This window comes from Pogoniulus pusillus, chromosome 4 (assembly GCF_015220805.1).
Source record: "Pogoniulus pusillus isolate bPogPus1 chromosome 4, bPogPus1.pri, whole genome shotgun sequence".
In the NCBI taxonomy this organism is placed as follows: Eukaryota; Metazoa; Chordata; class Aves; order Piciformes; family Lybiidae; genus Pogoniulus; species Pogoniulus pusillus.
In genome coordinates, this window is record NC_087267.1 from 13,621,214 (window position 1) to 13,765,392 (window position 144,179).

The 144,179-nt window shown below is 42.1% G+C and overlaps 2 protein-coding genes across 3 annotated transcripts; both read right to left on the reverse strand.

The window, feature by feature from the left end:
• Positions 1-23,060: 23,060 nt before the first annotated feature.
• SLC38A1 (solute carrier family 38 member 1) lies at positions 23,061-66,709 on the reverse strand. Of its 2 annotated transcripts, XR_010302064.1 has the most exons (17): positions 66,623-66,709; positions 57,476-57,681; positions 49,754-49,829; positions 49,073-49,188; positions 44,033-44,106; positions 41,546-41,638; positions 41,164-41,245; positions 39,479-39,561; positions 38,030-38,088; positions 37,767-37,892; positions 35,542-35,621; positions 34,365-34,465; positions 31,163-31,281; positions 30,502-30,643; positions 30,300-30,397; positions 29,087-29,274; positions 23,061-26,052 (listed from the first exon to the last, which is right to left on the reverse strand). XR_010302064.1 is itself a non-coding variant. In XM_064142228.1 (16 exons), the coding sequence occupies exons 2-16, from the start codon at positions 57,595-57,597 to the stop codon at positions 29,173-29,175; spliced, it is 1,473 nt and encodes a 490-aa protein (XP_063998298.1). In that variant the 5' UTR covers positions 57,598-57,681; positions 66,623-66,709; the 3' UTR covers positions 23,061-29,172. The 2 variants fall into 2 exon arrangements, 1 of the variants encoding a protein (XP_063998298.1); XM_064142228.1 differs by having other exon boundaries at positions 23,061-29,274.
• Positions 66,710-90,716: 24,007 nt separating this feature from the next.
• Positions 90,717-107,128, reverse strand: SLC38A2 (solute carrier family 38 member 2). Its single transcript, XM_064142229.1, has 16 exons — positions 106,804-107,128; positions 105,874-106,063; positions 105,487-105,568; positions 105,248-105,363; positions 102,141-102,214; positions 101,951-102,043; positions 101,677-101,758; positions 98,581-98,663; positions 97,803-97,861; positions 97,522-97,671; positions 96,693-96,772; positions 96,473-96,573; positions 95,993-96,117; positions 95,074-95,218; positions 94,869-94,966; positions 90,717-94,154 (listed from the first exon to the last, which is right to left on the reverse strand). Exons 2-16 carry the CDS (start codon positions 105,990-105,992, stop codon positions 94,056-94,058), a joined length of 1,506 nt encoding a protein of 501 aa, XP_063998299.1. The 5' UTR covers positions 105,993-106,063; positions 106,804-107,128; the 3' UTR covers positions 90,717-94,055.
• Positions 107,129-144,179: the final 37,051 nt, after the last annotated feature.

A 144,179-nucleotide genomic window follows, 5' to 3' on the forward strand; every position in this document is an offset into this window, starting at 1 on the left:
GTATGTCAAGATGCCTCAGATAGGCTGCACCTGAGGGTGTTATTTCAGTGTTAGAGATTTTAATTCTTTGCTTGTTTTTAAAAATTGTGTGATTGAGTTACTACAATTTTCCTTTACATGCAGTATGCCTTTGCTTGCAAGCTTAATTGTTTGGAAATATGGCATGATATTCTATAAATAAAAGTAAGTGGGGTGAGTTGGCATACAGTGGCTTTTTAGCCAAAGGGAATGCAAAAGACTTGTCTAATACCTTAACTAAAGTGCATATATATATATATATATATATATGAGTCAGAATATAGACAACTCTTCCCCCTCCCCCCCTTGTATTTGTTTTAATAAATGCTAGGGACCATCTTGGAAACAAAGTCATCAAATCTCTGCTTTGGAGTTTTGGTTGGTTGTTTTTCTAACTCATTAGAAAAGATTCATCAACTACTCTAGATTCTGCTATTGACGTTTGAACCAGCCATGATTACCACTCAGTAAAGTAAGTACAGAAAACCCCATTGGTTTAAACTTTGGTAAAACTGTACTTTGAAAGGATGTGATGGGTGGGATCAGATTAAATAAAATTTGTCAGTACACATTTAGATTCACAGTACTTCCATATACAGTACCAGGTCCTTAGAGTTTCCTGTTCAATTAAAGTATTTTATGGCTCTGAAGCTGAAGATCTTGAACAAAACCCTACAAAATCAATTTTTTTTAGTTCTTGGTTTATAGCAGCAACCCTTTTATAGAGGACCTGAGGAATTTTATAATTGGTCTTGGCTCTTGCCGTGCCAGGTCACGGTCACACTTTGACTGTGCTCTGTGGTGATAGACTACAATCTTCTGGGACATATCCCACTGTGGAAAGAAATGATGTTATTATCAGCAGGATTGAATATCATGAAAAAGAGAAGACTTCCTTTGTTTAGGTCTATGAGGAAACAGGATGTGAAATAATTAGCCATAATTTATAATATGTATTAGCCATAATTTATAACATGTATTGTTTCCTTGGCAAGAAAGGAGATGGGTGTTATCCTGTCATGGAGACACCATTCCTTAATTACTCCAAGAGTTCACACGAGCACTTTACAAATAGTCTAGGAGTAAGCTATGACATTTATTGACAATATTAGGACATAAAATGCTTGGAACTTTTACTACCATCATAGACTATGTGCACACCTTGCAGTTTCTAACAAAAAAACCAGCAGTGCACTCCTTAGCCAAAATAGCCTTCATTCTTTTCTCATTTGAGATTGTGTGTTCTGATTTGTGGGGTGGTGACCTGTCATAACTAATTTAGCAGTTTGGACTTAATTTGACCCACATTATGCGATAGTCTTCTTCACCCTGAAACAGGCTTGTTGGTTTCACTCAAACTTGCTGCAACAGGTTGAGATAAATATTACTGAAAGTGTTGGGTGTAACTGCCACCCTTTGTCTTACAAGTACTGTGGGACATAGCTGAGTTAAAGCCAAGTTAAGCTCAAATAAAAGGCACTTATGGGCTTGAACTCTTCAGACAGAGGGATTTTGCCATGAGACTCTGTGTGACAGACCAAGAAGAGCATGAGAGTGAGTGGGGTTAATCAATAATGGCATGAGAAAACAGTACAACTGGAATATTAAGAGAAGCCAAGTATTTTACAATTTTGCAAATAACCAGAATAAGAAAAAACACAATGAAAGATTCCTTACTCCTCTGGCAACTTCTTCCCATGCTGAGCTATAGAATAGATGTGTTGTCTGTGAAAAAATCTGTTAGGAAAAACTGTTTGGGTATTTTCTCCACTGGGTGAAGGGAAACCTGTCTTAGGGGTGGTTTCTGCTGAAGGTTATGGTCGCACATACTGAGCAATGCAGGAGAATGGTGGAATCCAGTGTATTCCACAGAGAAATCTAACTTTAGCTGAGAGAGTTTAAATCCAGAGTGTATAATACAAGCTGTTAGGAGTTTTCTGTTCTAGGTATTCCGTGGCATCCAATAAGACACAATCTATGAGCAGATCTATAGTATGTGAGCATGAACCCAGTGTCACCTAGGAGTCCCTGTTCTTGTCTCACCTGTGAGGAAACAAACTGTTACCTGTTTTCATGGCTTTTGAATCACCTACATCTGAGATAGCCAGAACAAAGCATGAACTGAGCTTATAATATTAATTATTGTAAATACTGGTTTAGATTAGACAGATAATTCTCAGCAGAACACTGAGTGATATAGAGGAGTGGATTGTGCTGGTTTGAGACTAACAGAAATATTTTACTGAGAGAAATTAAATCCTTGCCTGTGAGGAGGAAGAAAAAAACCCAACATGTACCCTATATCACTCATTCTTCTGCTGAGAAATGCAACTAGTCAAAATACAGATAAGATGGTCACTTCACACACACACACACACACTTCTCAGCTCTCACTTCTGGCTGTGCCTTCTTTCTGGCAGCCTGGTCTCTGTAGTTGACTCTGCCTTTAACTCTCTAATCCTCCTAACCCCTTTTCCCTCTAACCTCCTTGTTGTCGTTTTTTGACATCTCACCTCAGATCTCCAGATTTATCATGTGAGATATACATGGGTTGATCTGGTTATTTTTGAAGGGAGGGAAAGAGGAAGGGGGTTTTGGTCAGGAGCCCTCCTGGGGACTCTGATTGTTTCTGACAAGGGTATTGTATTTCTGTGTTAATTTATATAAAACTGTATATATTTGTATATATATATATATGCCTGTGTATTGTGCTAAGCTGTAAATATAGCTTCATTCCTTAATTTCCAGCCATCTAAGTCTAGTCTGTGTGATTTTCTTAAGTGTGGGGGGGTGGGTAACTCCCAAACCAACACAATCTTCTGTGTTGGTTGCATGGGTCTTCTTCAGAGAAGGGAGAAAACAGAAATGTAATTCAGTGCCACACAAGTGGAAAGAGGAGCTGCTCTGAGGCAGCAGCTCTAAGGGATTGGGCATCTTCTCACAGGATGTTCAGACCATTTCTTCTATTAATGTCTATTAATTAGTTTTAGAGTTCTGTATGTTTCTTTAAATGTGTTTTTAAAGGCATTCAGCAAATGTCAAGTCCCAAGCACAACAGGCAATAGCCCAAGTGACTAAAATAAGAACTTGGCCATAAGTTTTTAAAATGTAATTTCAGACTTCAGATTATTTGCTGTATATCTCGCATGAGTTACACCAATGTCAACTACCATAATCAGTTTTTCCAAAGAGTCATTTAGTTTTGTATTATTCTCAAATACTTTATGTTGATAACATAATTTGGACATTAGTGATTTACTGCACCTAACGTGCACTATGTTATTACAGTCCCCAGTTCCCAGGAACAGCAGTGGAGTCACCCATGAGGTTGCTAGCAATGGAAACTGAAGTGCTGTTAGCTATCTAATAAATACACTTTTCATGGCAGCCTCACTAATAAAGACACCACTAGAAAGAACATCCCTTAATCACATATAATACAGCTAGTGTATGTTTAGTGCATAATAAATGATCTTTCTACTCCAAACAAGAACCTAGGCATCCACTCTACTAAAAATACATCTCACTTAATACACTCTAAGAATAATAGTACAGTATGTTCAAAAGTCTGTTGAAATAAACGAATTCTGGCACTTCCCCCAAAATAACACTTGAAGGAGCCTCTGTTTGTCTGCAGCTGCTTGGGTCGACCTTACGGGAAAAGACAGCTAGGTGAAGGAGTCGTAATGCTATGGTGCTCAAGCTCATGCAGCAACTATCCAGGCTGGACTGAAGGAGAAGCTTAGCTTCTGCACTGGGAGGAGTTTTGTCAAATTGCTGAGCTTACAGGATGTAAAACTAAGCACAAATATAATTATTTCCTAGGTCTGTCATCACATGCTTTGGGGTTTTACTAGACTGTTGGGTGGGGGTTTGTTCTTCTATCATTGCATAAAAAAAAAGACCACCAATTTCCAGCACTTAAGCTATGATTTTTCCCACTAGGGCTTTTTCTACCAGAAGTTTCTTAGTCTTTTATATTTAAAACACAAAAAAATTCCAAATCAACCCAAAACTGTAAGCACCTTTATCTCTGTAAATAATATTAAGAAATAGTGAGGTAACCTTCCCAAAAGGAATTAAGTTGACTGGACACTTTCTGATGCCCCTCATCCTGCCTGTCTCGTCCCTGTCTCAGGGACCCTGAGCCATGGGGCATACCACTTGCTGTGGGTATCCCTGCTTCTCTTAACTCTTTGTAGGGGAACAGTGGAACTGCCATCATGTGAGGCTCATGGGACACAGAGGTGAATGATGAATTTCAGAATGCTGTCTGAAAGGAAAAATCATTATCTCTTCAATGGTCCAAAGAGATGACCTGGTCATAAGAGTGACTGGGTTCCAACTGTCATGTCATGTCATGTCAGAAATTAGAAGGGACTTTAGCTACCAAGCCAAATTAGCCAGCTGTCAAAGGAACTAGCTATCTTCTTCCCCGCAACACGCTGCTGTTACCACAGACCTCTTTAGATAGAGTGCCAGCAGGTAACTGCCCTTGTTGCCCACAGCAACTTCTTAGTGAGCCACTGCCCTTCATGGGCTCCCTGTGCTTTTCATACTGGACCCATACAGGATGTTTGTGTATCCATATGTCTACAGGACAGAATCACAGAATGATTGAGGTGGGGAGGGGCTTCTGGAGGCTGTCTGGTCCAACCCTCCCTTGCTCATGCAGGACCACTTAAAACTAACTGCCCAGGACCATGTCTAGATGGGGTTTTGAATATTTGTAAAGATAAGAGACCAGAACCTCCCTGCTCCACTTTTGCTAGTGCTTGGTCACCTTTCAGTGAACAAGTGTTTCTTGATATTTGGAGGGAACCTCTTGTGTTTCAGAATGTGTGCATTGTCTGGGTCAACACTGCAAAGAGCCTGAGTGTCCTCTTTGCACTCTGTCTTCAAATCTGTGTACACACTGATGAGATCAAATTAAATGGACTGCTTTATACATTTCTGATTTGGTAGGCTAGAAAGCTAAGTAGATCATATAAATGCCATCCTCCCAGGTTAATGAGAAGGAATGTTATGAAGTTTTAATAAAAAGGAAACCCACATTTCTGCTGAGGGAGCACATTATATATATATATTTTCAGTTATTAATAACACTGAGCTGATATGAGGAGTCAGTAGTGACTTTCTCAGTTCAACGTTACAAGTGTTGCTGAGTCCATACCTGAGTTGTGACCAACCTTATGTTTCAAGCTGCTCAAAAGGAACTTAGTATAAGGGTGTTTATTGTTGCCTTACCAGCTTCTTCCAGCTGTTTTAAAGCCTATTATAGAAATGCTAAAAAGACTCCAAGTAAGTTTTTGTACTTTTTAAATAGAAATGAGATCCAGTACTGAGCCTGCACCTCTTTAACACAGATGTGATGGATGGAAGCTCCATATTCAGCCAAGCCCTCTGTTGCTAGATAAGTTGAACATTTTCTGGCCCTGCAAAGGCAACATTTCCCTGATGCATATCAGCTCACATGGGAGGCTGGATGACACTGCTGCTCATGAGAGCAATTATTCTGTTCCTTCCACTTGCCAACCACCTAGCAGCTGTCATCTCCTGTGTGTTCCCTTTTTATATGGTGGGAGGGGCGCACAGTCCTCCCATGCTGCTTCTCAAAACCATGGAGCTTTCTCCATGCAGCGCTTGGAGTGACTGTCCCTGAGGTAGCCCTGAAGCAAGCTGGGCCCTTGGGCTTGTATGCGGCAGGAGCACAACTCCTGCAGTCAGCTTGTACATAGCACACACACCCCACCCCCCCCGCCTTAGCTCCTCGAAAGACTTTCTGGGGAAATAGTTTGTGGTGATTTCTACACTAGTTTCAGTATAGCAGATCTTCAACTTCTAGAGGGAAAACGTGGATTTTTGATTGACTCTAGACTGACTAATGTTCTCTGAAAATTTGGAATGGGAAAAATCCATACCTATGCTAATTACGAGGGTCCATATCTTCTTGATCTTTGGAAATGACACAAAATCCTCTTTCAATAAGGCCTCTTCTTCAAAAGAGAGTCAGGATGAGCAGCTGAAAGCCCCTCAAAACAACTTTCCTGGGGCAACTCTTGCAAAGCAGCCACCAAGTAGTGGTTACATCACTGAATTTGCAGAAGCAGCAAAGTAACTCAACCACATAGTGGAGCTGGATTTGAGGAGAGGAATACTAAAAGCATCCTGACTTTGGGAGAAGAGATGCTGCCTCCCAGACTGCTGGTACATTTTCTGCTTGATACCTTACAGGCATAAGTAATCATAAGACCTTCAGATAGAAAGCACATTCCCCCCCACCCCACACTCCCCCAAGAAAAGACCAAATCAAACCAAATAAAGGGCAAATACCAGTGGGCACAGGACCTTGGCTACAGACCCAACTGCTGCAAGGAAAAGACAAGATTAGGAGAAAAGTTCCATTTTGTAGAGATGCTTGAACATTTCCACCTGAAAAAAAAATTATTTCAGCACAGCTTATGGCCCAGGAGGAGGCTATGATTGTTTTCTGTGGGCACAGCCAGCTGTAAGAAGTGTAACTTGCATAGTGGCATTTCCAGACAAAGCCCAGCAGGATTCCTGCAGTAGCTCCTTTCAGACCAGGTTTCTGTTCACTGCAATGAAATAGATTGAAAAGTAATTATCAACCGAACTGGCCTCTTCGTTTGAAGGGAACGCTGAGAATTTGGGCTCCCGATGGGCCTTTTCCCCAGTGATGTGCCCTCAGCTGCGCGCCGGAGCCCGCGGCAGTAGGTGGCAGCGCGGCAGTAGGTGGCAGCGCGGCAGTAGGTGGCAGCGCGGCAGTAGGTGGCAGCGCGGCAGTAGGTGGCAGCACCGGCACCCGTGCAAAGGACGCTTGGCTGCCTGGGAGCTCCACAGCCCAGTGGTAAGGAGACACTGCAGGCTCTTCAGAGGCGCCACTTCTATGTCACGTTGCAGTCTCCCTCCAACAGTCCTTCTGGCCTCTACAGTCTATAAATTACCTGTCCCTGGCTTTCCCTGCCAAGAGAGCCAGTGGCATCCTGGCCTGCATCAGGAATGGTGTGGTCAGCAGGAGCAGGGAGCTCATTCTGCCCCTGTACTCTGCACTGGTTAGACCTCACCTTGAGTGCTGTGTTCAGTTCTGGGCCCCCCAGTTTAGGAGGGACATTGAGATGCTTGAGCGTGTCCAGAGAAGGGCGACGAGGCTGGGGAGAGGCCTCGAGCACAGCCCTACGAGGAGAGGCTGAGGGAGCTGGGATTGGTTAGCCTGGAGAAGAGGAGGCTCAGAGGTGACCTTATTGCTGTCTACAACTACCTGAAGGGTGGTTGTGGCCAGGGGGAGGTTGGTCTCTTCTCTCAGGTGGCCAGCACCAGAACAAGAGGACACAGCCTCAAGCTGCACCAGGGGAAATTTCGGCTCGAGGTGAGGAGAAAGTTCTTCACTGAGAGAGTCATTGGACACTGGAATGGGCTGCCCGGGGAGGTGGTGGAGTCGCCGTCCCTGGAGCTGTTCAAGGCAGGATTGGACGTGGCACTTGGTGCCATGGTCTAGCCTTGAGCTCTGTGGTAAAGGGTTGGACTTGATGATCTGTGAGGTCTCTTCCAACCCTGATGATACTGTGATACTGTGATAACCACTTATCACCCCCTTCCACCCCACCCCGCACAAACGCTTCGTTGTACAGCAGAAATACCGCTTGGTTTTGCTGTGATTATATCCCAGTTATCCTTATTTAGAGAGGACTAAAGGAGGTGAGCTGTGATTGAGCACAATGACTGTCCCACAGGGAAAGGGACGGATAGAGATGTCAAGTGACAACGTCAGAACTTCACAGGATCAAGCTTTATACGACCGGACATATCTGGCATTTTAGCAGTACTGTAAATGAGGATGTACATCATTTCCTGGGATTGTAAAGCCTTTGATGGAACTCTTGGTATGCAATGAATAATATTGTTACAATACTGTACTTTCTTAAACATAGCAGACATAATTAAAGTCCCACCCACAGGGGTCAGATCTGTCTGACTCAATATTGTTAAGAGTTAAGAGACTTCCATTTATTTTAACAATGGGTTGTTTAGAATGTGAAGTCAATGAATTTCTTGTCATTGTGGAAGGTGTCATTTTTACTACAACAGGGACAATGTGGAGTTCTGGAGTAAAGCTAAAAATAGAGGGCAGATACTGTTGGATCTGTTTGTCACTTAATTACTAAAAATGCTTGATGAAATCATTGAATTTCTTCTTTGCATCAGTGTACTGTCTCGTACTAGATTTAAAAAAGGAGTCTACTCATTTAAAAAATGACTGCATTTTTAAAGGTATTGCAAAACCAATGATACTGCAGACTACATGAAGCAACAACATTTCTGAAAACCCATGTTTTTATCTATTCTACTTGCTCATTTTAAAACAGTGAACTGGCTTAGGAAAAAAAATCTTACTTTTATGTCAACTTTACTGTCTGAAGCTTTTCCTGAATTGAGTATTGCATTGGAACTTTTAAGGGGGTCTCATCAGGAAAAAGTAGTTTGAACTGCTGATGTGGTCACTCATAGCTAGATCTTCACAGACATTTCAGTTTGGAAATTTAGGGCAAGCCTGGTGCTCATGTTTATTATTAGGACCATGAATAACTTTGTGGAGTCAGACATTAGTCTTGACAATGGGAATACATTAGCCTGAATTAATCTCCATTACTGTACACAGTCTGGTTGTCAAGCTTGGAAGATAAAACAGTGAAACCCAGAACTTCTTTCTTGCTTTTTTAATGAGATGGGCAGAATGCTTACTTCCAGCAGCAGGGAAGATACCAGATGAGACCCTTGTGAGTGGCTTACACTGCCACAGATGCTTTTTCAGGGTGGCCTACCCGATGCACAGAGAAGGGCAGGATGGTTGTCATCTGTGGTAGGGATGCAGGCAGGCATCCCTTCTTGCTGTCTCAGTGAGAGGATCATGATGTAACCACCTCACAAAATGGTGACACAATGGCAATTCCACACAATGCCTCTTGTAAGTTTCTTAAGGCAGACAACAGGGGCATCTCAGAGGCTTGACATCTCTGAAGTCTTGCGAGGTCTCTGCAGTGCTGCAAATCCAACCTTCTCCACTTCCCACCATTTGCCATCACCATGGTCACCCTTGGAGAGCTTAGGACTAGCTCTGCTTATCCCCGTGGTCACCACATGCTCAGTGGGCAAACTGTTGTCTTGCCCAAGTCTCAGTTTGCCAGTCACTGAACCAGGAGAACACTTAATCAGCTGAGAGTGCATGTTCATGTGATACTACTTTTCTTTCATCCTTGTGCGAGAGAAACTCATGGGCACACATTGCTCCACGTGGTACTGATGAACATGCTATATAACTGAAGCAAAAGATGCCAGCAACATCTGGCAGTGTGAGCGCCAAGCTGGAAAGGAGTAGGAGGGACAGTGCATGAAAGGCACTTCTCAAATCATTGCACCAATATTTCAATTTTTTCTCCTCAAATTGAAAGGAAAAGGGCAGGGTTCAACGCAATAGTGGAATGAGTCTAAATTTTGTTCATGATTGATTTTGCTCTTTTGCTTATATAACCCACCTAATCCTGCCTCCCAGCTTGGTAAATCACAGCCCTCTTCTTAGGCATCAACCTGGAGGATTGTGGTGAGAAGCAAATCTCATTACCAGTGAAAGCTATAGAGTATGGAAAGTAAAGAGAATTATAACATCGTTGCCTAGATTGAATCAATTTTATCTTCATTCTTATCTGGCATTACTTCTTAGATACACAGATAACATTGTGCCAGGGGGGTGGGGATTGAGGTAAGAATTGGGCCAAAGGAGGCCAGATGTCACGCTGAAGGTGTGGGATTAGGAGGCATGGGGCCAAAATAATTCTATGTTCCTATGATTCTATGTTTATTCCGGTGTCCCCAGTTAAGCCCTCAAATGACTAGTCAGGATTTATAAAGAGATGTTGAACTCTCTGTAAGAGGGCTCTCACTGACATGTCTTGGCCAGTAATAGCAATTTGAGGCACTTCTTTAAAATGTGCTCTTATTTATTGACCTAAATGTGAGCTGTGCTCTTGTGGCAATTTATCTCTTAATGAGATGACCAAGCAACATGAGGAGAAACTACTATACAGTGATGAGTGATGGAGCACTGGAACAGTCTGCCCAGAGAGGTTGTGGAGTCTCTTTCTCTAGAGACTTTCAAAACCCTCCTGGATGCATTTGTCTGCAGACTACCCTAGCTGATCCTGCTTTTGGTAGGGGGCGTTGGACATGATGGTCTCTGGAGGCCCTTTCCAACCTCTAACATTCTGTGATTCTGTGATCCTGTTATGTAGGACATCTGACTTTTCACACCCTCCTTTGGTACTGGAGGAGGTGCAGTTTTGTCTTTCGCTCCTTAGGACTAAGTGCTGAAAATATTTGAGGGGGGCTAGGATGGCCCCTAATTCAGTCACTGCCACCTTGAAAATGGTTGACATTTTACATTAGTAACTTTGGCCTTGTTTCTTTGGACAGGTGATTTGGTAGGGTTTTTTTTTGTTGTTGTTGGTTGAGGTGTTTGTTTGTTTGTCTTAACTTTGTGCTTTGCTGAGACTGAAGTAAGGTACAGTCAATGGGTGGATGAGAAGGAAGGGGAAGGACAAGTGGAAGGAGGCACCAACATAGCAGTCACTCACAGGAGTCTTTATTGCTGGATGTTTTGGGAGGTCACGCTAGATAAATACATGTTATTCTCGAACCAGCTTTCCTTTATCTGGAAAACTGCTGTCCCAAGGAAGGGCTGAACTAGGTGTGCAACCAGCCCCTGCAAACTTAAAGGATGGAGAAAAAGAGGAACTCCTGGTGAGACAGCACAGTCTTTTCCAGGCTGTCCTTTACCAGAGCTATATGCAACCCCCAGCAGGGCAGGGACATGGGATCATTGCTACAGCCTGCAAATGATGGATGAAGGTCATGCCTTCTGAGCATGCACAATCTCATCTCTCTTCAACCAGCTCTGATTAGGAACCTTGTGTTTTGCAGCAGTAGCAGAACAAATGCAATCCAGAAGGCCACATGAAATCAATTTCTGTTTAATTATTCATTGCTTATCTCTGTGCTGTACTGAGGAACCCTATAGTACCCAGCTACTTTGAGCTGTCTTCCTGAAGGTAAGCATGTGACTGATTTCAGTTGCTACTGTAAATATAAAATTATTTCTAAACTGCCTCACAGGGACCTTATGGTCCCCTTTTGAATAAAAATGCACAGAAGGACCTGAAAAAAAAATCAGTGAAAGAGTGGCATAGTAAATTGATATGTAGCATGCCATCTGCTTCCATGTGTGAGTGATGTTATAACTGTAGGAGACATAGCTAAGACAACTGTAGAGAGCCCGCTCTGTTGTGGTGTTAGCAGATCTTCTGCCGGTCTTCACCCTGGTATCAATTCTGTGTTGTCATTTGCTGTGGCTGTAAAGCTGTACTGACTAACTTCTACATGCCTGGGACGAATAACCCTCTGTAGTTTCTCCTGCGTAAGGCTATCCAGTGGATACCCCTTAATTTGATCTGAATTGCTTTTGAATTTTGCTGGGTTTATGAAACACATCAAGTATTACTGAACCACTGGACTAAAGTTAAAAAGCTTCTGACAAAGTTTGTTCTGTTAAACAGTGAGAAAACTGATGTAGAATTTCTCATTTATTGATATATTTTCCATATAGGACCAAAACTTATCACAGAATTGCTTGGATGATGTTAGAATAATGTTTGCATTGGTTCTGAATTATTACAAAGACATCATGAAAGCTGCAGAGATTTAGGGATTTGTTATTATTGTAATGTCAAGATGTCCTAAGTACAGGGGCCAAATGGAAACATCATTGATACTGCTTATGGTAAAGCAGCATGACCCCTTAAACAGGTCACTGGCTTTGCAGGGAGAGGTTAGCCCAGTGCTAGGAAAAGGGCAATGTAGGTGGTTATGGGTGTAAGCACATTGTCCCTGTGTTTTGCTCTGTTCAGCTTTACAAGAGCTAGGCTGCTGGTGGTCCCTCAAAACCACAAAGGCAATGACTGAAAAAGGGGTTTATTACAGCAAGAATAGAGTGGGTGACAGGCAGGACAGTCAGTCCTAACACCAGACTCGTGAATCTGGGAATGGTTCAGTGATGTCTGGCACATGCAGTGAGTTACTTCTACTCTCATGTGGTTTGGGAACTCAGATGTGGCCCGAGAAGCTGGCTCTGCCCTACCTTCCTGGACCCTAAGAGCAGGCAAGCAGAGAGTGAGATTCCCTGAGTCTCCCTAATGTTGGGGAAAGGGGAGCTTCTGATCTGAGCTGTCCTCATGAAAATCCAGTTATGGCTACACCACTTGGGCAAGGAGGAGAGTGGAGGTGCCTGAAAATGCTCAGGATCTTTGTGAAAACACATGCAAATGTCAATAAATAAGCGGAGAGAACACACATTCCAAGAATATAAACAACAGGCGTTCTCTGAGCTACTGTAGTAATGTAACAACATCATGAACAATAGTATTACTAACAGTAAAACACATTCAAGTTGCTCGTACTTTGACACTGAAATTCCAACCACGGAGCAGAGACTGGACCAGTTAGAAAAGGACAGAAGCATTAAAAATGCAGGTGTAAATAAACTGAGCTGCTGTATTCTCCCCAGTCCTCCTCAAGACCCCCAGATGCAGGGCAGCAGGTGAAACAGGCCTTCTGACCAACATCATCTTGCCTGGCCAGCTCTGAGGAGGTGTTGGGTCTCTTTTGGGCACTTTCTTTTTTTTTTTGCAGGATGCATTGTTGTCTGCCTCTTTGCAGAATACATTGAACAGAGACTTCACCCTCTTGACTGGCTGTGCGTGAAGTGCAGTTTGAATCTCTCTCCTAAGAAACAGCAGTATAAAATGCTGAGATGAGAGAGTAGCACATTGCTAAAAATGAAAGCATGGCTCATCAAGTGACCTACATTTTCACATAAAGCTTTCTGACCCTTTGCCAGTCTCTCCTTACTTCAACTAGTATTTGATTTAGTTGGGGCAATTATCAAGGCAGGAACTACAAAATATGTAGTTAATTTTATTTCTGGGAAGCCCTGCCTGCAACTATATACAAATTAGTTACATTTGGGTTCTAATTCAGTTGGGAAAATCTTCACAAGGATGCTTATGAGCGATTCATTCATTTAGGAGAATCAGAAAAGTTTAGCCATAAAATGGCTTTGCACCACTTACAAATAAAAGGCAGCCCAGAGCCCTAGGGAACATCTGTTCTACTCACTGTGGTGGAGTAGAAATTTCAAGATAGTTCTGGTTCCTTTGTGACAGTGTTGGAACTGTCGGCCATTGAGAGGCTTCTAGATTGTCCCAGGCTGCTGGGAAAAAGGCAGACAATTTCTGACCTGATCCTGGTTCCTCTTGGCACAGAAGTTTGCAGAGGTGCAGGCAGAATCTCTTGCAGATGTGCATAGAGCACAATGTCAGTGGCACTTCTCAGTGGCACGTCTCACCACATCATGAGACACTTAATGCCTTCTCCTGGTAAACTTGAAGCCCTGAAGTTTCACAGGATGTTAGGGGTTGGAAGGCACCCAAGGAGATCATCAAGTTAACTCCCCTGCCAGAGCAGGACCACACAATCTAGCACAGATCACAGAGGAACACATCCAGACAGGCCTTGAAAAGTCTCCAGAGAATGAGACCCCACAACCTCTCTGGGGAGCCTGTTCCAGTGCTCTGTGACCCTTACAGTAAAGAAGTTCCCCCTTGTGTTGAGGTGGAACCTCTTGTGCTACAACTTAAACCTAAAAAGTCATCCCAGGTCCCTCAGCCTCTCCTCATAAGCCATGCCCTCCAGTCCCCTAACCATCCTCATAGCCCCCCACTGGATCCTCTCCAGCAGACCCCTGTCCCTATTACACTGGGAAGCTCAAAACTGAACACAATATTCAAGATGAGGTCTCACCAGGGCAAAGTAGAAGGGAAGGAGAACCTCCCATGATCTGCTGGACACACTCTTCTTAATACACCCCAGGATCCCATTGGCCTTCTTAGCCACAAGGGCACTTTGCTGTTTCCAAGTAGTTGAAGCCCAAAACATCAGAGCTAAGCTGGTCTGAAGCATGGGGCAATGCAGAACACATTGTCCGAGAGCAGTGAGGCAGAGGCAGCTCTGTGAGGCAGAAGCAGCACAGCTGCTTGCAACTTAGTGTGTATTATTTGCCCAGTGTGATGGCTTCTTTGGCCACAGAGATTCACCAATCAGAATGGCATTTGCAAAACTGACCAGATTAGGTGAAATTGGGGCTTGCTCACCCTTATTTGGGCAAGACACCAAGTGCCTAAACACCCGTGGGTACCTGTTTATCACTTTGGGAGGGGACATAATGGCCCAAGCCTTTGTTTTCCTCCCGCCCTTGCTTCCCCCCCATCAGCAGAAGGGTGGGGCAAGCCAGGATATGTTTTAGGCCTTTTAGCCTTCCAGGACCGTATTAAGGTCATGTGTGTAACCTTTTCCATTACTCCCCTTCTAGGCTTCCTAGGGTACTGCAGCTTGCTGGAGCACCTCTCTATGGGGTCTGCTAAACTCCTTTGGCTGTAAAGCAGCTGAGATGGAAGACAGTTCCTCTAAAAGCACCAGCTGCTGACTTGAAACAGAAAAAGCTGCAGGCACCCAGTGTCTTACAGATAGATTAAGGCTGTCACAAGCAACATGAACTGGGCTGCTAACCAACACACACCCATTAGTGTTGTGGTATGACTATTATTTTCACACACAGAAGCAAAGCAAGAAGTGTAAGTCTTATCCCAGACCTAACCCTGTGAAGAGTGCTGTGAGTTCCATGGCTTATGGTTGTCTTTAATTTTGTTGCTGAATGAAGCAGATTTGTTCCACCTGTCATCAGAAACTTGTACACAGGAGTAACACTTCAGTTTCTTTGTGTTCAGATACAAAACAGCAGGCAGGAGGAATTACTTTTGGTGACCTACTTTCACTGGAGTTGAGAGCAGATGTATTTTCTGTAGCATGCAGTACTGCTGCAAAGCCTGTTGGTTCAGCGCTGAACTGCTGGTGCCTGTGTTGATTTGCCTCTTGAGTTGGTTAAGACAAATACATTTGTGCCAGGGATTAGTCTGTGTGTGTAGTCCACAAGGAAAAATCGTATAGATGATTAAGTTTTTGCTTGGCTGACTGGAGATATGGGAAAAGAGCAACAATAGCTAAAGACAAACTTAGAAATATTAGTGTATATGCAAAGTAATGTTGCTTCAAGAACAGCCAACACTCTGGTGCCCAGTTGTGCAATTCTCAGTAGCCATCAGTAGCCACCTTGGCTACATCCTCTGTATTTGGGATTCATGCATTAAGTGCAGGTTCACTGAACTTTATATCTGCACTTGTCTTACTGTTTTTTTTTTTTTTACAATAATGTTACTCTAAAAGACCTGGAGCTCCTACAACTCCATTGTGGTATCCCTTTGATCCCTTAAAATGCTTTCCTTGTCAGTGCATGTCTTTGGTTTGGCTAAGCTGGAGTTAATTCTCCCCAGAGCATCTTCCTAGTGCTGCGCTGTAGCTGGGTGTCAATAACACACCAGTGTTTTGGCTGCTGCTGAGCCAAGCACCAAAGCTGTACTTTTCCAGCATTTCCCGCCCCCCAGCAGTTGGCTGAGGGATGGGCAAGACCTTGGGAGGGGACCAGCTGATCCAAACTGATCAAAGGGATATTCCATAACATGTGATGTCAGTTCATTGATGACATATGGCCTCTGGAGCAACCACTCTGCATATTGAAACCCTGCTTCCTGGGGAGTGACCAAACATGATGGGAAGCAGAGAAAAACATCTTTGTTTGCTGCTGCTTCCACGTGTGGCCCTTTGGTTTTGCTTTTTGTAGTATTAAATTGCTCTTATAGGCCATTTGTTGTATTTTCCCTTACTGTCCATCTAAAAAGGAAAGTGATAGAGCAGCTTTCGTAGGTATCTGGCCCCCAGCCAAGGCCAAACCACCACAGTGCGACACTGACATCCTTTGCTATTTGTTTTCCTGTGGTTTAGTTGATTCTTTGACAGAGCTGGTTTAGATAGTTTTAAATTTCTTGTCAAGATTGGAATCAATAAAATAAAAATCCTGTGTCAGTGTCCTGGGTTAGGGTGGATCCTTCCCCCAGTAGAGTAAACTCACTACAGTATGGGTGTTTGGAAAAGTCAGGAAAAATGAAATTGTGTTTCTTATAGTTTAAACTAAATATAACAGTACAAGGAGAATAAACTATTATAGAATTATAATTACCTTAAGGAAGATGGGGAAAGGGTCAAGTGGAGGTGAAGCAGCAAAAGCAGCAGCAGCCAAAACAGCAGTGGGGGAAAATAGCAGAACTGTTGAAAGGTGAATGGATTTTGTTAATGATGTCTTGGTGCTCCAGATGACAAATCGGATCAGGTATGGTCACCAAAGAGTCATGGTTTGTTCTATATTGCCTATGATGTACAGTCTGAGTGGCAATTGGCAGCTTCACATCTTCTATATTATGCTGTCCAACAACTGCAGACTCATCTGAGAGCTCAGGCCTAACAGACAACTTCAATCTGTCTCCAACAGCTTCTACAGTTGCTACTCCAAAGGTCCATTTATAACCCTTGGGATCTTTGAAGCACCTTTCTCTCAGAAAGTCAATTCCCAAAATGCAAGGTGCATTTGGACCTGTTCCAATGGCATGTCTTCACCAAGCACTCCCAGTTAAACTTATTTCTGCCTTCAACCTTGTCAGTTCTTGAGACCCTCCTGTAATTCCAGAAATAGTAATAGATTCCATTCCTTTATGATTTGAGGGCATCAACCTACTTTGAGCACCTGTGTCAACTAGAGCCCTATATTTATGCATCTTGAAGGTACCAAGCCATCTAATATATACATTCCAGTATATCCTCTTATCTTCCTGGTCCCTGGTCTCCACCTGGTAAGAGGTAGTGACCTCCTAATGTTGACCATTGCAAGTACAATTGGCATAGTGTTTAATGGTATTAGCTGAGTCATTGCCAGAACCATTTGAGTCATTTGGGGAGAGTGAGGCAACTGCTCTTTTAGTCTTGTCATTTTGCAACTCTCTCTTTTCAGGAGAAGTGAGGTAGGTTTCCCATCCCTTTTATCCATGTTTTCACCAAATTGGTCATGTAAGATTACACAGAGAGATGCACCTGGCTGTTGTTGTCTATTTCTGAGAGTTAGTTTGAATTGGTCTTCTGAGAAGACACTTATCTCTGATGGCTGAGACATGTACCCACTCAGATGGTGAAGAGGAAAGGTCGTTGTCCTTCACCAGTTGGGATATGGAGGTTTTAAGTTCCTTCTGGAGTTGTTTCATGCCATCTTTTGTCTCTTCAGACATAGTATTTATGGCTGACACCATGGCATTAAACGTGAGGCTGTCCTCCATCTGCCTCCTCTGATCAGCAAACTCACCAACTGTCAAAGGAGTCTTCTCATCGTCTTCCCCCACCACTTAACTTGCCAGTGTGTGGGCATAATCAGAGGGAGCAAGCTGAATAAGTTTCTTTAGGAGAGCACTACTCACGGGTACCTCATCAGGGTCCTCTGTTGCATAATCTCCATAGATTAGCTCTCTTATGGCCATATCTCACAAGCACTGAACCCCCTGTGCAACTGTATTCCAGCATGAAGGTCTCCAGGGTAAATCATCCCTGTCGGGGTACTGTAGTACCGCATCTGTCGATATGCATGACCAGAGGTTAGAATTGCCCCTGAGATGTCCTCAGTGCTCATCTATACCATTATCTCTTGAAAAAACTCCCAGCTGCCTCACTGTGCAAGGGTTTATTTCTACAGTATCCATACCTCCATCCCAACGTCTGTTTAACCAACTTATCAACAGTTCTCACTCCTTCCAGGCATAATCTTGCCTAGTATACCTGACCTTCTTCCTTGGTAATGAGGCTTTCTCTTCATCATCATTATCATCCATTTCCTGAGTGTATTTTCCCTTCACAATAGCCTTTGCATTCCTTTTACCCACAGGGGTACAGCCTTCACACCAGTACATGTACCCTCTCCTGGATCCTCTTCCCTTTGCTCCATGAGTTGAGCGAACTTCTGAAACTCCTCAACAGCAGCAAAAAGGTCCCTAACAGTTCTCTCTTCGGGATTACCCTGCTCTGGTTTATCCCCATCATCATCTGAGCTATCTCGACCCCCAGTACTAGCTGCCATTCTTTTCCTTGCTTTAATTGGAGCAAGGGAGATCTTAACTCTTCCATTCGAATCTTCCTGCTCACTGCCATCTGTTTTGCTCTGTTCCTTAAGCGATGGTGGAATTGAGACTGAGGCAGAGGGACCCTTTCCCACAGCAGCATCAGCCGGTTCGGCAGAAACAAGTGGGGCTAGGGCAGGAGCAGCGGAATTAGCAGGCTGATGGCATTAGCAGACTCACCCTCCGAGGCCCCCGCCGCGTCCGCCGGTACCACCTCCCGTCCCCTGGTTGCAGGCGGAGGAAGCTTTGCCTCAGCAGCCTCTCTAAGGGCAGGCGCTCCGGTGTCAGGCACTGTCCTACTGATCCACACGTTCAAGTAGCATTCCTGCCACCTGATGGTGACTGCTAGTGAAATGAACCTTTGTGAAATAAACTCTGCACCAACTTCGTGGCTAAATTTCTGTGCTCATAAAACTTGACAGCCTAAATGGCATTCTTGTGAGCCTTAATTAACTCTTAGTTCTTAGAAAATAGCAGCATTTGTATATGGGTGCTATAGACCTGATCTAGTCTATTGTGACTAGACTGTGGATTTTCTGCCTTTGACTTATCCAGATCTTAATGGAAGGTCTCTGGGACTGAAAATTTGCTGGGAAGATCCATGGCAAGGGTACATCAAACCTCTTTTGCACTTTTGAGCCATAGGACATTCCATAGTTAATACTTCCCCAGCAAGGTAGCAGAGGTATTAGCAACTGCCTGCTGAAACAGTCCTGCCTTTGGTCAAGGGAATCCACCGAGACTGTACCCATAAAGTAGTGGGATTGGAATCACTGTATGCTCTTCTTGTGACTAAATGCCCTTGTCCTGCCTGTCCCCTTTTCAAAAGTATGTCTCTCAGTCTGTGAATGCTGGTCTGTGGGTGTTGTTTTCATTGCTCAGCTGCTTCCTCCATGATCTTTCCTCTGAGGTAGGTGGGTAGGTATAGATTGTGTCACAAGAGGTGTTTTCTAGCTATTCATTTTGACCTGGTTTGTTTGCTGGCATCTGGACTATTTGTAAATACCAAATTAAACTTCTCAATTTTAGACAGCTGTCTTGAGCCCTCAAAGTGGTGTTCAGATCCCCTCAGAGAAAGTACAGGTTATTTCTGAAGTAAACAGCTTTGGTGGCCTCTTGTTGTAATATAAATATAGCTATATTCTTACTTGAATGAGCTGATTTATAATTGTCTTATTTTAGCACAGTGAGATTGTTCTCAGAGAAGTCAAGGTGTGGGTGATGTGTTTGCCTGGCATGTTGTAGTGCCATCCATTTGCTCAGTGCTCTAGCTGCCTGCATGGAGTTTGCAAATTGCATGGCTTCATCTTCTACTTGTTGAGCTCATGCTCTGATCAGCCATGAGAAGAAACTTCCTCCTTGTGATTTTTCAGATCATGGGTCCCACCAAAAGCTGAGTTTGTTGTGGTGTAATCTGAAGCAGACAAGGACGTGCTGGAGCACCAGACAATGGAAGATCATTAGGTGACATGCATGTTTCTGAGTGTACTTCCCAGTCCCTAAAGAGTACTCTGCATCTTGGCAGACACTGACAGCACAGAGCAGAGGATTCCAGGCCATTCTTGGCCCAGAGCACAGGTGAGGATATCCCCTCCCCTCTGGATTTGGTTGGTCTTGAATAGTACAGCCAGTGATCACATCTTACTCTAGGAAAGAGCATTCTATGTGAGGATGACTTATCTACTTCTATAGTGATACTGAGTGTGTTGGAGCCATTGGCACAGCTAGGACTCATCCAGGCTTTTTTATCAACTGAGCTAGATTATTTCATTACCAGAACTCTTTAAGAAAATAAACAATTTGTGCAATCTCTTAGAACCCTCATTCCTGGGGTTTACTCCGTTAACTGCAGGAAGTGTGGATTCTGATTAAAATAATATGCCTCTGGAAAGCAGAGAAGTTGACCCTGTTTATTCTGCCTGGAAAGATGCCAATTAGTGCTCTACTCAAGTCAAAATTTAACAAAGGCTTGAATGTTCCTGTGTCTGTTGCTCAACAAGATTTTTAAAATCAATTTACAGGGAGGCCATGCTTCCTTTTCAAAGTGCTGCTGGAGGTCTGCCAGCAGTAGTAGTAGAGAACTGTGCTCATTGTTTAAATGCTTTTGGATGCAAGAACGGCAGACTGATGCCTGCTTTCCTTTCATTTTATGGTGATCTAATTGCAAGAGATATATAATTCCATGTTATGGCAGGAAAGTTGTTTCTTCAAGCATCTGGTACTTCTCTGATTATCTATAATTGGTATCTTAAAATTAATAGGAGATCCAGCTTTCATGTAGGAAATGCTAGTGGGAATTGTTGCCTTCACCGAGCACGAGAAGACTTCAGAGTCTGCAGGAAGTGCCTTTGTCAGAGAACATATAATTTTCTTTTTCTTTTTTTTTCTTTTCTAATTCTGTAACATCCTAGCAAATTACAGGCTTTGGGTATGGTTTGAAGAAGTGTGTTTTACAAATGTTGTAGTAGATGTATGCTGCTGTTTTTAGTGCAGCCCTTGTACAGGTCATTAATCTGATCTCACACCATAAAAATTGCTCCGCCCTCTTCCATGAGTTCCTTTGTTATCATAACACTTTCCAGTAACTTGGCACCTAACTCTGCTATTCTCCCTTATAATTACCTGGGGTAGAACAACTGCTTTATTATCCTCTGTGTGTTTGGGTCCTGCAGGGGTGCTCCTGAGCCTCTGCATCTCTGCAGCAGACTGCACATTCAGGAGCTCTAGAGGGCTGGTCCTGGTGGCTTGGTGAGGCTGGGGTGCATCAAGAAAAGTGTGTCCATTAGGTCTAGAGAGTTTCTTCTCCCCCTCTACTCTGCTTTGCTGAGGCCACACCTGGAGTATTGTGTCCAGTTTTGGGCTCGCCAGATCAACAGACAGGGACCTGCTGGAGAGAGTACAATGGAGACCCACGAGGATGATTAGGAGACTTGATCATCTTCCCTATGAAAAGAGACTGAGCCCTGGGGCTGTTTAGTCTGGAGAAGACTGAGGGGATCTGATCAATGTCTCTATCTGAGGGGTGGATGTCAAGTGGACAGGGCCAGTCTCTTTGGTGGTGCACAGTAATAAGACAAGGAGCAATGGGTACAAACTTGAACATAGGTTTCACTGCAACACGAGGAGAGACTTTACAGTGAGGATGACAGAGCACTGGAACAGGCTGCCCAGGGAGGTTGTGGAGTCTCTTTCTCTGGGGACTTTCAAAACCCATCTGGATGTATTCCTGTGTGGACTACCGTAGATGATCCTGCTTTGGCAAGGGAGTTGGACTTGATGATCTCTGAAGGTCCTTTCCAACCTCTAACATTCTGTGATTTGGCCAACAGATCTCCTCTCATCCTCATTGGCTGATCACCAGCATAAGCTCATGGCACAAGCCTACGGTGGCAAAACAGCAACCACAGGTGCTCTTCCACCTGGTACTTGGTTTTCACCCCCCCCTATCTCTGTCAAACACCTCTCTGCATCATCTAGTGCTGTGCAAGGAGAATGGTTGAACAAACTTCTCCTAAATAAGGTGAGGGGATGGCAGCAGCTTTGCCTGGGCTGTGGGACAAGTCTGTAATGAGTATGGTCCAGGTGTTGCAAAGCATATGTGATGTGAGTACTGCTAGGAAACAGTAGAGTTTGGAAAGAGTCACTTTTGGGAACTGAACATGGGTCCCTAAAGTGTTCAGGAAGGAAGAGCTCATGGAGGCATGTCATGGGCGTGGTCAATGCCTGGTACATTCAAAGGGTGTAGTCAGGTAATGGTTGTCACCAAAAACAGTAGGACCTAATTACCTTTGAGGAAAGGGGCTGAGACTTTAAGCCAAGTGGCATTTTTCAAGGAGGGACTATGACACTTGTCTCTGCAGTATGTTCAGACTTCCATTTTATCAGGGCAGCAGCCTCTGTGGGCCCATTGCACAGCGATCTCAGAGGGTGGCAGTCAGCTGGGCACCACCATCAGCCTCACAAAGTGGCCAGGTCAGTGCAGAAGTTTGTACCTCTGTGCTCCCAGGAATATGGCTTTAAGACATTTCCCTGGTCTTGGGGAACTGGACAAAGGTTTGCCAAGGATGCTCTGATACATAAATCCTTCTATCACTTCTCCTGCAGAGGCCTTTGGGGAGCTGTGCCACTGAGGTGTTGTCTGTACTCATCTTGATCAGTCAAGCTCTTCAGTCGTATGGCTAAGGCTCTATTCTAGCCAAGAGGTCCTTCTCTTATGTGGTTGTTACAGTCTGAGCACTAGTAGAACTGGTGGTCAAAGGCAAAAAGTTAGCAGCATTTTCCAGACCCTTTAAGGTCTGGACAGAGGATTAAGATCTTACTGTCCTCAGGCAGCCTCCTTATCCATCTGCTAACATCTTCTGCTTCCATAACAGTTATCAGACAGAGCTTTAGTCACTTCAGGCACTTGTTTGGTGTCTAAACTCAAACCCATTTCTGACAGCAGCACTTCAAGCTAAACTGCCTGATTTGACTGTGTAACAGACTGGCAAGCACTTGGATGGTTTTAAGGAGCAGGCAGAAGCAAGCATTGAGAAATGGCTATCATCTTAAACAACACCCATCAGTGCTGACCATACATCCTGGCTTCAGGTCCCTCTCTAACTGTACCGAAAACTTTACGTTAATACTCCAGAGCATATCTATTGATGTTTTGTGCTGTGTACTGCACTGAGTCTAATACAGTTGGCTTTGCAAGAGCTGCATGCTCTGCATTCAGTGAAAATACGTGCATAAGAGCAGGAAGCACATGCTGTTTAAGGCATCATAATGATATGTAGTCATCCTTCTGAAAGAAGAAATATATCTCCAACACTGGTTTAGATCACAATTTTAATGTTTAAAAACTAGAGAGGTAACAGAGAGATTATAGAACTTAATACACTTTTAAAATTTTTATTTACACACAGAAACTGAAAAACTGCATCGTTTATTTGGATATGAGCAGCACAAAGTATGGTGATGTTAGCAGGAGCAAAATATTACCAATGACTCACTTCAGCAATCTATTAGAGACAAGCTCATATCAATTGTACACCATTCAAACACTATTGTTTATACTGGATCTCGATGAGCCTTAACATAGCTTGGGACACTAAAAACAGGTTTCTATAAACAAGTTAAAGTTCAAGTCTTGTGGAAAAATACCTTTACAGTTTATATTTTGTTGGCTATAACACTTAAAACAAAACATACACTTGTATTAATTTGAGAAGCTCTGTAGAAGTGACTGAATCCAGGTTTTCTCCTCAAATTTGTGCTTAACAGTGAAAGCAAATGTTATTTCAAGTTTCATTTTCATCCAAGACCACAAAGCAAACACAGAAATAGATAACAGTTATTTTTAGATACATCTCTCAACCTCTATTTTTCAGCAATCCTAAACCCCACATTTCTGTGCTTTACCAGTGAGAAAAGTCTATGCAAGGCTCTTGAGAACAGAGGCACTCTAAGGACATACATGATTCCCCCCTCCTGGGGGACTCCTCACTGCTGGACACACAGCAGTCCCATGTCCAAAATACTGGCTTATGCCTGTTCACAGGGAAGGATTTTCAAGCAGTCCCTAGCTGGGGATGCTCTGTCAGCCTCAGTGTTTTGATTGTATGATAACAGCTTGCCTGGCTCTGCAGCAGAGGAGCACTTGCAGGACTCTGCAGAAAGCAGGCTAGAAATGGCACAAATTGCTCTGGTTGCTGTCAACCCCTGGCTTGTAGTATTTTTTCTGAACTACAGGCATTTCTGGTGGCTGAAAATGAAGATGCAAAAGTCCCACTCTAGCTTCTGTTTGTACTACTTGGGTAAATACACATCTGGATACAACATGGCATAATACAGGGTCAGATTGCTGGCTGCAGTTTGCTCTGGGTTCTGCATAAACCCTTTTCAGCACTACTACCACCCGTCCTCATCTAAGGAGGTAATAGGTATCTGGGTATCAAAGGGGCCCTTTACAATGGAGATGTTTCACCCAGAAGGAAAACTGGATAACTTGCTGTTTAGAAAACAGGAAGTCATACACTGGAATTAATCCCAAACATTTCACTGGACCTTTAAATTCTCTTTTTCTTGTTAGATTAGCAATGTAATTATAATTTCAAGTTTAGTATTCAACTTGTGAACTCCTGGGAGAAAGTCAGAAGTATTTGGATATGTATTAAATTTATTCTTAATATGCAGAGCCTATCTCAACACTTCTATATCATAGGGGATAAACAACTGCAAAAATATACAGCATCCTATTTATTTACAATATATATATGTACATAAAAATGAAATTTCCTACAATACAACACAACTGCATAGATTTGTCTTCAGAAACATAGGCTTGAGTACAATTTGTGAATTCTAGACCTTTTCAGCCCTGTACTTTCTGTTAATTCATTATCTTTTTCTTTTTCACAGTTTAATTACAGAAATCCTTACATTAGATACAAATAAAACATTCTTTTTGTACTTAACAGGAAATAAGGATTTTCCTAAGACCAAGGGCTCCAGGAAACTGTTTAAGAGGGCACCCTGGTGCCAGGCTATAAAGCCATTTTCTGGAGCTGCTGATAGAGCTGAGTACATTCTGCTGTGCCTTTCTCTGACAGGCACTAGGATGGGACAGTAGGACTGGAAGTGGGACACCACCACATGGAACATTATTTTTCTGACCAAGGTGCTCTTTAGCCTTAATGTAAGGTCCAAGCAAAGAAATGTATTCATTTAAAGATAAAAGCTAGAGATACCATTCATTGCTGTTGTTAATGCTCACTATCAGAGAGAGCTCTCGTGCTTATGCATTGTAAGGCAGATGTACAGACACAGCCCACATACCATCCAACCTGCATTTGCATGTGTCACCATTGCAAGTGGAGCACAAGCTATGGGTTGGTGCGTGGCTCAGGAAAGCAGCCCTCAGGAGTGAATGGGCACCACCATCCCTGACCTCACAGGATGAAACAGGCCATTCTGCCCTAGGCCTGCACATGGGCTGGGCACCACTCAACGCCTGTCAGCCCCACAGAAGGTTTGTGCTGGTGCGCAGATTTGGCAGTCGCCCCCTGACCAGGAGCAAGCATCACCCGGAGAGGTCATTGCTCCTGAGGTACTGTTCTTAAATACCAATTTACTGTGTTTTATTTACTGGTGTGTTTACCACTGGACAGAGAGGGGCAGCTGTATTCTACACCCGGAGAGGTCATTGCTCCTGAGGTACTGTTCTTAAATACCAATTTACTGTGTTTTATTTACTGGTGTGTTTACCACTGGACAGAGAGGGGCAGCTGTATTCTACAGCCTTATGGGTGCTTCAAACTCATGACTATTTTCTTTGCAATGTCCTGTGGACTAGGAAAAGCAGCAAGACCATCTTTTAAGTGTAGGATTGACTACTACAATCTGACAAACTCCTGCCTCTAATTAGTCTTTCCTTGTCTATCACCACTCAATGTTGCCATTAGGCAAACAAGAATTTTAAAATATTTTGTTGCAGTTATTACTAGGAGCAATTTTGCATCCAGGCTATGACAGTTCTCACAACAGTGATAAACTCCCTATGAAAAGAAAGCATGCTACCACCTACTGAGTAGATATGGTTCTCTGTATCCTATTAATTTAACATCAGAGAAACTCCTACAACATTTCACTGTGCTCTTAAAAATCCTAACTAAAATGTGGGGCTTGTACATTGTTGGCTACAAGTTCACTATTCCAAATGAACTGAATAACAGCAGTACATTTTACAGATAACCTCATACAAATATTGTCATCCATCACTGATGTTGACAGTTACAGCAGGGTCTCTTAAGAATGTATAAACCTGATGAGAAAACAAACAGCACGTTATTTCACGTTCATTACCACAGACATCAAGAAACACATGATTCCTTTCCATAAATATCTATAAATATGATGCCAGTAAATCAGTTTAAGAAAAATTCCCTGTTGTTTTTTTAATTTTTTTTTTTTTAAATTATTTCCCCCCCCAGAGTCTGTTTAAAGACTCCGTATTTTGGGTATCTATTTTTCAGTATCTAAGCTATGCTTTGGTGGTAGAGTACTGTGGGTAGCTTCACTCTCTGTACACACCCAGCTCATTCTTGTCCCTATTTATCCTGTATACAAATAAACTGGAAAAAAGAAGATGGCAGAATAACAAAGAGGAGAGAGAGGGGTAGCAATGGTGATAGGTGAAGATGCAAGGAGCAAGCAGTCACCCAACAGCCCTTCAAGTTGATGCTGGGTGACAAAACACAATAGCTGGCATTCTAAACACAGGAAGGAGATGTCGCAATCGTGACCTTGCCAGGTCCTTGCGCAGCAAATCAGACTGCTAGCCTATACCCCGGGTACTTGCAAGTTGCTTCCAGGACCTCCTGTCACAAACCCCTCATGGACAGAGCTGCATTGCTCTTAAAGCAGTAGCAGAAAAAGGATAGTATAAGGAGAGAGGAAAGCAGAAGATTCCTAGTGTCTTGAGGATAACACTGTACAGCATTCTCAGGTCTGAGTTATTTTTTTTAGGATAAGATCCAGAGAGATTATAAGGCACCTCAAAACCTGAAATGCAGCCCCATCCAGATGAGTCAGAGAACTGCGAGATGCTGGGCTCCTGCTGCAGTGACCAGGACGGGCTGAATTCCTGCAAAAGGGGAGCTACAAACTTGCATCCCAAGGTGGGAAGATGTCTGGAACGAGCTGTGAGGAGAGAGGAACCAAGTACAGGTTCTTCCCTCCAGAGCTTGACAGGACTTGTAGGCCATGGTATGGGATTCTCCATGAGTAAAGGCAGGGATCAGGCTCATACAGAGACAGCCCAGAGAGAAATGGTGACATGCAGCACTGCAGGCAAGGGTTTGAGACCAGCTGCAAGAAAGCACAAATGACCTCAGCCCAGGAGTTGAATGCTGGGCTGAGGGGTGCTTGGGAGCCTGTGAGGCCAGGAGGAAATTAGAACAAGGGAACCTCACTCTGCAATCTAGCAAGGGAGAAAGCTTCCAATTTTGTCCTTAGTGAGGATTTGGGCAGCCTGCCTGAGGGACAGATCTAGAAGTCAGGATTTAGTAGACTTAGTTTCTGCAGCACAAACCTCTGCATCTCTATGCCCAAATTCCAAAGAAGGCCCAAAACTAACCTCTCTGGATGTTACCCGTAGAAATCAACTTTCAAGGTCCTGAGAAGCGCTCTTGTGGTCTCAACTCCCAGTGACTTCAAGCCATTTATGACAAGGCTTAGGCAACTCAATAGCACACAAATCCCATGGTCTTGAACTCTCCATCCCTAAACTTAAAAAGAGCAAACTGCAACGACAAATTCCCCACAGCTGATGACAGTCTCCTTCCACAGTTACAACAGAGCTACTGGAAACAGGAGGGTCACTACATACTGACAGGTATGGCTCAAGAACATCAAGGGTATAACTTTTGAGTATAAAGTGGGGCTCCCTTTAGCCGTTGGTTCTTTCAGTGGGAGCTGGGTTCATATTTTGAGACACGTTTTAGCTCACATGGTGAATGTCACAAACACATTTACACTGCTGGCAGTGCACCACTAGAAGATGTCTGCTGAGGATGTTTAATGATCGCCTGCTTAGCATTTGAGTCTCTACAAGCAGGTCTCTACACCAGCTATAAGGCATTAGGCAAATGCTTGTTTTCTGGATATCAGATGCAAGTTACAGTGTTTTCTGCTAGTAGTAATTGAATGTCTTTAACTGTCATGGAGGATCAATGAGAAACACATATGAACTATTTTGAATATTAAAAAGTGATTGGTTTAGAGAAATATTACAGATTTCATTTTCCATCAGAAATCCAGTAGTTTGGCAGGGTGAGTCAAATCCTGCTCCCATGGCTGTCAAAAACTGTGCTGACATCAGTGGAGGGAGGGTAGGACACAAGAGATGAGCCAGTCTCTACAAGGTGTGTACAGATGAATCCCAGAATGGAAAAGGCATGAGGTATGATTAAATGCATAGGTTTTGATAAAACTGGAGCTTGGGTTTTTTTTTTTCAGTTTGGTTGTTTGTTTTTGTTGGGTTTTTTTTTGTGAGAGGAGCAGAACATTAATACAGACTTCCTATGGAAATCTCCAAGCATCTGATTCTCTTCAGGCCCAAGTACTTCTGGTTTTGGGTCAAGTCTAGTTCTAGTCAGGCTCCAGCTGAACTGTGTGAGGGGAATGATGGTGGTGGCCATCCTTCTGCTGCTCCCTGAACCCCATCACAAACACAAACACAGAGGTCTGTTATCCAGAGCTGTCAAAGAGCCAAGCCCTCCAAGCCCTGGGCCTGGCTCCCCAGCCAGAACATCAGAAAGAAGCACCATATTTAGGACCTGTGATATACAGTGCTCATTTACCCTCTCATGGTGCTTTTTGTGCCCATCTCCAGAGTGCTACACTTAACCCAGTGAAGCAAATGGTGGACAAAACAGCAACAGAACAAACCAATCAACAAACAAACCAGATACGTACAATTGGTGAGCATAGTTTTAGCTAAAGGGAAAGAGAGATGGGAAGGGCGTGAACCAACATCACTCCAGTTGAAACTGGTAAGAACAGGCACTGCTACCCTAAAAGAGCAGATGTTATGGTTGAAGGGCTATGGAAAACAACTGAACGATGCAATTCATGGATGGAAGAGGGGAAACATTAACTGTGATGAATTCCTGTGAGCAGCACTCTATATAGCCCCACAGACAACACAGATTGGTGCTGGTCTGATAACTCAGTATCAGGTGACAGAGTGATATGCCTGTTGGAGAAATGGGTCTGTTTTCTGCAAGAAAGCATACCCATAACAGCATTTTCAGTACTGGATAGTCATTATTTGGATCTGATTTGAGTAAACTCACAAAAGATGGAATAGGTAACAGAATGGATAGTTGAGATTTTGGTGTGTAGCGAACAGGGGTGTCCTCTTTTCAAAAGGAGGTGATCTTCAGTGGCCTTCAGCACTGCCTCCTGATTGAACCCAGTCATAGATGACCAAAGGAATGCTCACTAGAGAAAACATTATTCCCAGGGCCAAGAAAAGAGAAGCCTGGAACAAAAAGACAAAGAAAAGAATGAATAAAAAGAAAAGACAATTAATGTTATGTTAGCTTCTCCTCTTAAAGAGATTAACCAGTTGATATATCAAAGTTATCAACTAGAAAGGGATAGCATTTCTTGTAAAAACAAGACCCACAGATAATTAAACAGATTAGTGTCATTAATAATTACTAATAGAATACTAAAGCATTTTTTTTCTCCTTTTAAGCAACTTTTTAACACTGCTCATCCCTAAAGAGGATTAAGTGCGTGCTTTTAGGACCGATTGCCTCTGTGCTTTTCAAAGCATCACAGAGGTATACTCGTGTCATCAATCATGTGTCCATTGAAGTTCACCTCTCTTCCCTTGATAGTGGATACAGCCACAAGTGAGTCACAGGTTTCCTGCCTGCCTACTCAGAGCAGGAAGGTCTGAACTGACAATGATTCCAGCGCATGCCCTGTTTAGACTGGGAACACACAGCAGCGTTCAGCTGCAGCTCTTTCTGGTGCTTATAGGTAAACTTCCCAAGGCCCATTCGTATCTGCCCATGGATGCCAAAGTGCTGTCACTTCAGCTGGTCACTTCTTGGTGGAAACACCCTAAGTCTGACCTGGATCAATTAAAACCATGAGGAAAATTGCAAAGAGCACTCTGCATGTTGTCTGGATCAACACACTGAAATGGAGAAAACTTGCTGGGCTGAAAGGTTTGCTGAAGCAGGCTGGAAAGGAATCTGCACCCTGTTGACAGCTACAGCTGATGGCAGAGCTGCTGTTTGCCAGCTAGAGGAGCCCTCACTTTGCAGGAGAAGGCCCCGCTAGAACGCAAGCTGCCTTGTGTAGTGCCTGCACTGGAAGATCCTCAAGTTAAGCAAAGGAGAAGGACAAACACATCTGCTGACTGACTGAAGCAAGGAGGGAAAGTGATGCCAAGAAGCTCACACGTATTTTCAGATTAAATAGGTTTTGCATCTAATACATCCTAAGAATGACAAGATGAAAATGTTGCTTTGATGGGAAAGGAATGCATACCCAAATCCTCTGAGTCAACTTTGATCCATCCTGCTGTGTAATTTTTAAATACAAAGATGAAGGAAGAATGAAAATCAGCATATTGGCAGAAGTGACCCCTGCAAAATTAAATGAGTTTTATTAGTTGTCAGCACCAGCTAACTATTGTTTTGCTGATTAGCAAGTGTCTTTTATTAGTAGTAAAAAACCCAGGATACTGTACCTACAACTCCAAAAATATCCTTCATGGTTGGGATAAAAATGACTAACAAGTTGATGATAACCAAAAGAACCAAAGTAACCAAAACATGGCGGTATAAATCAAATTTTGTTTTCCTAGCCAGCTCAAACAATGATGAACGCACCTGTGGGAAGAGAGAATGTTCTGTTAGAAACAGTCCATAAGCCAGTTCAGAGCTCCCTGTGTTTATTTTGACCAGGTCTTCATATGACAACAAGTATTTCACAGACATATTAGAGGTTTCTGATGTAATGTCCTTTGAAATATTCCTTAATTTGGTATTGGAAAGTGTAAGTATACATGCAAGAGGCATATGCATATATTCCTCTAACATGGAATCATTCTGCACTTAAAAATGAACTTCACTTCTGAGTCCCCTCCAATGAAGTCATGTCAAGTAAGAGAGGACTCTTGTGGATTCAATTTAAACCATATTTAAACTCCAAAGTGATTAATATACTTCCTGCAGGGAGAACTTCTTCAGAAGTCAGTGGAAGTGTAGTGTGGGAAAAGACTGATCCAAGCTTGAGCTCTTTTTGTAGCTGCCACAGCATGGTGTTGTCAGCTGGTGAGCTGTGGCTTGCAGAAAGGCACCCTGTGCAGCTGTTGCCAACTTCCAAGCTGTGTGGAGCTTTTTACTTACAGTGAAAAACAGCACCGGCACCGTGAGTATCACCGCCACAATCACAGCCAAGCGCACGGTCAGGATAAGGATGTCATCTTTGCTCTGGTACTTGTGAAGCAGATCTGACTGCACATCGTCTATGGAAAAGAGAGGAAGGTAAATGTTCTGGGAAATGGGCAGTTGGTTCACAAAAATCATTGCTTAACAACAGCCTTCTTGAACAACAAGTGATTTGTCTGCAAACGAAAGAGTATAGAATGAAACATTCTTGAGTTAAAACAGTGCTTTGAACCAAATCCTAATGATCCCATTATTCCAGATTCATCCTTTGAAGGGCTGATTTAGGAATGCATCCTAATTCAAGACAGCATATGCCTAAGTCTAAGGTAAATTTCACTGTAGGGAAGACAACAGTGAGAAATACATGAAAGCTTGTTTACATATATGAAAAAAAAAAGTTTTTAGGGCCTTTTTAAAATTTTGGGGTTTTACATTTCAAATGACATAACAAATAATCACATGCACTGCAAAGGCTGAACTGAATATAAACCACAAGGGTTTCAGCTAAATTAGTGCTAAACGGCAAATAAACGTCCAGCAAAAAGCAGTGTTCCTGTTCTCAACCAAGAACAAAGCTATTGGGTCAGCTCTCTGTGGGATGTTCTGACATTTGCACTCAAATCCCTCAGCAGCTCTTCCGAGGTCTGCCCTGATGTTTCCTTTCCTCCCGAGCCTGCCATCCTGCAGCAGAGCCTGCATCTTGGCCCCACGCCAGCTGGCGGCCCCAGCAGCCAAGACAAATCACAGGGGTTGCCTGGTGGGGAAGCGCTGGCTATATGCTAATACGACCTCCTGCAAAAACGTTTCCTTGAAGCTGTGATAAATAGTGCAGAGCTGGTCTGCGTGTGCTAACCAACAGGAAAACCAAGTTGCTGAGGGATCTTCGCTTTGTAACTTCTAAAAGCAGTAACCTAAGGGGGGCAGCTGTTATGCGTGCCAGAAAACATGCTCACTGCCCCTTTCTAGGTACATGTTTTGTTTCTGCCTGCTAATCTTAGCAAGCTGGTGGTAGAACATAACAGCTACTAAAACCAAAGTCCTTAAAAGGGAGCTCGACAGCCAGATCTAATTTAAAATCTCTGGCACTTGGTAAAATCTCATGTATTCCTGGAGGCACAGGCGAAATGCCTGCACTCTCCCCAGCACAGCCATCTCGGGAGAGGCCGTGGGTCAAAACCACCTAGACAGTGCTTGAATCCCCACTAGGAGAAAGAAAATGCTCTCCCACCTCCCTGCAGATTAGGAGTGGGGTTTTCAAGCCGGGCACATGCACAGCTTCTGCAACACAGAGCTTACTCTGCTCCTGTAAGCACAGACTGCAACTTCTGTACCGCTCACGGACTGCAGCCAGGTAGGAAGTGAAGGGCAAGGCTTACAGTTGAAGGTCTGTTTTCCTTTCAGCTAGATACACCACAGAGCCCAACCACAGTGTGACCTTTTAGGGGAAGAAAAACACCTCTTTTCTGTAATTCTGCAATGTAAATATAGTCATCACTGCAACACTTTCGAGAACATAGCAAACAGACAAGTACCATTGGTGTAAAGAAGAAAAGGCCACAATAAAAATGCTGTTCTTACCCAGGTAAGGGTAGAGAAGAGGGTTAGAAAACTGTAAGGTAAGGTCTTGTCAATCTCAAGGGGAAGAAGGATCAAAGTGGAAGAATTTTATATTCCCTCAATGTCTTTTTTCTGCCTGTCATGGTACTGACCCTTGCAGAAGCCCCTGCAGAGCCACACAGCTTCCACCTGCAGGCTCTCGGTGCTGGGGAGCAGGGCCGCCTGATGTGGGGAGAGAGAGGCACATGAGACACCCCAGGGATTCCTCCGCCATTCCCCCTCAGGAGGGCCAGAAGGTCGCAGCCCCTACCTCCTCCACGGACTCCAGACCCTCGTCCAGAGAGGAGCGCCACGGATCTGCCTTCTCAGATCCCTGGGGCAATCACATCAGAATCTCCTCCCTGCCAAAGCGAAGGGGTCCGTGCTGATTTACACCCACTTGCTCCCTGGGGCTGCTAATTTGATGCATTTCTATGAAAATGTGTTAGATAGGAGAGTTGGATGAGAACGGCTGTAGCTGTTGTCACGTTTGTGGTTTTATTGGGGAGATTAGAACAGATGAGCCCAAGTTACTTCAGTACATGCAGATTCAAGGCCTCACAATCCAAATGAGAGCCTGAGAAAACACATTTCAGATAGGTACACCTTAAAAAAAAACCAAACCAAAAGCCACGTTTCTTATTTACTTATTTTCTTTCAACTTGCTTATGTGGCTCACAATGAGGAGATTGTAACAAAAAGGTCACTTGGAATAGGGTGGAGAAGGCAAATGACCTTTTAGTGACTCTGAGGTAAAAGGCAAACATCATTTTGTCATCTGTCTTGTAAACCCTTAATGGTCCACGGAAAAAGACACTACTTTCCAACATTCCCATTGTACTGGAACATGGGAGTAGCTTCCTGGGCAGTATTCATGTTTTACCCTACTTAATAATTATGCCTTTAGATGTGATATCCTTTTGTGATACAACACAATTTGGGTTGTTGGGTTTTTTTTTGTTTTTCTTTAAGCAAATTGATGTGTGTGAAAAGAGGGTGCATGTCCCAAACACTGAAATAAACATCCTTAGGCAGCTGAGCTGGGACAACACTGGAAGCTTCCCCAACTTCACTGCCAGTTTATTTAACCAGGACCTGAAGGGGTCAGCTCTAGGGACACAGGGAAAACATTTGGTTCTTCATGTCTGTGATGAATACATCAAGAAGAAAATGAAAAAGCTGTGATGGCTGATTTGATTTTAATTTCCTTGGACCTACTCTCAAGTCTGCCTCATTTTATATGGATATGCATGCTTCAGTTGCTACCAATGTATGCAACATTTGAGTGAGGACCTTGGAACAAATATCTTAATGGGACCCAGCTAATCTTCAATTCTGTTAAACAAATCTCTCCCTCGTATTTTGAGTATTTCCTTTTGCAAATAATACTTCCACTTGTGCTTTTCATCCACAAGTCAAAAGGAGGAAAGTATTTCTACTTTCAAGGTGAAAACTTCAAGGAAAAATTATTTGCAAAAGCGTTGGAACAGAAGTAGATGGAACCTTCCAACTGGGATAATGTTATTCATTTCTTACTTCAATCAGTAAAGAACTGCATACTTACCATAGAAAGTCAAATAGCCAAATATGGCAGTCATAAAGTACATCACAAACATGGCAAAAAATGAGATATTAGAAACCAACTGCATTTTTTTCTGTGAACGGCTGGAGAAAGAAGAAAAAAAAAGACATAAAATCACGGGGTCAGATTTTTCAGTAGCTGTTGAAAAATGTAGTAATTTTTTGCATAAACATAGCAATTCTAGAGAGACTCCTGAATGTATTTCCACTTAAAAGAGGAACTCACTGACATTCACGAGCAAGTGAAAGACTGGGGCATAAGTCAAGAAATACATGGTGGGTCTACCTCTTGGTTCTGCTCCCCAGCCATACTTGCTTAAACAGCGAAGGGTGAAGCTGAGTGAGAAAACCCAACATTCTGAATGTTTGCTGAGTACTCAAATACCCATGGATAGAAAATAATGAATGTATGCAGACCACTGTAGAGCTGTACAGTAGCTCATGTAAACATTTCATTTTGGGGTATTTGTTCTGAAATATTCACTCTCTGGTACCTAAACTTAAGACTTTTAAATCCACACAGAGATGCCCTAAATAGGAACTTGGAAACCTGTGAAAGTCACTTGATACTCAAAGCAAGTGGTCAGTATCTAAAGGCACCCATGTGTCTAAGTGACCCTGACCAATTCCCTCACAGTTCAGGACCCCACTGCAGCCTCTCACCAGTGATTTTGCAGCAGGCCCAGTCTCCAGCTCCCTGTAGCCCTGCCCAGCCATAGGTGTCAGTGACACAGTCATACCAGCAAACATATTTTCATACAGATGGGGCTTAAAGTACTTTTTTCTCCCCCCACCCTGGTACTACAGCAGATTTTCACTTGTGCTGGAACAAACACCATTAGCTAAACATACACCTCTCTCCTGTGCCAAATAACTATCAGTACAACTTGGCTCTCCTCAGGCTGCTGTGTACTTCCAGAGACAACTCCCAAAGTGTTGCATTATCCTCGGTTTCCCTCACCCCCACCCCCAGCAGCATGCCTGGGAGGCCAGATTTCCAAGCCGACAGCCACACTCATTGGCTTGTTGGGTGTTATTAAAGCACATCTCCTCCAAATGGTACAGATGACTCAGAGCACCTCTGCACTAATATTTTCCATGTAAAGTGACTCAAAACAATGAACTGGAGGGAAAAAAAAGGAAAAAAGAGAAAGGCTTACTCTTTAAGCTCGCTGTAAATCGGGAGGACTGAGGGGTGGCACACAAATGCAAAAGCAATGGTGGGCAAAGCATACACGGTCTGTTTGGAGAGAATGTCAGAAAATAAGTTAAGGAGAAGTATTTCGCCCTGTGGCATGAAGAAACGATCCATGTTCAACTACCTCAGCTCTCAGATCTCTGGTCTCTTCAACCTAGTGTTGATGAGAGCCTTCAGAGAAGGCAGAAGCCCTGTCAGTTAGCATGTATTTAAGGAAATGTGGAGAGCGGTGCTCTTTCGATGGAAAGACAAAGTCTTGGCATTGGTCGTGCGAACACAGTGCTGCCTGTTCGCAGAGAGCAGCGCTGGATGCCACGCAGCTGCTGGTTTCCCTCCCTGGGATAGGTTTCCCTGCCGAGCTATTGCCTTGGTAACTAGCACACTGTCAGGCGTAAAAGCGACGCATGGTGAGTCACCGCTACGCTACCCTGCCTTGGCATGGAGAGGGCTGCGCACTCGTGGTGCTAAGGCTGAAGTCCTGAAGACGAAGCCCATATCCAGACTGCAAGAAAAGAGAAGAGGAATGCAGAACTTACAAATAAATGGATATTTCAAGGTACCAGACTGAGTCCCTTTATTTCCCAGGCCAACAAAAGGGCTAGGAGGGCTGTGGAGGGAGCATGCTTTTCCTTAGGGAAAGAGACAGACTTATGTCACCAGGAAGCGAAGGAGGCCTCTGGGAGGGACCTTACCAAAAACCTGAGTGGGTTTCAGTTCTCAGCATACAGCCAAATTTAACAAATGATATCAGTGCCCAAGCACTTCCATTCTCTCCAGGGAATCGATATGAGCAGAGACCACACAAAAAAATAGGTCCTTCTGGGAGGACAAAATGAGTCCATCCCTACATGCAGCTCTCCTCTACCCTCTGAGATCTGTTTGTGCTAGCCACAGGCATCCCCTTCCCACAGAAGCTGTCCTGGAGTATGTCCCAGCCCCCCACAGATTCAGTGGTGCTTCCTCACCCTGTGCTGTGCCTCTCTCACTCAGAGCATGCAATGTAGAGTCTCCACCTGTGGAGATATTCAGAAGTTGCCTGGACACAACCATCTCTAAGTGGCACAAGAGTTGGAACAGATGACCTCTAAAGGTCCCTGACAACCTTGGCCAACCTCTGATTCTGTGAAACTGTCTCTCCTCTCACACACGGAAGCTGCTAAATTACTAAACTGCTGACTCTAAGGGTAACTCTCTAGAGTTCAGCTCTACAGTGCCTAATTCAGATGGACCAATCCTTCCAGTGTGTCTCCATCAACTCTTAAGGAAAATGCTGACACTTGTAGGAGAAGACTGTGTTTCAGTGCTACCTAAAATATACCTACACCTAAGCTACTATTGCACAGCAAGTTAACAGACCCTTGGTCTGTCACACTGGGTCTGAGCTGATGGCTAACCCCAACTACAGAGTAGTTCTCAGATTGGCTTCTTCAGCTGAAGCTGGTGTTGAAAAAAAAATTACGCTAAATAAACAAAAATATTTTGCATGCATATACTACACATGCATATTCCCTGTGAATGCAGCTGTGACACCCCAAAGAGCCTGCTGGGCAAGGTGTTGTTTAACATGCTCTACTCCTCAGCACAGCTGACAGGAGCAACTTTTCCTGCTCCCACAGTTCCAACCAGTTGCTCCTTGACATTCTCTGGACACAGCTTTTCCTGCAGCTGTGTGGCAATGGAGGAAAGCATCCAGCTGAAAGGCAATCAAATCTTTGCTGGATTAGCTTTCAACTGTATCCTTTTTGCAATCCAGTTCACCATTTGGCCACAGAAACACACATCCTGTCACAAAGTGGTTTGTGTGCAGAATGACAGAGGGATTACTTCTGAACTTTGCATGCAGGAATGGCTTACTCGGCCTCTGCTGAACCACAAGCCTAAAGACATAGTTGCAGCATGGATAGGAAGAAGCAGTGGAAAGGAAAAACTCTCCCAAGGAATAGATTAGTCATCTGGTGGCAGCTTGGGCTCATAGCCTTAGCACATCTACTACCAAGTCAGAGCAAGACTGAGGTGGGACATTCATCACAGCATCTCCATAAGACTGGGCAAGGAGACGCACCGTGCATTCCACCACGTAGAAGCATGGAAATTCAGGCTCTGTGTAGTGCTGATTGGATTAAAAACACAGGGTGTAGGTGTATATATAATGTGAAATAAAAATAAGTATTATAAAAAGAAACATACCTTGGAATTAAAGATAACATACTTTGGCTTACACATATGTTCATGTGCTGAGCTATTTGATAGGATAGCTGAAGTTGCATTTAGCTCTGGTACACCACAGGAAATTTGAAACTTCTTGTAAATAACCTAGAATGAGAGTGGAAGACAGCTCACTGTTAAAAATAATAACAAACAAACAAACAAACTAAAATCAAGACATCAGAGAAACTGTCAATACCCCAGCAGATGGCTTCCATCCAACAAAGAAAGCAGGCTGAACTTACCACTATCAGGAAAAATACCATGCAGCTCAATGAAAATCCACTGGTGTAGCCAAGATACCCTGAAAAAAATGGAAAGGAAATCTCACACAAAATGATTTTATTAGCCCTATCTTGCTTTTTTCTTCTTTTTGCTGCTTCATGAAATGTGTACATGTATTATGCATTTAATATGTATCCTGAGCTTCTGGACAGGACAAAAGCATGTCCTGCTGGTGTGGGAGTCTGGCACATTGCAAGCCTTTCAGCTTTCTGACAGACCTGAGCTTAGCTGTGGCTGGTTTGACTTCCTAAGGGTTGACTTTACAGGAGTTTAAGTAATTTTACTTTCAAAAGGGGCTGTAATACTTGAAACAAACCTGAAAAGGAGTAACTGCAAACATAGTGTGACCTGAGTTTGCTGATATGAGCCCCGTTAGTCAAGCAGGTTTTTTTTATCAAAAGGATGATCTCAACAGAACTTCAGTGCCAAAAATTATTACATGTTTTTTAAAAAAATATATAATTGTAGAATCATAGAATAGTTTGGGTTGGAAGGGACCTCCAAAGGTCATCTAGCCCAACCCCCTTGCAGTCAGCAGGGACATCCTACACTAGACCAGGATGCTCAGAGCCTTGTCGAGCTTGACAATGACTATCTCCAGGGATGGGGCTTCAACTACCTCTCTGGGCAACCTGTGCCAGTGTTTCACCACCCTCATAGCAAAGAATTTGTTTCTAACACTCTGTCTAAATCTACTCTTCTCTTAATTCCAAACCATTACCCCCTGTCCTCTCACTATAGGCCTCTGTAAATAGTCTCTCTCCAGCCTCCCTGTAGGCCCCCTTCAGGTACTGGAAGGCTGCTATTAGGTCTCCTCAGAGTCTTCTCTTCACCAGGCTGAACAACACCAACTCCCTCAGTCTGTCCTTGTAGCAGAGATGTTCCATGCCCCTGATCGAAAAGTGTTTCTTATTTACTTCTTTAAAATTACTTATTTTTCCCTTCTTAAATTTAATGCTTTTGATGTACCTACTGCCCTGTCTGCAGACTCACATCTGAAAATGTGATGCCCTATACACATCTTACTTTTAAATCCAATACTATCAATTGACCTCACTACTGAGAATTTCAATACAGGTAGGATAATAATTTATTTCTTCTAATCTCACAAATTGTGAACTTACTTCTATAGGATACACATAATACAGAGTTGCCTCATGAAATAAAGACTCTCTTAGCCATCATTTTTTAAATCAATTTCCACAATTGAATGGATGAAGCTGGTTTATGCTGACATGAACTGGCATGACAATTTCAGCCTACTTGTTCCAAGATGAGCAAAACACAGCTTATTTCTGGATCAGAGAGGCTGCTTAGATTACAATGACAGCACCTTTAGTTGAATTGCCAGTGTGACTGTCAGTGTCAGAGCTCCTTTATTTTATTCTACAACAGCATTTGTGTCTTACCTAAGTTCTTAAGGAGGCATAAGGGAAGGATTATACCAAACGTCACGGTGACAACAAGAACCCGCCCATCCACGTACCATTCCCTGCACAAAACATTACAAAAAAACATAATCACACCTTAAATCCTCTCAGTCATCCTTTCATTGATGCAGTAACAGAACTATCTTTGCTCCCCTTGCCCTACAAGCTCCTACAAAAGGAGAGATGGGAGCTGCATCTGAATTATGTAGACTCTAAGTATCCAGCCTTCAAAACATTGCACTGCTCTGAGATTTTCATAGCCACTAGACAAAATATCATACTGCTGAGATCAGTGAGTGGGACTGAGAGGAAGAACAACATCACCCTCTGTAACCTGATATAAGCTACACTTCCAGGACAAAGCAAAATCATGCAAAAGGCCACACATACATCACAGTGGGGCAGCAAAGGCCACCATGATTCCTTTGCTAAACCACATGAGCACATGCCTGCAGCAGCAAACCAGGCTCCTGTGGGCTGGCATGCACTAGCCAGGCCAAGACTGTATCTCCTTCTAGCAAAGTGCTTTGAATCCTGCTGGAAAGCAAGAAAGGGGAGAGAAGGATAGTTAGCAGTGTTCTAAATGACCTATTTCCAGTGCTTGGTCCAATTTACCATACAAGTCAGAGAAATGGGATCTCTACCTTCTTCTCATGCACTATGGCATGCCATTTAACCCAGTGCAAAGGATATTTACCACTACAAAAAAAGTGCTGCCCCTCTACTAAAGAAGCTGGTTAAATGTTGTGATGGGTTAGAGTGGATCCCTCCCCCAGAATTTGGAAACTCAGAATTTGGAAAGTCAGAAAAATGAAACTGTATTTTTTTACAGTTTAAATATAACAGTATAGAAAGAATAAACTACTACAGAATATAACAACCTTAAAGAAGATGGGGATAGGGTCAAGCAGTGGTGAAGAGCTGAAGCAGCAAAGCAGCTGCCAAAACAGCAGTGGGTAAAGATAGCAGCGGGTGCAGCAGAAGCAGCAAAGGAGAAGATACAAGCTGTGCTTCCAGACATAAAGCTTTAGATGCTCCAATGAAATTACATTAACTTATCCATTGTTGCTATTTTATGGCCTATCCTTGGAATGCTCACCTCTCCACTCAGAGACTCCAATACTCTGTTTCTCTGTTCCAAATTTTTTTTTATGTCTGAGATAGAAATCTAGCTCAAATGGCCACAAGTGTCAAGGAGTGATTAGTGGCAGAAATCCAAATATAATATTCTATTGCCATACACTAGAATTGAGGAACTTCACACTATAGACAGTATTTCAGGGGCAAAATCCTGTAACATGCTAAGAATGCAGGGAAAGACATAATTCCTTGAACTTGCAGTGTTCCAAATGTCTTCAAGTGCTGCCTAATACTGTAGAAGACTGGATGCCATGATAAAAGATTTGTATAAATCACAATTCTTTAACAAAACTGCATGTGAAGAGAGTGACTGCTGATGACTTAACTCTTCATTTCCTATCCCTCTTCTTTTCCTTCCCAAGGTCAGTTTGTTTTTTATCAACCCTCAGATATATTCCTATGAAATTCTACTTTGGTGACCCTAAAAAGTATCGAGTGCTAAAGAGCTTTTACAAACACATGCTAAAACTTATCTAGACAATGCTAAATTCTAGAATCCAATCACCAGAATTAATTCAGCTCACCAGAAAGTTTCTTCCTTTCCCATCAGAAACTTTATGGCGGAAGGCAGCTCATTTTTGACTATGAAGAGATAGCTCAACATTGCTGGAGGAAGGAAAAAAAAAAATCAGTTTAGAAAACGGGTAAAACGTTTTGTGGAACAAGTACAGAGAAGCATCCTGAACCCTTTCCCCACATCAGCATCTGATGATAAAAATCATCAAACTGTAACTGCCCGAAACTACTGATCATTCAGTAATACTGCATTTTTAAAGGACTGCATGCAAAGGGTTGGCCACAACTATGTTACGGAGAGTGAAGATCCCAAGATGTCACTGAGAGGAGGAGGAACCTGACTGGTTATAGCCACAACATTGTTTTTCAATACCCCTTAATCTCCTTTACCTCCAACGTTCTGGAGAGATGTGGATCCAAAGATAATAATTTTCCCTGGAGTACCAAAGACCTGCTCACCCAGCTTTTCATACACCATGCAGCCTGCATGAAATGAAACGAGGAAAACCATTAACAAACACACCAGTGAAAGCTGCAGAGGATCACAGAATTAACCAAGTTGGAAAAGACCTTCAAGATCATCAAGTCCAACCTATTAGCTAACACCATCTAATCAACTAAACCATGGCACTAAGCACCACATCCAGTTTTTTTTTAAACACTTCTAGGGATGGTGACTCCACCACCTCCCTGGACAGCCCATTCCAATGCCAATCACTCTTCCTATGAAGAATTTTTTCCTGACATCCAGCCTAAACCTCCCTTGGCACACACCTTGAGATTGTGTCCTCTTGTTCTGTCACTGGTTGCCTGAGAGAAAAGACCAACCCCCATCTGGCTACAACCTCCTTTCAGGTAGTTGTAGAGAGCAATGAGGTCTCCCCTGAGCCTCCTCTTTCAGCTAATCACCATGTGCAGCCATATCTGCCCTTTGAAAGTAAAGAGAAAGCTCTCTTGTAATTACTGGGGCTGAAATTTAGGAATGTTTTCTTGATGTCTATAAATGTTATCGTTGGCTACTAGTCACTTTTGGAATTGAAGCTCTTAATGAAGCTGTTACACTCCTTTGAAGGATCTGTCTATACCCTTAGTGACATGTTACGTTTTGGTATCCCCATCCTGGCTCATTAGTGTATTAGGTTTGCACCCACAGTGAGAATGATGTGAAAAGCCACCTCTCCAGACAAAACAGGATTCACAAGTCAGCAGTGGCAGCCTGGATGCAGCAGACACAGTGCTGCCATTCTGCAGTTCTGTTTGCTTTGTCCAAGTGATCCAAACAAGTGCAGTCATTGCTTTACAGGATGTTTCACAATTTCTAATGGCAAAGCCATAACTTGTGCATTTTCAGTATGCTGTGTTTTCAGTTTTCACAGGGAAAGGTAAAAATTGTAACTAAAAATTCCAGAGGGAAAGGTGAAAATTGTAACTAAAACTTCTTTTAAACTATCTTGAGAAATTCCTCTGTCAATTGGTTTGTGTTTCTGTTAGATGTTTGTTTCCTTGGCCGTGATATAGGCTGAGAAAGAGCCTGGACACTGTGAAGATGGTGAGAGATGTGAGAACAGAAAGAGAAATGTTGCAGACATTACACTGTCTGGATGATTTAAAAAATCCATCCCATTGTTTTCTCCATGTTCCCTTATGGCTGACATTTCTGCTTTGAAGCTTGTATAAACAACACGTTTGAGCTTTAAATGCATCAGCAGCAGGGACTTAGAGGAGGGAACTAACAGGACTCAAATGTGTCCACAACTAGGCATATGTACTTAATTTAAGCAGGCAGTTGCTGCCTTTATGCATGCTGTAACAGTAACTCACGTGTCTGCAAATTGCACATTAACATATTACAGTGTTCCTGTGCACAGATAACTTTAAAATCTGTTTTCAGAGATGCTTACCTAATGAAGGAGACTTTTTAAGACTTTGGAGCACAGTGGCATTTAATATTTACTGTAGGTAACTTCTAATTTCAGTGTTTAAATATATTTTTCTTACAGTTACACTTCTTTCTGTGGAGCAACTGTTCCCTTTTGTTTTACTTTAGGACTGAGAGACTGAGAGAGTTGGGGCTGTTCAATCTGGAAAAGAGAAGGCTCCAAGGAGACCTATTGTGGCCTTCCAGTATCTGAAGGGGGCCTTACAAGAAGACTGGTGAGGGACCTTATGGGATGTTGGTTAGTGACAGGACTAGCGGGGAATAGAGCAAAACTAGAAGGAGGTAGGTTCATATTGGATATTAGGAAGTTCTTCACCATGAGGGTGGTGAGATACTGGAATAGGTTGCCCAGGGAGCTGGTGGAGGCCCCATCCATGGATTTTTAAGACCAGGCTGGATGGGGCTCTGACTAACCTGATCTAGTGTGAGGTGTCCCTGCCCTTGGCAGGGGAGCTGGAACTAGATGATCCCTGAGGTCCTTTTTCCAGCCCTGACAATTCTATGATTCCTACTACACCATAACGTTGATCAGGACACTAACCCTTAAAGACAAAGTGCATTTCCAGGTAAGGTTCACTGTAGGCAAAGATTTGTTGTATTCCATTTGCAAGTGGCTTTGTAATGAACTGTTTCTTCTAGCTCACTACATTTCACAGTAGCAGAATCCACTCTTTGTTCTAAGTTTCACAGTAGCAGAATCCACTCTTTGTTCTAAGTTTCTTTTTCTTTACAGTAACAGTCAAATGCTGTTCTCCGTTGCCATGTCACAAAGTCTTTCTAATTCTGGGCTTCTGGCCCAAAACGGTTTGGGCTTTTCTATTGTATCTGCAAAGTGATAGACACTCCATCTTCCATGAAGCACTTGGCCTTATTTGAGAACTGTTCACCTCTTGTTCTTTATTGTTCTATTGAAATGGTACAGTAACATTTTAAATTACCTGTTTCCTTCGAACACACCAACAGGAGATGTATTGAATAGATAGACAGCAGTGTCACTGAAACCAAAAGCACCCTGCAAAGGAACACAAAATAAAGTTTACTGTAAGAGCTGAGCTCTAACATGGCAGTATTTCATGTCAGGTCATATTCCTATTGACTCTGAGGTGATTTTTATACTTCTCTGACAATGCAAAAAGCCCTACAAATACATGTGATTCACATGCTGTTTGCAGGTCCACTACAGCACTACAGTGCAGGTAGAAAGCCCTGCATGGGAGTGATTCAACCAAGTAAAACTTAGCAGAGCTGCAGAGCACAGTTGGCTAGTGAGTTACACCTCCCCATAGTCAAAGAAGAAGGAATAAAGATGTCTTAATATATAGGAATTAAGATTTAGTCAGAGTGGGTACGAGCCAAGTATGTCCCTCACCATGAACTCTAAAGGTTTTTTTTCTGGAAACAGTAAAAAATTCAAAGGGAAATCCTCTATTTAAGAGCTTCCATGCCAAGTGGAAGCTCCTTTTCCCAGGACATGTTTCATATGCTACCAAATGGGTGCCAAAATGGCTTTTTATGTGCCTGTCAGTGCCCAAAGGGAGGGTAGAAGGAAAATAAGGCTCAGCTGGCTTTCCTTTGCAATAAAGGCAGAAACTAAAGGCTTATACTTTGTCTAGGTGGGGCCTGCTATTCCCTCACCATTGTCACTCCTGGTGTGCTGTGATCCATAATTTGCCTTCACATAGAAGAACTGCAGGATGTAATGACCAAACTGTTTGTACAGAGAACTTGCTGGCATAAAGGATAATTATTCAGTGCTGGGGGCTAAGTGCATGAAACCACATTTGCTCACTGCTTTGTGTCTTTAAGCCAAGCACCATGTGTGCCTTCCCTTACAACACTCTTGACACACAAAGACCTGATGATGTTTTCATGATGTGTGTGGCAAGTACTCAGATAATCTGTTGGCAATTCCTTTTTTTATTATGACAGCTACCCTCAGGACACTGAGAAAAACAAGCCCAACATTGAAGAGAAAAAAAGCTGCTGCCATAGATAGGCAGCAATACATCTTTTTCATAGGAATATTTAGAAAGAACAGGAAGAGAAGCTACCTCCCCTGACTTTTTAATTGCTTTAGACTAGAAATACTTCAGTGCCAAATAATAAACCACAAGTTTCTTGGGACCAGAGAAGCAGAGAAAAACATAAAGAGGTGCTAGGAGAAACTGCTCTGCTGCCAACAAAGAATGATGGTTGACAATAACAACACACTCTTTGTACAGCCCAAAGGGGTGTTTCTCCTCAAGGAGGAGGAGAAGGGAAGGGACATTGTACTAACTGAGGTCACTCTGCTCCGTTTTGCACAGATTTGCTAAGCCCTGCTCCTGCCCATGTTCCCTACAGAGCTGTTACATCCCTGTCTGCCTGCAGGCACAGTGCTTCACAGCCCCCAGTGCTTGGCTGCTGGGCTGACTCACTCCCAGCCCCAAATGGCTCCAGCTCCACATACCAGCATCAAGTCTATTTTAATATTAAAACCTCCTGTTTTTCAGGCTCTGAGCTCATGGAGCCTTTGCAGCAGTACAAATAACACTTCCAAGTAGCCAGGTATTTATCTGATCTGTCGTACTTAGCTCCCTATAGAGTTCTTACAGAGATGCTTGGCATTTTCATTAGCACTGTGTGAAAAACTTGTTTGTCTTAGGACTGTGGTATGGACAGGAATATTCATGCCAGACGAGGCCCTTGGAAAGGAATTAAAAAGTCTGTGCTGCTTGCTCTGCACAAATTCAAAACAGAAGCAGGGGAGCTTGCCCTGCAGTTCCAAAAGCACTCCCCTAATTTCTATTTTTCCTGCATTTGAAGAAGTAGTGCCAGCTAAGCAAAAGTCTCCTTCCCCCAACAAATGAAAACAAACAGTTTAGGGCAGAGGACTGATACAGTGCTGGGAAGAACTGTTCCTGCAGTGCCATTGCTGTTTGCTGCTAGCTGCCACATTACCCAGTTAGCTGAAGCATGTGTTTGCCGCAGCCCTCTGTGATGACCCTAGCTTTGGAAGAGAAGACCTATGAGGCTCAGGCACAGAAAAGCTCTGAACCTTCATAAGTTACTGGTTGCAGAAGAGTATGGCAGAGCACAGGGCTTGCCAACTGTACAGCCTCCCAGAGAGTCTGTAGTCTAAATCTAGTCCTAAATCTCTGGAGGAGTTAGGTTGCAGCTTCATGACTGCTTCCAGAAAACCCTAGCAGAAGCAGCTGTAGAAAGGAGTGTGAAACTTCAGTTGTGTTCTCATCTCCCAAGCCTCTGTACAGCAGCAGGGATTTTCAGGTCACATGCAATGCCAACTAACTGCAGGTTGAAGGCAGTTTGCATTGGGACAGCCTGTGTTTTTCTGCAATGTGATCTATCACTCTGGTCCTGGCTCTCCAGGATGAAACCACAGGCAACAGTAAGCGCTTCTACTATCCCAAGGTGGCCTGGCCTATCTCGAACTTCTCAAGCCTTTTGTATCATCTTTCTGCAGTAAGACTTTTTCTTTTTCCCCATTTTGCATAAACAAAAGGATGCTCTTTGGTGTAGGCTGCAGTTATCAACAATACTGAGATTAAGTTCCTCTGAGCTCAGTTGTTTTGCCTAAAAAGTGTGACGTTTTTGCTCTAGCACTGAGTTATGCAAATAGGACGTGAAAGTACACACTCATTGCTGTGTTATTTTGCATGTCTTATGCCAAGAATATAGGATCCAGATGTGCATGGCAGTGCACACTTCACAATGAAGTAGCCCAAAAGCTGTGAGTATGGATCAGGCTGGGCCTGCTTTTCTGGCACTGAAAATGCTTTGATTTTCCTGCCTCTGCTTTTTGCTTTTTAGGGTTGATTCATGCCAGTACTGGATAAAACAACCTAGAAACTTTCCAGAACTGTGCTACTTAAAAGCAATGAATTTAAGTGCTTTCTCGTGTTCAAAAAGCAATTAAAATATTGCTAGGACTCTAATCACTTGTAAAGCAGAAATATTTCTGTGACAGCGACAGCAGAGCTATACATTTATGGGAAAATGCACCGAGTGAGTGTGAGAAAAAATCTGAGACTGTTGGACAAGGTTTAACTCTGAAATTCTAGCATGATAGAAGAACATCTCAAGTCTTTCCACTTTCAAATGTAACTACAGACACCACATTAGGATTCTGTATCTCCAGCCTTCAAAGGAGAAAGCTCTGCTGGTGTGGTCAGTTAGGTCCTGCTAGCTTCCTTACCTGTGATCTCAGTGGGGTGGTCTATCTCCAGGCCAACAGATCTAATGGCATTATAAAGCCAACAGAAGTAATTATTCACTTTTAAATACACACAGTTAATTCTGTAGAGAATCATGCTGTTATTTATTGTATAAAATCTCTACATTCAGGTTTGGCAGCTTTTTGTGCAGTGTAGTGTTACAGACCTACACGCTCACTACTCGGACCAAAGCAAACCCAGTCAACATCACACATTACTAGAAATTTCTCTGGTGTTCACATCACTGGTCTGACCTATTTAAAAAAAAATGTCTTTTTACAAACTTTAGAGCAAATCTTCCTACTTAGCAAACCTTCATACTTAACTTGTATGAAAATCTGCTGAAAGAATGAGGAGAGGATGAGATTATAGACAACTAAAGCACAAAGGAGAAAATAAGGATGCCTCTTGGCTGAGACATGATTCTCACAGAAGAGGTAACAAGGCCAAAGAGAGTGAACTATTTTTTTTTCTGATTATAGCATTTTTAGCAACTACCAGTCTGTGCCCTTAGAGGTGTGCTTGCCAGAGCAGGGGCGCAGTTATCACATGCAGGTTAGAGTGCTTGGTGACAAAAAAAAGCAGCAAAAATAAAATCAGTCCCTTTTCATAAGAAATGCCTGCAATATAGTCCAGCTCCTTTGTAGCCCAGTTTAGTGACAACACAAATATGAGAGTTTGTACATTCTTAATGTAGATGGAGTCACTCCTTTTCATTATTCTTAGATTTTACCCAACCACAGCAAATTGTAGGCTAGCAGCATAGATGTAGCTGTCCTGGCATAAAAACCCCAGAACAGATGGCTATTTGCCATCCGCTCTGCTACATGCATGGCTTGGATTATGAATTTCCAAAACCAAAAAATCAAGTAATAAGCAATGTCCTGTATTTTGAGATTTGACATTCAAGAAATGACACCTCTAGAGTAATCTGTAAACTCAATAACTGTGTTGTACGGTCCTCAAAGACTGCAAATGACTGCATTTTTTTTCCCTCAATGAACATTTATCACTGAAATTGGCACACAATTCCCATCTGATTTCTTAACAATTGCTTTTCACAATGAAATGTCTCATACTGTGGTCCAGAATAACATAGAATAGCACTGTGCCTTACTCATTCACTGGCACTATTTCAGTTTTAAACTATAAAATTCCCCTCTGCAAAATGCCTCTTTTATTTTGCTGGAGTTAAGTACTCTTCCTCAACTCTTTTTAAATACTAAAATCTTGGCCATATTTATGTTGGCTTTCAAGGACTCTCACAGAAGAAACTGAGGAAACTGTGGGAGTGAGATGAAAATATTATATGTAACATATAAAAGAATGTAAATCTTCTTTTTTTTGTGTTAAAAAAAAAGAGTATTGCACCACACTTTGAGAAAAGCTCTAGAGATCTCATGGCACAAGTAACAACTAGATACTATCTCACTGCAACTACTGTTACTGAATATTTCTGATGCATGTGTACCATAAGACAAATCCCTGGCTGTAGTAAATAACATGGACTTAATTAGCATTATGAGTAGTGACTTCCCCAGCTCACCCCCCTCAGTGCCAAAAAAAAACCCCTCCAAAATCTAATAGAAAAGGAAAAAAAAAGGAAGGAAAAAATGTCTAAAATACGTAGCTAACATTTTCAGGCTTGAATGCTGTAGTTCATTACAGATGGACTGTAAAACCCTCCAATTACTGGCAGTGCACATGTTCTTTAAACGCAGTGAAACAGCATGGAGATCAGCTGCTCACCGTGCAAATACTTACAGAAAAAGGAGAATTCCCGTGTTGGCTAAGGCAAAAGCAAGACCCAAAATCCCACTGCCCATAATTGCATTGCTGAGATTGAAGACAGACATCCCCAATGAAGTAGTTCCTGGGATCTGGAGAAGTAAAGACAGACAGGTCAGCAACAATTTGGAACGGAGCAGAGAAATGCATCTATGCTACTCACTATTTTGCAATGTATCAGAGAAAAGTAACTCTTGTTATGGAAACAATTTGAATTGGTTTGAGAGAGGAAAAACCATCACTGAATCCTGTCATGGCTATACTCTTGATTGTGGTCCCATAGATTTTGCCACCTGAGACATAAATGGTGTAAGCAATCCACAGCTCAAATTACACTTTGAATTTTAAACTCCATCTTTAACTGCTCCTGTTAGGCATATGATGTCTATATTGTAAGGCTGTAGAGAACCAGCAGACCTTCCTTCCTAACACAGGCTAGAGAGATTCCCCTGCCTCAACTCTAAAGAGATGCTGGAGTAGGGTTTTTTGAGTTTTTTCTTTCCCTTTGAGTGCTCAGCACAGGCAGTTCTTAGTGGAACCTGAATTTGAGTTACAACTGTGCATGCCCAGCACATTTGAAGACAACCTTTAAAAGCCCATCACAGACACAACATGTAGTTTATTTTGACAGAGAAAAGAAAAGCAACTGAGCCTTACATATTCATCGCATTTCTTCTTCTCCAGGTGGCTGTTTGTGAGACTTCTTCTGCTCTCCCGGTCCGAAATAAACTTACTGAAAGAAGTGAGAGGATTTATTTCCAGCAAGTGTTTAGAAAATGTGAAGGTATTAATTCAGTGAGTAATGTGTGATTACAAAAAATGCAACATATAAACACTGTATGTGAAAAGAGATCAAATTTGTAACTCTTTAATGAACCACGTTAAGCTCCACTGATACCAACATGTGTTTGGCGTCAATAAAGGTAACACTAGCACAACATCCAAATAAATCTATATATACAGAATATTTTATCAGAAGATTTAGGAAAGCAGTGCACCAATTTTGTGGACAGGAAAGTGATTTATTTTCACAGACATGAAGGGGAGAGACTTCTCCAGGTGTCCTGCAGACATGTATGTGACCTTTACTCACCCCCACCCCCCTGGTCCCTGCTCGTGTGATTAGCATAACTAACATCATTTTATAAGGCAAGAAGCTGCTCTCTGTAGCTGAGTGGGTCATGTATCTGTTCTCATTATCAGGTCCTGAAGGTCCTGTGAACCAAGCAGACAAACCAAATGTATTTATTCAGCCTTGAAGGTCCTAAGCATCCAGCCCATCAGGCAGTGGTGATGACCCCCTCACAGCAGAGGAAATATAAAAGCACTCAGAACACTCTCTGTACAACCAAGCAGTTAAAAGTCCTAAGCAGTAAACCTGAACTAGAGCTGCTGCTGGACAGTGAGACCTGGGACCCTCCAGTGACCAGAGACATCTCCACTGTCCTCTGCTGCTTCCACGGACTGAGGGAGGGACTCATATCTTTTTATATCACTTTTGAATCTAGACTATGGTTGCTACACTGATACAGAAAATCATGCATTAAAATTTGACCTGATGTGCAGATGGTCCAAGTGATTAGAAATAATAAATGAAGTTTCATTATAAATTCTGTATTATGCTACTTACAGAGTGCACTATGTTGTTTCTGACTGTAGAAATCTTGTGCCATTCAGATAATAAATTCTGCACTACACTTACAATATCCCAATAAGAAAATAAAGCTTTAATTATTGCTATGATTTAGTCCTGACTCTATAAAGGATCTCTAAGAGTACTGGGTTACATCCTGATAAACCCTAAATTGCCACAATTAACCTGGTGTGGCTGGAGTTAAGATGAGGCAGAAATGGTGCATACATTCATACCACCCTGAATCAGGTAATATGTTCTCTTGGTGCAGCATTCTGGGCTACTGGAATTTCATTTTAAGTGTCTTTCAGAACTCAACAGTCAATTCACCATACTCCAAAACTAAACCACTTCTGTACAGGGTACCATGGAATACACAGCTTTCCTTTCTCTGCACTCTTTACTTGTTCTGTATCCTTGATACAGCCACATTAAGGAACCTGCAGTCACTAGAACAAGATCTATCTCCCGTGGCTGTGTCCTTGGAATTTAGGACACATCTGATTTGGATGAGCTGTTATTTTTTCCCAGATCTTTTCTTCTGCAAACATTTTAGTTTGTATAAAGCATTCTTTCAGCTTTTCATCTTTTGAAGGTTTATGCACAATTAAGTTCTTGGCATCTTCATTAATCCAGAGACCTTTTTTCAGGCTGCATAGGATCAGCCATTGTACATGTTACAGATCTAACCTGGTGCTGTTATCAGGTGTCAGAGACTCTTTGTTGTAGGTAAATTAAATTAAAGCAGACAAACATGCTGAACATAGAGAAGCACTGCTGTCCTTTCCCACAGCTTGAAACGTCTACTGGACAGGAATGTATAGTTCAAACTGTGACTCAAGACTGTGCATCACTTGAGTACATCCAGCGGTATTCAGGCTGCTAATACAACATCAAACTTCTTTACTACCCCAAGTGTGGCCTGATTACTAGGATAGGTGCTAGCACAGCTTCTGAGCATATACCTAATTATGCAGTTACAGTGATGCTGACCTGGCTCACAAAGGTGACACAATGTATTATAAAACTTGTGTGTACTACAAATATTTTGAGTTTATCCCTTAAATCTGGGCACAGCTGGAAAAATGCGTATAGAACTTTTGCTGGTTTTGTTGCCATGTTGACCCCCCCATACGTTGGTCTGCTTTGACTTTCTTGGTATCAGTAAAAACTTGCTATAGGCTTCTCCCATATTATTGCAACTATTGACTTCTGTAACTAATTGGCTGCCACACCATGCCAGGCTGGCCAATCCTAATGCAATTGGAATAGATGGCTGAATCTCCCACACTCTTTTAAGAAGTAAAAAAAATCAGTCTCTTCTAAGACAGACTGATCCACAAACAACTCTCCAAAGTTCCCCATGTAGGTATTTCATCCTCATGGAATAAAATCTCAACCTGATTTGGACTGTGTGTGTGACTGTTTAAAGCCCATCTCTTGAACACAAGCAGCAGAGTGTGAACAGTTTGAAAAAGACATTCCATCTCTCTCTCTCTCTTTCAACACCCCACAGGCAATTTGTACAGGCAGGAGCACAGGGAAGAGTTTTGTCTCTTTTGCATTTGTAAGTGCTTCTGGGAACATCTGTGGACTTTGCCTTTTTATGTCATTTATGGAGATCATGTGTCATTTTAGATTTTGTCAGAGTTATGACAGAAGTAACTAGTCTGCTCCCTCTACTTTTCACCCCTTTGCAGACAGTTTCCCTTCCCTCCCCCAACTCCCAATAATGTTACAAAAATAACAAATTTGCAGATAGTGTTATTACTGCCATAATTGTGGATAAAAAACATTGTTAAAGAACTAAGACATGATAAAGACAATTCTTGAATAGTATTGCTTGAATGTAAGGTGACCATAGGACTTTCCATTTGAGTACTTCCATCAGCATAAACAGCTTCTGGAGAAGTGGTATCTCCTGTGGCCAACAAACACATTATCTCCTTCTGGATGGGACTTAAAGAAAACTAATCTGATTTGATAAATTGATTCAAAGGACTTTCTTCTAAGTTAGTTTTACATTACAATGAGCTGGTCTCATTGCCCAGCCTCTTATTTTTTATTACAAGTTGTGCTCCTCATCCATCCCTTATTTACCTTGTCACACTGCACATTTTTCTCCATTTATGCTGTGATATGTACAGGAGGGCAAAGGCAGACATGAGAATGTGATTGCCAGGCTCCCACATCACAAAGTACATGGAATTGTGCCCAGCTCTTTTACAGGGTGCTTCCCAGCCGCTGCCTCCCAGCACCAGGATGACTTGCTCAGACTGCTCAGCAGCGACAGGGACTGTGGGGTCTGCCTGATCCAGAAACTGTGTTGCATTTGCTATTGTGGGCAACTTAACCTGCAAGTTCAGACAAGAAAGTTGCCTTGGGACCACATTTGGTAGGTAGTACAGATGCACTGCATGCCAGCCTAAGTTTTCCATAAATGGTATGCATTAGTGAAATTAAATAAATAAATAACAAAAGCCGGGGGGGGGGGGGGGGGGGGGCGGGGTGTAATCCAATGAATGCCATAGAAACATTTTTTTTCCCTAAAGACTTTTATAATTTTTAATAGATTCTTTCCCCTTGTAACATATGAAAGGGAACATACGTTGGAATATTGGAATTTCTAGTGAAAACCACGACATGCATCTGCTCTGCTTAAGATGTGTGCTTAGAAAATAAGCTATTCATTGCCACAGAATGTTGTATACTTGACCTAAATATGACGTGGATTAAGTGACACGATTGTTTACTCCAGCTTCTTGCAGCCCTCCTAAGGACTAGAGGCTACTGTGACAGGTGCTATGGAAATGCTCAGTAGGACCGTCTGTGCTATCAAAACCTTGTGACTCCCTGACAAGCACAAAATCCACTTGTGCTGTTTGCTTTCTTCATTTCAAAAGCTTTACCTGGCACCAAAAAAATGTAACATGTTCTTCTATGTTTCTGCTTTTCTGTTGTGTTTCCTACATCACAGCTGAGTATGAACAACTTCTAGAAAACTTTTCACATACGTTAATATCCTGGTCAAAAAATAATCAGCTCATCCTTGTGGCATGAAGCCTCATAGTCGCCTTGGAAAGAATTTCTTCACCTAATTCTTTTCCTAGTTTGATTTAGAGAAATGCAAAAGCTTGGTTTGACTGTTAAAGTGGTTTTAAAAGGAGTATCTTTAACCATGGTTTTGAATTTTAATTATTAAAGGGCTTAAATGAAAAATGTTTGATTAAGGCAGTATCTCTGGCTAAGCAGCAGTAGCTAAAAACAATTTAGTCATCTCAGATATCTTTAAACATAATTAAAGTAGTATTTGACAATGCCTGAAAATATTTCTGAAGGAAAGCTAATTTTGCCAAGATGATTGAACTTTATTCTAAGGTAGCTTCTTAAACCAAGCACTGATTTGAGAAAAGGAAAGTATTTCCAGGGCAGGCAGGAACAAGAAATACAGAACAAATCCTGATCTGACTTAACACTGCTACACTTGGACCAGATCTGGGTATACCTACTTACAACCCTGTTAACTGAACAGGAGGTGCTGCTGATTTACTGGTAGCTGTAAACCAAAATAAACATTCATCCAGCAGCTTCCCCAGAGCAGCATCAAAGTTACATATAAGGAATAAGTCATCTAAATATGGGTTTACAGTTATGTGCAGAGACAGCTAAGTTTTAAAGCACGATACATGGTTAACAGGCACCAAATCCACGTCTGTTTTTGATGCAAGTCTATTGAAGTTCTCCGAAGAGATTTAACATCTGCATACAAAGAAAATCCCCTCCAGTACAAACCCTTTCAAACGACATCTCCATCTACACACACAAATGCATATTTAGGCCCAGCAAAGGCAGAAAATTCAAACTAGAATTTCAAAAGTTTTCTAGACTAATAAATTATTTTCAAGGTCAAGAAATATTTGGAGTTTACACCTGGAGCTAAATTCAGCTTCTCCCTGGTCTACCTTCTCCAAAAGACCCTTAAAACTACACTCTACATTGAGCTTGGAAAACTGCATTAAAAAAACGTTTAACATGAAATATGAAGTGCAAAATCAAACAGATTGAAACAGCACCAGAAGAATGTTAGTTGAAAATTACAGATCTAATCTAAAGCTCAAGTGAAATCAACAGAAAAATTCCCACTGATTTTGTTGGACTTTCATGTTTCACAAGGCCTCTCACCATGTGCCAGGCATACGAAATGTGTTCTTCCATATGCCCATTAACCTCTTATGCCATGGAGGCAGGCTGTTTGCCAAACGTTATGGAAAGGGAATAACCACAACCTTTCAGACACAGAGGAGGGTCTGCCCACCTGCTCATCACCTGTGCCAGCACTGAGGTGCTTGCACAGGGCAGCAGCCACGGGTGGCTCAGCAATAGCCTCAGCCCAAAGGAACATCAACAGACCTGCATCAGTGCCAGTGCACTGCTGTGCTTGGAAGCTGTGGCCAGTCCAAGCTAACAAAGGAGGAGAGTATGAATGCATCAGATTATATAAGGCAAAATACTCATGGGATACGTGCTGTCCCAGAGGCAACTCAGCAGAGGGAGAACAGATAACCATATTGCACTACATCCTACAACCAAATGATACTCTGCAGAGGAAAAAATGTGCAGAAAGAAATGGAACACTAGCAAGTATGTTAGCCTGCCTTAAGAGCTAGAACAGTAATGAGAAGTCATGCCTCTGGGTTTCTGGTGCTCTTTGCACACCCCATTTCTCTTCTTACCATTGCAGGCAGCCTGGATTCAACCCAGAGCTTGCCACACGCACATACCACACCCTAACTCCACAAAATACGTTGTGACTGCAGAGGATTATGCACATCGAGCTTCCCTCGTTCCCCGCCCTCCATAAACGTCCACTGAGAGACAATGCACTCTCAGGGATTTTGCTTGTAAGAGTTACTGGTGGCACCAGCCAAAGTGCTGGAGAGGTGCAGCCAGCCTGGTACAGGCACTCCCTCTCTCAAGGACATAAATCCTCGGCAGGCGTGAGGGAGTGAATTCACCCCTGTCAGCTCCTGGGTTCCTCGCCTTATAAAGCCAGCAGGAAAGCAAGCAAGTTCATACTGGAACTGTTTTGTTTTGGCGCTGCTGGGTTTTTTTGCCTTGCTCTGGCCTTTTTTTTTTTTTTTTTCCAGACGTGGTTTATGTTTTATTTTGGCACTTTTTATCAAAGCAGTTGCATCAGAGAATTGAAAATTCCTGACCAGCTCTAATCTTCATCAGTGCAGCTGCCTTGTGGTCACACCACTACACAGTGCAGCTGGCGCCAGCCCCAGGACGTCCCTCGGGTGGGGTGAGCAGGCTGACGCACTTCTGCTGAGGGGGCTTGCCCATGCCACAAACCAGAGCCCCCTGCTCAGCCCCAGGGTACAGCTGGCTGGTTTTGCTATGTGTGTGGTACGGTCAACTCCATGTGCTTACTCCTGCTCCAGCTGCCAAGCTCTTTGTCCACCTGCACAGCCATGAGAGCCACACGACTCTATGCTCACTTAGGTAAAAAACAGCTCTTGTCTTCACAGTATCACACAGTATCACAGTATCATCAGGGCTGGAAGAGACCTCACAGATCATCAAGTCCAACCCTTTACCACAGAGCTCAAGGCTAGACCATGGCACCAAGTGCCACGTCCAACCTTGCCTTGAACAGCCCCAGGGATGGCGACTCCACCACCTCCCCGGGCAGCCCATTCCAGTGTCCAATTCTTGCGTTAGAAAGTGAGTTTCTCCAAGTAGGCAAAGATACTACTTCCAGAATAAAGAAGGGCAAGGTAAGAGGTTTTTTAAAGACCATTAAATACAGGCACTGTCAGTCCAGCAGTAAAGGACCAAGATTATGCCAGCAGAAGCTTCCTTAGCAGCAGCAGTACTGGCTCCCTGCACAGACACTGGTCGGCTGGCATGCTCCACCTTGGTCTGCAGCATTTGAACAAGAAGTTTGAGTGTAAAACAGCTTCTTGTTTTACAGCTCTCAGAACCCAAACAGAAGGTCTGTTATCTAAATAGCAAAGCTCAGCACCTGTTGGAGGCTGGTAAGAAGGCCTGAAGAACGTCTATCAGGTAGGACAGTCCACTCTTTGGAAATTAACATATGGCTCATAGGAAAACCCAACAGCTTAATAATTTAAACCTAAAGATTCTCACTGATATTGATAAATGCGTTTTTAAAACTTGACGTGAGTTAGGTACATGTTTCTGTTTCACAATCTTGCCATCACTGCCTCAGGGAGGCACAGCTGCTGCCTGGTTTTTATCTCGTTGAATTGCAAACGGGGACCAGGACTACATTTGCTGCCAACCACACCAGCTGTAAATTCCCAGGAGGTTAGATGCATGGAGGTGGTCCGGTTGGTAAAAGTTGTTATATCAGAGATCAAAGGTTAGCAAAGAGATTTTTCCCAAATTATGCCATTGGTTTAATTATATTAATCATTCCTGCTTCTTCGCTGTGTGCGAGCAGACATTTCAAAATGTTGGGTTTTTTTGCTGCATTGTATGTTTGTGCTTTTTATTAGACTAATTTGAAAGATTCAAAACGATGAATAAATTGTCACTCGGCTTGCTTTATCTGCTGTTGCAGCCTATGCCCAACAGATGTCACATATGAAATTCAAATTACGTCTTCAAATGGAGCATGACTTGATAATGAATAATGCAAGACATACCCTGAAAATTAGAATCCTGTTTTTAAACAGTGTGTTTCTTAGCACAGGCAACGTCAGTGGAAAAATACTCACCTATTTATTTGGCCATTTTCCACCTCTGTGAAATCATTTGAATCATTGCTGATGTTATCATCTTCGGGGACAGTCATATTCTGCAATTCAGTCAGTTCTAATCCAGCTTTGAAATGCATCATGGGTGAAGAACTGTACCTATACAAGTGTTTCTCCAAATATTAGTGTGTGGTTGGTATCTGGTGAGTAAACTGCAGCCACAGCACCTGCAACCGAAAGAAAACACAAGAAAAAAAGCCAAGATGTGTATCAACAGTAGGCAGTATCACCAAAAGAAACCAATGAAACTTGGACACGAAGTACTATCCTTACCAACCAGTTTTGTATTGTTAAAAGGATCTCAGATTATAGCCTAAATGCACTGCAGAACAGCAGTAAAACCCTATTTGCCTGAATGAGATCAGCTTCACCAGCCTTACAAATTTATCTGGTCCTGTAAACAACTTCTGGAGGCAGTACTTGTACTTACATACTAGACAGAAAGTCAATCCTTTTTGTTTGAGGAAAAAAGATTATCTACCTACAAATTAAGGACAAAAATTATTTGCTTGTCCAAGTACCATTTTCAACATTCAGGGCTCATCTTCTGTATATTCTCCATTCTTAAAAACATAAAACAGTGTCTGCACTGTTGCTAAGTTGACAGAACAGAGGGATGGGGCTATGCCAGTACTCTGTTCTACTACTAACTGTTTTCCAGGTATTCGAATATGTCAGGGATATTTTTGGTAAAGTGGATGTACAGAGGATGTTTTTTGTGTGGTCAGACTTATTCTGAACAAGGACAGAAACAGACAAAGCCAAATCCCTAAGCTCATGTATCATAGGAAGAAAGAGTAAAGTGTATCTTGTGTCAAACAGTTATTATCTAGAGATCAGGTGACCTCTCCTCTGATAGATGTGCTTCATAAAAGCACCAAGAATAACACCAAAGGCAGATCAGACAAGTCTACTACAGTGACGTATTTCCTCATCAGCAATGCAAATCAATTGAAAGACTAATATTTTCCAGAGGCTGGCCACTCCCAGCTGAGCTACAACTGCAGCGCAGCGCCAAGGCAACAGGATGTTGTTTACAAAGAAGCTCCTGCACCACAACTCTCAATTCCCATTTTATGAATGAATTTCCTGCAGTACTGCGAAATGGTTACACATCCTGGGGTATGTGGCGAATGCTCAGTTGGCAGATTCATTTTCAAGTTCTCAGGCTACCTCAAACCTGTCAAAGGGCTTGCCTGCAACCCAAGGTTTAGGAGCATTCCTGGCTCTTGCAGGGCACTATGTCAGGCAGGAGGACATGGAGGACTTGTTCAGTTATAACATCTGCCTGTTTTGAACTAAGTTTTCAGGGCCAAATTCTTCTGATTTATACCACATCCCATCATAAGGAAAAGAGCTTTGCAAATGAGCAGGTTTTCCCCTGCGAATATTTTCTCAGAAATGTAGTTTTAAAGTTTTTATGTGTCCTCTTGAGGTTTCCTTAAGAGCCCAAATAGTTCACATTTCAGGTGTGATGCTAAAAGCTGAACTTTGGGCCTTGCAGTAGAGCAGGATCTGCTCTTTTCTACCAAAGGAGCAACTAAACACATGGTTATGGTAGCAGATGTGGCCTGGTACAGCCTGGTGCAAGGATGGTGTTGAGGAGGTGTGAGCTGGGTCCTCTCCAATGCCTCTGCAGAAGAGATTTCCACTACAGATACCAGGGGAGTGACCATTTGGGTATTAAAACATTGTTTAAAAAAAAAGAAAAAAGCAGGCTGCTGATAAATAACTGCAGACTGGCAAGCAAAGGGTGATTTTAACCATGACATTCCAGAGCAGTCTTCCCAGAGGCTGCAGAGGTGAAATAGTCTACCTATTCTGGAAGAGAAGCACCATCTTTTTATAAAAGGATAAAGCCACAGGAGATGGCAACTGCTGAGGTGGCAAGGACTGAGCCTGCTGAATCCTATAGCTTCTTGTGACCATGAGTTCCTAAAATAAACAATTCCTTAATAGACCTGACAACTTCTGTACTGAGATCTGTATCCCTTGGCATTTAAAAATCCATGTAAATGTTAATCTGAGATTCAAACAAGGAAGCTTTTCTCTCTGGGTGTCATTTTGCATCATGGTACTCCCAAGAGGATTTTTCAGAATTGCCTTGATATTGCCTGTGCTTAATAAAATTTCCCATTAAGTGTTTCAAAAGCAGGTGCTGAAATTAGCGCTCTGGTGAGGTAAACAGGATGCTGGAGAGCAGACTTCACAGCTCACTGGTGCAGTTCCTGCTTCACTGTTCCACCTCTCTGTAGCTGAAATGCTGGAAGGCCAGACTGGCAAGAAAACAGCTTCCTGGTTTATTCGCAAGGAATCTTTGCAGTGCAAAAGTGACAACCTTTTTTATTCAACAGAAAACTGAATGAATGAAGACTGAGTGAAATCTTAGAGCAAGCAGTGCCAGCTGAAGCACCAGCAATCATTTCAGCAGATCCCAGATTTCAGGCAGATGAGATGCTCCTGAAGCATTGTGACACCAGGCACAACAAGCTTTGAATTTTGTCTTGGGTTCTTTCTAGGTTAAGTGATTTTTTTTTTCTTTTAAACAAAACAAACCACAAACCAACAACACCACCCCAAAACAACAACGACAACAAATTGTTCAGTCAAATAATGCATTGTGTTTCCAAGTACAAGAAAACTTTATCTGAGCACCAAAACACAAGGAAGGTGAAGAGGCAATGGTGGGGTTAGGAACTGAAGCTTTAACTGTCACAGCATGGACTCATAAAAAAAAACCTTTGGAAAAGGATAACCACCTTGTCTTTAGCACCTCCAACTGTAAAATTAAGATCATAATAGCAACAATAACACTCAGGTTGTGAAGTGCTTGCAGATTCAGAGGGAAAAGATGGCAGAAGTGTGATACCTAGAAAAAAAAACAACTTTGCACAACGCAAATTTTTTTGGCAAAGAAAACTTTACCTAAGATACATTCAGAGCAAGCCTTTTGTCACTGCTATTCACTCTAGGCACCATCCACAATCAGTAGAGTACAGGTGGTCACATGAATTTTGCCTCCAAATCACCTGTTTTAAATTTCTAGTTCATGGATGTGACAAACTGCAGAGTTTAAACAAACAAACAAACAAAAAAATCTACAATTGCAAAGGTTCCTGTCTACCATTTTTGCTCCCTACAAGTCAAAGTCAAGCTGAAGAGGCTTGCAGCCACAATAAGGCCATTCCCTGCAAATGTAATAGCTTTTCTCCCAAGGGAGCTTTGGCACAGGGACAGACAAGCTAAGAGAGTCACCACCTCAGGTGTAGGTGACGTTAATGCTGTGGGAAGAAAACGAAAATGCTTCAACTAATAAAAATGCTCTGTATGTTGATGCTGAACTATATTGGAAGCAGCATGGTAATATTTGGTACTTTAAGGCCTTTTAATTCAAGAAATGTCATTAAATAAATGCAAATAAATATACTTCCAATTCATATTGAAAGGCAATTAACATTTACCTGAAGAGTAACTGTAGCAATACCAATCATTTCCAGACACTGTGCGTACTACTCTGCCCAGCCTTAAACCTCTCAAAAAAGAAAACTTCCAGAGAACTGTCATCAAACCTCTCTCTCCAGACACACACATAGTAAAGAAGAAGTGAGAACTTTGCTCTTACTTCAAACTTTTCTACTCAGATGGGCAAAAGTTCCTTCTTGAAGCAAGAATCACCTCCAAAGAAAACCAAGGAAGAGCTAATGACCCTTCTGAAGGAACTTCAAAGGTCTGTGTTTGGTAGCTGACCCAGCCCCTACATTTAGTGGAAACAGTGCTGTTCTGGCCTAGGAGCTTGTCTTTCTCTTTAAACATCCCATGGCATGCCTTGGATAGTTTATTCATCATGTGTTCCTTGCAGAATGTAAAAAAAGATTACAACTGGTCACAGACTTCAGAAGGAAGACTAAGAGATGACACAAGAAGATAAAATGAGTTTGTTTTTCTCAGGGTCACCAAGACCTTCACGAGCCATCAAAACGTGTCTCAAGAACAGGGCTATTTTCTCTTCTGAAACATTAAACAAACAAACAAACAAACAAAAAAGATCACTTCAACTCCATTTTTCTGGACTGCTAAAATTCCACAGGAGCAGTAATGGGCTCAAAAAGTTTTTTATTTGAAAGAATATGATAGTTCAGGCAACCTGACTTTATTTCTTCTGCTGGGTCAAGTAGTAATCATTCCAGGACAGGACCTGGAAGAGGTGTAATGTCAAAGAACACTTTGCTAGAAGTCATGGCTTTAACGGTAACATCATCACTCCCAGCTTGGTGATAGCTTTATTTACTGACCCCCCTTTTTTTTCCCATATCCTGCAAACAACATAATTGGAACAGTGCCATCTAAGACACATGGCTGCCCCAAAATGGACTCAATATGTGAGATGTGTTTGGGTAAATGGTTTCAGTTGTACCTATCTTGTCTATGCCTGGGTATGTTTTTTGTCACATGCCCTTGCACACTCACCAGGCACTTCACTCACTGCATGCCTTCTGCAGTCAAATGGTCTTGGGGATAGTAAATATCCAAGACATGCTAAGCAATTTCAACTGTGGAACTCAAGATAATTTGCTTAAAAGCTGCAACGTGACTCAACTTTCCTCTCAAAGGGAGTTTTGCCAAGAACTCCTCTTGGTCGGTTAAGAGTCATCAGAATCCAGCGCTTGAGTTTCACACAAGCTAGTTTTATCCCTGCAAAGCCTGAGATGTGCTACATCTTTCTTTGCTCATACTTTTGAAAGTTCTTTCAAATAAGGGCAATATGACCAGCAAGGCACCCTGGATATGAATAATGAAACGCTGACCCTGAAACTCCCTGTACGACTATTCACTTAAATGACAAAAAACAACGATAGGCTTCCTACGTAACACTATCACGTTGGGAGGCGGGGAAGCAGCTATCTCCCCTTTATTCGGCACCAGTGACACCTGACTCCTGGAACATAAAGCTCCCGATTTACTCCTCATCTACAGGAAGGACAAAACGGAGAGATTAGAGAAGAGCCACGGAGATAACAAAGAGCTTGGAAATTAAAGACTGACTCACATCCACTGAGTAAACATCTGCAGTGCTTGAAATGTCATTGCCTCCAGCTCTCCGGTACTGCCCTTCTGCAGCAGACTGCAGCCACGGCAGAAGCAGAAGGATGATCCTGGCCCCACCGACCGCCCAGCCTCAGTGTTCTAAAGGCTGCCACAGAGAACCATGGAGGTGCTGGCACAAGCCTGCCTTGCCCACAGGCACCACCACCAGGCTGAGGGTGGCGTGGTGGCCCTAAGGCCTTACAGCTGCTGCAGCCATTTGCTTGATGGCTGTAAGCCATCACCTTTTATTTCCAAGTTCCTTCTCTCTCACACAGCCCCATACTGCAAGGGATAGAAATAGTTAAAAGATAAGGTAAGAGTAGGAAACAAACAAGTAGCCAAAGACTTAAGAAGAAGGTCAGAAAAGGATGCCATTAAAAAAGGAAGCAATTAGCACAAATGGATTCTCAACCTTTATCCTGGTACTGCACGACCCTGCACTGCAACAGGAAAACGTCCCTGCTCTGCCCTGTCCCTGCTCTGCCCTGTCGCTCCCCACACTGCCCTTCCATGCTGCCATAAAGAAGGGAAGACAGTCTCAAATTAAGTCTCGACAGACCAGTCAGCTGATCAAAGGCAGGCAAACAAAAAAATCATAAAATCCCAGCCTGATTCACCCAGTGATTCATTACTTTAGGCAAAACACTTAGAGACGAGCCATAAAGGAGAATAGTTTTAACTAAATTTTTGTTTTGAGCCCTTCCCAGTCAATTTAGGAAAAGCATTTGGCAAAGGAATACAGCCACATTTTTTCCTAATTATATTTCTCCATGAAATCCTCTCCTCAACAGTCTCGGTTTTGCTGAAGAGGTCCCAGAACACACCACTACAAATAAATGGACTCTTTGTCTTCCATAAACAGTGGAAGTGGGGCTCTAAGGGCAACAGCAACAAAATGGACTGTCCAGATGTGTTTGTGGGGGCCAAACAGCAGCTCTGAAATTGTTATTTAAAATAGATTTTGCACTATGAAGAAAGTTGCCTTGGCATAAGCTCATATGTAGCTCACTTCCTTCTGCACCAGGTTACAATTTCTTTGCTTCAATTTTCTGTAACAGACTATTGGCGATATTTACCTGATAAGCTTGCACAAACATTATGCAAGCTAAGTGCAAAGGGGCTGTGAAACACTTTCAATGTGAGTTTTCAACCAGCTGCCAGTTTTCCCAAGCGCAGCCACTCAGACTTCTTGGATTGGATTAAGGTCACAGCAATAAAAACTTATCAGAAAGGAAATTGAATTCAGGCCTAGAATATTTAAATATTCATACAACATTTCATTTACCTTCACAGTACAAACTTTTTAAAGTGGTAGTTATTGTCACACTGTGTGCTAAGCATGTTTCTAAGGAAATGAGCAAGCTGAAGAGAAAAAAAACCCCGGAGGTTAGGGGGTTGGGGGGGAGCATTTCTGCTCAGTCATCACTCTTCCTTTGGTAAAGAAAAAAATCCCAAACCAGAAAAGCCCAATAAAATGTATGAAAGTGACACAAGATGAGCAGCCCAGGAGTAGACCAGCTGAGCGCACCTTGCCTCCCTTTCCATCCTTTAAAACCCTTGTAAAAAGTAGGATCTGGACATGAAGGACAAATGATCCTCCATATTGCACAGTTGTCTGAAGAAAGCCTTGAACAATTCGGAGGATTACTCTGTGCACAGGGGCATGTGGAGTGTGGCACTCGCTGACTTTACCCAGGTTGGAGAACCAGTGGCTAGCAGGTCGAAGGAGGTGATTCTCCCCCTCTACTCCGCTCTGGTGAGACTCTACCTGGAGTATGGTGTCCAGTTCTGGAGCCCCCATTACAAGAAGGATGTGGATGTGCTGGAGCGTGTCCAGAGAAGGGCCACTGGGGTGGATCAGAGGGCTGGAGCACCTCTGCTAGGAGGACAGACTGAAAGAGTTGGGGCTGTTCAGTATGGAGAAGAGGAGGCTCCGAGGTGATCTTACTGTGGCCTTCCAGTATCTGAAGGGGGCCTACAAAAAAGCTGGGGAAGGACTTTTCAGGATATTAGAGAGTGACAGGACTAAGGGGAAGGGAGCAAAGCTGGAGATGGGTAGGTTCAGGCTGGACGTGAGGCGGAAGTTCTTCACCATGAAAGTGGTGAGACTGTGGAATGGGTTGCCCAGGGAGGTGGTTGAGGCCCCGTCCCTGGAAGGGTTGGATGGGGCTCTGGCCACCTACCAGAGTAGGGTGTCCCTGCCCATGGCAGGGGTGTTGGAACTAGATGATCTTTGTGGTCTCTTCCAACCCTGACTGATTCTATGATTCTAACCCAGCTGGTCCAACCACAGTATTAACAGTCTCAAAAGACAAACCAGCAGATGCTGCACTGTGCTTCAGTGAAGTGCTCTCTCTATAGTACCTCTTAAAATGAAGGGGGGGAAAAGGAAAGAAAAAAATGAAAGAAAAATCCAAATAAGCAAAGTCAAATAAGTCATTCGGTACAGCAGTGAAGCAGATCCCACTTTAGTCAGTGAATTTCCATGAAGCCACAGCAGAAGGCCTCTGCTTACCAATATGGCAATTCCTAGATTTCTGTCAGGTTTTGCCAGTCGATTTCAGCACAACTGCAGTTCCTGATGATCTATACCCTTCAGCAGCAGAGAGACTTTCATTTTAGATACTTTTTAAACAAAGTCGGTACTTCGGGGGCAAATGAAGGACAGAAAAATGTTCTTTCTTTCTCGAAATTCTTGTAGCTGTTTTCACTTCTGATCTAAGATGCTTAGGCTCACAATGTCTTGCCTTTTTTTTTGTCTTTTTTTCCAGAATGGATTTTACCCATTCACAAAGACCTTTTCCTAATATTTTACTTTCAGAGCAATGGCTGCTCCGTGTTATTTTATTTTGCCTTTCAAGCACATGTAAAACTCAAACAAACCTAAGGTGAATGAAGCACCACAACACAAAGGTTACTGCTCTTTGGAAGAGAGGTTAGCAGAAATGCCCTAAAGCAGTCCGTTGGGCACTGAATGGCCTAAGGAAACGTGGCGGGCTCAGCTGGTGGCCCGAGCAGATTATAGCTTTGCCTTCTATAAAACCAGCTGCCAAACACGGCGCTTATTTCAGTTCCAACCTCACATAAACAGAGCACGGGTTTACACACCTTCTCGTCTCCTCTTTCACAAGGAGACACATCCTAGCTACAGGTTGCATTGCAAACTCTGCAAAACAAAGGAAACCTTCTATCTACCACAGAAGCAAGCTGGATTTAAATACACGTGAGCAAACGCATACCCAGGCCTTTGAACCTGTCCCTTTTTGTTCTCGCCTCCAGCCCATTACGAGCCAGCAGCTTAGCTGTTACTATGTATTTACGGGCAAACAGACACAAACGCACACGCGTGCGCGCCGTGGGTCCAGCCTGCATTTTCCGAATACCTCAAAACTTCCACTGGCCCTATGGCAGCGCTGGACTTAAGAGAAAGGCAGGGCTGGCCCCGCGGCCGCGGCTTACGGGGGCTGCGGCACAGGCAGCCCAGCCGCGCAGCTCCCGCCATCACGCTTCAGGGCTCTCAAACTCTGCTGGTTGGCTGTGTTTGGGTTTTTGGTTTTGTTGGGTGTTTTGGTTTTTGGGGTTTTTTTTGTTGGTTGGGTCTTTTTGGTGCTGCCAACGAAAGCTCGTACTTACTGACTGACGTTTTAGGGTTTTTTCTGAACGCACGCTGCAGCGGCTCGCTAGGGCGGCATCCCGGCAGCCAGCCCCGCCGCCACCCTGCAACGCGCTCCAGCCGCGGGCGGATGCCGCATGGCCAGCTCGCTCCGTCTCCCGTCCCCTCCAGCCGCTCCGCAACGACGTTTCCGGGCTCAGCCATGCCTTCCCCGGATCGCAGCGCGTTTTGAAAGCCCCCGTGTCCGGGAGCAGGACGCACGTTTGGCAGCGAGAGGGTGCGCACACGGCAGAGACAAAGCGCGGTCGGTGGCGGGTTCCTGCCCGCGCTGCGCGGCCGCGGCGCGGAGACAAAGGCTGAGCGGGGAGCCTTGTCCCCGTCCTTCCCTGATTGCATCAACTGCTGCCTACCTTCCGCAGGAGCTGTGGGGATCCCCCGAGGAATAATCCACTCCCTCCGGCGGGGGCAAGACGAAGCAGCCCGACGAACAATTACAGTGATAATATAAAACGAAATGTTGAGAAAAAAACGAGAAAAAGGGCTGAGTACTGGGGTAAATTAAATCGGTGAAACGAAGGAGAGGAAGATGCCGCTCCTCCTCCTGCCGCGGGTGTGTGCATGTGGAGGTGAGCGGGTTGGCAAGTGCGCGACCGGGGCCGGGGCCGCGCCTCCAGGTGCTTGAGGGACGCGGAGCCCCCGCGGCACCGCCCACCCTCTGCCTCCCGACCGTACGCGGTCCTGGGCAGAGCACCCGCGGAGTTGCCCGAGCACCCCCTGCTCCTGAGCAGCCCCCACTCCCCGGCACCTCTCCGCACAGAATCATCCCCCGTCCCCCAACACCCCCCCTTCCTCCCCCTCTCCCCGGCACGCCCTCGCTTCCCTGTATCCCCTCCTCCACGGTACCCCCTCCTCCACGGTACCCTTCTACACCACGGTACCTCCCCGCTCCACGGCACCTCCCTGCTCCCTGGCGCTCCCCCCAACCGCTGCCCGGGTGCACCTCCGTTCAGCACCTTTATTTTAAAATAAAACTCTTTTTCCAACCACGACTGAAAGAATTGTTTTCTCTCTCTGTTTTTTTTGCGCCACGGCTTGCCCACAGCAGAGCCCCTTCTGGCAGGCAGGCTGCATTTTTGTGGCGTTTTGTCTGAAATGGCCACGGAAGATCTGGCATCGTGTTACCCAATTTCCTGTTTCGTCATGCAAAATGTATATACTGAAAATGCTGCCATTTGTGTGAGAGGTCAGAGCGTTTCCAACTGGGGCAGGACACGCTTTTCAGATACCAAGGGGGATTTGATGCCCGGAGGATTTGCAGTAGCTCGTTATTTCCATACTAATCTCTAGAAAGTGCTATGTGAGCCTTGCAAAACCCACTTTTTAAGAACAATCCTGAAGCAAGGTGACATTGCAGCTGACAGTTTAGGAGCACAGCCCTCGGTTTCACGCCATGCGATGTAAGACTTGCACAGGGTATCTCAAGGCAAAGAATGAAAGGTTGCTGGAGCATGCAGGTTTGGGGAAGGTTTGCCTATCTCTGCACGCAGAGAAGATTGCTGCTGGAAAGTTCTCACTTGTGTTGTGCTGCCAGCAGTTTCTTGAGGTGTTTGCGCTGGAAGTTCCCCTACCAGGTTTCCTAAATGTTAGGCCAAAAAAGCAGATTACACAAACGAAAAATTACCATCTTTACATGTCCAGGTTGGATTCCCATTCTGGTGCTTGTACTGCATTGTTGTTTGGAGGGTTTATGTTGTTTTGTTTTGTTTGTTTCTTTGTTTGTTTGTTTTTCACTAGGGTAGTTCTTTGAATGTGAAGTGCTATCAAACAGTAATTTAGTTAATACTTGCCACATCCTTCTAGGTGTAGAGCCGTATCATCCCAGTAATGAGAGGGAAGCTAGAGGAAGAGCTAGCTACCCAAGGTCATTAAGCAAAGGGATACACTTTCAATGCTTTCTCTAGTGAATAAAACTCTCTGAGGCTCACACCAGCACCCTCCACTGCCTCATGGAAGTTTCAGATCAACAAAAAATGTGGAGCTGGATTCTAAGCCAGGGACTTGTGTTTCCATCCAGCCTGATGTGCAAGGCACCATACCCAAAAGCAGAGAAGAAAGTATTTGCAATACACTCTTACTCAATTAGACTTCCTTCTCTTAAACTGACAATCAACCTCCCTCTCAAATTACTGAATAAGGAAGTACATTACATAGCAGACGTGGCCAGGTGGTATTACAGGGAATAAGAAGAAAGTACTTTGTTTCTTTGAAACAAAACCTGTATCTGGCTACCTATCAAATTGTTATTGATTTGATGTTTCCTGTTTCCACCATCTTTTTTATACCTGTAAAGGCAGACCTTTCCTACCTTACGGATCATTTGATCTTACTTTGTCATGCACATTCATAGAATCATAGAATGGCCTGAGTTGGAAGGGACCTTAAAAACCATCTAGTTGCAGTCCCCCTGCCATAGGCAGGGACACCTCCCATTAAACCAGGTTGCTCAAAGCCTCATCCAGCCTAATCTTCAATATTTTCGCGTATGAGGCATCCACAACTTCTCTGGGCAACCTCTTCCAATATTTAACACCTTCATAATAAAGAACTTCCTAATGTCTAATCTAAATCTACTCTGTTCTAGTTTAAAACCATAGCACTTTGTCCTATCGCCATGTGCCCTTATAAATAGTTCCTCTCCAGCCTTCCTTGTAGGCTTCCCTTCAGGTACTGCAAGACCATTATTAGGTCTCCCTGGAGCCTTCTTTTTTCAGGCTGAACAGGCCCAACTCACTCAGCCTGTCTTCATAGGAGAGGTGCACCAGTTCTCTGATCATCTATGTGGCCTCCCCCTCTGGCCCCTCTCCAACAGATCCATGCCTCTCTTTTGTTGGGGGCTCCAGAGTTGGATGTAGTACTCCAGTGGGTGTCTCACAAGAGCAGTGCAGAGGGTCAGAATCACCTTCCTTGACCTTCTGACCATGTGTCTTTTGAAGCAGCCCAGGATACAGCTGGCTTTTGGGCTGCCAGAACACATTGCTGGCTCATGTCAAGCACCTCATCTCTTCTCTTTCCTCTGAAGTAGCCCCTGTCTGTAACATCATTCCCTCTTTTTGCTCATAGTGGCAACTTCCAAATGTTCTTTAGATTATATTTCATCTGCCCCATGCATCAGCAGACACATGCATTTTCAGCACAGCACTCTGAAGTGCAGTGTTCTTCCAGAGGCTAGAAAATCCCCTTCTGAACTGTTCTTCAAGGATTTATATTTACAGACTAACTTAAACTGTGGTGGAAACTGCAGGTATGCAACAAAAACTATACATCATAAAAGTGAAAAATCAAAAGACAACAAATATTTCTTCAGTTGACTAAGCTATCATATATGTGATCATCTGGCAAGCTTTTCTGTGTACAGTTTCTGAATCTCCTTTGTGTGCATTTTATTGAAAGTGGGTCTTGGTTGGTCTCTGTTGTCTTATGCTTCTAAATTGCAGTGAGGACTGTGAGAGATTCCAAGCACAATTATTGCACCTGGCACAAAGCTAATGACAGAGGGTCATTAAACTTGGATGATTACTTGTTCAAATATTTTACCCTTGGGCAAATATATGGCAACAGCCCAGGGGAAAGCAGTTGTTGGAGCCTGGGATGGGAAGATTCATGGCTGACATGGCAAGCCTTATAAGAGGAACTGGAGATGCTTTTACTGAGTTCTCTTCACCTCTGTTTTAGTACATCTATCATTGGCACGTTTGAACTTATGTGCTAGTGCTTGTGCGAAAGAGAGATGAATAGAAGGAACCAGATCAGAAATGGAAAGTCAGCTGAAGGAGAAAAGCTTTGTGTCTGGCAGAGAATCTACTTGCCGCCAGAAAGTGACCTTGAGCATCTCTGAAGCCTCTGATTGCCCTTCAGGAGCAACAAAGAGTGATGAGAAAGCACAGCGTGTAACAATGGCTGGTTTTGTCCCTCAGTAATATATCTGAATCTTGTGTAAATTGAACAAAAATGCAGATAGACTTTTTGGGGGTTTCGTGTTTGTTTGCTTTGGTGCGTTTGTTTATTTGGAGAGAAGACTTTGTGTCCATTTGCTGCAGAGAGCCCATGAGCTAAGGTTTGATAAAGCAGCATTTAAGCTATGGGGCTGTTCACAGGAGGGGGCAGTACTGGTTTAGGAAGTAGACAGTGAGATCGTCTTCCCGACAAGGCTTCATAGAGCCTGCTTGCTCAAAGAGTGTTGCAGATCTGCTGCATGGAGGAACAAAGAGCTGGTACCTGCTTGGGCTCAGAGTCACTGAAGCCGAAGCACACCACGGGGCCCCCTGAGGTGGATGAATTCCTCCAGGATGGCACAGTGAGTTATTGCAGGGCCCAGTGAAACTTTCTTCTTGAAAATAAAAATTTCCACAAGTCTCTGTATTTTTTTCTAGGCTATGATGCCAGGATTTGATCTCAGACAAAAATAAAAGGTTTCTTGGAAATCTACTGCCATGTTAAAAGTCTGCTGGTGCTAGCAGGGTCCCGGTGTTGATTGTGTGACATTGGCTGGGAGGGCTATTTTGCCTAGCAGCTGAGCAGGGGAAAACATCATTGACTAAGTACAATGCATAATGCACGATCTGTGCATGACTGGTCTTGCACGGTACTCTGAAAACTACCCGCACTTGTCACACATTTTGTGAACGCTGATAGCATCAACTGTGTCTAAACATGTGTTCAGCCGCCTCCAACTCTGCTTGTTGAGACAATCAGCTTTCAAGGGCTGAGAAATCTTGCATGCATGTCTGTGACTCTGTGATCATGAGATGTTATCATTTGTTGGTTTCCTGACCGAAGTTTGGTGTACAGCTACAATGACTAATCTTGGTTTAATAGGAGGAGTTCTCCTCTGCTCTTCCTCTTTAGATTCAGGAATTTGTGCAACAAAGCAGGTACTTGTGTTTTTAGTCCTTACCTCTAACCACCTCCTCTAGCTCTTTTATCTAGTCAGGACGAATGCTCTATTGCAATACAAAACTTTTAGACCTGCTTGAGATTAAAGAAATAACAGTGACTAAACCAAAGAGATTTGAAAGTATGAGAGATGCCTGTGGTGATAGTTCAAGCTTAATTTAAACACCTTTTAAAGGTATGTATAACAAAGTACTCTTTTGTTTTATCACTTTTAAGGTGTTGCTTCTTACTACCAATTTATGGAGCTACAGACCAATGCACATGGTCCGAGTAGAGCATATACAGCTTTGATCTTCCTGAAGTGAGTAAATTCAGATTTTACTGCAACCATATACCAAATTGAATTACAGCACAAAGAGGAGGTCCTCTCTTCTTTTCTCCAGAAAAGGAATTTTTTGCCATTCCATTTGTATAGAATGACCTTAAACTCTTGCTCAGGGGACAGAAATGTCCGTCAGAGTTTTGAGGGGGAGTAGCTGCTATGCTGACTTGTCTGAAACGGTCCTGGAGACTTGTAACTCCTCATCCCAGCATATGGCATGGCAACGGGAGATGGAAGGCATCCAGGAACATGAAATAATTCACAACTATTGTGAATTAAATCATATTAAAGATCATCTCTTTAATTTAATTCAGGACAGGTCTGCTAGTGCACAGCCCAGTGATTGAATTCTCCTCAGTTAAAAAGATAAACTAATGTATATGTATGTATATGTAGATATATATACATATAAAATAAAATAATGTGGAAAAGTATAAAATCACAGAATGACATGAAGCTTTAATTCAGTGTTTGGGTGCCGGATACTGTGTACCTCAATCCGTATAATTAGAAGCCCTCAAAGCTGCTAAGCATCTTTTACTGCTACTTAAATTCCTGGGAGCTGAGGAAACTCAGTATATCCAGAAATCAGAGTGCTCATTTACCTGACTGTATAGAAAGTTAGATGTTAATCTGTAAGTATCCAAGCTGCACGTACTGACCGTATTGTAATCCAATAATAATGTATCCTGGAGAAGTTACGGGATCATGAAACATCATAAAATAAGTGATTGTGGGAAAAAAAAAGAAAAAAGAAAACAGAAAAGAGTGAATTCTTATTTTTTACAATTTCTCTTTAGTTAGCTTTTCAGGATAGTGGTAAAACGATGAACTTGCAGTAAACAGCCAACAAGCAAACAATAAAGACTACCTTTACACACAAGAAATTCGTACTCAAGGAGTAGGGGACTAGCTCAAAACAAAGTCCTTTATGAACGTACTGATGACTAATATTTTTTGAAAAGATAAGCCAAAGTAAAGCTATTGGCAGAAATGCAGCAAAAAATAGTAAATTTATCTAAGAGGTAAGCTTGTCAATGTATCTGTAACACCAGGCAAGTGTCTAATGAGGTTCCTGCTGCCCATCCCACTGTTCCTCTGCTATTTACATTAGCTTTTGCAGTTCTCTAAAATGCAAACAAATTCCATTTTCATTAAGCCTAAATGAAAACAGTGAGAGCAAAATTTAATCTATAATTTACAAGGCTTTGGATATCATGTATTCTGTGAAAGTCCTCCCCTAGAGACATAGTGGTGTAGGCAAAAGCAATGCTCTGTGTCTGTGTTCCATGGCTATTAAATGTGCCTGCATTTAATAATGTGTTTATGGAGGAATCAGGTTCTGTGGAAAAAATACTGAACAGATAAAATTAAGCTAACTGGAACTTCGTGTTTTAAATATAGTAAAACTTCCTGATCTGCTTGAGATGGGGAAGTCTCCAGCACTTGCTTCCCCAGAGGCTCCCTTGTGGCACAGAGCTGGTCAATGCCAGCCACACCTCCCTGACATGCTATTGGGCTGAAGCTGCAAATAAAGAAAAAACACAAACGGCAGACAAAAAAGCCAAAGTAGACAGCTCTGCTAGCAGTCGTGCTTAAAAAACATTCTGAAGTACCTGTGCAGTAACCTCTTTCTCTCTCTGGTTTTTGGCTTCATATAGCAGCTGTCATTACAGTAATGAAGTGATTAGATCTGCTCTGTTGCCTAATTACAGGACTAGAAATGGCATGCACACCTGCAATCTACTTAAGTGCTCCATACCTGAATCCTCTGATTTCAAGGATAATCTTTGGGAAATTATCTTCAAAGCACTTTTTTTTTTTTAAGTGCACTTGATCGATCACAGGGCTGGAAGGGACCCAAGGAGATCATCGAGTCCAACCCCCCTGTCAGAGCAGGACAATACTATCTAACACAGATCACAGAGGAACGCACCCAGGCAAGCCTTGAGAGTCTCCATAGAAGCAGACCCCACAACTGATGAGTCTATCATATTGTAGAATTATTGACTATGATAAGTATTTCAAACTTACACAGTGATTTTCATCTAAGAGTCTCCTAAGTATTTTTCTACAAGGGGCAAATATTGTTAGTCCCATTGCAGATGGAAGACATGGAGGAGAAAAAATAAGAAAATGCATTACTTTAGGATTGCCACCAAATGGTGGAGCAAGACTAGCTAGCTCAAACCAGCTACCCTTCCCTTTAATGTCCTTGATGGGATCCTACAAGGAAAACACCTTTTGCTGTACTTCTTTAGGATGGAAAGGTCTTCCATTCAGGTCCTGGGTCCATAAATTTTGCATGCAGAACAAAATTACTCCCTGCCTCCAGGTGGATGCAGCTGCATGTGTTCGTTCCCAAAGCAGCTGCACCTATTTGCGCAATAATGAGGAAGTTCTGTGTGATCATATTGACGACAGGAGCACAATATTACAAGAGAAAAGACATCTTAAAAGACTTTAAGTGGCTGCCTTAACTATTAATATATACTTCTACAGAGGTAGGTCTGCCTTCATGAATTTTTTGTAAATGGAAGGCTGAGCCTGCTCTTTTCCAACATCTGTTTTATTGTGTGCCAGCATCTCACCTAAAATGCAGTGCAGAATTGTGGGCTTGCATCCCTCCTATCTGAACTTACATGCCCATAGCATCTAATCTTGGACACCTGGTATGACAGAAGTTGAATACTCAAGTCAACACCACCTGATTTGTCCTGGTAAATGCAGGTTAGTGGAAGATGCTGTTCACTTAGCAATGCATAAAACTAATTGTGCACATTCTTACAACAAACAATATAATTGTAGTCACTATAACATTACACATCTCAAACTTTGTTAGAACCTCTTTGTGCCAGAAAGGGGATTCACTAGTTTTGATTTCAAATGCTTTATCTCATTTACAAGTCCCTCTTGTTTTTCTCTGTTTCACCTTGCTATGTCAGATGATGAAGAAAACAGGTAATATTTTAACAAAGCCACATGAGGGAAAATGTACAATAAAATTTCTAAGACCTATGTCTTAAAGTTTGTTTAAAAGGAATTACTCTGAGGTAAGGGGTAACAGAAAAAGTCTTACAGGATCAGAGTACACACATGCTTTACCAGTAGACCTAGTGCATAAAGCTTTGGGCAACCAGAAGGCAGAAGATACACTACAATATGTGGATTACATAAATTTATATGTGTTACTATTTCATAGCAAAATGTACACACATATATAGTGCATACTACATGTTAGCAGATGTCTATCTCTTACACTAAACAGATTTTAAAAGCCCTGCAAGTGAGTTTAGGACTTGTATTTGATTCCTGAACTTGATTGTAGTTTGCTAGAGTATTTTTAGTCCAAAATGGCCTTTTAGAAAACAACCTCATCCTAGAGCCTTGCCTTGGCAACAAATCACAGCTTGCAGACTTTTTTGCACTCCAATATTGAGGTTGCAGTGGAAATGTTATGGACTAGCGCACATGAAGCTGCCTGACTCAGTATGTTTTTGCTATTACCATCATGGCCTAATGCAATTACAAAAGAAAGAAGTGCATTTTGTAAATGTATTCTGAAATATTAATGTTCATTGCAAATGCTACGTGGTTCAGGTTATAGGTGCTTTTCCAAAAGGAAAAAAAAAAAAATCTAAAAATACTGTCTCCAGAAAGGATTGTGGTGCTGGTTTTGCAGATTCCATCATGCTGCTTCACTGTGTGGTGAGGGGGCTGCAGCAACTTGTGTCTTTGGCAATCTCAGGCAATCTAAGAGCTAACTGGAAACTCATTAAAGTCAATGGTGATAGACACATGCATAAAATATAGCCTGGTCTGAAACACTTCCCTGAATTTGATCCATAATAGAGCATCAGGGATGCAGTGATGCAAACAAGTTCTTAGAAGTTACAAAGGTCCGGAGGTAAGGAGCAGCCTGGGGAGGAGTACATCTCTGTCATAGGCTGTGGCTGCACAGATGTTTCTTTTGCTTTAAGCCAGGCTGGGGCGCATGTTGAGGTTAAGAACAACTTGCCAAGCCCTGAGTTCAGATCAGTTCCCAGAGAGGCAGAGGCAGAAACAGGCAGGTGGTGAACAGACAACTTCTGAAGTCTATACCAGCAGTTTTACCCTATATGGGCTGTCTACAAGAACTTGTCTGTGATCTAGCTTCCCACCACTGCACAAGGGACTTCTTCTCACAGTATCACAGTATCACAATATTATTAGGATTGGAAGAGACCTCACAGATCATCAAGTCCAACCCTTTACCACAGAGCTCAAGGCTAGACCATGGCACCAAGTGCCACGTCCAATCTTGCCTTGAACAGCTCCAGGGACAGCGACTCCACCACCTCCCCGGGCAGCCCATTCCAGTGTCCAATGACTCTCTCAGTGAAGAACTTTCTCCTCACCCTGAGCCTAAATCTCCCCTGGCATAGCTTGAGGCTGTGTCCTCTTGTTCTGGTGCTGGCCACCTGAGAGAAGAGAGCAACCTCCTCCTGGCCACAACCACCCCTCAGGTAGTTCTCACACCCCTTCTTGTCTCCTTCCGAGCCTGGGTGCTCAGAGTCCCCAGTGTGCTGTTGTTTCTTTTCACCAGAACAGATTGTTTTCTTGGACCCAGGCAGCCTTAATGGGGGCATGTTTGTACTGGAGGTAGCAGGGCCAGGACCAGAGTAATGGGGACTACAGCAGGGTCACAGTGTTGCTAGCCTTAGTGAGCCTGCCTGAAAATACAAGTGAAGAAGTAGATGATGCAAACCTCTGGTAAGGCTGAGAAAGGACACTTCATACAACAGTCTGGAAGGAGCACCGAAGCTTGCCCTGTGCCCTGCAGTGGGAAGAACAGCCCTATGAGAGCTGCATGGCTCTCTGGATTATAAACCCACATTTATTCTTGTTCCAGGTAAATGAAACAGTTCTGAGATTTAGTGATGGTGATGGTGGTGTGTGGGGGTTGCACTCTGGTTTTTTTTTCAGGAAAGCTTATGATTTAGTGCAAAGGTGAAAGGTGTGAAAAACTTTGGTGCTGAGTGACATATCCACCGGTAGTAGCTGAGCTCAGTCATAGACTCACCTCCTCCTCTCTTCTTGGCTGACAGGACATATCCAGCTCACAAATTCTCCCAAACTACCTATTGTTTAAAGCAGGCCTGGCATAAGAAATGCCAAGATTTTGACTGTGGCTTTAAGAAACCCAAATTAGGACTGTAAATGAAAGAGTGATCAGATTTCTGGGCATGCCCACTGCCTGCAGCAAAAAAAGCCCAAACAAAATCAGCAGCCTGTGCTAGAGGGAAGAAGGAAATTTACAGTATATTAGATCTTGCTTCACTTACATAATTCTGTTTGAAAACGTTCTGAATTTAACCAGAGGAATGACTTATGCAAATTTCTGGGAACCTCGCCCCACTCACAGTAAACATTCAGCAAGCAGAGAGGAACGATGAGGAAGGTCTTGAAGCTTACAGCACTATGCCGTTATTACAATGTGAGCATTTTTTTTCAAAGGGAGCAAACAATTGCTTTCAATTTTATGGCTAAGCAGCCTCTATGAGCACAAGAGTTCACTTATTCCTTGTTTGCCTTTTGCTTCTCATGAAGGAGTAGGGTTCAGTGCCAGTGTATAGTATTACATCTATAAAGCTATTTGCTTTTCTCTGACGTTCATCAATTTTGAAATGGCTACTGATGCTTTTGATTTGCTCCTCACGTGGGTTAAACAAACGTGTGCCACTCACAACAAACACTGCTGCTCATGACTCATTAAGCTGTGTTTCCTAACCAGGTAATCAATTGCCTGAAAACGCTGTGACAACAGAGTTGATGAGCTGTGCAATGTGAAGAGGATGATGGTACAACCAAAGGCTGCCTTCTTCAGGCTCTTTGCACACAACAGGGCTGCATTGGAAATTAGAAAAATGGAAATTTTTTTCTCATAATTTTAATTTCATGTCTGGGAACTTTCTGGACTCAAATTCATTATACCCCCCTCCCCCCCCCCTCCCTTATGTTTTTTTCCTTTTATTAAGTCTAGGTTATATTACACATAACATTCTGATATGTTACATTGTGGAAAAGGTAGAGCACCAACATCATTAGTTAAGGACAGGCAACACTTTCTCTTTCCACAAGTGTCAGGATGTAACACTATGATGGTTTGGGTGTTCCCTGGCCCCCCACACCTTAGAAATTACCCAGACTAGACTCAGCTGGCTCTGGAAATATGAATGAAGCTTATATTTACAGCTAGCACAATATACAAGCAGATATTTACAGTGCATACAGTTATAGACAGAAATATACAAGGTAAAAGGTAATACAGAAACACAACTCCCCTCCCAGAAACCTGAGTCCCCAGCAGGGGCTCTCAACCACCCCTACACCTTCCCCCTACCCCTCTCAACCTTACCCCAGTCCCAAGGAAGAATAGAGGTTCGGACAGAGATTAGGAAGCAAAGTGAATTAGCCCAAAATTCACTAACCCAGAGGACGTGGTTAGGAGATAGAAGCAGCTCAGAGCTTGCCAGCAGTAGAAGTGGCTTTATCTATGTTTTGCTTTTTATTCTTATACATCTCAGCGAGCCTATGAGGGAAGTAGACATCATCATTGTTTTCTCTCCACAGCCTGTAATTTAGTCCTTCTCACCAAAACATTCTAGCCTGCTTCAAACTAGCACAAACACATTGCTAACTAAAATACCCCACTGCCTTGCCCGTGCTCTGGGGTTGCAGAGATGATCCAGACCTCATCATGTGTATGCCTGATGGGGCACAAGGACAGCAAGCACACAACATATCCTTCCTCATCTTGGTGACAGTATGCAAAACCTAGGTGGTCCATTCGGGGCTGTTTAAGCATGGATATTCATTTGTGTGTGTTCTTAGAGTTTTGGAGGCCATGATGCACATTTGGAGAGTGAACTAAAACTTTTTAAAAGAATTTCTCAATCTAGTGTTGAGCTGCTCTCAGAAAACATTTGACTAACAAAAATGATTACTCCCTGCTGCATTTATCCAGTCTAAAAAATATGATGTCATCCAGAATTAATTGCTATTTCATTCACAGTCTGTGGTTTTCCCCTAAGAAATCAGAATTTCCGTAAGAAATACTGTAAATGTGTTTGTTTTGTCCTATGAGAGTGACATAAGACTATTAACATCATTAACACTTGAACTGCCATGTTTCTGCAGTAAAACTTGCCCTCTGCTTTCTATTAATTTGGGTTATTCTGTGTTAGCACACTGTGTGGGATAGCAATGACCCAGGACACCTCATGCAGATGGCCTTCCAGTACCTAAAGGGGGCCTACATGAAGGGTGGAGAGAGACTGTTTACAAAAGCCTGCAGTGACAGGATGAGAGTCAATGGCTTCAAGGTAGGGAAGAGCAGATTTAGATTGGATGTTAGGAACAGGTTCTTTACTATGAGGGCAGTGTAACACTGGAACAAGTTGCCCGGGGAGGTGGTTGGGACCCCATCCCTGGAGATATTCAAGGTTAAGCTTGATGGGGCTCTGGGCATCCTGGTCTATTTGAGGATGTCCCTGCTGACTGTGGGAGGGTTGGACTGGATGACCTTCCAGCCTGGACCATTCCATGATTATGTGATGTGCACTATCACACCATGGCAAGCCAAGGTGTGTAGGCTAAGTAAAGCAAACTTTTGAGTATGCACTGCCTTCTTCAGGTAAGATGCAGGGGCAAAGTTTAAAGCTTGGTAGAAGTGGAAGGATGTTTCTCTAATCCAGACTTTGTGTGTGTATATTAGGCCACCTGACAGAAAGGGTAGGTGGTATTTTGTGCAGCAAAATGGGGACGTTTCATAAATTTATCTCCTGAAGTGTGGGAAGCAGTAAGGCATCACCTGCCTGATGGAAGGTTGGGAAAGAAGCAGATTGTGATGTGCAGTGAAACCTGGTTTCATAGTAAAGTATGCTGCTTCTATTTTAGGCCTGCACAAGATCCTTTGAAAGAATAACAGCAATTGTTAAAAGAAAATATACTACTTCACCTAATAAAAGGTACAATCTTCACCTACAAAACTTGTCTTGTTTATGTTATTATACCTTTCTGACTGCTCTGTCTATCAATACAAATATTCGTTGAGTACAACTTACTTTGATCTATGACAGCATATTCCCTTTATTTTGCATCATGTGAAGGAAACATGGTCTTGTAGCAAACTTCACAGAGGTAAATAACAACATTCAATCATTATTCTCAATAAGAAACTCCAGGGTTTATAATGGACTTTTCTGAGAATATATGCTCCTGTGTTGCACTGTGGGTTTTCTGCAGATGTATAGGAAGATTTCAATGTTAATACTTTGATGGACAACTTGAAATGTTACTTTATTGCTGTTTTCTACATCACTTTTGAAATGGCTTTTTTTTTTTAATACATAGTTTTGTCTCTTTTAATTTTACTGTTCATGGAGATATGTGTACATCTTTCAGAGAAGTGGAAAGTGCTTTGTCTTTAATAGAAACTTGCTACATGTAATATTTTTATTGATCTATCATGGTGTTTACCTCAGATATGCTTTCCTTGCAGAGATTTTTTCTGGAGTCCAGAGTTAAAGAAATGAGCAGCTGAAGTTCTGATAATTCCAAGCTTAAGCTAAATCATCCTCCTAAATCTAAATATAAAACTAATAGTAAGATGTGACCAGGGTTGGCATATGTCAGATTTGTTTGCAAAAGCAAATTCTCTTAGGAAATGGAAAACAAGAAAAGCATCCTGAAGAGGATTCTAATAGCTCTGAAATGTGAATATTTTAATCTTTTTTTTCCCCTTTGATCCTCTTTAGGGATTTATACAGTGCATCAGGACAGTGCCTTCTGCATAAGAAAATTAATAGACAATAATGCTAAAAGGTCTTACAGCAGAATGAAAAAAAAAATGTCACAAGAGGAAAATGAAAAATGAATATAAAGGAAATAGTTGTTTTTAATAACTCGATTACTTAACAGCATGAGGCTGGAATTGTCCTAATTTTCTCTGAGGTACGGGACTGGCCTGCAGTTAATAGGAAGGAAGGAAGCAGAGCAATGTTGTACTGTGTGCTGTCATACAACCTTGCCCAAAAGATAAGGGTGGCTTTGCCAGCCCACACGAGGGGCTCAGGGAAGCCTTAGTGCATGCAGCATGGCCGCTGCCTTCCCATCCACTGCAGACACTTGTGCAGTGTGGCAGTGGATGGAGGGGGACAGCAGCTGCTTTTTTTTTTAAGATATTGACCCAGCAGCCACGTTGAGGTGGTTCTCTTTGTCTTCCTAACGCCCTGATAAGAAATTTACTTTCAATAAGTCTTCCCTGAAATACCTTCACTTCCATGATCTGAGAAGTTCCTTGAAACATCAGGAATCAGTGAAAAATCCCTTGACTGGTACAGTTGGAGCAATGTCTGGGAATATTTTTAAGAGTCCATAAAGCTAGCAAGACAGTTTATACAAAAGCTAAATACCTGATAAATTCATTGCTGAAACACAGCTTTATTTACTGCTGCCAGCCCACCTGACCACACAGACACCATACCTTCTCTTCCAGGTGCCACATCCAGCACTGTGAAGTAGAGGCAGGAGTTTTGGTCTTGAAACAGAAATTATAATGGGAAGCATTTTGGTAAGGATCCAGGCACAATTACTAGCACCACTAGGTATCAGCAGCAGGCCCAGAAGTTGAAGTAACTCTTTTTGTGCTGCTGGGCTTTTTCAACATCACCTTTCTCAGCATGTGCCTGAGGTATTTGCTTCTTTTGGTGAAAGGACTGAACTCCACATTATCTTTCCCGTTTCCAAACTAATTCCTCATAGAAAGGCTTGAGTACAAAATTAACTTACGTTGAGCTCAAGTCCAAAACTGCTTTAAAAGAAGCGTTAAAGTTAATGAGACCTTTCAAGCTGCTTAAAACATACTTAATTTGGATCCCCAGAACCTCAAGCACAGTGCAGTTAATGCAAACTTTGCCTTTAAGTTCTGTTTCAAGTGATGCTATTGTTCTGCAGCACCTCCATTGTGCTTGGAGTAAAAATGTTACTGTTCCAGCAAAAATCATAACCCTGGGACTGTCATAATGATACTGTCAGGTTTGATGATGGTTTTAACAAGCCCTGGCCAAGTCGATGAGAAGTTGAGTGAGCACCTTTTCTAGGCTTGTGGTGGAGGCAGGGAATTAATGTGGCCGAGGCAGGAATTTATATAGAGTTACTTTATTTTCCCAAAAACCTACCCCCAAAACTATATACAGAAATTAATTTAGTTTTAATTATCACATTCAGCTCGTTTGAGAAAATCTACAAGGTAATTTGACTAGTTTGGAAGCCAGAAGTTGGTAAAAGGCTTGTTGAGCTATTAAATATTAGCATTTCCCACTTAATAATAAAGCTGAGCCCAAATAACTCAGAGTCGGGCTGGAAGGAGGGGTGGTCCAGCTGCTTGTCCTCTCGCTCTCTTTCAGAGGCTGTCGGAGGGTCGTTAATGCCTATTTGAGCCTGCATAAAAGGGGCTAATGGTGGGAAGCCCTCGGAGTAGAGTGCCAGGGGCTCCTTCTGCAGAGTCTATCCAGGCGGGGGAGGGGGGAGGCGGAATAACTCTCAGACAGGCACGAACTCCAAGGCAGGGGCCTTGGGAACCCCAAGGTGGGAAGTCCCTCAATATTTATACCCTCCCTAGACAAAGAGCAGAGTTACCAATTCCTAGGCGTTACCACTTCCTAGGTGCGAAGACCACAGCCAATCCCAGCCCGGTTCCAGCGCGGGCACTGCACGGGCACCCCTCATGCCAGAAGGGCCCTTTGCTCTCCCCCTTCACGCCTGCAGGGCAGGAGGGGACACACAGGTCTTTTTTGCGCCTTTTCCTCTCCCATTCAAACTACAGAGGGAGAGGAATTTAGGGGTATACAGGACTCCAAGACAAGGTTTTGGAAGGGATTTGCAACACTGTTTCTGTTGTTACTTCAATTACTCCTTGTTCACTCTGTGGTAGGTTTAAAGAAATGTGAGCTGGAATAAATATATGACAGCTACTACCAGCACTAGGTGAGAACATCACTGATCTCACGTAATGCTGGTACTAGCTGAAATCTCTTCAGAGCAAAGCGTTTGTCTATACTGGTGTTTTCCAGATAAGTGAACAGCTTGACAACAGCGATAGAATTAACTTTCAAAATCTAAATGTCTTTCAACTCCTGTGTTGCTATTCTCTTTAGAATAATTCACCACTGCCAACTGTCCCCTGGTGCAGCTTGCTGTAAAGAACAATGAAAAGATTCTCACATTCCATTAAAATACATCTTCACCTTTTTATTATTTTCAACAGGCAAAAGTTATTCCTCTTTGAACTACTGGCATAGTTCAGCCTGTTGTTGTTTTTTTTTTTTCCCCCACAAAGGCTGTTTTTGAATGACTGAGAACAAAGATATTTCCTGTGAGACAAGGCAAATTCCTCCCTTCAAATGTGAATATCACCATCAATCTTTGGGAGAGAAGAAAATATTCTCATTTCCTTCCTGTCTGGTTCCTGGAAAATTGCATCCAACCTACCATTTTCTGTTGATTTATTTTCAGGAAGTGAAGTGACTAACCCAGGTCAGAACCTAGTTTGTGACTTTGCAGTTTTAACATGATCCTTGCGTTCCATAATGTTTTAATTGACTGTGATTAGGACAGCACACAGCATCGTGTTTAGCCTGGAGAAGAGGAGGCTCAGGGGTGATCTTATTACTGTCTACAACTACCTGAAGGGGCATTGTAGCCAGGTGGGGGGTGGCCTCTTCTCCCAGGCAACCAGCAATAGAACAAGGGGACACAGTCTCAAGTTGTGCCAGGGTAGGTATAGGCTGGATATTAGGAAGAAGTTCTTCACAGAGAGAGTGATTTCCCATTGGAATGGGCTGCCCAGGGAGGTGGTGGAGGCACCGTCCCTGGAGGTGTTCAAGAAAAGCCTGGATGAGGCACTTAGTGCCATGGTCTAGTTGACTGGCTAGGGCTGGGTGCTAGGTTAACTGGACTGGATGATCTTGGAGGTCTCTTCCAACCTGGTTGATTCTATGATTCTATGATTCTATGATGGCATACACAGAGCGGCAAACGTGAGGTCCCTCAAGGCTGTGAATGAAGATGACCGTTTCTGTAGGGAGTAACTTTTGCCTCCTGTATTTGTAGCACCAAACCTCATCACTGCAAAAGCTTTCCATAGTATGAGAGTGTTTTTTTCTGGAGAGGGCCACACGCATGCCTGTGTATTTGATCTATGCCAGTTCAGAAGAAGGAGGAATGAACTGCTGGCAGTTTGTCCTAAATGGCTGTTGCAGGGCTACACTGGCTTTTGAGTGGGCCACCACTGCTGCATCAGCTGCTGCTTCCCACCACTTCTTGACTGTCCTGGGATGCTTGGTTGTGCCACGAGCCAGCGCTCCTTTGTTTTCTAGGATGAGTTTACTCATTGTCAGCTTGAGAACCATGACAGGGAAAGATTCATCTATCTTTGGCTAAGGGTCAGAAGCAAGTAAATCTGAAAAATCGTACTTGTTCATTTTTGGCTTGTTTCTAACAGTTATCCACTCTAAAAACTCTGTGTTCAGGTGGTGATCCGGACCTCCATGCCACGTGGATGAACTATGGATTCATGGAGCAGGTAAATGCTAGTAATTTCTCACAGCCAGCAGGAAAATGTTCTGACTTACGGTGATTTATTTTATTCTTACATTAATGTGCCAGTGGGATAGAAGATAGTCTTGTGGGCATGAAGTAACGAGTTAAGTTGTGACTCACATTTTCCTTGGAGACTGTCAACATGTGTGTTTTTTCCCAACCTTTTTTCCATGTGATTTCAAAATAATTTAAAACTACTATGATCTTTATTAATTGTCCTTCTTTATGAGGCCGGGCTGGCTGATGTTCAGGTCTTCACACATTCTGTAAAGTCTTTCCTCTCTTCCTCAAGGAAGCAAATTATCATGAAATTGCTTTGAGATTTCTGATGTTTTACACAGACATTCTTCTCATCTCCCTCCTCATTTGTCAGTGGGTCTGCTTTCTCTCTTCTCCACAAACATGAATTTGTCTTCTTTTTTTGTTGCTGTTCCTTTCCAGGCCTTTTTTAACTCATGTGTTTCTTCTGTCTTGCTGTCCTTCCCTATAGCTTGTGGCTTCAGCAAGCCACATTACCCACTCTGAAACAGCAGTTGTTGCCTATGTCTTTGCTCACATTTGCAGCAGCCCTCAGTGACACTGTCCTGCTTGCGAGCATGCTAGGGAGGATAAGAAGACATGAGGGGCTGGTAGCCCACTGTGGCAGTAGGTGCTTGGATGAGGTTGGTGTCTCCTTGCCCTGTGCAAGATAATTGGCTGCCAGCAACTCTCACTCCTATACTTTGTGGACCTGGAGAAGCTTGAGGGGCTGACTGAGGCAAGGACCTTTGTTTAAGCATCCCTTTCATTAACACGCCCTTGAGTTTTTATCTTGGACACCTGTCTCTTTTGGGCAGCAGAGCCAGCTTGTGGCCTGTGCACTCCTTCACCCCTGCAGCATTTTTCCACATCTGCCAACTCTCTGGGAGGCTGCAGGGTGAGTGGGCTGGTGGAGGTAACACTGGCTAAAAGACAAAAGCATAAGCCCTGAAGATTCAGAACTCAGATCAGTGTGCAGGGCAGCAGCAAGCATGTCTGAGCCACAGCAGGAGGATGCAGAGGAAGCTTCATGCAGCTACATTTTCAGTTGTGCTCTCTAGTGTCAAAGGTGAAGCATAGTTTAGTGGCATTAATGCATCAACTGGCTTCCATACTCGCTGCCATGATGTTGTAATATTTCTCACTGCTTCTTTAGCACTGAGTCTTTAAAAAAAATCCCTCTGGTTTATGCTGTTTGGTAGTCTATTTGCTAGACTGGGTGGAAAAGGCCTATTTACTTTGCCTCTGAAATTGGTTTGTCTTTACAGTCTCTGTGAAGGTCATTTAGGAAACTCTGCAAAGCAAATTAAAAGCAAAGACATTCCTTTACAGAAAACAAAAAAAGGCCTAAGAAGTTTGCAAAACCTTGAGAGTTTGAAATGTGAATGGTTTTGAGTGTCTGTGTTGGAGTGAATAAGGGACAGCAACAACTTCCTCAGAGTGAAAGAAAAGAAAGCAGGAAAGATCTTGCAGAGGAAGTTTTGCATTTTTATCTCCATGTTATTGGACTGTGGATAACAATTCACTGTACACAGACAGGGAAAGCACCATGTCTAGTCAGTTAAGCAAGAGAAAAGCCTGAATCATGTAAGCAACTCAATTTAGATTACAGCAGAATGGACAGAAACAAAATCATCTCTAAAAGCATTTTGGGTTCCATGTGTTTAAATTTTCTCAGTGTTTACAAAAGTAAGAAAGCAGTTGAAGTAGTTACACCAAATAGCTTTTTATGCCCTTTTCAGGAGGATTTCATACTTCTCCAAAATTTCTGGGTGACAAAGATAGGATCTGATTCTTTCCCCCACTATCCGCATGCAACTGAGAAAGGAAATACTTCGGAAGTTTAGTTTTGGTCAAGTTGCTGCTAGAAAATGCAAAGGAGAAGACTGACAAAATAAAATCTACAGGGGAGGGCAGATGGATATTCTAGCAGTTAGCCATGCTCAGACATAATAACCGTCACAGAACTTCTCCACTGGGACTTGGAGATAAGCAGTGTGTTGATCCAAGATACGGATTGTTTAAACGGGTTGAGAAACGTAACTGCAGCGTGGACACTGTCTCTGCTAAGTGCAGCAGTAGTGAAGTGCTGCATCTGACCTACCACAGTGACTGGAAATCTGTCCAGCAAAAAAAGCAAAAAAGCATTTATTTTGTTAAACTACTGACTCAGTTTTGAAACGTAGCTGCTCATGTGCTCGTGTGACCCAGCTGGTGGCATGGCCTGTGTTTTCTGTAATAGTTTAAGGGAGCTCGCTGTAGAACTTGGGGCTGGATCCTTGAAAAGGAAAGGCTGTTGCATTTACTCCTCCTCATCAGTTTGGTGTTGACATTGACTGTCCAAGATCTGAAGGAACCAGGTGATACATATGTGATATGAATGCACTGACAGAAGAAATAGACATTACAGGCTGCTACTACATTAAGTCCAGGCTTCAGAACCATAGTGTGCAAGAGGAATTTGGAGAGTCCTGGACCTTTCTGGAACCAAGAAAAATAATGTAGCTGTGGGAATCAATACCGGGTTTTGTCTGGTTTTCAGAAGAGGCTTGTGGGCTTCACCTGCCCATCTGCCTTTTTAATGTCTTTCCAGAGAAGTCCTGATAGATTAGAAGAGGTCTTGTGCCCTCTGTGTGTGCCGTTGTGTACAGACACAGACACACATGCAGTGACCCCAAACCATGATCATCAGCTCTGACTCATAGTATCATAGTATCATAGTATCATCAGGGTTGGAAGAGACCTCACAGATCATCAAGTCCAACCCTTTACCACAGAGCTCAAGGCTAGACCATGGCACCAAGTGCCACGTCCAACCTTGCCTTAAAGTGCCCCAGGGACGGCGACTCCACCACCTCCCCGGGCAGCCCATTCCAGTGTCCAATGACTCTCTCAGTGAAGAACTTTCTCCTCACCTCAAGCCTAAATCTCCCCTAACTCATTTAGTTCAAAATGTTTCTTGGGCCACCCGTGGTTTTAATAATCTGATTAGGAGAAGATAAGTCTTATTTGTGATCAGAAACATGTCTGCAGTAAAGCCAGAGAGCCTTCTGATCTTTGGGAGAAGGAGAAGCACTGAGGTTTTGCAGGGGCAGGAAGCGTGCAGCCCCTGTGCGCTGGGCTACTGCGGGAGGCTGCGGACGGTCCCCTGTGAGTGGCTGAGGGGCGTTAGAGCAGATGCCATCATTTCCTGCAGTCGAGACATTTTGGCTAGTTTTCTGTAGGAGGGCTGCTGTATGCAGCAGGCCTGCTGCTCCTGGCAGGAAATACCTGCACCCAGTGCTGGCCCCTGGTAGCTCTTCAACAGCTTCTTGTGATGGCTCAGTTTCCTGTGGCTGGTATTCTCAGCAACCTCCTCACTCATTCCCCAAACCCCCACATCTCTCATACATCATCTTGGTTTGGAGTCCAGTAATCCTTGCAGAGCAACAGTTTCACAGCTAATGCCTCCCAGGTTGTGTCAAAAGGGCAATGCAAATATTTTAGTGGTGGCTGCTTTCAAACCTTTCTTTCTGAAGAAACCTCTCTGCTGGTTTCTGCTGTTTGCTGGTGGACATGAAGTGAAACTGTTCATTTCTCTGCAGCTGCTCTTCATGTTTGCACAGCATTGTGGCTCTGCTGTAGCCTTTTTGACTGCTGTTTTGTTTTCCTTGGCCCTTGCACAGGGCCACACTCCTCATGTACTGCCTGCAGCACCTGCCTGTCACCAATTTCATTAATTGCCCAAGTCATAGAGTCAAAGAATCACCTGGGTTGGAAGGGATCTCCAAACGTCATCTAGTCCAGCTTCTCTGCAGTCAGCAGGGATATCCTTAACTAGATCAAGTCTCCCAGAGCCCTATTGAGCCTCACCTTGAATATGGGGCCTCAACCACCTCTCTGGACAACCTGTTCCAGTGCTCAACTATCCTCATTGTAAAAAACTTTTTCCGAACAACCAATCTAAATCTGCTCTTCTCTAATTTCAAACCATTGCCCCTTGGCTTTTATAAACAGTCTCTCTCCATCCTTCTTGTAGGCCCCCTTCAGGTACTGGAAGGCTGCTGTAAGGTCTCCCTGGAGCCATCTCTTCTCCAGGCTGAAAAAACCCAGCTCTCTCATCCTGACCTTGTAGCAGAGGTGCTCCAACCAATGATCCTTTTCATGGGGGTTTGAGTGGGGCCTTTAAGTGACCCATCACAAGCAAGGTAAGGTGCCTAGTGGTCAGCTAAAGAGACCTGCTTGTGTGTCTGTCTGTTCTGTGCAGTGACCTAGGCTCCAGACCCAAGATACTATCAGTGCAGAGTTTTTTTTTAACCCAAGTGGGCAGGAAGGAGCATTGTTGGCTGTTCATCAACCAGTATTTATTTTAATGAAAGGTAGACACATGGGTGACCACGTTAGCACCGGCTCAGTAACTCCTGAATAGCTGCAGCACTTCACTTGGCTCCATTTAATTTTGCTGTAATGTGAGCTGTTTGGAGATGATGTAAAAGAAAAGTTATAAAGATCACCAAAAAGGCAGTTATATAAGCTACACTTCCTTTCCAAGACCCACACTGAATTGCTATGTTATAGTTAGTATCTATCCAACATACATTAATCTCTAAATCTATCTTCTGTAACTGGAAAACCTGTATTTTTTTCCCCCTTCTTATTTCTCATCTATATAATTAATACTGAAAATAAAGAAATAGTGCTTGTTTATTATTTAAATAATATTTTCAAACATGGTTGGTGATGCCACCTGTTACTGGGATTACCTGGCTGTTCTTCTACTGGAATACATTTCTTTTAAACATCTTTGGGTATTTCTCCTGGCATTCTCCATTCTGAGTAACTTCAGCAGGGTAGTGGTTTCATGCATCTGTGTGGGAAAACAGCCTAAACGATCTGGCCCGTTTGAGAATAAAATCAGGGGAAAAGGATGTCTCCCCATAGTAAAATAATGAATCATTACTCATGGAGTATCTTGACCTTCTCATTCTCTGCAGCAGAGCTTCACACTTGGCCAAAGGCTGGCAAGGACAGTAAGTGCCTGAACTGAGCGTGGTAGTGGGCTTCTCCAGGCCACCAAAGGAGGCCATGCAGGACTGCTGGAGAGCTGGGGCTGCAGAGATGGACAAAGAGCAAAAACCTAAGGCTTAGTGGAGGCTGTAAAGAGACCAGCTGGGCAGAGGTTAGGAAAATCAAATGGTCTGTGCCTGGGTAAAGTGAATGTGGAAGGATGGGAGCAGGACTTGGGCAGGCATATATTTGCAAATGTAGTAGATGAGGGGATAAAGTGGCTTGCAAGAGGAGCTGGGAGAGGTCGTGCTGCTGGGGTGCTGGCAAACAGAATGGAGTCAGTAAAGAGTGACAGCACTGACACTTAAGACAGCCAAAAGTTGCTGCACAAGAAGACAGAATGAAATGGATATGGAAGCAGATGTCACATTTGAGAGTCTGAAATGAGAACGGTGCTGGGCACTCTGAACTGGAGATGGACTGTCGTGTCCACATTCCTGGGGCAGGACCAGGGGGACTCCTTCGTGGCATCTCAGCTCACTCTGGCACTGAAACCTGGGCATACAGTAGCCACTTCCTGCTCTGTTTCTACAAAAGGAAACCTGAGAACATGGACTGAGTAGGTGCTGTGCTGCCCAACAAACAGGTATCTGAGCTAAGTCATGGTAAAGCTTAGGGCATGACCTGAGGTGACCCAGTTATTGCTCGAACAGTTGGGAGCTGAGGTGCCTAGGCATGACTGTAGGATGAAGACTATGAACACACAGAAAACATTATTTAAAAGATAGCTACTCAGTGAAAAATCCTCACCAATCATACATTAACTGAGGCATTTCTGAATTCGAGGGTACTTAACTATGCCTCTTTCAATATTCCTTTCATAATGTTTTGTTGTACATGCAACACACCATGCTTGACCTCATATCCAGATGTTAGTATTTGAGATAGACTCCCGTGAATAGATGCAGATTTCTGGAGAATAAAAGACCTGGTACACTTGCTTTGTATCCAATTGCTGAAATACAAATAAAACTGATGCACCAGTAATTTTTTTTAACAGCAACATCTCTCATCCTAGAGATTATTGCAGGAAAGTGGCATGGGATTTCGGCAAGCTTCACTCATTTATTACATTTACACAAAATCTAATACATTGAGTCTTGTCTTGATATGCCTGTGTTGCAAAAGAATGACATAATACAGGCCCCTTACAGAATTTAATCTCTCCCTTCTCTTTAATGCTCAGACTTCTCGCTTACTCTTGTACTGTCATAAATTGGAGATTTAGTTGTATGTTTTTTTCCATGTATTTCCCCCCTCCCTGAAAACTGCTTATAAATTCCAGTTAAGCACACATGAAAGACACTTTTAATATAATTTTAAAAAGCATTCCTCCTCCACAAAAAAAACCCCACCACCACCAAAAAAAGAAACCAAAAGGCAAGCAAACAAAACCCCTAACCCACCAAAAAGCCCAAAATGCCCAAAAAGCCACCACTGACAAAACCCAACCAACAAAAAAACATCCTCCAAATAAATCCCAAGAAAAAAATCCCTTAACCCCCCAAAAACCCGTAACAGCGTTTAGGATTATCTATTTATTTCAGTTAAAACATACAATGTTTCATTGAAACTGTGTTGCACTCCTTGCCAACAACTGTAGCCAGACTGTTGGCCTCAATCCATACAGTGAGTATTTACATATGTACACAGAGCTACCCCAGGATGTCCATATTTGGTGGCCTAACAAATACGTCAGATGGCAGAAGTTGTTAAGTTGCCAGTCAGGATATCGCAACATCCACAGTAAATTTTAGAAGGAAGGTATTACATGAACCTGAATGATGCTTTTTATGGACCCAAGTGACTCCTGTGTTTATTGCAACATATACATTTGTAATAAATACAATCTTAGCTTTCTTTTTTTTTAAACACACCTTAGGTGTAACACATTTCTTCCATCTTTGTAAGCGTTACATCTTTGCTGCAGAAGAACCTTTCCTTTGACAGTTGTAACACAGATGTACAACATGAACCACTCCTTGAAATGATGTAACAATCAGTAACGAGAGAGGAATATATACATAAATCCTGGATTCCAAACCTACATTATATACATTATACTTACAGTATATACACACATACAATTTATGTACATAGACTATCATAAATATTGAAAAATAGGTTTAGTTTTAATGGATTAATGTTTTATAAATAACATGTTACATTTATGACTGAAATATCATGGAAGACAGTGATGTCTAACTGAGGTGACAAAACAGTGGTTTAATACTGAAGCTGCTCTTTTGGGTGGTTTGTCATGTTGGTAACTTCACAGACAGGTTTTGGAAAAAAAAAAACCCAAACAAATGTTGGAAATCAACCCAGCCAAGTGGAACTCAACTGTTGCAGGTGGAGAATCAGTCATCAAGACACATAATGTAAAATCTGGAAATTGCTACATTCAGAGAATTAAGTGACATGTATGGTACATTATGAGGCGTCATCACAAATATGTTGCTCCTCTCTGGCTGCTGAGGAGTGTGTAGTAACTTCTCATTCATACCTCCTTCCTCTTGTATGGTTTCTGCAGGAAAGGAGGCTGATTCTCACTTCCTTTCATTTTAAATACTGGCAAGGGAAATGCTTCATCCCTTATGTGCTACAAATTGCTCAAAGGTAGACAACATTTTAATCCTCTTCCACCTTTTTACACTTCTGGTGAGGAAGAAGAAAAGCTGCCAAAGTACTGAGAAGGCACACACTCAGCACTTCTGTGGAGATCAGGTAACATGGGATAGTTAGCCATGGATGTACAGTACCTGAGGCAGAGAAGTACCTAAGAGGTGTTCATCAGTGCTGACTCCAGGATCGTTAAATTGCCAGTTGAGTACCACTGAACTAACAATATAAACAACACAAGAGGAATCTAACTTCTCATTACAGTTTTACACTACAGGCCTAGTGACCAGTACTTACAGTCATGCAGAAGCATCAGTACAAAATACCTGCACTTTTTTCATAGATTTTAAATGGCTGGGCAGAGATTGACATTTTCTGCCAAGGAGTGACCATTATCTAGATTTGTTCCTGATTAATTCTACAAAATAATAATTTAAAAAAATCTCAGGCACTGTTTAATCAATTAATTACAGGCCCCTATTTGTTCCTTCTGACACAATGACCAAGTGGAACTTTGTCTATCAGATTTTGAATGCATCATGTCAGATAAGAACAGCTGACCACATTGCCATGATTATTTCTTTAGTAATCTCTATCTAGGCTTTTGTACTCAGTATTGTGGTATTTGAGAACCTCTTATAAGCCAAGTACACTGTTATATGAGTGTTAATTCTCTTCAACCTGGGATAAGAATGAAAGAGTAAACATGCACTAGAAACAAAAACAGCTAATCACAATCATACAGCACCTGCTTCATCAGCTAGCTAGGGCTCATAAGAAAACTTACCTATTTCTGAAGCAAACAAGTATGAGATGACTATCCAGCCTATGAGGTTATCTTTAATACTACTATACAGTATAAATTGGAAGAGGAATCCCAGTTGCATACGTGAAGAGAGTTTGTACCAAGCATGAAATACCGGTGCTGTTGGTTTGTGTATTTGACTCAGAAACAGAATAGTCAAGTAATTCAAAATCCAAAAATGGATGAGTAATTGAAGAAATACTGTACAATTTTTGAATATCATACAACTAGTAAACTACATTAGGACCTTTCTGGTTTCCTACAGAGTGTTTCAAGATAGATTGGACAAAAAAAACCCCAAAAACCAACCCAAAACCAACGCAACAAATATTGCTACAACTGACAATGGACCTTATCAGTAAAGAGAACTCCAGGATGGAGTTTATATTATTGGCATCATATGCTTCAGTGCCATTCAGTTTGTATCTACAACAGGAGGGGGAAAAAAAGTAACAAAAAAAAATCCCAAACAACAAAAATAAACCCCACCCAAAACCCAACAAAAAAGCAGAAACCCCCAAACCCTGTTTACTCAATTGCACTATTGAGTACCTCAAGAAGGAAATGTTACCACCACCTTTACAATGTTTAGATTAACTGTTTATGTCAAACACACCAGTTCTAAAAGGTGTTTTCTTTAAAGCTTGAAAATTTGGGTTTCCACACCATTTTTGGATACTACAGTAACTGTGGTTACTTAAATAAACAGGTAAATTATTTTCAGGATTATTTTCACTTGACTTTGAACCAAGTGAATTTCATGGGAAGCATTTATAATTAAGAGAATTTTGACTTGGAATTGGTTCATTTTATGTTTTGGTCATTAGAGGTATTTTTTTAAAATAAATTTTCTTCTAATTATGCCTCTACATAAAGGTAAATTAGATTTAATTTAGGACAATGATTAAATATTTTTATGAGCTCTTCTGTGTAATTCTTTCATACTTTTTAGAAAAATGTTTCTTAAAGTCAAAATAGTGCTTTTGAGGTCCGTAAGAATTTTTGGTACAAAAAATAATAGTGTTTCTCTCTCTCTCTCATTGGTATTTAAACACTTTGCTGTAAATTAAAGTTTTGTCTCACATCAAATGGTTCCATTAGGCACATTCAAGTAAAATAACAAAATATCCAAGTAACAATGACAGAAGCCAAACATGGCTTGATAAAAGTCTACAGAGAGTTGTGTCCATTCTCTGGAATGGAATAAAGTTGTCACTTCCTTCAGCCAGACACTCACGTGGTTTGATGTCAATATCCACTTCCATCATGCAGAATAGTTTCTTAAAGACAGAGTTCAAGTATTCTACAATCAGAAGAACCATCAACAAAGAATCTGCATTTTAAAGGAAGCTGAATAGCTCATTTTCATTCTCAGTAGGTATCTGAGTGAACACTGGCATTTGAAGTGGAGTATTAAGAGATTAAACCAGGACAGTTAATGGCCATTAGATGCAACATTCTGGGTCCAGTCTAGAATAATCAGTGTCATGCAGCCAGTCATCACAAGTATACCACTTAGAAAGAAGAATGCAGCCTGAAAAAAAGAGAACATAAAAGTAGTTCAGATTCTGCTGCTGCACCCATAAAGTCATACCTGTTTATGACCTAAGTGGCATTGCTCACGAGGGACAAAGTACAAGAGACAAAAGATGACAGTAGACAATGAGGAGCTAGGTACTCTTCTCATACTTGGGGCTCTTTTTCAAATAAAAAACCATTTATTTTCAGTACAGCAGACCTCACCCTCAGCTGCAGAAAGTTAATGCAGCTGCTGATACATCAGTCTGTGATGCTATGCTGACTTGAAGGTGATTCATTATATGTAAGACCACCAAGAGCACCAAGATCAGTCAGGATGACCCATACAATTGGTGAAGGTCAGTTTTTATGGGGTAAATGATGTAAATAATTCTTGAAAGAAAATTTAAAGGAGAATGACAAGAGTCTCTCGGAATTGCTCTCAAGGGTAATCTGTTCAACTCTGGTTCTTAACAGTAACAGAAAGACCCAACCGTTGTTGACATCAAGTGGGTTCAGTGAAGTCTGGAGTTAACTGAGCCTTGTGCTGGGTGTCTCCTCTGTTTTGAGTAGCTGTGCAACTCCCACGTGTTAACTACGATAACATTAAATGCCAATTCACTGACTACCTATCAGGACTTCAAAATTCTTAAATTGTGAAGAATAAATGTAAAGCTTTTGCTCTGAATTAGGAAGTAGGTGTAGCTATTACATATCTGCCTATACATACCCCAATCTTTTGCACTGACTTCATTGGTTCCTTCTTCACTAATTTGATATAGAAGGCAGAAGGAAGTATAAAGATCAGCATGGCAGCTGCAGATGCACCTGTATTGAAAAAAAGCACATAATTAAATGTTCATAAACCAGATATACAAAATTTGATTAAATTCTGAGATTTGAGTGACTCCTTGAACTGGTGTGATAATGCTTACCAATGAATCCAAAGATGTCTCGAATAGTAGGGACAAATATAACAAGCACATTGGTAAAAGCCAGAAGAGCAACTGTAATGGAACAGTGACGCCACCATCTAAATTCCTTCCCTGCCCACAGCAGCTGGGTAATCGAACTGCGGATCTTTTGAAGAAGGGAAGGAAGAAAATGCAAAACACAATTTAGTCTTCATTGTGGAAGTCAGTGACTGTCATCAGAACTTCCTTCTGGAAGCATATTAACATAATTTTCCTGCAAACCTTGCATTTTAATAAAAGCTGAAAGACATTTAAGTTTTTTTGTTGTTGTCTTAGTGTTTGTTTTGGGCATTTTTGTTTTGGTTTGGTTTCTTTTTAAATTTTTTTTTAATATTTACATCCTGCATTTGAGAAGTCACTCTGTGTTTACGGTCTGTTTCACTTTTCAACAATTTAGATTTTCAAAGTATAACCAGTAATAGAAAAAAAAACAAGGAAAAGCATCTATCTTAATTAATAAAAACCCTCAAACCAAACAAGAAAGCAGTGATTCTTGTAAGCTCTAAGGATATTCCTCAACAATACACCTAAATGGCCAGTACTTGTGTTCACAAAAGCCATGCTGACTTCTATAAGCTGATAGTACAGTAGCACATGCTGTACTTTTTATAAATGGGCAATCTATTCCACCTCCCCAGTTAATGTATACCAGGAAAATGATACAACTGAATGTATTTTTATCTACTGCTTTGTAAATGTTGCCTATTTATTTATTGAATTAACAATATAGATATATTTAATCCAGTTTATTGGACTAAATTTTCTCTCTCAGTCAACAGATAAATTCTATAAATGGATGTGAATTACCAAATCAGTAAATGACTGTGGCAGGACAAGTGATGAAAATAAAAATAAAAGACTAAAGAAATAAATTACTTACTGGGAAAATAACTACAGGTACAGTAAGGGTTACAGCCATAAGGACAGCGAGACGCACAATTAGAAGAAGAACATCAGCACCCAGATAAGCAGAGTAGGTGTGAAGCAGTTCTGGTTCAACTTTTCCTGTAATGAAAACAATGTTTTAATTAAATGTAGTTGACATACTGCTCACTGTTTCTGCTCAATATCCTAAGCAAATTTTAAAGACACAGCAACATGAATGGAAAGCATCAGCAGCTCCTATAAGCACATCTCTATTTTACACAGGAATAACTGGAGGCAATGAATCTGTTTTAATTCAGTTTCAATCCTGTACCTTAGGCCTAATGCTGCTCCTTTTGGGTGTGCATTTATATAAGTATTTAGCAACCTGTGTATATTTAGAGCCCTTAGTAAATGCCTGCTTGTTCTAACTTAGTAATACTGTGGGTTCTGCAGAACAATGAATTTGGAAAAAAGCAGCAAAGGTAACACTCACCATAAAATGTCAGGTATCCAAAGAGAGCAGCCAATAAATACATAAGGAACATGGCAAAAAAAGATACATAGGACACATTCATCATTCTTTTACGGCTTCGGCTGCAAGAAAGAGAAAAAGAAGCATTATTTGGATATAAGAAACATTATTATCAGTGAGAAGATACTGTTCTATACTAATTTTTTAAATATGAAATCATAGTTACATAGCTAACATTTACCTTTTTAGTTCTTCATAAATAGGAAGAATTGCAGGATGGCAGACAAAAGAAAACGTTAGGATTGGGACAGCATAGACAGTCTGAAAAACAGAAGTATCCTTTTTAAGTATATCAACAGATAGTAGAAATTTACTTTCAAGAAACTGATTGGTTATTTTTCAGTTTTCATTTAGGAATCACTTTTTTTTTTTACAAACTGGTGATTACAACTGAACTTTGGCAAAAATTAAAACAAAGTAATTTCTTAACTCAGACTCAGAGGTACCAAATAGTCTCAAGTCTCACTGAAATCCATGCTGAACTGAATGTGTTTGTGTTAAGAGTTACATTCTACATATCACAGTCCTAAGCCATTATAGCTTGACCTTGACATTGGCTATTACACATCCTCCTTCCCCACATACGGAGCTCGACCACTGTAACTGGGAGCATTCATGTGTCAAGACTTTGTGACTGTGAACTTAAGTCTATTCCAAACCCTGACATTCATTTCCCATTTGCATGCTTTTACTTTGTCGTCTTCTGCAATCTACTTTTTAAAAAGCTTTCCTGACTTCAGAAAGCTTGAGAAATGCTGTGCTGAAGAGAGGTATGTTTGTTGCCACTCATCTCAGGCAAGCATCTCAAACTCCTCTAGTTTCTGTGTATTTGGAGTGTGGAAGTCTCTAGTCTATAGAATTTACAGTGCCTAACCTTACTGGAACAGAGAGCCTTAGCACATTACAAGTTCACAACTGGGCAATTACGTAAAGGAAAAACCACCCAATTCATCTGCTGTGTTTTCAGTCTTAGTTATGTTTGACAGACAGTCTGATTTTAAGTCAGTTACCTGTGAATTGAAGATGAAATATTTTGGCTTGCACATATCATCACTTGTTATGTTTTCATGTACGAAAGGTGCCAGTGTTGCATTTATTAATGTCACGTTTACGATGTTGCTGTCCATAGGACAAGGAATCTGAAACATCTTCCAAATTACCTAGAAATAGAGCCAAATATTTGTTATTATTACTTTTGCTAATGCAGTATATGAAACTTTTCTGAAATTGTGTGGTGCTTAATTTGACTTTGAAATGCATTTTAAGTCCTTGTCTACAAGATCATACTTACAACGATCAGGAAGAAGACCATGCAAAGTAAAGAAAAGCCACTGGTATAGCCCAAATATCCTGTGTTCAAGAAAGAGAAAGAAAGCTAAGGTACAGTAAACAGAAATACCATTCAAGTCATAAGATTATGATAAAATATATTCTGCCAGTGATCCCTACCATTTTCAAAGTCTTACATAGGAACAAGTTAATTACTCATTTACTTTTTGCTAGTCAAAACCTGAACTTGAAAGTTCTCAAAGATGTCTTAAGGTTTATGCATACATTGAGTCTTTAATATTATATGTGACTAACAGTAATTTTAGATAAAGCACCTGGTATTAATATTCTGCAACTGTTTGTGATCTAAAATGAAAAAGACGAGTTCCATTTGCATTGAAAAGGCAATTTAGCAGCCCTGTCCTATTGGGACTGTTACAAGATAGCTGATAACCATACTTTACTGTTTTGTTACTGACCAAAATAGGTCAAATGTCATGGTAAGAACACAAACTGAAAATTAACTGTTGAAATGTGTTCTAAAGCTACCTTGCTTATTCTTTATCTACTTTATACTATTGTTCTTTTGTTTTCCACAAGCACATCTGTAACTTAACACTTAACCTTTTTTTTTTTAAATAGACTGTCAGAAATTAGCTAAAATACTGATTAGTCCCAAAGGCAAATTTAGAGACAGCTGTAAATTTATGTAGTACTTAAAAACTCAACCATGGTATCAACCTATTTCCCCAACAGTGTTTTCAAAGCATTTTTCATTTTGATTGTACTCTACTGCTTACCTAAATTCTTCAGCAAGGACAGTGGAAGAATGAGGATGACAGACACCAGCAGCACTAAATAGTCACCGTTAAGATACCACTCTCTGTAGAAAAAAGGTAGTATTTGTAAGGAAGGGAATCATACAAAAAATAACAGCATTTGCAGTTTAGTCTTCACTCTTTATTTTTGCCTACAACATATGGCTTCTTAAAAAACCTACAGTATGTGATGTACTATACATCAGTACAGTACAAAGGGTTAGCATTAAACTTACTACATAGATCTAAAATCCTACAATACTTTCTTATCTCACCCCAAACCTGCATTGTGCCTTTCCTTTAGTGTCCTTTTCTAAAATTGATATGCATCTGGAAGTCAGAAGACAGGAAAGTAATCACTGGTCAGAAAAAAATGTTAACTGGGATCAATTATGGAAAAAAAAAAAGTAATTTTTTAAAAACTTGGTTCCAAACTCTCCAGATGTATTAGAATATGGCAGGGCCCCAGCAGGGTAGTGGTCCACTTCTAAGGGAAGTAAAATTACGCTGCGTGCCCCGGCAGGAGTTAAAGAAAAACAGGTGAGGGCTGGAGTTAAGGCAAGTAGCTCAAACTCCCTGGCTGAGAAAACTTCAACAAGCACTGAGAGTCACTTGGAGGCATGTTTAGTCACTTACAGTAGGGAAACTATGCAAAGAACCTCAGAAGTTTTTTCCCTTCACATAATTTTTGCTATTTATTCTGTAAGAATTTGAGTGTTCCAAGATGAACTCTTCCACTGAAACACAGGAAAACAGATTTAGATCTGTGTAAACATAATTCCACTGAACTAACACAAAAAAAGGATCTTGAGTATTTAATCGTGGCAGGGTAACTGCTTTCCTCATCTGTCCTACAGGATCATTCTAAACGCTTCAAGTAATTAAAAAGTTGACGCAATGCATTTATTCTCAAATATGAACATTTATCATATCACAGTATTTTTTTTTCAAATGAACCATGTATAATTTTGGTATACAAAGAAAAATTAACGCCCTAATTGTAAATTTGTGCATTCTAACTGAATTGCTGAATTGTAAGCCTATATATGGCAGTGAAAATATGGACTACCTTTTAAGAGACTTGCTCTGGATTTACATGGTATGCAAAAAAACAACTTGGTCATCTTTTTCCCCAGCTTTATCTAGGATAACTGAATGTCAAAAATGGATTTTGGAACGTTCAGATGTGCAGGACAGTAGTGTCATCTACCTTTTGCCTTTTCTTAAAAAAAAAAACCAAAACCAAAACAACCAATGTAGTCATCTTGTGGTAAATTTTAAAGAAATCACAGCACAGAGATTTCTTGTATTTGATAAGAGTCATAAGAATGGACATGCCCCACGTGAAGGTCACCAGGACTTCCAGATCAGAGATTTAAAAGGTTCTTCTGTGCTGAGAAATAAATATTGGGATTGCACAGCTTTGAAGTGCAGTTGAGTATTTTTAAAAATTGAGCTAGCAGTTGTAATAGTCTCAGAATAACTGAATATTTTCTACAGTAAGCATTATTTTGGGACATTCAAACAAGTAAGTGCTTACATTTTAGGTACCAGGCTGCCAGAATGGAATCCATGCCAATGGTAGCCACACAGACTCCCCTAAGCAACGCATGGAGAGAGTCAGTTAAATGGGATCCACAACTGCCAGAGCATGGAGAAAAGTTTAACTTTAAATCAGTGTACAGTTACCTAGTATCAGCCAACAAGAAAACACTTAAGATACAAATCTCAGTTTCTTAATTTTGTCTGTCAGATTTGCAGAGCAGCAGCTGCATCCAGTGAGATTCACAGCCTTTAATTTTCCCTGTTAAACTGCAATCAATTTTGAGTTCCTCTCTGAAGATGAGACAGTTAAAAATACTTGCCTCCGAGTCCCCTTGCAAATACTGGCTACTTCAGAGATTTTCTTAAGTGGAAAATAAGGACTGTAATTCAGCCAAAGAAGGCAAATGAACCTTTCCAGCAAAGAATTTGTAAACATTACACCACTAAGTAAATGGAGTGGGTGCATTCTTTGAGTACATTAAAAAAAAAAAAAGAAAAAAAAAAAGGATGGCTAGAACTGTTGTCATGATGGCATCTATCAGCAAGCTGTATGAACACCACCAAACGCTTTGAACCCTTGGGGAACACAGGCAGAAAAATGCCTACCTTCTGAACTCAGGCTTAGGTGTAACTTGGAGTGTTGAGCTGCTCAGCCCTCTCAAGACAGGGACACTTCAGGACAAGGCACAGAAGTACAACTCTGAAGAGTGAGATTTATAGCACTTAACTCTATCCATCCTCAAGTCAGGCATCTTGTTTTAGCTGTTTTTACACACCCTCTCAATACAGATCAATACGAAAAACTGCTCTTTGGAGATGCCCAAAACTGGCATCTAAGCCAGGCACTGAACGGACCACTACCCAGGATTACCTTCTTCCACAAAAAACAGAGTAATAATGAGCTCAAAAGTCTAACTTTCAGATACAGTGGTTAGATAAAAATAAGCATACCCAAGGCACCCACTTTTAAAGTGAAGTCAGAAAGACACTGTGGAGCCAAGTTGTCTCCAGACCTAAATGGCAATGCATCCATCATTTCAGTTTTGGACATACAAACTGTTGTAGTTGGATGTTTATTCCCCATACTTTTTTCTTAAATTAATCATTACGTAACTACACTTTAGTCTTATATTTGCTCATTTCCCACAATATTAACACTAGAAAACCAAAATAATCAAGTCAGTTGGAATGTAATAAGGGAAAAAAAAGAAAAGAAAAACCAACCATAACCACATTTAGCTTTCCTTGTGGAGAGTATGCACTGACTGGTACATATATTAACACTTACCTGATGTTCTTTAGAGAACACCTTTCTGTAATACGATGCAATACCTGTATTTTTCTACCCTTTTTCCAGGACAGGTTGGATCTAAATGAAGTGGAGCACTCAGGGAACGGGCAAACTTACTGTATCTCTGTCTGAGTATGAAGCTACCCTACGGTGTACGGAACGTGGTCTTCATGTAAAAATATATACGGTCTCCATATTTGTTTCTCCTAATAGTTTCTCTGATGAGGAGTTCTAACACCTACCCTGTAGTCTCTTCGATGTTCATAAATGTCTTGATGACCAATGGTAACTCATATTTCACTATGAAGAGGTAGCTTGACATAGCTGTAGGTGAATAACATCATAGATCATTACAAATATAGAATATGCCACAAGATGCAAGAATCACATAACATGTTTCATAACTTGAACACAAGCAGTTAATGAACACATGTTGTGTGAAAGAAAAAAGTCTCCAATAAGAAGTAGGGAACAATTGCTATTGACAGAACAGACATTTTAAGATCTCGTCCTCACCTCCAATGTTTTGCATTGTAATTGATCCAGAAGCAGCAAGTTTTCCAGCCATACCAAAAGCCTTCATTCCCAACTGTTCATACAATAAAGATCCTGAAATAAGACAAAATATCCCATTGGAAAGGTATGTTTTGTAAAGGTACCACAGGAAACAAATACTGCGTGTTTGTATAACAGTACTTCAACATACCTCCTTCATTGGCTGTCTTCAAAAGGAGATGCACAGAATACAAAGAAAATATTGAGACAAACATCAGGAGTATTCTGGGGGAGGAAAAACATGCACATTTTTAATAGCTGTAATTGACTTATTGTAACCTTATTAAATAAAGGGGGATCAAACATAAAAATTAATCATATTAAAATATTATATGGGGAAAAAATGAAGATTCTAAGGTCAGCTAAAAGTATTCTGAAAACCCAATTAATACCTAGTTTAAAAGGATTTTCTACTAAAATTATTTTCAGAGGCATATATATTCTAGTGTAGGATTAAGTAACATTTATATTCAGTTTTAGAGCAGCATAAGCATAGACAAGTATCGGGCCATTTTAACTGTCTAGACACGATGTATACAGAATCAATGGGAATACCTTTGTATCATTTTAAGGAAGTATTTCTCCTCTCTCTTCTATCTTCCTATATTTGTTCAACAGTGTGTCATGTATCTATTGACCATTGAATTGTGTTTTGTGTCTAACAAGATTATCTCTTGGTCTTAAACAAATCAGCTTTTCAGCTTAAACCTGCGCTATGTCTTTTTTTAATGCAAAGATGAAACTGTTAAAGTTTTTTATAAAGGCTTCTTAGAATTGGAAATTCAGATATCTTCAAAGCTGTGTCTTCAAATGCAAGTATGTATTTGCTGTCATTAAAATATTAAAAGAAAGAACGCCTTCTCTTCATATGTGCTTACATGGGAATAACTACTACCTTATCTTCCCCATAGCTTTTACAAGCAGTATATGTTATTTCCAGAAGCACATCTGCAATATCTAAAATTTAGCTCTTTCGAAAACAAATCTTCCACAACAAATGCACCTCCTGGCATAGCACGCTAGGGGGTACTTCTCAACTGCTGAACACGATGGAAAATTACAACGCACTCAAAAAAATCTTATCCTTTTTAATACCAACAAAAGCATTCTGCTTTGCAAGAAACCTAGGAATCAATCCATCTGCTTAAAAATGGCAAGCTCTGTTTAGAGTTCCCAGACTCCTCTTTACATTTCCTTTTGCATAATTTTTAGCATTGGTGAAATCAGTAAACACACCATAAAGAATGGGAAACAACATCTGAGAACAGCTTCACAGACGAGTACAGAAATCCAGGAAACTGGAGTTACTGTGCCAATTCAACACCAACACATGCACACAAGTAAACCTCTCATTTCTGACAGGTAGAGATTAAACAGGACTTAACTAACTCAGACGTCATCTAGAAACAGCACAGCAAGATGTACAAGGTTTGTATCTCATTAGAACACAACAGATCCTGGATCCCTCAGTTCTAACCTTGAATGTCTGACTACAGCGTTGACAAGATCAGTCAACAAACTCATCTAGAACCTGTTTCTGGTATACAGGCTGTATCAGCCATTGACTTAGTGCTGACACGAGTGAGAAGTCACAGCACTGACACAGTTGACTCCACAGTGTCATCCAAGAACTTATTGCCTTAATCGCATCTGCATCTTAATCTGTAACCTACTTATTAAAGGATATCTGTAATGCTCTCAGTATCATCCTGAATTCTCAGTATTACCAGTGGTTGCTTTCCTGTCTCCCAACTACATAAACTGCACTGAGTTTTGAAAGGTAACAAGATGTTCATTTTTGAATCAGTACTAATATAAACTGTAAATAAAAAGTATCTAAACAACCTCAGTACTTGACTGTTGAGTTTGCAAACTTCTTTAGAAATGAGCCAAATTATATGCAAATCTGTTCAAATATCTAACCTTGAATTCTTTTTTTATCCTCAGAGATGTCCTAATGTGCATTACGCTTGTTATCTTGTATGTGCTGCAGAACATCTTTAAGCAAGACACTGATGTGTAGAGAGATGAAGTATCTCTTCTGAATTAAAGCTGCCAAGTTGCTCAGTTTAGCATCATCTAAGTAACCAAAAGTCTTAGCAAAGTAAGAAATCATCACAAGCTTAAAATATAATCCTTCAGATCTAAACTTTACATCTTGATAGCTTTCTGAGGAAACTCAACCACCACCTTGAAATATTGTGAAATATCTAGAAGTAAATCTGACCTGTAACTTGCTGGAAATCTGGCAACAGTGAGGGAATTTTTTGACAAAATGTTACTCTTCTCTTGCTCTTTAACATTCAGGACACTTACCTGCTTCCAGAATAAAACCACAAAGTTTCTTTAAACATATCCATGGATTCCCATTTGCACTCAGTCACTGGTATTACACGTGGCGTGAGTTGAACTGCCTCCAATATATGGAAAATATACTTTTCCAAGATATATAGAAGCATTGTAATTGTTTCCTCGTGCCATTTCCTATTACTATAGTCTGGAAGCTGTAACTGGAAGCTTTTGCCAACACAGACACACCAATATGCTGCTTATCCTATATCCCCCCCAAGCCAAGAGACGGTAGTGTTTAGAAGTTTACCTGAAATCAGTTCCCTGAATTGAGTAAAATCATAGGGAAAACCAACTTCTTCACTGGTGTCAAATATCTCTACAAACACAACTATGTCAGCTGAGTAAAAGGAGACCGCATCCGTGATTGAAATGGCTAGGCCACAAGAACCTTTAAAAGTAGGTGTGTCCAAAGGTAAAACAATCCTTTTCCACCTTCATTTTCCCCTTCCAACTCTCTACAGCTTGATCTTGTACTTCTTGTGCAATTAAGACTTCCACTAATTGAAAAGTTTCTGTTGTCATGAATTTCAATCAATGTACTCTGAAGGAGAAAGCTCTAGTCTGTCAAGCAGACCCTTTCTTTTCCACTTGAATGATAAAATTTTCAAGGAAATTGTCAGTTTTTCATGAGGAAGCTACAGCTATGTAAAGGAAAATTCACTGTAAAATGTTCTGTGGGTTGCAAAACTTGTAGTGGATCTGTATTAATTTTCTGGAGCCCTCTCCACGTATTACAATCCCTTAATTTAAAGCAAGTCATTAACCCTAAAAATACAATTCTCTGTCTACATCAGGGACTGGGCATTTCTGTAAAATGTTGTGTTCTTACACCAAGTATTTTTCCATTATTAACTACACAGTAGAAAGATTTATTTTTATTTTTGTTTGCAACCAAAAGATACTTACATAAAAAGAGCAATTCCAGTGTTAGCCATGGCAAAAGAAAGACCAAGGATGCCACTACCCACAATAGCATTGCTCAGATTAAATACTGACATTCCAAAGGAAGTCGTACCTGGATGCTGAGAAAAGGGAGACGGACAGTAATTAGTATAAGACACTATTTCAGAACTATAACAAATGCAAATTTGTCCAAAAATGTCTTTTATTTCCGTTTTTTTGAAGTGTCACTGCTGTGTACTTACATATTGTGTTTCATACTTTTTCTTCCCAACATTGGAGTCAAGCAAGAAATTTTGATTTTCTGGATCAATATCCGCATAGTGGCTGTAAAAAACATTGCATCATTATTGACTACGACGGACGGCTGGCAAATTCACTTCCTGTTTAGCATTTCCAACCCACTTCAAAGGGAACGGAGAAAACCAACGGAATGACCCAAAAAGGAAGAAGCCCCCGCCTGCCATTCTTTCTGCCCAGCGCACAAAGCACTGCGCGCTTACGTCCGCTGTCATTTCCGCGTTTCTGGAGGGCATGTCAACACGCGACAATGCCAGCCCCGCAGCGGCGTTTTGCGACTACATCAGCCCGTGTCCGCGGTCGGGTCCGGGGCGGCCGAGCCCCCTCCTCACCTCTTCATGGCGGCAGGCTTAGTGGGGTAGGGGTAGCTGAAGTCGTTGCTGTTGGAGCTGTAGCTGCTGCTGTCCTCGTCGGGGGATATGTTGAACTTGCCCATCTCGGCGCTGCTCATGGTGGCGGCGGTGGTGCCGGGGGTGGACGGCGGCTCTGCTCTTTTGTCCTTGGCGGCGGGGCTGGCCGCGCCTGCGGAGGTGGGAGGCGACGTCAGTGCCGCAGCGAGCGCCTCGGCCCGTCACGTGGGCAGCGCGCGCCCGCGGCTCGCGGCCCCCGCCCGCCGCCGAGTGGAAAAGTACCAGGCGGGCGCGCGGGGCTGGGGGCGCGCGGGCAGACAAAGGTGAGCCCCACGGGGAGGAGGGGCAGAGCCACGGTCACTGCCCGACCTGCGCCGCGCCGCCGCGGCCAGGGCACCTACAGCCGCGCCAGGGACCTGGGCGAGGTGCCTTGCACTGCCACGCTGCAACTCGCCTCCCTCACCACCCCACCTCCCCCTTCCCTTCGCGACAGCGGAGACTGATGCAACACCACTGGGAGATTGTCACATTGGCTACTGATACAGTCCCGCGGCCGCCTCTGTGTTTACCTTCCCCTCTCCCTCCCCGTCGGCGACACCGGGCATTCCAGCGTTTTCAATGGGAAAACGCAAATCGATCACAGGACTGCACCGCAACGCAGTCGCTTGGGGTTTTTCCACCGCCCTGGGATGCAGCAGCGGCGCGTCCATATGCGCACCCGCCGCCAAGTCCGCCAAAGCACCCAAGTGCTTTGGCGGACTTGGCGGCGGGTGCGCATATGGGTGTTAGGTGGCAACCCGGTGCGGACTAGCGCCGGACAACGGCGCGAAGGATGAGCCGCGCCGCGTCCGAAAACTCGCCCCGTTCCTCCTGGCGGCCGCGTAACGGCCACCACCCGTCGCTACGCCGTACCTTCTCCGCAAGAGCTTGCAAGTGAGGTTTCCTCCTGAAGCCTCGGAATAAGGAGATGCTCTTCTCTCGCTGCTGCTTCTTGCAAGGGAAAAACCTTAACTATAAAGCGCCAGCAAAACAAAAAAAACCTGAATAAATAAGGGCGTATATATATGTGTGTGTATATATATATATGTATAAAATAAACCCTTTAAAAAACAGTGGTACAAAAAGGAATGAAAATGTGTCCGTAGCGCTCAGGCGAAAGCGTGCAGAGCGCAGCAGCTGTGTCGCTCCTGGTCTGACGGCCCCCTCGGGGCGCCGCCGTTCTTCAGGCAGGAATGCGGGCGCGTCATCGCGGAGGGGCGTGGCACACTCCCGCCGCCGCGCCGCCCCCCCGTTGCTCGTCCTGCCCGACTGACCCCCTGCCACCGACCGAGTGCGAGGAGCGGGGTGGGGGAGTGTGTGTGCATCGACGGGTTAGGGGGAGCCTGGGACTGGGGTGACCGGCGTTTGGCGGCTGTCGTTGCGCTAAGCACGTTCTCCTATGTTTACACTGGAGTAATCGCGTTTCCCAGCGGTGACGGGATGTTGCGGTGCTTCTCAAGAGCGCTCTCTCTGAAAGGCGCTTCCAACCTACCTGGTGCATCTGCAGCGGGACTGCAGCACCGGGCACTCACCTAAGAGGCTTCTCCCCCTTTCAGCCCCGTGCCTGCCTTCGGCGCAAGGCCAGGGTCCAGCTCCCGCGTTTCGCAGTAGCTTGATGCGTGACGGGGTGAGGGGCCACCGACCCAATGGTACTATCTGCAGTCACTTTCTGTTTTTAGTAACAGGAGCAAGCAGTGGTGCACGTGCAAGCACAGATCCCAAGCAGCAGCCGACGGGCTCCCTGATCATTGCCTTCAGAAAATGATTTGGAACGATGGCCTTCCCCAGCCATGCGACGCAGGACAACTCCCACTTTGGAGAGAGAGGGGATGAAAGCCTCCCTGCTTCTCAAGTAATCACTGCAGAAACTTTGGAGGGCTTTGCTGCTCAGTCGCCCTTAGGATTGGTGCTGGGGCTTCATTGTTTGCCCTAGGCCTGCACACACACGGCAAGGGTGCGGCTCCGGAGGAAGACATGGCTTCGGCAGCAAAAGACTATATGGTCGCTGTACTTTCTTGAGTCTGGGGGTGTCATGTGCGGTGTGTCCCTTCGCTTGTGCTGTCCCTGCTACAACAACATACTCTCAAAGTATGATGTTGCCAGCCTCGAGTATGGAGGATGCTCGTCCGTAGCGCCTCCCTCCCCTCCACCCATGTTATGTCCCCTCTTTCCGCCCCTCGCCTTTCTTTGAGGCATGGAGAACTCATGAAAGGTGTGACAGGCAGCACGCGGCACAGCACTACTCAATGTCCCGAGGTCGGGGCGGCCACAGGGTCACGGGAGTGGGTCGCACCCTCGACGGGCAGTGAATATCAGCACCACCACTCACACCTCCAGCCCCACTGGCATACTGCTCGCGAGGGGAGGACTGGGGGGGGTGTGGGGTGATGTTTTTCTGCAGTGACACCTTGAGGGCGCCCCTTGCGGGAAGTCTTTGGTCCGCAAGCTCCGCGGCCTGCCGCGGGCGCCGTTGGCGTCAGCTCTGACAGCCAGGACAGCGCGAGGCAGCAGCAACCCAACTATCAAACCCGCAGAACGTTCTGGAGCAACCCGGCCCCTGGAGAGTGGCGGGGCGGAGATGAGGGGGAGCGCTGGGGGGGCAGGGCCCGGCTAGGGCATGCGCAGGAGATGCGAAGCCGAAAATTTTCCATCGCCGCAGTTCTCCCCCCCGCCCCCATCCGGTACGTGACATCATCACCCGACCGCGCCCCTCCCTGGAGAGCTTGGTCGGTGTGTGAGGTGCGGCAGGGTGCGCTGCTCTGCGCTGGCTTCCTGCGCAGCCCCAGGGCAGAGAGGGGTGGCAGCGGCGTCGCACCTGCTTCCGCGGGAGGATGGTGCTGCGGGTGTGTGCTCCGCCTGCAGCCGGCGCCAGCTCTTGCTGGTGACGCTTGCTTGCTTCGCTGCTGACTTGACCCGGCGCTGTGAGGGGCCGTACGGGTGCTGTTGGTTCCGACCCCCAGCGCCGTGTCCTGGGAAGGGGTGTTGTTGGGCTGTGGTCGCGCACCGGCTGCCCCTTAGTGCAGTTTGGCGACGTTTTAAATCAATTCGGATCTCAGATGAGTGCGTTTTGCGGCCGAACTCGCTCTCGTCCTCACTCCCTGACCTCAGCGCTCTCTGGGGCCGTTCATCCAGCTTGCAGACAAGGCTGAACCCATCTTGGGGTGCTTTAAGGGTTCACCAGGAATACCTGCAGCCTGTGATTTTGTCTCTCCCGAAAACTTGAACAGCGGTGGCAAACGTTTTGCAAGAGCTGCAGCAGTCCGACGGGTTAAGCCCAGAGAGTGCGAGCTCCACTCAGAAGTGCAATCACAGTGATACGTAAATAAGAGTTACTACAGGGAAGGCAGGTCATGCACATTTCTTTGAATGGAAAGTGGGAACGCCCCGGGCATTTTTCTGTCAATCACATTCTTCAGGTGTTAGTTCCGTGGAACTGAGCTTTACATGAGAGAGGGCAAGATGACCTCTTTATCGTGGGTTTGCTAATATAACAACAAATGAAATGGCCATAACATTTTGGGGACAGCAGCATCGTTTCCAGGGCAAGCACACAGATGCGGTGCATGGTTAGGTGTCCCACTCCATGCAGTTAATACAGACAGGAACCATCTTCATAGATGTGATCTGCTTGTCATGCACTGTACATTAAAAAAAAAACCCAACAACAACTGTATTTTGTAGCAAAATATTTACAAGTGCTTGATGTGTTTGTAGTAGAACTGCCCTCATTTTATATGGAAAAGGATAGTGAGGCTTTGTTGCTGTTTTATGAGAAATAAAAATGGTAAAATACGATTCAGGGAGGAAAATTGCTCTTTATCTAATGGTCCCATTATTGGAAGGTTCGCTGTGTAACATGCAAGTGCAATCTGCACAGCTCCAGAATATCAAGTCTTTAAAATGTTTTGCTCATGAAGCCTGTTTAATGGTTCAAATGGTCTGCTTTTTCAAGTGGTTTTAACTAATGCCTCACTGATTGAATTGTAATTTTCCTGACTCTCTAATTGCCAAGAATGTCCTTGGCAAAACATACATACAGTGTGTTTCATCCAATTTTTGAACTTATTTTGTAATCAGAATAATAAAAGTTATTATTCATCTGTTCCTCCCACCATAGTTTCAATGATCCATTTATTTTCATTGTCTTTCTCCCTTTTTAAAGTGCTTTTATGTATTTTTTTCCTTCCCTCCCTTTTCATCCTCTCTATCCCTCAGTCAGCCTAATCTTAATGCCTTTCATTTGTTTGCCTTTTATTTTGTTCTTTTGTGTCCATGTACCCCTTGCAAGCTTCTTCACAAAAAGCCTGAGCCTTTAGGATCTTTAAAAATTAACATTTTCTCTCTCTATTATTTAATAATGAAAATTTATTTTTTATTATTTAGTAATGAAAAATTTTACTTAATTCCTACCTGTATAACTGAGGACAGCTTATTTTTTACAACCCTGACTAATGACCAACTTAGAGTTTCTTTTATAGCATCCTTACAATAACATAACATTCTGCTATACACTGCTGATGCCAGTTTGCAGCTGAAATGACACTATAGATTCACTCCTCACTCTAACATGGCCCACTACTTCACAGCCTGCAAACCTTTTCTTCTTAAAGTAGGATCATTTTTTTGTGTTTAGAACAAGAAGTAACCTGCATTTGTTTTCTTGCTCGTGTTTTAGCCAATAAAAGGATTTTATAATATAGAAGGTTTTCATTTCATGGTGTTTCTTCCTACACATTAAAACTAACCCTATGGAATACTGTAGAACTATCTAGCACATGCCCAGGAGAATCAGACATGTTTATGGTATGCACTGAAAAGGTGTGTGTATGGTAATATGGGTAAAGTCAAGTCCATCCACATAGCTTCTAAATGATACTTCCTAAATTGCCCAGAGGATATCTAATGAAATATGTAATATGTTATGTCAAAACAATCTGTACTAATAGCTGCATAACATTCATTTTGCTTGTGCCTAGTATGAATAAAAATCCCCAAAGAGTAAGGATTGGGATCGTCTCAGTGCCACTGAGAGTCTTGGGAAGGATGGTAATGCAGAGCAGTGACAGAGAGTTGAGAGCTATATCGTGCCCAGAATGAGACATCTGCATAGTAATCTTTTGCATGAAAGGCGTTATTTGTCATGAGGAAGAGCTGGAAATATGAGCGAGTAGGGACTCAGTGGCTGTATGGACTCAGTGGTCCACAAAGATGCAGGAACGGCTGAGGGTTTCACCATCCTTCCCATGAGTTTGGTTGATTATTTCTGCCTCACATGGACTTCCTGTGCCATGCAATTAATGAAATTACAGGTTCTGATTATATGTTTTCTTAAAACTTCCACTGAAGCCAAAAGATGTTATACAAGTGTGTAAGTAATGTAAGATTGCATATCCTGCCTCTTGGGCTTTATGATGGTGAGTTGGAGTTACGTATTAAACTTGGTATAAGCCTTGTTTTTTTACTTCTGTGTTTATCCTAGTCTAGTTTCAGTTTTGCAATATGAAAACAAGAAATCACTATATTAAGAACATAAGCAGCATTCTTTTAAAAAATAGTACATTTACTAAAAGTATGACTTGGGTTTATGCCAAAAATAGGGTGAGATTCTGAGTTTTAAAGCCATCTGATTGTGCTGTTATACTGCAGTAAAATCAGACGGTGGGTGCTGTATGAGTTATATAGTACTAGTCATCTGCAAGAAATTGTCATCCTTAAATGGATATGCCATCTGCTATAAAAATAATGTTTACTTTTTATTTTTAACTCTGTAACATTTTTAGAGGTTTTAAAAATAGCATTTATCCATTAATCTTGATTAATCTTTTCCACTCAACAAACACTGTTGGGTTTTTCCTATGTGAAATTAACATAAGTCTCTCTCTCTTTTTTTTTTTTTTGTGTATGTGATTTTTTTCTTTTTTTGTTTTGTATAGTGCAAATCTAGAAAAGCTTTGGGAATGGTGTTTGTAAATTAATTGAAGTGGCCATATATATATATATATATATATATATATATATTTATATAGGCCTTCCCACATTTTTGTTTGGATCCTTATAAGAGTAAGAGGTACTGTTTTCTTCTTTAATTATTTTCTAATGTCAGAGTGTACAATTTTAAGATGTACATTTGTATTCCCAGAGATGTTACTGCCATAATTACTACAGTCTGTACATCAACATCACTTACTATGACAGCAGATCTTTGAGAACTAAATAATGCTTTGGTAATGCCCAATGACAGGACAAGGGGCAATGTGTGGAAGTTGAGGCATAGAAAGTTTCCCGTAAATGTGAGGAGGATTTTTGTCACTCTGAGGGTGACAGAACACTGGAACAGGCTACCCAGGGGGATTGTGCAGTTTCCCTCTCTGGAGATAACTCAAAACCTGCCTGGACATGCTCCTGTGTGGTCTGGTATAGGACATCCTGCTCTGGCAGGGGGTTTGGACTAGATGATCTTTTGTGGTTTCTTCCAGCCCCTGACATTCTGTGATTCTTCACCTCGTGGATAGATGACTTGCATTTTTATGGCTCTATTAAAATGTTACAAGTTTAAGAAATTAGAGTTCTGAAGCAGATTCAGTGCTAGAGCTGTATTCAGAAGGGAACAAAACTGGAATAACTGTGTAGTTGGCAAGATGTTCCTATGTGCTTTACCAGTCACTGTGGATGTGCTGATAAGGCAAAAAATGACACTGTCTGGAAACGTACAAGCGTTTTATTTTGATGGAAAACAAAGCCTCAGTGAAACAGCAAGATAAATTCCTCACTTAGTATTTCTTGTCAGAAAGTACAGGGAATATAGACAGCAATAAAAATATACCATAATTTGATCTCCATTCTGTTAATGTGTGTCTGAATGTGTATACATAATCTTTTTTCTATCCATTTATTTATGTTAAATTGCTGATCTTCTTAAATATATTGAGGTCTGTATGACTTGGATCCTACTTTATGAATGACAAGTGTTATCTACTGAAGAGAAAATTCTGCTTTTTATCTCTGGTAAATAAAGCATGAGAATGGCTATTTAAAGTATCACAAAAGCTCTATAAAATCTGACAGTAGTGAGCAGGGGATTCTTCTTTGACAAAGGGTCAGAAAGGACATGGGACCATGGAGTTGTATGCCACAACTGTTGTATGCTCTGTTAGGCTGATGTTTAGGATTTATCAAGCCAAAGGTTGTATTAATGTTTGTATTTAATAGTTCCTGATACTCATCTGCATGACATTGTTGAATTGCTTCTGATCCCATGTTTAATTTGGTATTTGTCATAAGCACTGGGAAACCTTACTTAGGCATTTACAAAAACATCTTCCATTTGTAAACCTCACAGACTTCTTCCTGGTCAGTTTCTTTGAGATTCCCATGGTCTGCACAGTAAGAATTGGATTTTATGCACCTTTATTATAACTTGCACAGTTGCCTTTCATAGAGTCAACCAGGTTGGAAGAGACCTCCAAGATCATCCAGTCCAACCTAGCACCCAGCCCTAGCCAGTCAACCAGACCATAGCACTAAGTGCCTCATCCAAGCTTTTCTTGAACACCTCCAGGGACGGTGCCTCCACCACCTCCCTGGGCAGCCCATTCCAATGCCAATCACTCTCTCTGTCAAGAACTTCCTCCTAACATCCAGCCTATACTTCCCCTGGCACAACTTGAGACTGTGTCTCCTTGTTCTGTTGCTGGTTGCCTGGGAGAAGAGGCCAACCCCCACTTGGCTACAACCTCCCTTCAGGTAGTTGTAGACAGCAATGAGGTCCCCCCTGAGCCTTCTCTTCTCCAGGCTAAACACTCCCAGCTCCCTCAGCCTCTCCTCGTAGGGTTTGTGTTCCAAGCCCCTCACCAGCTTTGTTGCCCTTCTCTGGACACGTTCCAGCACCTCAACATCTCTCTTGAATTGAGGGGCCCAGAACTGGACACAGGACTCAAGGTGTGGCCTGACCAGTGCTGAGTACAGGGGAAGAATAACCTCCCTTGTCCTACTGGCCACACTGTTCCTGATGCAGGCCAGGATGCCATTGGCTCTCTTGGCCACCTGGGCACACTGCTGCCTCATCTTCAGCCTACTATCTACCAGTACCTCCAGGTCCCTTTCCTCCTGGCTGCTCTCCAGCCACTCTGTCCCCAGCCTGTAGCACTGCTTGGGGTTGTTGTGGCCAAAGTGCAGAACCCTGCACTTGGCCTTGTTAAATCTCATCCCGTTGGCCTCTACCCACCCACCCAGCCTGTCTAGGTCCCTCTACAGGGCTCTCCTACCTTCCAAGTAGTCCTAGCCAATCTGATACATTTCAGATCTTCAGTTTCTCTGGTTTCAGTACTGGAGAAAATCAAGACATCTGAAGATGTTGTAAGTGTCTTCTCATTAGTTAAGATTTAGACTTAGTGTCTTCTTTAAAGTGGCAGTAAGCAGATTTTACCTTTACAGTTTTTGTCGTTGTTCTGTGTTCAGGCTGATGTATGTGGTTCTGCATGTCCTGAGGAAGGACCTCTTAGGTTGTTTGTGGTAGGTCTGCATAGTCTAGATTGCCTCGTGTCCACGTGCTGAAAACCTGTAACCATGTATTTTTTATTTTGGAAAGGATGTTTTTTGCTTTTAAATAACTATGAACATCATTTGTAAACTTGTTGCTTTGTGGGAGGAAAAATCACTGTCCTACCTGAGTGCAAAACGGATAACTGTAATTTAGACACAAAAATCTGCGTAGACAAAATCCTGGCAGGAATGGTTAAATAAAATAGTTTATACAGTCTCCCTTATATGCCACCAGAAGGTCTGAAATTAGTTAGTGAAAAAAAAGAAGTATAAATTCAGTATGGTGGGAATGACATTTTTGCTCGTATGCATACCAGAGAGTTTCTTTGCTTGTAAAGACATCGCCCCTCCTGTTTATCTCCTATTTGCAGAGTGCTTTTACAGACTAAGCAGCTGCTGAGTCACTCTTTCACTGAGTGACTGACAACTCCTATTTCTACTAAGAATTGCTAGGCTGTCTCTTCTGTGTATCAGATGAGCAGTATTACACCTCTTAGAAAATGAAAGCATGACACAGCATTACAGCTGACTTAATTGAAAATGTCATAAGGAGGAAAATGGAAATGTGTTTAGGCACCCATGTAAAGCAAATAAAAAAACCCTCTCCCTATTATATTATTTACTGATAGTAATGGTTTATTAGTAAAGAAAATTATGTTATAGGGTTCATTTCAATGTGCTGAACTAGCAGTTTTGCAGTGCAGTTACTCAGAGGGAATTTTGCCTGAATATGTGAGTAGTAATAGAACTGAGTGAGATGTGGTGCTCTTTCTTGGCAGTGTTTCCTGAACAAAGTAAAATATGTATGTAACTAGAGTGGTTAAGTCTAAACCTAGATAATCTACGCTTTATGATACCAATATATAACCTATATTGAATAGTTTGTGAGGCCAAAATAAACTATGAGAGGCTGTAAACATTGCCTTTCTCTTTATAAATGTAGGAAGATTTTTATTATGGAACTATAAATATCTCCAATACATTTATTTCCCCTTTCAATATGGCTTTTTAAAATTCTCTTTTCCTTGAATGTGTAAATAGATGCTTAGATTGGGACAAGCAGAATCCAGTTTACATTTACAGAAATACCTGCAGCTATTACTTTAAAATTCTTTAAGCAGTTAGTTTATGTTGCTGCTGGAAGCATAACTGTTCCATAAACAGTGGTGGCACTTCACATTTTGTTTAGCCATTGCTTTTTTTGTTCAGTGTGTAGGTATGATCTTTTAACAGAGACAGAAATTTACCTTTGGCCATTAAGGATTCTACTGTAATTTGTCATGTAAGCACATATCTCTTGGGGTTTATTGCACTCCTGTTGTGTTCCCTAAAAATTTTGACAGTGCTTTCAGTGGGGAAAGAGTGAGTGCATTTATTTGGTTGTTACTGTGGAAGTGCTTATTACACCTTTATTCTGATAGCCTTTTTTGTATAGAAAAAAACTATGGTGTGAACTTCAGCCCATAAGTATCTCCATTGCCATAAAAAAACAAAAAACAAAACCCACCACTACCAAAAACCTTCATACTAAATCCCAAACCTTCAGTGGATGGGAAAGTTACTGATGTGAATACAGTCATACAGTCTTCACATGCATGAGTTTGTGCTTGTACCAAAGCTTTTGCAGAACTGGATATGATGGATTTCATGTTGCAGTATTTGTGATAGAGCATACTTGGTTGAAATAATAGCACTGCAATTTTTTGTGGGTTTTTTTGTCATGCCACAGTAGGAAGTCTTAAGCTTCTGTTGTGGTACAACGTGAAAAAATAACTGTAAATTGTACAGATTATCTGAAGGATTTTAAAATGTCTATAAAAAATAAATACAATAAAAAAACATTTCTATAAAAATCTAACGTGTCTAGAATGCAGCATGTTTTGTAGTTTAGCTCTCAACTAGCACATGTGGAATGATCTGTGTTACTCACATCCACCTTAAGCTGAGAAACACACAAAAACTAGATCAGAAGCTCCTTTTTACTGCACATACTGCACAGATAAGCACATGCAGACAAACTTATGAGCAGGTGATCTTGGCTACTGTTAATGAACAAGGAAGCTACAGGAAGGAATGGAAGTTAACACAATTTAACATCATTTAAAATATGATCCTGTGAACTACTGCTAAGTAGTTATTTGTTAATTGATGTTGAAATGAGCAACACATTTTTTCCTTTGTGTTGTGATTGCTCAGTTATTGTTAACGTCTAGTTAATTTTTAGAAGCCCTCAAAGTCGTAATCTAATTTGATGTAATTTTCTAGTATACAGTTTGAAATGGAAAAGTGCCACAAAAATAAAATTGTTGAGATAATATAAATGAAAATTCTGCCAGAGGATGAAGGGAATATAGATTTATTATTGTATCAGTGTACTAGATATGCCCATCATTTCCCCCCCCCAAACTTTACAAGTATTCTTTTGTATTGAAACACAAACAACTTCACTGTTGCCAAAATGGTCTTAGAATACATAAATTTAGAAGACTTTTTTTCCTCTAGCAGAGGGTGTATGGGACAGTATCACTGTAGAGAGAATAGCTGATCTAGACAAAATTATACAGACATGTAGAAAATGAAACTAACGTTGTAGCCTTTCCACGCCTATATTTCTAGTTCCCCTAAGTGCATGCAAGACATCTTTTGTTGTTGTTTGTCTGCTTTGCCCCTTACTGTCTGCATCCAGTCCAGGACCCTTATTCCTCCAGATCTGATCTGAACCTTCTAAATCCTTAATGGCCTTGAAGATTTGCTCTACAGTTTTGATTTTATGCAACATTTTGAAATGAATGTATAGTAAGGCTTTATAAAAGAAAAGAAAGGAGACTAGAGGTAGATGAGGACTGGTTAGGAGGAGTCATGAGCAGGCAACCAAGTCATCAAGAGAACAGGTCATCACTTTGCTCCTATATTTCCATTGAAACCTTGTCATGGATCCCTTACCACATTGCTCCCTAGCCTGACTTCCTTCGTGCATGTGTATAATTTTGTTGCTAGTCATTGGTGCAAAATGGTCATATACTATCTCCCCAAAAACTGAAGGACCATTTAGTGTAAGGCTACTGATGAGTCCCTCTGAACAATGGGATGAAGCACAGGGTAGTCCTGAGTGCTGACTGGTTTCGAGCTAGTGCCAGGGTCAGGATGTTAGACCTTTGCTTGAGAATTGAGTCTTTTTGAGAAATCTCCCTCTGCAGTTACATGAATGCTGAAATCTGTGTTGTTTTGTACAGGCTATAGCTGCCCTGACCAGCCTACCTTGAGAACCACAACCATTCCCTGCCCACTTAAGCACAGGTCAGGTCATCTCATCTCTTTCTTGCTTGCATAGTGTTGTAGGTCTATCTGTGTCCAGCTTTTCTCTCTTGCAGCCTGGGTTCACTGGCTGCATTCCTGAGTCCTGCATTCCTTGGATCTACATTACAAGCAGCCTTGTGTCCAGTCCTGGACCTTGAGCTTATGTGATAGGCAGCCTTGTCCCTGGTGCTGTCCTGCAGGAACACCTGGCTGCACACCCTGGATCGATCATGCACCTAGTTCAGTAGCTGTGTCTGGGACTGTTGGTGGACTGTAACCCTAGCACCACCCTGTCCGTACCTGCATGTGGGACTAGTCTGTTGCTGGGGATGCTGGTGGTCTTTGCCTGCCTGCCCTGGGCTTTCTGTAGACTCCTAGCTCATCCTCCTTTGTGGCAAAATCTATCTGTCTCTTTTCTGAATGTTGTCTGACTTCAGCAAGCAGCTTGCTAAGAGCACACCCTCAGATGGACAGAACTTCTATATACACCTTCATAGTCTACTAACCTTTGTGACTCCTGTGAAGATGGTACAGCTTTGTGCTTCCTAGCTATATATTTCTTGGTGTCTTCCATTGCATGAAGCAGAAATAAATGCTTTTCCAAAGTGTTACAGGTCTTGAAGACACCTTTTGCTGTTGTAGGGACTTGGTATTAACATAATATTATGTTTCTTGTAGTTGAAGAATTTCAGTAGGGATTTGGCCTCAGATTTTGCAGATATTAAGAGGAAGGTGTGAGAGTCTCTGTGTAGAGTCGCTATGAACTTTCACTGGTGAACAAAATACTGTCTTACTGACTGCTACATTTTAAAGACAAGCTTAGTTCAACTCTGAACTTCCATCTACTTAAATTATGATAATCTATTTTTGAATGCACACCTTAGTTAATAGACATCCGTGTGAGCATCTAAACCCAGCATTCAGGGAACAGCCTTTGCATTTTAAGGTATAGCTGGGTTTCTTTCATAGCCGAGGTAAATCCACAAACCAAAAGTATTGAAGAACATTGAGGTCTTACATTAGTTTATAGAGTGCAAAACATTCTGGTATGTTTATGGTAACATTTTATTGCCATGCTTTGTATCTCTTACTACTGAATGAATTAAACAAGAAGAATCCTGCTTCTATAAATGTACAGGACTCTGCAAATACCTGTATTTTAAAAACATATGACATTGTAGAACTTTACAGTATTGTCTTATCAAGTTTCATGCTTCTGCATGCACAAATACAAGCATGCACACAATCATATGTAGATGATTATTGCTCTTTAAGAATGCATAATCGTTTAAAAACTATTAAAGCAGTAGAAGTTAGAAATATTGCTGTTATTATGCTCCAGTAAAACACATGCAGCTGCAATAACCAATCTGTGGTTCTTTTAAATATTATCAGAACTTGTATGACTAATTCAGTCTTTTATCTGTCTGTGGATAATCATGTAGATGCCAGGCACACAGGAATGCTGAACAGATAATATAATTGGTAGTGTAAATCTGAGTGGGTAGGCAGTTGGATTTTCTTCAGTCAGTTCTTCCTAGCCACTGTCTTTGAAGCTGTAATTCTGAGCTAAGCATAGTCTCAGCTTCCAAACAGACATTAATGCAATGATAAGAAACTTGCTGCAGAAGAGTTGTGCTGCATTGGGGTGCTCCCATAGCCAAACCAGCTGTGAAGTTTCCTCATTTGTTTCAGTGCAAAGTCAATAGCGTTCCAAGATAATTTTCAACAACCCAAGCAGTTTTGCATGAAATGAATAAAGAAGGCTCACATGTCTTTTGTCAGCTCAGCTCTGGACATAGTGTCTTTCACTCACTTTGTGATCACAAACATCTGGTGACTGGTAACTGTTCTTGCAGTTGGGCTGAGTTGAGATTCACAGTGTGATCTGAGATGAAATTGAAGGCAAGGGGAGAAGAAACACAGAGTGGTGTGATCTGCTCTTTCTTCCTTCCTGCCTTCCTTCCCTCATGCACTTGTCAATGAAATCAGTGACAGACATGTGCTTCTTTCTGTACTTGTATGTGGCACAAGGCATTGCCTTCTTTTCTCCTGCAAACTTAGACAATACCAGGAAATAGGGATAATTCAAATAAAACCCCAGTTAGAATTTATTTAGGTGAAAAAAAAAAAAAAAAAAGAATGCTGAGCCCACTCTGGATTCCAAAGAGCAGGTTCTAGTTAATTGTAAGCCTAAGGAGCCAGTCTTCTTCCTTTTGTGGGCAGTGGTAGAATAGTTACAGTAATTGATCTAACTCTGTAGCTAAAATTCACCTGTGGGAAAAAATATTGCAAGGAAAAAGTGGCTTTAAAGAATGAGGTGAATACTTTATTCTAAAATGTGTCTACACAAGAAATGGTTACCTTGCTAGAGCTTGTGGATTCATTTTGACATGAAGCACCTTCTTATAAAAGTCATCAGCATTCATGTACAATTGTCAGGCTTTAATGCAGTCATCAATGTATGAATGTTTTGAGCAATCACCTTGTTATTGTGGTTGGTTTTTTTTCCCCCTCTGTTTTGGAAAAAGCTTCTATTAATTCTCAAGAAGTCATTTTCCTGCTTTCTACATTTTCTCACAGTTGGTGTAGAGTTGCTCTTAAATTGCTTACTTAAATTTAGAGGTAGTAGTTTTTAAGTGAAGAGTATGAGATTAACTTAAAAGATGCACTGAAAAAGAAATCTCCAAACGTGCTGTTGTGTTTATGTTTTGCTTCTGGAGCAATTAACAGGTTTTAATGAATGCTGCTTTAAAGAAATCATACAAACCAGACAAACTAGCCCTTAAAAGTCAACTAGTCCATCCTCTCTTCTCAAGGCATATATAAGAATATCTAAATCATTCACAGCAGAGATTTGTTCAGTTCTTCCTTTTTACAGTTTAAGTCCACTACTCTCTGGTCTCTCTGCAGCAGCTCCTTCACATGTCTGGAGTATATTACTATGTATCCCCTCAGACTTGTCATCTGTAGATGGTAAGGAGCCTGGTCTTCTCAATGTTTCACAAGCTGGGAGAGCTCTACCAGCTTTCCTCTGTACTCTTGCCATTTTTCCCCTGGTATTCCTGCAAATGATGCTTCAGACTGAAGACAGCACTCCATCTGAACAAAACTCTCCTATTGATGCTTTTCCAGGATGATATTTGCTTTTGTTGCAACCTTTGTGGCATTGCTGACGCATATTCAGTCTGTGACCCACTGTGACCTCTGATCCCGTTTGTGGAACTGCTGCTCCATCATCCTCATCTTAGATGTGTTCAGTCGATTACTCCCAAGTGCTGTGATTTTGATTTGCCCTCAGTGAAATGTGTTCTGTTTGTTTAATGACCACCTGCATCTTATTTTGGTGACGGGTCTTCTCTGTTTCTTCAGCTCGTCCTTCTGAGTTCAATGACTGCTGTCTGTGCAGGGCTTACAGTTTTCCCAAGCATTGTGTCCTCTGCAAAGGTGCTAGGAGTGCCATTGATTCCCTTGCAAAAATCTTCATGAAAATACTGAAAAGCTTCCAACCCTGTACTGTGGATATGGGTATGGAATGTCCTTGTCAGTGACTCTTCTACTGAAGCTCACAGGATGGGCATGATGTGAACAGAGAATTATTCTGCCAATGTGCCATGACTTGAAAGAGTTGAAGTTTTGTTAAACTGTCTAGGCCCTGGGGAGCATTGAGCATCTTCAGCAACAGTGCTGATGAAGGTCCCCATGAGGTCTAAAGCCTGAGGTCTAAAGCCTGGTGAAAGGCCTGGAACACAAACCTTATGAAGAGAGGCTGAGGGAGCTGGGAGTGTTTAGCCTGGAGAAGAGAAGGCTCAGGGGTGACCTCATTGCTGTCTACAACTACCTGCAGGGAGGTTGTAGCCAGGTGGGGGTTGGTCTCTTCTCCCAGGCAACCAGCAACAGAACAAGGGGACACAGTCTCAAGTTGTGCCAGGGCAGGTCTAGGCTGGATGTTAGGAGGAAGTTCTTGACAGAGAGAGTGATTTCCCATTGGAATGGGCTGCCCAGGGAGGTGGTGGAGTCACCGTCCCTGGAGGTGTTCAAGCAAAGCCTGGATGAGGCACTTAGTGCCATGGTCTGGTTGACTGGCTAGGGCTGGGTGCTAGGTTGGACTGGATGATCTTGGAGGTCTCTTCCAACCTGTTTGATTCTATGATTCTATGCTTCTAAACATCAGTGCCTCCTCCACACAAACAGTTTTATTTGATTTGGTGTCTCTCTGTGTTTGTGAATGTAGAAATCAGCCCTGCATAATTATACTAGAACTTCATTTTAATATTTTTTCTAGTTTAAACTGTTATGTGAAAAATTAATTTGAGTTTAGTCTAATTTCTCTCTTAAAAAAGAAAAGAAAAAGGAGGACTGTTGTAGTGCTCTGAGTAAATTGTGGTGTATATGTTTTTCTATTATGGAAAAACTTGCTAATTTTCACTTTAAGAAGTTTTTGTCTTCTTTTGGGTTAGATTTTTGTTATTGTTGTTGAATTTTTGTTGTTTGTTTTCTCCACCCCATAGGTATTATAAATGGGATGTTTCAGAAGCTTTTTTTTAATACTGAAAAGGAATTTTTTTCCATTTTCATCAGCACTTCTCTATGAAAATGAGCCACCAAAAATGCTTGAATTTCACACATTTTTTTTCAAATTTTATTGTGTTTCAAGCAAAAGCTTCTATTAGAGTTACCTTTTTAAAGTAGCTTCCTGTAAATAGATTCTCTACAAGAATAGTCTTTTGACAGTATGTTTTGCTGTGGAAAGCACTTTTTCTTCCTTAAAGCTTCCTGTAGAATCTTTCCTTTTCTAAACTTCTGATGAAGATCATTTAGCTTTCTTTTGCTAGCAATAACTGCACTCTTTTCCAAGGCTAGTTATGAGAAAATAAATAGTTTGAACTGCACTGGCATTTAACCTTTTTTTTTTTTTTTTTTTTTGTAATTTAGCTCAGCATATTAAAAAAGTAGAGATCTGTGAGCAAACATTTAAACATGTTTTGCCTGTTCATCAACGTTGAAATTAGCTGAAAAAGTGGTGCACACTAGTAACTAACTCCTTTGATGTAGATATGGTGACAGGATTCCTGAGACCAAAGTTACATTTTTGCAAGTGTAGGAGTGCTTGCTTATTTAGTCATAGAATCATAGAATGGCTTAGGGTGGAAGGGACCTCAAGGATCATCCAGTGCCAACCCGCTGTCATAGGCAGGGACACTTCCCACTAGAACAGGTTGCTCAAGGCGTCATGCAACCTGGATGCAAGTAAAGTCACCAAAGTTACCCACTATGGATTACATAGTTTATAAAGCACTGCTCTGCAGTTAATTGAAAAGGATTAAGACATGGGAAAATGACATTAAAGAGTGATGTGTCAGCCAGGCAGTTTTCCCTGAAGATATGAATGTTTCAGAAAGCCTGATTCTTGCTGATATGTTACTCAATGAACAAAATTACAGTCTGATATAAAGGAATGTTTCACTTTATAGTGCTTTATATCTCTTTTGGATGAGCAGTATTGCCTTGTACTAGGATAATAAAACCAAAATCACATCTGTATTATCTCAAATATGAGAATAATTAATAAGTGGTTTTTGCCACAGAAAAGGTCCAGTTCTAGCACAGCCAAATATTGAATGTGCTGGCCTAGATTTAACTCAAGTTTTGCTCAGTACAAGACTAATCCAAAAGAGAGCAAATACTGTTACCAAATCAGTGACATATGACCACAACAGAAGCACACTTGATGGAAAGAGGAACTTGAGAAATCCAAGACAATGAGGTTAAGACAGTGGTCTCTCCATGGTTTATTAAAGTTTGGAAATGCAAATCCTAAGAGACCAACTTGACCCATAATTTTGCAACTCCCATTCAAAGATGGTATTTTGCATTACAAGGAGTATTGTTACTTGAAATGAAGAGTTGAAACTTAAATGGGTATTTTCAAAGTTTTGTACTTTATGATTGTAAACAAAAGCTGAAACTTTGTAAGTATTTAATTTAGAGTTACTACTTTTTTATCTTTTCACCTGCCTGCCACTGTCTTCCAACTGGAGATTTTTGTCCTCCTCTCTAGCCCCAGCCACCAGCAGAATTGAATGTCTGGTTACTCATTAACATTATTCTGTCAAAATGATTTAAGCAATTTTAAAAGCATCATAGTGAGGGAATTTATGCATAAAAAAAGTCCTTGACAGAACCGGGTTAGAGGAGACTATGCACACGATGATACCAGCAGATGGGAAAGTGCAGGCATCTTATCTGGGATGGGTGGTGAGGCCTGAATAAGCAGTTTGGGGAAGTCTGCATGGGTAACCACTGGCACTGGATCTGCCACAACTGAAGAAGTTTGTCTGGGCTTTCTTTAAACCTAGCCTCACTTTCAGTGCATTTTTCAGTTAAGAAAAACCTGTAAGTTGACAGCAGCATCAGTGAAATAGCAATATCACAACATCTGAAGGAAAAAACAATCCCAAGAAAGGGAGGATTTTTTTTTTAGCTGTAGTTTGTGGAGTTTGGGGTAAGGGTAACATCTTTAATGCCTGTGGTTAATTTGCCTTAGATGTCTCAACTGCTGCTAGACTTGGTGCCTCCTCCCTTTCACTGAAGGTGTTAGGAGCTTGCTGCAGAATTCTTCACACCTTTCCATTGCTGTTCCCCAGGCACAGGAACATATTTCTTGGGTTGTCAGTTTGTGTTACGAAGATAATGTCAGTTCAAGGATTCTTGCCTACTCACATGTGCTGCTTTTGCTCATCTCTCATTTTTACCCTTACAGAATAATGTATCACCCTCTTCAGGGTTACTGGTAACCCAGATAATTTCAGCAATCCTCACTCTTTCCAAGCCCTACCACAGCTCTCTGAGTATTGCACAGCAAACTGGTGTGATGAAAGAGAAGCCCAGACTTCTAAAACTGGTTTTGCTGCTGAAGCCAGCGACAAGTAAATCAGTCACTGGGACAATGATTTCTGAAATTATTCTAGGATAAACTTAATAAAATGTTCTAGAAACTATTTGGAAGACTGGACACAGGACATTTTAAGGATATATGGTCTGAAAATGTGCACATTTATTATGCTCATGTCAAAAGAAGATCATCCAAATTTTATCTTTGGCTTTAAGATCCAGAATAGATTGCATTATGACGTGTTAAACCTAGTTATTCTAGCCACTTGCATTTGAAATGTTCTACTTAGAAGCCTAAGTACTGAAGCATTGACTTCACATGTTAGCTTCTGTAAAAAAAATCACCACAATGAAAAACAGAAACAAAAAACAAAACCTCTTAAAAAACAGCTCTTTTGACCCTGGCCAAGAGTGTGAGAACCATTACAACACTGTTCATTGATGAAAGTCATGTGTTGTTTTGGTTAAAGGGTTTTAAAACCTGGATCTTCTGGGCAGGCAACAGTGAGTTCTTTTGTACTGTTTCTTCCTGTGTTTGTGAAGTTCCTGTTGCAACAGAATCTCTGTCATTTGAGAACACCAATAATAGGAACGGCAATCATAGTTCAACTGGCCAAGCACTGACTTACAGTGTTCTTTGTAGGCAGATTATCAACAGGCAACAGTCCAAAATATTTCAATGACCTTAGATGTTTCCAGGAAAATGTTACTGATTTTAATAATGACTATGCAATATGTAGTAAATGTGAATGCAAGAGGTTAAGAGATCAGTAAAGAGTTCTTAGCACCACGAGTTTAGCACAGGAAGCACTGGGGGAAAGTCTAAGGTCAAACAGTTCAGATAAAGCCAGAACGGAAGTTGGGGCAAGAAAAAGAAAACACAGTGTCGTAAACATGATGACATCCCTGTGCTGGAAAGGTGACTCACAAAACAGTGGTCAAAAGCTGGGCACAAAAAGTTCTTATAGACTCTAGGAAGTATGGCAGGGTTGATAGTTGTGTCATGTTTTCACCACAGGTAAATTAACACCCCCTTTTAACAAAAAAGGTCATGCAGATCAAATGCAATCAGGTAAATCACATCCTCAAAGTATTTATTTTAATTGGTTATGAAATCTAATAATGTGTCAACGAGTTAATTTTCAGGTTGTCTGGAACAGGAGTTTTTTAAAGTTATTTAGGCACACAGCAAAAAAATGGATTTTTTAAGTGAAAAGGCGAGCATGTTGTTCTAACTCACATCTAGAATACACCGACGAACTCTAACAGCTGTCGAGACCATTGTAGTTTCCAGTGAAAGGAAATCCAAATGCTGTGAGAAGTTGAGTTCTCTGGCTTTGACTCAGCAAAGCTCTTAAGCATGCTCTTAACTTTAGGTACAAATATTCCCATGGAAATCATTGGTGGTGACTCAACAACTTGCAAGACCAGGTCCTTAAATATGTTTGTTTGCTTTCATTATTTTACATATGTGTTTCAGGTTCTCCTACAGCAAAGCATCAAGCTGCTACATGTCGTTTGTCCTTGTGGGTACAGAAGAATTTACAACATAAGCATTTTGTAACATACTTAGTGAAATCTGTGCCATCACCTCAGGTCTTCTCTGTAGATTCATCGTAGTACAGAAGTGCTGCAGAACTAACACATGTTCACTCTGGGGGGGATGGATGGAAGATATTGTTTCTTTATTGTCAAAAGACATTTATTTGTGGGAGAGTTTGTGGAGCAAGAGCAGTGAATCACAAGGTTTATTACTTTGCATGTGAGGTTGGGTAACTAACAAAACTGTATTGTTTGTTCACTGGAGTCATGGTATTTTGTAAAGGAAAAGAAACTTCTGTGAAGTAGTACAGAAATATGGCTGTCATATTTGTAAAGTAAATATCTATGTTCATTTCTCAATAGCAAAGTGTTTAAGGATTATGCAAGTGTGCCAGTGCAAGATGGTCATAAACTATTTAAGAGACAAGACTCTAACTACTCCATGGTGTCTTTTTCTTTAAGTTCTTCCTGTTTTGTTCATATTAGTTTACCATTTGTTGCATTTACAGCCTCCTCTTTGCTTCTAGAGAAAAAGAAATAACCTTTCATATGTAGGCAGTTTACTGTCTGCAACATAAAATATCAACCCAACCCAACCCATTGTTTACTTGCTAAAAAGTGCAGCCTCTATCTTTGTTCTGTGTTCAATTAATACTTTGTGACATAGAACAACATCCTCTTCTCCCTTGTTTCTGTTGACTCTGTGTCTTGGGATTTTGACAGGAAAAGGAGTTCCAGTTTCAAGCCAGTCAGAGGTAGCAAACAGAAGTTTCAAAAATGCAGACTAGGTGATTACCACAGAAGTAGCCAGAGCAGTCACTTGAATGTGGGTCCAAGATTTTCCAAAGGGTTTTTTTTTTGAGCAGTGGTTCTGATTGCAGTTAACTCTAATAATCACAGCTAAAACTGACCTTCTTCACAAAGTCCTGTTCGCAGCATCTAGGCAGGCAGAATCCTAATTTCTGCCCAGGTCTTCCAAGCAACACACTAATAGGCAAATGCTAATGCTAATTCCGTCGTTATTGTTCCAGACTACTCCAAACTCCTTTCTTTCCCCATCCCCCCCGCCAAGGGTTTGAATGGGGAAGAGAAGGAGGCACCTTTCCGCATGCGTGCTGACCCTCCTGGGAGCCCATGCTGGGGCCGGGCTGGGGGTTGGCTGGGTTTTCATGGCCAGTGTAAAATGGCAAATGGACACTTTATCTAGAAAAGGATAAATAGAGCAAGGGAGAAGGCGAGGGGTTCTCACCTTGACAGAGCTCCCGACAGGAATGGTTCCTGCTGTGACAGAAGTCCCATTTTAGACCGTCCCTGCTTTTGGACGGCTCCTACCTTTTTACACTGCTCTTAGTTTACACCATCCCTGCTCTTGGGTGGTTCTCCCCACTTTTGCACCATTCTGTGCAATCTTGCAAGGTTGGCAAGTCCTGGGGTCCTTTTGAGAGAGCTGTCAGGGGCACCTGGACCTGGCTACTCTTGAACCATACCCAGCCACTTCTTGGCTACCATTCTGGACTGGGGAGACCCTAGCAGTTTGGCTCTGCCCTGCTGCTGCTGAGGGAGCATTGCTTCCATGAATCCCTGTCTTGTGGCAGCCATATCTTGAGACATTTCTGAGTTTGGTGACTTTGCCACTTGCCTTGGGCTTCTGTCATGTGGATCCAGACTACTGGATATTGCTTGCAGCATCAGAATCAGTGGAGACACAGAGAAATCCAGCAAGGGATCATCATCAAATACTTATCTCACCTCCCTGAGTAAAGCCTGCTGTTCCCTTAATTCTCTGCACAGCTTGATTGATAGTGGGGTAAAGCTGTGTTATAGCTTAGCCTTTTCCATTTCCTGACTTCTTAAATCTCTAAATTTGTCCATAACATCCTTTTGAAGAATTCTGGTTTGAATTAGAATCTGTAAATAAACCTAAACTAGTTGTGTATATAGTTTGAGGGCAGGGTTTTCAGGAAAATAAAATAATGCTATTTTTATAATTCCTGACTCAGCCACATTAATTCCCTGCCTCCACGACAGTCATTAATTGTGACTTTATCACTGTGCTTTAAAAGACTCTAAGTTGTGACAAGACTGGCTGGGACTGTCAGATTTTTTCCTTACAAAGTGCAGCAGAAAAGTAAATCCAGATCTAAAATCTGCTTACTTGATTTCTGGCATTAGCTCTGATGTTTGTAAGTGTACGAATGTGTGAAACAAATCAGCACAATAAATCAGTGAATCAATGGCTCAGATCAATGCACAGCTCTTCTTTTGTCCTTCACACAAATATTATGTTACTGCAGTGTTTCAGGATTAATAATATCAGACAAACCTCCTAGAATTAAGGATGCTTTTTCAGGTGGAGAGGTAAGAGCTGAGGTGTGTGCCACTACTGATAATGTGTATGATGATGTGCCATAACAACAGAAGTTGGGTTTGGTTTTGAAGTTCCTCCTGCTGTCCAGAGTTAGTGGCACTGGAGGCTGGGCTGTTGCTTCAGGGACCTGGGGGTACTGGTAGACAGTAAGCTGAAGATGAGCCAGCAGTGTGCCCAGGTGGCCAAGAGAGCCAATGGCATCCTGGCCTGCATCAGGAACAGTGTGGCCAGTAGGACAAGGGAGGTTATTCTGCCCCTGTACTCAGCACTGGTCAGGCCACACCTTGAGTCCTGTGTCCAGTTCTGGGCTCCTCAATTCAAGTGAGATGTTGAGGTGCTGGAATGTGTCCAGAGAAGGGCAACGAAGCTGGTGAGGGGCCTGGAACACAAATCCTACGAGGAGAGGTTGAGTGAGCTGGGGTTGTTCAGCCTGGAGAAGAGGAGGCTCAGGGGTGATCTTATTACTGTCTACAACTACCTGAAGGGGCATTGTAGCCAGGTGGGGGGTGGCCTCTTCTCCCAGGCAACCAGCAATAGAACAAGGGGACACAGTCTCAAGTTGTGCCAGGGTAGGTATAGGTTGGATGTTAGGAAGAAGTTCTTCCCAGAGAGAGTGATTTGCCATTGGAATGGGCTGCCCAGGGAGGTGGTGGAGGCACCGTCCCTGGGGGTCTTCAAGAAAAGCCTGGATGAGGCACTTAGTGCCATGGTCTAGTTGATTGGTTAGGGCTGGGTGCTAGGTTGGACTGGATGATCTTGGAGGTCTCTTCCAACCTGGTTGATTCTATGATTCTATGATTCAGAGTAGCTGAACAAACTATTAATTCAACTCTGTCTCTGATAAGAAGGATGCTCAGTACTTGTGTTAAGCATTTTATTGATGTCTACTTGTGTAACAATGTAGGGTTTTAAAAATTATTTATTTTTTTTTACAACCATCTTAAATTTGTTAGAAAAGTTTCTGATCTCTGAGTCCTTCTCAGCTGTTGAATATTTTATGCATTTAATTCAAATTAATGTCTTACTCTGATCAGTGCAGTCCTCATTTCACGTGCTGGCATACTCATGTTGAGTGAATGCAAATGGGAACACAAAGACACCCAAAACAAATGAAGGTTTTAATTTGAGTGAATACTTTTTGAAGGTTTGGCCTGGTGCTACTCAAAATGCCGTGCTTCTGAATCAGAAGTGATAAACTCACATGAGAGAGTGCTGGAAATAATCCATGGACATCCTGTTCTTATTAGATGTGGGCTAAAGCATTCTGACAGATTTCAAACCTGCTAAAATACTATTCATTAAACATTCTGATGTTGATTCCAGAGTTACTGGGAGCACATCTCATCTCTTTAAGGTGCCTGTGAGAAAGGGAGAAGACAGAATTATCTGTGGTGAAAAACAAGGTGAGAAAAGAAGCGTGGAGCTGACTGTGTGAAAAAAAAAATGAAAGAGACACACTGGGAAAACAGCAGAGGAAAGGAAAAGAAAAAAAAAACACTCATTTTTTATAAGTATGTCTCTTCAGGACTGAGGCTGTGCCAAACCTTGGACTTGGAGGCTGTTCTGCCCTTAATACATTGCACATGATTGTCTGTAGCTAGGAAAACATTTTTTTTTGTGGTTTAAAAAAAAATTGAATTATCCTTATATGAAACAAAACAAACTATGAGTTTAAATGACAGAGTAAAAAAAGACCAAATTAATTTTGAAAGCCCTTAGAGAGTTTAAAAATCCCTTAGGTTCACAAAAACTCGAACTCCATAAAGTTCACATATTCTGAGAGTAGGATGTTCAATGGAGTTACTTCCTTCTACTTTAATTAAGTTTTCAGCAGCCTCTTTCTCTAACTAACTGCTTCTCCTCTTGAGACATGATTTTGTTGAGGGCAAGATCCAGAATGTCCTGTTAGCACTTCCTCTAGGTAGAGGTTAGGTAAGGAGCACGTGTCCTGGGCTGCATCAAGAGAAATGAGGCCAGCAGGGCAAGGGAGGTGATTCTCCCCCTTTACTCTGCTCTTGTTAGACCTCACCTGGAGTACTGTGTGCAGTTCTGGAGCCCCCAACACAAGAAGGATATCAAAATGTTGGAGCGAGTCCAGAGGAGGGCCATGAAGATGCTCAGAGGGATGAAGCAGCTCTGCTGTGAGGACAGGCTACAGGAGTTGGGGCTCTTCAGCCTGCAGAAGAAAAGGCTTTGAGGAGACCTTATAGTGGCCTTCCAGTATCTGAATGGGCCCTACAGGAAGGCTGAGGAGGGACTATTTGCAAGGTCTTGTAATGACAGGACAAGGAGTAATGAGTTTAAACCAGAAGAGGTGAGAGTCAAACTAGATGTTAGGAAGAAGTTCTTTACAGTGAGGGTGGTGAGACACTGGCACAGGTTGCCCAGGGAGGTTGTGGATGCTGCCTCCCTGGAGGTGTTCAAGGCCAGGTTGGATGAGGCCTTGAGCAACCTGTTCTAGTGGGAGGTGTCCCTGCCTATGGCAGGGGATTGGAACTGGATGATCTTTGAGCTCCCTTCCATAAACCATTCTATGATTCTGTATGCCTTATTTCAGCACTATTTGCCATTTAAGATCTGGTTCTTGACCAACTAGAAGCATTTACCATGTCCAAACCCTACAGAGGGTGGCCCTCAGTGTGTTCCTTAAAAAAAGCCATTCCCTGTAGGTTACCTGTAGGTAACTTGCCACTCAGCAGAGGTTTTTAGCTTGTTTTCAGGAAAATAATTTCTCATGTTGTGTGGGATCCCAGCTTAGCATTTTGACAGACTAATAGGGCCCATTTTGCAGATACTGGACTGCCTACTAAGCAACGTGAAGCTGACTTTAATTGTTATCTCCAAATAGAAGCAAGGACTTGTGGCACTTGAACCTGCAGTGACAATTGCTTTCCTTCTAGGTAAGTAATACCTATCGAATGGATGGCAAAGCAAGGGTGTGTGGCTATAGATACTGAAACAAGCTGATGCTTATAGTCAATATCATTAGACTCTGATCATCAACAGAGATACTATGGGCTTGGGTGAATATGAGAATGGCTGTGCTTACTGAGGATGTGAAGTCACCCAGCCCAGCAGGCTGGCTATGATGCTTATCTTCCAGGGACTTTTTCTGATCGTGAAGGTGGCTTTTGGGAGTGAGCCTCACCAGTAGCCCTACAAGGTAGGCTGACTCTGGCAATTGCTCCACATTCAGGGAATGTAGGTCTAAAATATGTGATGTTGGAGGTTTTTATGATGTTGATGGGTTTTAATTATTTTTTTCCTGAATGAAAACATATTCCTACTTCCAAAAACTAATGGGAATCTTAAGCAGATGCCTAGGGAAGAACATAGGAAGAAGTGATTTGATTGCTGCTTAGGTCCATATCAACTTCTAGCATCTTGTTTGTTGTAAAATTTTTACTCATTGTTATCTAGCAAGGTAAGACTATGACCTAATTAGGGTGAAGTAGTGTACTGAAGCGATATTAGTGAAAGGACGTGTCAGGTTTTCTTGGTTTAGGGCTTTGCTTACTTGTGGGTAAAATCAAGGATGGAGAGAGAATTCAGCTTCATCTTTATCAGAAGATGAGATGTAATAGTGTAATGTGATTAATGATTTAGTAATTTTCTAGTCCAGAGCTGTCTCAGCCCAAGCAAGTAATTTTGACTTTTTGCCAGGAGGGTCCTCAGGAAGGTCAAGAGAGAGACCAAAGCTGCATGTCTGTGAGTCCTTTTGCCCACTGAGGTCCCATGTGGTCGTTGTTAAAGGAAGCTTTTCATTTGGCACTCATCTCTAGACCTGTGTAATCAAGTGCATTACAATAATATAATGTCAATTCCACTGTGAAAGCTCCAAGGCATGTGGAAGGATACTGTGTCCCTTCACTGTGTGTTGCTTCTCTGCTCACTTGGAATCACGAGTGAGAGTGTTAATAGTGATGGCAAGGAGACAGTTCAAGAAGTATAACCGCACATAGGAGCTCCCTCTTCTGTGTATGCAAAGGAATAGGGGCTAAAATTCATGGTAAGACAGAAAAGAAAGTTCTTACTTCAGGCTGAGGTAAACTAGTAAGGGAGGAGCATGAGAGTTTCTCAATTTGGAAAGCTAGTGAGTCATAAATAGCGGTGTTTGGGTGTTTTCTTTACAACTCTTTTGTAACCATGCACTACTGCCTTTACAATAACAACATCCTGGTATGTACAGGTATTTGAAATGAGAACTGATGTTGAAAACTGAAATTAAAACATCACTAAATTAACTGCATAGCATTCAGACTTATGCACAGATGAGCTGAATAGCAGGTGCTCCTCTCGTTCATATCAATCAGTTGATCAATGGCTACTGATACATTATAGCACCAGCCAAGCAAAGATTTTCTCTTCATGAACTATCATCATGAATTTTTGTCTGGAATGGATTCTTCACAGGGGATCTTAAACTAGAAATCCAGAAAGAGTTAAAACTACTTTCAAACAGCAAGGAATAAATAATATGAAGAAACAGTTTGTATTTCATGTAGGGGCAAATAACTGTTTTTCCAGCTACGCAACTTGATCTAGTTGAGGATGCCCTTGCTTACTGCAAGGAGGTCCCTTCCAACCTAGACCATTCTATGATTCTATGATTTCCAGTAACATCTTTCTCATGAAGGCAAATACTGTAATGACTTCACTGTGTGAAAGTGCTTGTTAATTATGGTCTGTATGAGTTTTTTTGGGGCCGTGTGTGAAGAATAAGGAATTCTGCTCTGAAAGCCTTAAAAGCTCTGGTGCTAGTGAATACACAAGGAAGATACAGCTAAGAAAAATCACTTTTCTTAACTCATTGCCTCTCTGTCTCCTTTGGAGTGGAGAATGTTGACATCATTGTCCACGTGTATTCATGCACAGGAACTTCTAATCTCAAATTCCATGCATTTGGGAGCTGTGCATGTGTGAACACACAGTTACTATCATGTGAAATGACTTCTGCCCCAAGTATTCTCCTGATTTTCTCTTTAGTGTATTCACACAAATGCTTTTTTTGCAGCTTCCTCTATTTAATATATAAACAGTTCCATCCTGCTATTTGATGATTTTTTTGCTTAATATTGAATGAATATAATGTACATTATACAGGTTAATATACTATGCATAATACATTGGTACCAACACTTGTTACTACTTTTCTTGATGTCTGCCTTGAGCGTTGTAACCCATGTTTGTCAAAATAGAAACCTGTGTGCTTATTCTTGCAAAATAAGGATAAAGGATCAGGACTACCAAAAATGCATTGAAACAGAAGTTGAGATATATAACAAAAACACACTCTCAGCTATATTAAAAATAAATAAATTACTGGATTGAATTTGATGTTTACATATGAAGTTAGAAATAGCTTAATTCTGAATAAATTTACCAAATTCTGCTTTACAGAGCAGAAAGATTTCAGAACTTAAATTGTAGAGGTTCGTTCATCAGATTGGTTTCTTTGTATTTCGGATGATTTGTAGGTAGCATTCTGCTGAATGTGTTTTCCAGTCTTCTGGGTGCAAAATAAGATTTAAAAAAAAAAAATTATTTATGCAAGAAGCCTTATCAAAATAGTGCACAATGTAGCTCCATACCAGATAGGGATGTAATATTTTTGGAAGCAACTGTTTTTATTAAACAGCAATGATTTGCCATTATTTTAATTGCAAAGATTATTTTAATGGCAAAGATTATTTTAATCTTGGTTTCCATAGACACTTCATTACAATTCTGTTTATCTTATTGCAGCTTGGTCCTTAAAAGAAAAAAAAAATCTGTTACTTGTAAATAGAAACTTAATATGGTTGAGAGTTCTGAAAATCAATTTTTGTTAGGTTGTGGTGTCTCGTATGAGAAACTGTTAAGACTGCTTAGGACCTTATGAAGAAACTACCTTTTCATCTGAGAGGACTGGGAAAGGGCAAAGGCAATGCAGCTTGTTTTTCTACTGCACCCCATTTGCAGGCAACAGTATTGCAGACGAGTATGCAGTAAAAAGAAACAAAGTCTGAAAGTTAATACCCCAGGCGCCAAACACGTCTGTGAAAGAGGAATGCAAGCAGACAATTCTATGTGCAGTACATTAATTCCTAATGGGTCCTTTCTCTTTTACAAATGTCAAATTATAGGATGGAACAGAATCCAGTCTTGTGCAATGTGTTACCTGCCTTGGTGTGTGTAAGGGAACAACATAGCTGTGTTTCCTTGCTATGCGGTTAACACACTACAGCAAGAGATTAAGACTTCTGCAGGTAAGACATGGATGACTCAACAGGTCAAGCCTATCAGAGCTGGCTTCTTACTAACCTGCATTTTTATACTGCCAAAATATTCTCAGCTGTGAAATACTGGGCTCCTCCATAACACCCAAGGAATGGGAAGGTGAGGAGGATGCATACACAAGGACCATGCCGTGCTTGGCATGTTGTTTCATATGGCACTTAGTCTTTCAGTCTACTGTTTCCCTTTTTGAAATGTTGATGATATGATGGAAAACATCAGGCTGATAATTCTAGTGTCTGAAACCAGGGTATGACATAGTCACAGGATGTTAAATCAGTGCAAGCCTTGCCACAGCCTCCAGTGAATTCAGTCTTACACTTTTGAGGTCTTGCTGTGGGAGAAGTTGAGCCTGAGCAGAGGCAGTGGAAGGTCTCTAATGTGTGTCCAGGCCCCAGCAGAGACCAAAACCACTTCGTAGATGGTGTCCACCCTCCTGAATAAGTGCACAAGTGTCTGCCAGCTGCACAGGCAGCTTCTGGTTGTGGTTGGCATTCCAGCAGAGACCACCAACCTATAGCAGTCACAGCCACCCAACAAGTGAAGAAGTGCAGCAGCTTTTCTGTATTGTCACCCACAGCTGAAACTGTAGAAGAATCTGAGAGGTTAAAAATAATAAGCAAGCCCTTGAGTCGTTGACTCTTTTGGGACACATTTTCTTTCTAAATTGGTGATTTTAATTTAGATCTTGAAGTAATTTATATTGCTGTTTTCACATACAAACAATTGCACAGCTTATAACTGTGCAGGACTGCAGTCTGCAGTTCTGATTTGTCAACAGCTCTTCATGGTTTCAAAAGAAGTTTTTCACAACTGAGAACTACAAAATTTGATCATAAAGCCAAGCTTATGAAATAATACAGTGAAATAGTATTACAGAATCACAGAATGTTAGGGGTTGAATGGGACCTCAAAAGATCATCCAGTCCAACCCCCCTGCCCGAGCAGGACCACTTAGACCAGATCACAGAGGATCGCATCCAAGTGGGTCCTGAATATCACCAGAGAGGGAGACTCCACAACCCCCTGGACAGCCTGTTCCAGTGTTCTGTCACACTCAGAGTGAAAAAAACTTTCTTGTTTCCATGGAACTTCCTATGCCTCAACTTCCACCCACTGCCCCTTGTCCTGTCATTGGGTATCACTGAGCAGAGCCTGACTCCATACTCTTGGCACTCACCCTTTACATATTTATAAACATTAATAAGGTCTTCCCTCAATCTCTTCTCATAAGGAAAATGTTCCACTCCCTTCATCGATTTTGTGGCGCTGTGCTGGACTCTTTCAAGCAGTTCCCTGAAGTCCTTCTTGAACTGAGGGGCCTAGAACTGGACACAGTGTTCCAGCTGTAGCCTCACCAGAGTGGAGTAGAGAGGAAGAACTTTTCTCGACCTACTAAGCACAGCCCTTCTAATACACCCCAGAATGGCATTGGTGTTCTTGGCCACAAGAGCACATTGCTGGCTCATGGTCAACCTTCCATTCACTAGGATCCTCAGGTCCTTTTCCCCTTCACTGGTCTTCAGTGAAGTGTAGCTTTGTAGAAGAAGAATAAGTGAGCCTGGAGTTTCCCACTGCCTTTTTTTATCCAAATATTTGACAAAAATAAAAAGTGGTCTTTAGGTTAGCAAGTGATGTTTTTCTAAGAAGGAAGTTAGTATGAAACAGTGAAAATTTGTGTTTTAATGAGCCTTCATGACTCTATTTCTGTACAAATATAGTCAGTATATACAGCTTGGGATCAGCATGGTTTGAATATGATAGATTTCATATAACTGTTATTATTATTTTTCTTCATGTTTTTCAGCGCTAACTGAGAATCCTAGGGAATGAATGTAACATTTTATGCAGGTGATTCTTGTTGGAAGTGCAGTGTTTTATGCCATTGAGGATAAAAGCAAAGAGTGTCTAATAAAAATATGGTCCTACTAGAGAGTTAGAGTCAGTTGTGACTTGTTGACTGAGGCTGTACCATTGTGAAAATGTTAAGGGAGGAGGCAAAAAGCAGGTTCTGGATTTATGCATGATAGCTTTTTCTCACTCATCATCCCTTTGGGAATGAGTAAAGTTTGTGTTTTACAAAGGTGCAGGATGTGAAATCTCCAGATGCTCAGAAAGATGTTCAGTGTTTGCATAATGAAATCTGATGAGTGGAAATGCCCTTCAAAGGCTATTTCCTTCCCTCGAACAACAAATGCTGTCATCAGCTATTTTTGATTAGCCTATGAATTATGTTCCTGTCAAGGCATTGGGGATCTGATTACAAATGTATCTTCAAGCCTAGCAACAGACACGTAATCGTGAGCAAAACTTTGCCATCTGCAATGGCACAAGGTTGTTTGCATGGTCCATGATGAATGGTGGATCAGGACTCATCCCTGTAGGACAAGGCTGAGTGTTAAATACCCATAACATTGGCTGTGATTGCAATGCCTTTTTTTCCTGAGAGTACACATAATAACTCCTAGGATACACAATTTGGAAGTGGGAACAGTGGAAATGATAGATGCTCAATCAGATCTAAAACAAATCCACTCTTGTTTCTTGGCTCCCTTATATGTATATTTACAAAGACAGCAAAATATTTTAGGGAAGCAATTCACAATACTATGGGGATGTTATTCTGGGGGGAAAAAAAGTATACTACTAAGTAAAAAAGTGGAAGCCAAACATAGCAACAACAGATTTTGGAACAAATCTGGTTCCTAATTTCCACCTCCAAATGAGATTACTCAGTACAAGATGTTTATATTTCTTTAGCAATGTAATGGGTAGGGTAAGGTACTTTGGTTAGTTCCACCATTCTTACTCAGCATATCAATCCAAACAGTTTAATTCCTTGCTGCTCATACTGCTCATGTGTTTTGTGAGAGTTACCATTTTTGCCCTTACCCTCAGGCTATGTGTACATATGTACACATGTGCACATAGGTACATACATCTCAATGTACATTACTCTGTGTAGCTCTTTTATCTCCACTGTTGCTCTTTGCTAAATGCCTTCCAGTTTGTGGCTGTCGTTCTGAAATCGAGGTGTCCAGAGCTGTCATACCAGAAGGATTGCTACATCCCAGTACCAACAATATATAGAATTGTGCATTTTTAGGCTTATAAACATTTGACATTCAGCATCAGTAAGGCTACTCTTTCTCTAAGGTTTTACAGTTATCATTTCTTAAATGCAATTTGCTTTTTCTAACCAAATCTCTCTTGTTTTCCATCAGATTTTTTTTTTAATCTTATGGTTTTATTTGTGAACACATATCCAGTTTTGCTCTTTATTTTGCATCTCACTTGTCACTGAAAAAGTAGCCTCCTTTGATGTATATAACTGAAGGATCTAGATGTCACAGCATTTCCAGAGAAGTCCCAGACTTCTTACTTCTTTCTTCCATGTTTTAAATTAGGAAACTAGATAAAAATCAGCTTTCTAGTGATCTATGAGATATTCACCAACCACCTTCAAATTCAGTATACAACTTTGTGGTGCTTCACAGTCTTTTAGGAGGTTTCCTGCCTGTAGTCAAGCCAAAACAAAGTCCAATACACACGTTGGAAAAGAAGGAAAGGGACAACTGCTCTCAGCAATCCAGGAGTGCTTCAAGGAGGTGGAGGTGGCAGACCTTGATAGAGCTGCCACCTGCAGACTGATCCTGCCCTTCTAAGCTGGTGGAAAGCAACCCAAAAGCCCCCCCACCGGAGATACTTACTAACAGCACTGCCTGTGATGAAGCACTCCTCTTCTGTCAGTCCCCCGACAACAACAAAGCTGTTGGCCAACATTAGGAAGGCAGATGCATGGGAGACATCTTTCCCTGGAGTTACAGCTGTGTGGTGAAAGGTACTCCCACAAGATGTATGGATGGCCATGAAACTTCTTACTCTCAGAGCTACATGCAAAACTCTTTCCTTTGGTTTAGTACTTGCCTAAGACTCTCTCATATGCAACAAACAAGTTATTTATTCTAGTACCTGGAAAGAGAGAAAGAGGATTTGTGTTTGTTTAAGTATTTTGGTTGTACTTTGTTATTATGGTTGTGTGGGTTTTATGTTTACCTAAACAAACAGAAATATTCCAAAATACTTTGGTTAACCAAGTAATTTAGTTAACACTTCAAGGAAGGTTTAATATAGCTCACCCTTTTTGCACAAACGTCTTTTTCTACAAGTCAAATAACTCAGTTGGGGTCTTAGCTGATAGAAGAGTGTGGATTTCCTGACTTGTGTCATTCACAAGGAAGCATGGTACATGAGGCTGCTGGTTAACTCCTCTGCTCCTTGCTTTTAGTGCCCATTGGGAACCTCCAGGTGTGGAGGGCTCCAGCCTTATGTGTTGAGAGCAGATGTAAGGGCAGAGCTGTGAGTTTCAGCTGTGGGGCTGTTTTCTAGTGTACTAATTTTGCCTTTGTTGTCAGGAGTAAGAATGACGCAACTGTTCAGAAATGTTGAAGCAAAAAAACCCTGTCTTTAAAAGTAATTGCTTCCTCCCTTTGTAAACTGCCTGCTCTTTAAGCACTACGAATCGTTGTAATTAATCCTTAATTCAAATTGCTGTATCTATGTTACGTTGTTATGTTTACTTAGATGTAAAATGCATTAGTCTGTACAAGAGAATGGCATCAGTCCACAAAGCCTCTGTGACAGGCACAGGCAGCTCCAAACTAAAACATTAGGTGGAGTATTAAGAAGCTAGTTAGGTGCCAATATGCTAATTAATTAATCACAGGCATGTTTCAAAGCATTCTTTATACCTCAGGTGGGGCTTCTGGGCTGTTGTGAAACTCCAAACTTCCCTTAGGGTTCTGAGGACTGTACTTCTAAATTCCTCAGAAGTTCAGGGAAGTAAAAGGGTTTGCTTTTGGTATGAGTCACTTCACCAAAGTTAGAGGTAAAAATGTCTTATTTTGTTTTCTGTTGGGAGAGGAGGGCAGTAATCAGCCAGCAAACATTAGATGAAGAGACTAGGTGGCAGACAAAGATTTTTCTACCCCTATGAGTCTGTTTTTCTAACCACATTTAGTTTTTAATTTGTACTGTTTAGTTTAATTTTCCTGAACTTTATTCATTTTAAATGCAAGTCTCTCATGTGTATCAGCCAGCCTTCTCTCAAGTTCTGGGAAGAAACTCACGGACACCCTTTATGCCATCTGCTTGTGCAAAAAGGAAAAAGAAACTATAAGCAACTTCTACTGTTTGGTACCAAGGCCCTGAAAAGAAGACATTCTTAGTTTCTCGCAGTGTTTCGTCTGTGAGCCTATGAGGTACCTGCAAAGCTCTATCTGTAGATATTCCCACAGTTCCTTTTATTTATTTTTTTTGTAGTAAAAGAGGAGATCTGTATCAGTTCCATTCCATTTCAGAGAAGCTCTGGAGTGAGTAGGTGATATCATAAGATTTGGAAAAAAGAAAGTAGACTTGATGACTATAGGGAATGCATATTATTGTATCAGCCACGCAGCTCTACCATGGCTATGTATTGGAGAATTGTCAGCTACCAAAGGAAGCTCCTGAGCTTTGTACCTGTCTGGGTAGCCTTGTGCAAGGCACAATATGACATCTGAAAGGCATCCTTGGTGAGGCTCAGCAAGACTGTGTGTCAGAGACCTGAAAAGATCTCTCAGCAGGACTGAATTGAGAAAATGTGGCTGGTGATGTCTGCATGCAGATGGTGATCTGCGCTGTCACCCACTGTCTCGTTCTGGCATCTCATGCCAGAGGAAGGAATTTGGTGAGCTGTGGGCCTCCTGCTTGGCCTGAAACTTATGCTTGAATTGGCAGGAAGAGTAAGTGTAATGGAATTTTTTAAAAGGGTTGGGCAGCTCTGTTTATATCTGACTCACGTTGCATGTAGATTCATGAAATGTAAAGCAAGTCCTGGATTAGGCAGATACAGAAGAGCAGTGCCTCACATGTTAGGACAAAGCTAGCACTATGTGGCATGTTAGTACTGAGGGAAGGTCACTCAGTTTCGATTTTTTTCTAGTTACCTTTCCCACTCGGTATCTCAGGCTTTACCTGCGGCGATGTTGTGTAATGCCCTGGGAATGCAGCTATGTTTTCCCAGCTAAGGTGCAGAGGAGAGATGGTGTTCAGAGAACCCCTCCTAAGTCCTGCACAACTCAGCCTGGAATATGTTCAGGCAGGACTTTGGGAGTGCATCCAGTACTGTACAGATACCACTGATGAAGTGAAAAGATATCCAAATACTTGGTCTCTTTACTCTGGTTCAAAGAGTTCTCAATTCACTGGAGAAATAAGAAAAGCAGGAAAAGTTTTCCCTCCTTTGGAAACTTCATAAAAGCTCCTCAGAATGAGGTCTTTGAGACCCTCTTTGTGACTTAAGTGCTTTGTGAAAAGATGCCTTGTTTCTGAACAAAAAAATGTTTTCAACAGAACTTCAAATGTTTTGGTTGAATTCTTCTAAGATTTCACTCAATGACTTAAAAATACATCATGAGGAAAGAAGGAAAAAACTTGGATGAATGTTGCTGTGAAGCAAGGACAACCTTTCACCTGGATTTGTTCTGTAAGAATCATGGGAATACAGGCATAAACTCAAATAAATATTGAAAGGGAGTAGCTTATTCAACGCCTTATAAATAAAGTACAAAGGTATCGTAATGGGATCTTTAAAGTTGGTAGAGCATTTGGCAACCAGGAAAGATTTGGCAAGGACTTCTTATTTACATTATACTAGATTTAGCTGGGTTTAGCTCTTTGTTCATTGCTTTCAGCTAAAATGGCAAAACGTAAGCCCAGAAGACAACTCTTATCAGTTTTAAAATTGATGGGCATTACTGCAGATAATTCTTGAGTGTAGAAGCAGAATATCCTGAATTAGGTGTTGAACAAATAGTCTACTAGTGACATGGACTTTTTTTTTCCTTCTTTTTTTCTTTCTCCTTGTTTTGGTGGTGGCAAAAGACAACAAATCCACGCCTATCTAAAAACCAGGAGTTAAATAATGTAGAAGGAAGGGATGAAAAATAAAAAGCAAGCTGCCTTATGTGGGCAGGTTCTTACTTTTAAAAATGAATGTTGTTTAACTTTTCTAGAACTGCACTGCCAAGTGGCCCTTAATTTACAGAGCTGCAGAGCAACTGCTCGTTTTGAAACAAAACTACAGAACAAAACTTGGTTTTACATTACTGGAAGAACTGTGTCCAGTTCTGGGCCCCTCAATTCAAGAGAAATGTTGAGGTGCTGGAATGTGTACAGAGAAGGGCAACAAGGCTGGTGAGAGGCCTGGAACACAAATCCTATGAGGAGAGGCTGAGGGAGCTGGGGGTGTTTAGCCTGGAGAAGAGAAGGCTCAGGGGGGACCTCATTGCTGTCTACAACTACCTGCAGGGAGGTTGTAGCCAGGTGGGAGTTGGCCTCTTCTCCCAGGTAACCAGCAATAGAACAAGGGGACACAGTCTCAAATTGTGCTGGGGGAGTTATAGGCTGGATGTTAGGAGGAAGTTCTTCACAGAGAGAGTAATTTGCCATTGGAATGGGCTGCCCAGGGAGGTGGTGGAGTCACCGTCCCTGGAGGTGTTCAAGAAAAGCCTGGATGAGGCACTTAGTGCCATGGTCTAGTTGACTGGATAGGGCTGGGTGCTAGATTGGACTGGATGATCTTGGAGGTCTCTTCCAGCCTGATTGATTCTATGATTCTATGTGTGCTCGCCTTCAGTATCAGCAGGCAATCAGAGTCTCTATGGACTTAGTGCTAACAGAGTTATAACAGCATGAAATTTGAATACTACAGTGCTGAATGAGCCGGTAAGTTAGAAGGGAAAGAAAAAAAAAAGTCATGTGTTTTGGAACAGAGCAGTGTTTGGTAGCCAAGGAGGATCCTACCACTTGGTCACTACCTTGTTCATGTTCATTCAGGAAGAGCCACACCTTAGATGCTTCATGGCTTGATACTGCAGGGTGATAAATGACTGTCCCTTTGGTGTGTATGTGGGACTAGCACTCTAATGTAAAACTCTGACTTGGACATGCCTGTTTGCGTGCTGCAGCTTATGTTGTTTTTGTTTCAGGCTTGTGATCACAAATATAAACTGAATTTTTGCACCTCTGCCATTGGTGTTGATGGAGTGGACTTTTCTCAGAGTAATCCTGGAAGAATTCATATCTACAGGATATCAACTTATTTACATTAGTAAACATCCAGGTGTTATGGCTAATTCATATCTTTACCTGTTACTTAAATCTTTATGCTTTCTTTCCATTGATAAAGACAGAGAGATCACAAGTTCCCTGAAAAACAATGGGAAACACTCATTGATATGGTGGAGTCCAGGACTAACCTATTCTTGGCAAGCAAAGGCAGAAAACCAGACAGATAAATGAATCAAATGAGAAAGAGGAACAGAGGCTACACATCTCTCAGGAAATTAATTGTTATGTAGTAATTTACTCTTAAAACTTAATGATATGAATTAGATATTACATAGATATCTATATTGCTCTTCAAAAGTGGCCTGGAGGACATACATTCCTTCCATTTTGGTCTCTTGTGAGCATTTGCCTATGCTTGACTCTTCGTGTTAGGTGGATGTGCGGAGTCATGCCCACCTTAACAGGCACTCTCTTGCTGCTTCTGAGCTGGAGCTTTACTCTTCACGTGGATAATGAAAGTGGCATTGATGATGGCTGCCCAAGACCTGTCATACTTTCCATGATGATTACAGGATGAATGCAGGGAAAAGGCAGAAGATTTATCTTCCAATTTGAGGTGTTGTCCTTGCTGTCTGATATTCTCACCTACCCTTTGTACGACAGGAATCCAGCAATGGTGCTTTGTTGCTGAGATGAACTCTGACTCCATCTACCCAGCATGTCAAGAAGGGCCACAGTAGAGCAAGCCTTGAAAATAGCAGAGGTTAAAAATATGGGTGAAACATTCCAGCAAAACTTGATTTTACTGTGATGCCAGCCCTGCAGAGAGCAATGTAAGAAAATGGACTACTTATCTGGGTAATATTTCAGTGGCTTCTTGCATTAGTTTAACTGACAAGACACAAAGTCAGCTCAGTGATTTTTCTCCTGCCTGAATGGGTATTTCTGGGGAACTGTGACAGCTGTGTGTCTCCAGAGTTGGATCTGAGCCTGTATCAAATGCATCTTGCAAGCATACAGAGAAGCTGTTCAGCGCTAAGACTCGGTCCCTGTACTAGAGATTTACATCTTTATTTTTGTTGTGAGCTGTGGTATAAGGTCTGTGAGATCAAAGCAAAACATATGTAGCTAATGTAACCTTCAGAAGTTCTCTTGCATCAAGAGAGTATGAGGATATAGGAACAGTGAGAGGATGAACTGAATATGTAATTGCAGGACA

Excerpts from the sequence above, each read along its gene's own strand:
- SLC38A1 (XM_064142228.1), bottom strand. The coding sequence starts at position 57,597 with ATGATGCATTTCAAAGCTGGATTAGAACTGACTGAATTGCAGAATATG. Across the intron at positions 38,089-39,478 it reads ATGCCTCCTTAAGAACTTAG|GGTATCTTGGCTACACCAGT; the intron begins GTAAGACACAAA and ends CATTTTTTTCAG. Across the intron at positions 35,622-37,766 it reads ATGTTATCTTTAATTCCAAG|ACCGTGTATGCTTTGCCCAC; the intron begins GTATGTTTCTTT and ends CTCTCCAAACAG.
- SLC38A2 (XM_064142229.1), bottom strand. The coding sequence starts at position 105,992 with ATGAGCAGCGCCGAGATGGGCAAGTTCAACATATCCCCCGACGAGGAC. Across the intron at positions 97,672-97,802 it reads TGGTCTTCTTCCTGATCGTT|GTAATTTGGAAGATGTTTCA; the intron begins GTAAGTATGATC and ends CTCTATTTCTAG. Across the intron at positions 96,574-96,692 it reads ATTTATGAAGAACTAAAAAG|CCGAAGCCGTAAAAGAATGA; the intron begins GTAAATGTTAGC and ends TCTTTCTTGCAG.